This window comes from Notamacropus eugenii, chromosome 5 (assembly GCF_028372415.1).
Source record: "Notamacropus eugenii isolate mMacEug1 chromosome 5, mMacEug1.pri_v2, whole genome shotgun sequence".
In the NCBI taxonomy this organism is placed as follows: Eukaryota; Metazoa; Chordata; class Mammalia; order Diprotodontia; family Macropodidae; genus Notamacropus; species Notamacropus eugenii.
Genome location: NC_092876.1, coordinates 144,509,092 through 144,653,270, shown reverse-complemented (window position 1 = coordinate 144,653,270; position 144,179 = coordinate 144,509,092). Strand labels below are relative to the sequence as shown.

General features: G+C 37.0%; 1 protein-coding gene and 1 pseudogene across 4 annotated transcripts; both read left to right on the top strand.

The window, feature by feature from the left end:
• Positions 1-32,398: 32,398 nt before the first annotated feature.
• Positions 32,399-33,545, top strand: LOC140505310 (PDZ domain-containing protein GIPC1 pseudogene; annotated as a pseudogene).
• Positions 33,546-58,323: 24,778 nt separating this feature from the next.
• ZC3H12C (zinc finger CCCH-type containing 12C) lies at positions 58,324-141,563 on the top strand. 4 transcript variants are annotated; one of them, XM_072611165.1, is made up of 6 exons: positions 58,324-58,422; positions 116,347-117,110; positions 130,537-130,676; positions 132,107-132,341; positions 133,626-133,732; positions 134,393-141,563. In XM_072611165.1, the coding sequence occupies exons 2-6, from the start codon at positions 116,419-116,421 to the stop codon at positions 135,787-135,789; spliced, it is 2,571 nt and encodes an 856-aa protein (XP_072467266.1). In that variant the 5' UTR covers positions 58,324-58,422; positions 116,347-116,418; the 3' UTR covers positions 135,790-141,563. The 4 variants fall into 4 exon arrangements, with proteins under 4 accessions (XP_072467266.1, XP_072467269.1, XP_072467268.1 ...); XM_072611168.1 differs by lacking the exon at positions 58,324-58,422 and adding an exon at positions 58,833-58,916; XM_072611167.1 differs by lacking the exon at positions 58,324-58,422 and adding an exon at positions 59,986-77,868.
• Positions 141,564-144,179: the final 2,616 nt, after the last annotated feature.

Genomic DNA, 144,179 nt, shown 5'->3' with positions numbered 1-144,179 from the left:
GAGTTCAACTCTATGTTTTCGTGACATCCACGCCTTTCCCAGAATATTTTAGCTTTTTTAGAAAAGATAACAAAAATAAGAAGGCAAAATGAAGACATAACATAGTGAAAAGAGGCCTTGACAGGACATCAGAGGAACCATTTCTGCTCTTTACTATCTGACCTTTGCCAAATCATTTCACCACTCTGAGTTTCCATTCCTTCATCTGCAAAAATGAAGAGGATTTGAAATAGGTAATTGTCTCCTTTCTGCTCTGTCTGTGAAATTGTCTCGAATATCAAAGAAGTAAAAGTCAACCAAAAAACAAAGGAGTATCCATACCAGTAGTTCCTGGGACATTTAGCAGCTCAATCTCCTGGGCTTCTCCACCTTTGTCTTTAAATCTCCCCAGGCTTCCAAAAGAAATAGAAATTCTCTCTTAGTTCCCTGCCATCTTTCTGTTCTTGCCTACTCTCCCCCTTTCACTGTTTTTTAATCTTTGAGCCTTATTTTCTCCTCTTCTTTCTTCCTCTCATATATTTCTTACTGTTATAAGCAATTTGCATCAAAGATTGTCTTTAACTTATCTCATCTATTGTTTTCTATGCTCTCAATGAAGGCAGATCGTGCTTGATTTCAACAGAAATGGAGCTTAGACTATCAACTAACTTCACACATCTTTTAGGACCTGGACTGATTTTCTATAGGGTAGACAGTTTCTTTCTCTTTTGGGAACAAGGTTATACTCATCACCTCTAGACTGATGTGATGTTACATTGCCTAGCTTTATCATTAATGTTCTTCTCTAACTTTGTCTGCAGTAGGTGGTGCTTCATCTATAAATGTTCATTTGGCCCTTTCAAAGTGCCTTGTCAGAAAAGGGCAAATAATGATAGAAAGCAACCAACCAGCAGAGGAAAAGCCAACAGCAAAACAATTATACATTTACACTGGCCATCCTACTTAAGAATTTCACATTGGGTTTACAAATAGCTTCAGCTTTCCAATTTCCCAGTAAATAAGAAAAGTGCCTTCCTATCTCTCATGGGACCAAGATGTGATTTATTCAACTAATGAATCCAAGACTGAGTTAAGGAAAGACCTCAACTCTGTTTGTGTCTTTTCACTTATAATAGCAAAAGCTTTTCATTTTATAATGTCAAATGTTGTTGTTAAATCATTTTAGTCATGTCCTACTCTACATGGCCCTATCCCAGATACTGGAATGGTTTGCTATTTCCTGCTCCACTTCCTTTTTTTACGAATGAGAAAACTAAGGCAAATGGGGTTAAGTGACTTGTGCAGGGTCACACAGCTAGTAAGAGTCTGAGGCCAGATTTGAACTCAGGAAAATGAGACTCTATACCATGTGCCACCTAAGTGCCCAATGTCAAATGAAGCCCAGATAATTATTTGAGGGAAATTCTTTTGAGGAAATGTATTTCAGTTGGTCATAGTCATTCCTGGGCAACATAATCTGTGAGATAGAGGGGTTGGTCCAGATAACTTCTGGCCCAACTCTAACATTCTAGGACACTATGAGATACTACGATTCTGTTAACTTCCATATTCTTGCATCAAGTACTTAGAACAGTAAAACTTGGGTTAGTCAGAAAGATTCTGGGAAGTCAGATCTCAATAACCAAGTATACACAGTTCTGGGTATATAGTGACCACTGTTCTGAATTTCTCTCTTCTTTTCATGCATATTTTAAGGGTTAGCATTTTTCTGAATACAGATGGTTTCCCTTCACCTAGGATCCTATCTTCCAGCAAAGATTTGATGAAATAGTATCAGCCTATAATGCTGATACCTTTGCTTTCATGATGTCAGTAGAGGTAAAATATCCACCCAAGTTGAAATGGGTATGCATTGTTTCCCCTAAACAATAATGAAAAGATTTACTTTCAGTCACTCAGTTTTAGGATAAGGCAAGTAAATGGAGAAGATACACATAACTTAGTGGATGGAGAAGGGCCTCAGAGCCAGAAAGACCAAGGTTTGCTTCCATTTCTGACACATACTAACCCCGGGCAAGATACTTACCTCTCAGCCCTCTAGTCAACTCCCAAAGGCTATAAGTTGCAAAGGAGGTGTTGATATGCTTTGGTAGAGGGAGTTTCCTCACCTGGAGTTCTTTATTCTGTTGAAAACACAGGTTGTATCAAAAGGCAAAAAAAACCCCCCAAATCAATGAATGAAGTCTCAACTCTGAAATCCCATTAGAGTGAATACTCTGGGAATTACTCTCCCACTATCCACTCTGTTTCAAAGCACTCTGGACAGCCCTGTGGGTTTTTGTAATCTAATGTTAAGGCTCTGAAGTCCCCAAGTGGTTTACTTCCCCCATTGTGTATAAGTGATATCAAATTGCTTAACAATTAGATTTTAAAAAGAGATTTTTAAAAAAATTTCCATATTAGCCATGTGGCAAAAGAAAACACACACACACACACACACACACGTGCAAGAGAAAGTGAAAAAAAGTATGCTTGAATCTGCATTCAGAGTTCATCAGTTCTTTCCCTGGAGATGGGTAGCATTTTTCATCCGGATCCTTTGGAATTGACTTACAGCATTGTCTTGATCAGAGTAACTAAATGTTTCATAGCTGATCATCTTACAATGTTGCTGTTACTGTGTACAAAGTTCTCCTGGTTCTGCTCACTTAACTTTGCGTCCAGTTTGTTTTGTTTTTTTTTGAAACCATCCTGCTCATCATTTCTTTTAGCACAATAATATTCCATTGCAATCATAAGCCACAATTTATTCCGCCATTCTTCAATTAATGGGCATCCCTTTAATCTCCAGTTCTTTGCCACCACAAAAAGAGATGCTGTAAATGTTTTTGTGCAAATAGATCCTTTTCTCTTTTTTAAAAAAAATCTCTTTAGGATACAGATCTAACAGTGGTATTGCTGGGTCAAAGAGTAGGCACAGTTTTATAATCCTTTGGGCATAGCTCCAAATTGTTCTCCAGAATGACTGGATCAGTTCACAACTCCACCAACAATGCATTAGCATCCTCTCCAGCACTTCTAATGTTCCTTTTCTGTCATGTTAGTCAATCAGAAGGTGTGAGGTAGTATTTCAGAGTTGTTTTAATTTGTATTTCTCTAATTAATGGTAATTCAGAGAATTTTTTCATGTAACTTTTGACAGCTTTAATTTCTTCTTTTGAAAATTTTCTGTTTTCCTCAAGCTCACATAAGCTAGTAGCAGAACTATTTTTTAAAAATAAATTGGACTAAGAAAACAGTATACACAACTAGAATAGTATAAATGGAAAAAACACCACCTACAAAAATGAAACTGAACTCTATGCAATTTTAATGAACAAGACTGGTCCTAAAGAAAAGAGGAAAAACATGTACCTCCCTCTCTTCTTTGTAGAAATGTGTGACTATACCATTAGACCTGAAACATTGTGTGTATTGCCAGTCCCAGTTGATTTGTGCTAAATTGCTTTCTATCCCCTTTCTTTCATTTTTTGTTCTTTGGTAAATTGAATGACTCTCTGGGTAAGGGAGGAGAAAAAGATATACTTGGAGGTGAAGGTGATATAAAACAAAATATAGCAATAATTTTTTAATTAAAAATACTTCCCCATTTCTCATGTTTTCCTCCTTAGACTTTTAGAAGGGAATAAAATCAATATTCCAACACTCCAAACTTGGGAAAGATAAACTCGCTTCTCATCATTCCTAGAATTTTGTGTATAACAACATTTTCATCTTTTCACTTTTTTTTTTTAATATGCATCTTTACATTTGTTTCTGCAAGAAACATTCTTTATCTCAAAGGGAGAAGTGAACAGAATAATGCTCATCATTCTTAAATTGCATTGACAACTATCTATAATAATCCTGAGGTCAGGGACAATTTACTGTAAAAAAGCAATGACCCACATTACATTTTTACAATACTGAAAACCCCATTAGCAATTTCATTTGAATAGACCAAGACTCTTTCTGTAATCATTGGCAAATAGCCCTCTGTAATCAATCAGATTTTCTTCCTAATTTAGGGCGCAACTTTTAAAACCTTTGTGTGGAAAAAAGAAAATGTGTTTTCATCTAATCCTTAAAATACCGATTCACCAAGCAGTCAAAGAGCCTCCTGCGCCAGTCTATTCAGCAGAATCAAGGGGAAAGGAAGAAAGTTGGCAGGTTAACAAATGCATTTTTAAAGATTTTCCCCAAAAGTTAGCTAGGATTCCAGAGCATGATATAAAGTGAAACAATAACAACATACAAGGTAATTGTAATGAGGAAGAAAATAAGAAATTGTCTAAAGGGACCAGTGTGCATGCATAGGGAATTCACTGACTGATTTAGATTTTTCAAAGGCGTATGCAGAAGATTAGATTTGGGGCTGCTAAGGGGAGATAATTTTTAAAAAAACCATAAAATGTATAGTAAGATTGGAATCCAGAACACTAAAGCTCAGAAGGAACTGAGAGTGGGGAGGAATATTAAAGCCGACAAAAAGAAGATTGGTGGAACTTCTTTAGTTATTAGGAGAAAGGGATAAACCAAAAAGATAGAACCCTACTGAGGTTACATTAGACAATGATAACAGGTGATAAGAAACAAAATTGTAGAGTTCTTATGTTGCTTCTTTAAGAAGGCTAAAATCTCAACAGTCTTTTTTGCTAGCCACCTAGATATAATAAAGGCAGGACTTTAGGACAAAGGATGGATGTGGATACTGGTACCTCAGCGGGACTCCACTGAAGGTTTTTGTTCTTCGCTCCATCTCTCCTTCCATGTAAGTCACAAAGAATCTTGAGGGTTGAGAAAAACTTGAGCCTCAGATCCATACCACCCTTGGCAAATTGTTGAAAAGTATTCCAAGTTTCTAAATGTGATTTTAAAAAGGGACCCAGTTCACAATGGGAACTGATTGAAATTAAAGGAAACCTCCTAAATCTAAGTCATAGGGCAGTGCTATTATCACTCCTGGTGAACAGATGGAAACTAGTTCAAAGACTAAATTCTTTCTAGTTCTACTAAGCTAGTTGTCTACTCTGTGATCCAAAAGAGCTTCACTGTTAGAAGCAAAAATCCTCTTTCTAGAGAGAAAATTCACACACAAAGTCAGATCCCAGGTACCTGGAAACCTGCAAATTCCTCTCCTTGTTGAGAAAAGCTGCTGAGTTTATCCTTAGTCTAATGACTAGGTTTAGAAAGTTCTACTTTCTCACTAAGAGAGATTAATCAATCTCCAGTCTTTAAGCTAAAAAGAAGATGGTAGTGTTCACTTCTCCTTTTCTGGAGAAGTGGTAGCACCTCAGCTGTGAATTCCAGCTAATAAAAACAGGTGGTAGAGAGGCTCTGTAACAATATAGATGGGCAGCAGCCATAAAACCAAACAACATCAAACAGATTTCACACACCAGCAGATCACTGCCAAGCAAAGACCACACATGACAGAGACTATATGGCTGTCAGAGCCTATGAGTCACACAAGATCAGTAGAAGTGACGTAATGATCCCACCCAGAGACAATGGAAACCTTACATCCTTGCAGGTGCTAGTTTTGTTCTTTCACACATGGTCCTTTACCATGCACATTCCTTCTATGTTCCCTTTCCTTCACACCCTTCCCACTATATATGGGGCTGTGTGGCCCAGGTTCATGAGGGAAATGTTCTACAGGTACTTTCCTTACTATGATATTTCCTTAAAATCTTAGCTTCAAATTAAAACCTAGGAACATTAGAGTATTAGAAGCAGAGGTTGGAAGAAACCTTAGAGAACATCTTATGCAGCTCCTTCATTGTATAGGCAAAGAAAATTGAAATCCAAATAGGTGATATGACCTGTCCAATCACCTGGGTAGTAAGTGGCAAAACTGAGACTCAGACCCAAGACCTCTGATTCTAAGTTCAACCCATTTCTCTTTTTACAGAGAAGTGGAGGCATTTTTGTTCATTGTAACCTTCTACTAACTAATAAAAGAAACCACATTAATGGCAGCTCACAAGCTATATTTTTGAGCAGATACAGACACAGAGAGGACCTTGAATCTGAGTTAAATTTTCTGGAAGTTCAATGTACAGGAAAGGGATAAGGAGATATCTACAGATACTACATTTTTCTCTATTGAAGAATCACGAACAAGAGAGTATAGGGTATAAAAATCTTGTCTTACAAGGATCAGTTGAAAAAAATGGGGATGTTAAGCCTAGAAGAAGTAAGAATTAGAGAGGATAAGTCTGATCAATCAACAAGCATTTATTAGGCACAGAATAGCACCCCAGCATTGTTCTGAGGCTACAAAAACAAAACTGAGATAGTCTCTGGCTTCAAGGAGCTTGATGTTCTAACAGAAGCAGACAACATACACATAAATAGACATACACAAAATACATACAAAAGAGATACAAAGTAACCTTGGGCTAAAGGGCACTCTCTTGAGGGAGAGAGATTTTACTTGTTTTGCTTTTAGCCTCAGATGGCAAAATTAGGAACAAAAGGGCAAAGTAACAGAGTCAGATTTAAGTTACAAAAGGGACAACTTTCTAACAATTAGAGCTTATCAAAAAAGGAATGGACTTTCTTGAGAGATAGTGGGTACCCCCTCATTGTAGGGAGCAAGCATATTCAAGCAAAGGCTAGATGAACACACCAGGTTATGTTGTACATACAATTCTTATTCATAGATTCAGCGTTAACAGGGATCTCAAAGGTCATCCAGTTTGATGTTATCATTTATAAAGAAACTAAGTCTTAGGCTCTAGGGATACAATGTATAGGAAGGGACAAGCGACTAGAGTCCCAGAAACTACATTTTGGTTTTTCTGGGCTGAAAAAGGGTGATCAGAATAAGAACAGATCTCGAGATCTTACCAAAGAGACTTGTCCTATGTTATACAGGAAATAAGTAGTAGACCTAGAACTTGAACTCAGATCCTTTGAGTATAAATAGAGTCATTTCTCTTCATACCATATTTCAGGTGCATATTAAGCTACATAATCTTGGATTTGCTGAGATTTTATGATTCTAAACTAACTGCTAAACACACTGTTTGTTACTGTAGGAATTCACTTTATTTCTTCACTAATATAATTCTGAGCATTGGGATGATGGAGGGAGGAATTAAAGGAAAGTAATGGAATTTTTCAAAGCTCTTGAGAAAAACTGAGGTTAGAATCTGTTCCTTGGGTCATAAAAATTAAAAGTAATCTATTATATAGAGTCAAATTTCACAGAGAAATAAAGCTATTTCAATGCCCATTTCCTTGTAAAAATGTATGTTGTTCAATTGTCTATAATATAAATGGTAAAAAAAAATCACAATAATAATCACAATGAATATGAAACTCTAAGCCAATGGTTTCCAACTTATTTTTAAGAGTGTTGCAAAATTCACAAGATGAAATATATTCAATTAAATTTTGAATTCAAAACTCAAAAAGGATTTGTTAAATATCTACTATGTACAGAATAATGGAATAGCAATTATACAAGATTTAGAAAATATTTGCTTCCTGCTACTATTAAGCTTAAAAGTAGATCTTTAGAAAGGATGATGAGAGGCATCATAAAATAAAACAAGTAAGAATCTCAATTGTCCCTGACTCCTTGGGGACATGTAAACTTCCTCTTCAATCAGTTTATTTGTGATTCCTCTAAATGTAGTTTGATCCATAATCTGACAACTATAGTTTGTTTGAGTTTGTTTTCTTAGAGGATATGGTTTTGTTTAACTTTATGACACTGAAGGAAGTATAGGATTTTGTATCTATCTTCTCTTTAACTTTTATGACCTGAGAAATGTATAATATTGTAATATGCAAATTAATTATTTTTCTGTCACTCTGACATATTTTTCCTATAAGAAGCCTTGTCAAAATCCTCATGAGAGTTCAGTTTTTCTTTGAAGCCTGAAGGTTTTTACTTCAATAATTTCTTGTGATAAATATGTATTTGTCAGCAGTTATCCACCACATGAATTTAAAAGAGGAACTATCTCTCCCATAACAAATTTGGTGAACCATGAAGATACAGGCACTGAAGTGTGGAATGCCAGGGCACCCACTTCAGAAATTCTTCGGTGGTCACAAAGGTGTATTTATCTTGAAGAATTTTGAAGGGGAAAATTCAATCAAGTCATAAAGACTGCTATTCAAAGAGGAAAAAAATAGAGAAAGGAAGGTATGCTTATCCTCTGTGTGTGTCCTGTATACTTCTATATATTGTTCCATATTTTGTCTTTTTTTTCATCTCTTGTATTTGAATAATCAGTCTGTTGAAACTTTTGGAGTACTTAGTCTAGTAGTCAACCAGATATTCTTAAGAGCACACTGCAATTCAGAGATCTAAAGCAAGGACTGGACTGAGAAACTCCGGGTTTTAACAGGTAGGACAAAGTATTTTCCCTCAAAACCTTATGTCTTTTTAAAACTCATTTTTTGCAGCTACATAAAAGACTTCTCTACATGTTGTAGCCATTGTCTCTGGTTTGACTGGGTTAGAATCTAGCATAGCGTTTCTAACCATGGTCCCAGTTCAGTGACTCTGGTCTGGTGGAAAATACTACAGTGAGTTACTCAGAGGTTCCCTTTTTGTTCCGATTCTGGTTAACACTGTTTAAGTAATCCTGGTAAGAATGCCCTTTTGGCATGTAGCTCAATGTATATTGAGAGTTGTCAGAAATCATCTGGGGATCTCATTTTTTCCATGTACTGTCTTGGTTATCTATTTTTCAGAGTTGTCACCAACAATAAACAACAATAAAACTGGGACAAACATATAAAAATTTATTTTGAGAGGTTCAGTAAATTGATTTTAGTAAAGTGGTTTCAGTGAAGTGGTTTTGGAGATTCTGATTTGGTGGAAAAATGTGATTACAAAAACATTCTACTTTTTGGTCTCTTGGATTCTAATTCTGTTGGCACTAATGCTGCTTGAAGGTTTTGAAAGTAAATAAATTGGAATTTTGGAAAGGTTTTTTTTTTTTATTCTCATTGAGATAAGAAGGTTATAAAAATGCTCTTTGGAGAAATTCCTGGTAGCAGCAATATTCTACCAAATTACATTTACCAAATGGAAACTATAGTAATAAATTTGAGCATGTAATTATTTGAGTATAGCAAATTAAAATTCTGTCTTTGAAGGACCATTAGAAGGGTGTGCTCCAGTTTTTATGTGGGGAATACACAGTCATAATATCATTATGTTTACAATTTTCATATTTGAGGAGACCTTCTGGGGCCCCAAAAGAGAAAGATGAGAATATGAAACTGCCACCATAAATCTTTGGAACTGAGCTAACTGAAAGAAGTGAACTCTTTAATTTGGGGTACTAGTAGCTGGTGGGCCTTGGAAAAATTGATATTGAATGATATAATTTTTAATCGCAATTCCAGATTTGATTTGATTGATTTATCTTAAAACTAAATTATAGTGGAGCTGCGAGCGCATCCAACCATTCTGGAGAGCAATTTGGAACTATGCCCAAAGGGCTACAAAAATGTGCATACCCTTTGACCCAGCAATATCGCTACTAGGACTACATCCCCAAGAGATCATAAAAATGGGAAAGGGTCCCACATGTACAAAAATATTTATAGCAGCACTCTATGTAGTTGCCAAAAACTGGAAGTCAAGGGGATGTCCATCAATTGGGGAATGGCTGAATAAATTATGGTATATGAATGTAATGGAGTACTATTGTGCCATAAGAAATGATGAACAAGAAGACTTCAGAGAGGCCTGGAAGGACTTATGTGACCTGATGCTGAGTGAAAGGAGCAGAACCAGGAGAACTTTATGCACAGCAACAACCACAGTGTGTGAGAGTTTTTTCTGGTAGACTTAGATTTTTGTAATAACACAAGAACTTCTTACCAAAAAAAAAAAAAAAAAAAAAAAAATCCCAATGGAGGATCTCAAGGCAAAATGCCTGCCACACTCAGAGAGAGAAATATGGAAGTCACTCACATATTGTAGCAGATCATGTTTGTGTATGTGTATGTGTTTGTGTATCATGTTCTGATTTGTTATAAGACTTCTTTCATTTATCTTAGTCTGAATACATAGCATGACTATAGTGAAAATATACTCAATAGGAAAGTATATGTAGAATCTATACAGAATTGTATGCAGTCGTGGGGAGGGAGGGGGGTAGTGGGGAGTAGGTGGGGAGGGATAAAATCGCAATTGTATGGCAGTGATTGTTAAACATTACAAAAAAAAAAAAAACTAAATTATAATATGGCCTTATTTAAAATGAGAAGTATTCTCCTATTTGGATAACTGTGATGTTTTGTCCTCTACAGATAGATCACACATTAATGCAAAATACACTTGATAATTGACATTAAGATGATATGCTTTAGAAATTTAAAATTTAAAATGTAATTAAACTACAGTGGTCTCTGAATGTGATTAGTATAAAATGCCAACTTGATAGCTGGATGAAGTGATTTTCTATGTAAGATGACTGGGAAATGCATTTAAATAAATTGGTGTTATTTCACAGGCAATAAATTTTATTTTGTATTTTAAAAATCCAAACAACTGATTGTTATTATTAGGCTTTTAATTTTTCTTATATCATGATTTTGGAAGACATTATTGTATAAAGAATTCTGGGAGTTTGAAAACTAATACCTAACGGGTAATGTAATTGTTTCCTTAGAAAATTAACATCTCTTTTTAATCTAGATACTGTTAAATTGTGAATTGAACTGTTAGAGAATGTGGTCATAACATTTAAAAATACTACATATTTAATTAGGTATATTCTTCTTTAAAATGGATGATAATAATTACTTAGTGTTTGGGAAAAGTACAAGAGTTTTTTTGTAAAGTTTTTTGGAAGATTGACATGTTCTCAGAGGATCTTCAGCTTTAGTGAGGCCATAAGATCTCATCAACTCTTTGAGGGAAGTTTCTGAAAGAATTGTAAAGTTCCAAAATACTAAAGTGGTCTAATGAGAAAATAGGATCTCTCACAGCTGAATAAGAGAACATACAAGTTTCATTTATAAGGGGAGATTTTTATCTGATAAATTATTTGGCTATTACATATGAAAATTATAAAACTGTTCCTGGAGTGTCTATAGAAGTTGCACCTTTAAGCCAACTAAGTCTCAACAGACTCCAGATTTAAAGACTTTATTTTGACCTTACAAGTTAACATGCAGTTCCTTAAGATATGGATATTTGTCAGCATGCAAGCATATAGCAATCTGTGTTCTAGGTTTTTCATTCACTTTTTGTAATTATATAATGTGATTATTTTCTTAATTTCTAAAGATTGGTTGCTGCTCCAGAATGGATATAACTTGCAAAGATGAATAATATAAGGCCATCTGTGTGCTTATTGCTAACTAACTGTTACAATAACATGATGAGAAAAATAATGATTAGACTTAAACTGTGATTATTGAAGCTTGCTATTTTTAGGTATGTACTCTTGATGTTGTTTTGAGTTTTGATTTTAGGTATGATTGTCTCACTTGTTATTAAGTCAATTAAGTCCACCATTCAAGGGAAATGCCATGTACTGTTCAAAGGCAGTGCAATCTGAGAACCACTACAAATGACTATCTGTACCTGGGAAGGTTGAGTGGATGATCTTTACAAATGCAGTGATATGATTCTTTTGACTCAGTTTTCTCATTGTGCTATTTCCTTTTGGATTAGGAAATCTTATCACCTAATTAATCATGAGCCTGGCTATGATACCCTGTGAATAATGTGGAATTTTGCTACATGATTGACAATTCAAAAAAATTCAGCTTTGATATTTCCCTACAATAAAAAAGAACTAGTGAAGCTTAATCCTGTTAGGCTTATGTCAGGTTGGTCTATGCCCTGAAAGTACAGTCTTGGTTTTCCTATAACCATATCCCTCCTTCCTTGCATAGAAAACTACTATGACTAGGCAAATGAACTATAAAAGTGTTTTTGTTTTGTTTTTTAAATGATGAATCTTGTTGCACTACTCAAAGTAACTTTCTGAGTTATTATAATATAATACAAGTATGAAAGACTTTAATGTTTTTATTTTAGTATTCTGAATTTATGCTCACTGACTGTTTCAGCTTCCTAACCTAAACAACCAAGTGAGTTAGGCTTGCCATCCATTCTATTGTTAAATGATTTTTCTTTTAGGTGTAGAATCACCTCTTCACAATTCTACCTCTTCTTTAGAAGATGTGAAAATATGTATGTATGGTTCCATAGATATATGCATATACCTACATATTTATTTTTATATGGGTGTGCATACTCAAAGGAAAGATAATTTCAAAGACATGATGTAATAAAGATGTAAAAGTTTTAAGTTTAAATTTTATGAAACAGTTTTAATTTTTAATGGAGTAGTAAAATTCACTTTGAGAAAAGCAATAAAATTAGTCTTTTTCCTCTAAAAACTAGGGTATATATTTATATTCTTGAACTTTTGTTCTTCTAGATTGATTTTATTATTTTTTTCTAGCTCAATAAAGTAGTCATGTGGTAATTTGACTGGTATGGCCTTGACTAATAAATTAATTTAGGTAGTATTGCCATTTTTTATTATTTTGACTCAGTCTACCCATGAACAATTAATATTTCACCATTTATTTAGACCTCCCTTTATTTGTGTAAGGAGTGTTGTATTATTGTGTTTATAAAATTCCTGTGTGCATATTAACAGGTAGATTCCCAAGTATTTTGTACTGTCTGTAGTTAATTTAAGTGGAATTTCTCTCAAGTAGAATTTTCTTGGTAATACATAGAAATGTGGATGAGTTGTGTGGGTTTATTTCATATCCTGCAACTTTTCTGAAGTTGTTCATTGTTTCAATTAGTTTCTTAGTAAGCCATCATATTGTCGCAGAGAGCCATAGTTTTGTTTCCTCTTTGTCTAATCTAATTCCTTTCATTTCTTTTTCTTGTTTTATTGCTATGGCTATCATTCCTAGTACAAAACTGAATACTAATGAAGATAACAGATATCCTTGCTTCAATCTTTGTCATTCTAGAAAGGCTTCTAGTTTGTTCCCATTATATATAATGCTCTCTCTGGGTTTTAGAGAGATACTACTTATTTTAAGGAAAGCTTCATTTATTCCTATTTTCTAGTTGTTACTGCTATTCCTTTCTGTAAAAAATAAGAATTGGTGTTGTATTTTGCCAAAAGGGTTTTTTATCTATTGTAATTTACTTTTCTTGGTTTTGTTATTAATCTGGTCAATTGTGCTTATGGTTTTCCTAATGCTGAACGAATACTGCATTCTTGATATAAAGTCAGCTTGTTTTAGCCGAAGACCTTTGTAATACATACATGCATATATACATATATATACACATAGCCATACATATGTAAATGTATATATACATATATATGTATGTGTGTATATATGTGTATGTGTGTGTGTGTATATATATATATATATATATATTCCTGATTGCTTGTGTATTATTTAAAATTTTTGCATCATTGTTTGTGGGAGAAATTGGTGTATTATTTTCTTTTTCTGTTTTGACTCTCCTGAGTTTAGGGATCAAGATGATATTTGAGCCATGAAAGGAATTTTGTAGGATGCCTTCAGCTTTTTTTCCCACAGTTTATATAGTATTGCAATTAATTGTTCTTTAAATATTTGGCAGAATTTGCTTATAAAATTTTTCCTACAGGCTACATAATTAAACACAAAATATGTACACAATAAATAACAAGTGGTCTCAGGGTAAGGGGTAATGAAAGAGGTAGCAGGAGATGATTCATGCATGACTGATATTCAGGATATCAACTATATTGTGGGTAGGGAAAGATCCAAGGGCTTAGGCCAGGTGCTGGAACCTGGAGATCTGGTGGGCAGTGCCAGCAGTGGCTGGCTACATGGAAGAGGCCTTGCATCCTTTAGACAATAGGGGTAGGGGTGAGAGGGAATCTACCCTAGCCAGGGGCAATGCTCTGTGAGACTTCCTCAGCACTGAACATCACCCCTCCATATCTCAGTGATGTGGGAAGTGGTGTTGGGACTCCCTCTGCCCTGGAGCAGAGCTTTGCAGCAGGGGTAAGATGCTATAAAGAGGATCCTGATCTGTTTAGTCCAATGGACTTGACTTCTAGTGCCTCCAAAGAAGTCCTTCTGTACCAATCATAGGGTGGGGGTGACTCCAAAGCTGTGCAGTTGGCAGTAGGGTGGGAAAGGAAGTAAGTAAGAGTCAGAAGAGATTGAAGTGATCAGGAAGTGATGGGTGCTTGAGCTGCAGGTGATCAGCAGATGATGTTCATATTATGTAGACATGACAAAGCAAGTGGAGGCATTTCTAAATCCTACCAGATCCTTTTCTAGAAAGGAATCCCTTTTCCCCTCAGGTCATAAGTGGCAGGTCAGAAGTTAGGGCAGCTTCCCACTCACCCACAGACTCCTACTGGAAGGGACCTGAGGACCAAGAGAAGATGGTGGAGGAGGTGAGGACCCCAGAAATAACTAGAGCAGCTAGTCTAGTCCCCAGACTCTAAGCCCAAAGCCTCAGAGGATCTAGGGTGGGGACAAGACAATTAAAGGCCAAGATCAAATGACAGAGAGGGGAGGAAAGGGTATGATGTTGTAAGTGAGTGGGATTTCCCTATGATTGAAGGAAGTGTGGGGTGTGGGAGAAGTAGGGCATCTACAGAGAGTCATCTGGAGTCAGAAAAACTGAATCAGGGTGTTCCAAGCCTCCCATGAAGGGTTCATGAAATTGGGTGTTCTTTTGTCTGCATGGCTGTTATGTTCAAGGGGAACTTGAGGAGAGATAGGAAATAGTTCAGGCCTCAGTCAAAGGGTGGCTATGACCTGAGGGGTCAATTTCAGCAGGAGGAAGGGGGCTCAGGTAAGATAGAGAAAGGTGTAATGTGAGAGACAAACAGGGCAAAGGGTAAGAGGATAGAGTATAACATAAAGTTGAAATTAATTAACTCCAAAGTCTGGCTTCTAAAGAAAAAATGGAAGCCAGAGCAGGGATTGATGGACTAGGAAAGCAGGAAAGGATATATTAACAGTAAGTCACTGAGAATAAAGAATAAGTTTGAGAAGAATGAATTTTCATTTTCTTTTGTAGAAAGCTGATCAGAAGAGTTTGGTCAATTCAATGAGGTTATATCTGTTCAATAAGTGTGCTATCCCTATGAGATATGGCTTTGATAAGAGTAGGCAATTGCATGGATTTAGTGTGAAAAGCATACTGATTGTGCTTCCTGGATAGGTAGAGTCACTCTCTTGAAGTTAGTAAGCCTGATATCCCCATGGATTAATTGAGCTTGGGACTTTTATTATACTTCCTTGACTGATAGAAAGTTCCAAATGCATAATTGATGGGAATATCCTAAAGTTACCAAGAGGTAACACTCCACCAAGTAGAAGAGACTGTCCTTACCAACCTCCTAACCTTTTTTGATAGTTGCCATCCAGTGTATCAAGGTTTGGTACTAGACTTTAGACAAGGGATTATTAAGGTAGAGTCTGGGAACTCTTAAAAAATATGTATTTTGACAATTATATTTCTATGTAATTGGTTTCCTTTACAATCCCATGTACCTTATCTTATACATTTAAAAAAAAACATTATTCTGAAAGGTGCAGGACACACACAAAAAAAGATTAAGAATCCCTGAGCTAGACAATTTTATTTCATTCAGGCATTTGACAAGATCTCTCATGATACCATGGACAAGAAAAATAACATTACAGTTAGGAAGATTTTTAGTTATTTCAATCAATGATCAATAGCAATCAGGAGGATGATCTTTAGTGGCTTGCTAAAGCCTCTGCTCTTGGTATCAGCTTATTTAACCTCTTTATAAATAATTTTGTAAAACCCAATATCACATGCTTATTTAATTTACAAATGATATAAAGCTGGGATGGCTAGGGATCATGTTGTAGGACAGATTCAGGATTTTAAAAGCTCCCCACAGGCTGGAATAATAAACTGAATATAAAAAAGTAAAAGTCACTATGGATAACTGTAAAATCTTACATTTAAATTCAAAATATTAGCTGCACAATTATAAGATGAAGGAAAAAAGGAAAAAAATTACATGGGAACAGCAAGTTGTACATAGTAGATTTATAGTTTCATGTGCAATCATCTTTTTTATCATATTGTGTTATGGAAATGATTGTTTTGTTCCATGAATTGAAAATAAAATAAATTTTAAAAATTACAAGATGGGGTGATACTCAAGAGAGAACAATTTGTGTGAAAAAAATATTTAGGTACTTTGATTTTCTGAAAGTTCAATATACATCAACAGTATTATGTAGCAACCAAAAAACCTAACAAAAGCTTAGGCTGTATAAATGAAAATCAGAAAGAGTTAGGTGATAGACAGTCATATAACCCTAAGAGCATTATGTTCAGTCCCGAGCAAAATGTTTTGAGATATTAATAAGCACAAATACATGCAGAGAAGGATGACCAGAATGGTAAGAGTATTCAAAATTACGCTATCCTCCACTTTTTTAAGAACTCTCATGAGGGAGAAGACATTCAATGATTCTCTGCAGTCCCAAAGGACACAGTTAGGAACAATGGGCGGAAGATACAGGGGCAGAATTCTGTTCAGTAAAAGGAAGAGCTCTCTAATGATTTAAATCACCCATAAATGCAACACATTGCCTTATGAGCTTCCAAGTTCCCTGGCACCTGAAGTCATAGAACACAGATTTGAAGCCAAAGGGGGCTTTAGAGGCCATCAAATCTCATTTGAATTGAATTGAATTGAATTGAAACTCTGAGATTAAATTTCCTGCCCATGATTATACAGGTAACAAGGAGCAGAGGTAAGATTTGAACCCAAGTGCTCTGATTTCAAAACCAGTACTCTTTCCACTATATTATTATACCACCAGTATTAAAAAACAAACGTCTGACTGACCACTTAGGGATAGTATAGAAACAAAGGGGTCAGGGTTGCACTTTACTAGATTAAAGGATTGACTCTATCACCTCTGAAGTTCTTTTTCACTTTAAGATTCAACAATACTGTGATTCCATGATGATATACGTTCCTTATCCTATCATCATACACTGTCTTTTTTCTATATTCTTGTTTCTTCAAGTCATTACTGTCCTTATTAGCTGAAAGCTGCTTGAGAGAAGAGGATATGTCTGTTTAACGTTCTTTGTATATCAGCTTTTAGAAAAATGCTTTTTAAATAATGGCGATGCAAATGAAAATGATCAGGTCCTGCCAGAAGAACTGCAGAGTAGGCAGTTGCCTTTATGTTATCATTTGAAAGGCACAAGAAGCTCCCTGCCCTAAAATAGTGTTCTTACCAGCTTATCACACATCCTGGAATTCCAGTATTAAAGGGTTATTCCTTCTAGTAAAGAAGCATGTTCTTATATTGCAAATACTCCTGGGAGGTATATTAGAATTTACCATCATATCTTAGTGAAGATAAATTTAATCAGATCCTTTCTCCCCAGCATCAATCTAAGATCAACATCCTGAGTGAAAGGGAGAGAGAGAGAGAGAGACAGAGAGAGACAGAGAGACAGAGACAGAGAGAGAGACAGAGAGAGAGACAGAGAGAGAGAGAGAGAGAGAGAGAGAGAGACTGTGTGTGTGTGTGTGTGTGTGTGTGTGTGTGTGTGTGTGTGTGTGTGTGTGTGTGTAGGGAGAAAGAGAGAGGCAGAGTGTGAGACATAGTAATGAGCTGGAAGATGAGGAGGTGGGCAGCTCTAGAAGACTGAAGGAATTCATTTTCTAAATCTTCCTTAAGTACTTCATGGCTTCTATATAGTCTGGTAACAAATCCAAAAGCAGCTATGATTGTGGTCAGGAAGGGGCTTTGCTAGGGCAAAATAATCCTTGTATAGCTTTTTTGTTCAGAATTACACCATCAGGAAAACAGAGTTTGGGAAGGCAGGATGGTATAAAGCAACACTGAATTTAATAAGCATTTGTTTAGTGCCTTTATATGCAAAATAATGGGATGCCAAGTTTAACTAAGACATCGTCCCTGCCTACCTGGATCTTACAGTCTAAGAAGGGAGTAAATCACAAGTACAGATAATTAAGGAGGGGCAGAGTGGGATATCTTTGAATTAATGATTTCACTTGCGATGGGCACTCTTGGTGTGGAAATTCCCTCTAAGGCTGAAGATTGACTATTTGTCCTACTGAGCACTGAGACTTGCCCATGATCACCTAGATAGTGTGTGTTAGGGGAAGGATTTGAACACAGGCCTTCTGGACTCCAATGCCAGTCTTGTACCCCATGCTGTTTCTCAAAAGGAACTAATAATATTGCATTGCCATTTTGGTTTAAATTACGTAATATATATGGATACACACTAAGTACAGTAAAATGACATGAAATAAAACACTATGGAAACATAATGTGTAGAAGACTGGGCTGAGAATCAAGATGCCTTGATTTTAGCTGTTCTCTGCCCCCTTTGTAACCAGGTCTTGTCATCTCCCTGGACCAGAGTTTCTACATCTGTAAAATGAAGCAATTGAACCAAAGAACTTTTGTGGTCTCTGAGTTCTTCGGTTATATGCTCCTAATGAAAACAAAGTTGTCCAAACTCACTAATTAATGCCCACATGCCCAACAACAAATTGACTTAAGAGAACACTGAGTGTAATGACGATTCAGGAGGCAGGTGAGTCATTGCAGGGTACTGAAGTTTTAAAAGCAAACAAGACCACCTTCTGATCTGGTTAGGCCTAACTTCTTATTCTCTGATGTTCATTAACATATCCCAAAAGCATAGCCTCAGATTTCATTCCTGTCTATAGCACTGCTTCCAGGAAAAAAAAGGGAAACAGAACATATTTTTTTTTATGTACAGCATATGTACAACCAGCTGATGGTAACAATGTGTGCAAACGGAGTGACTTAATTTGGCAAGTTTCTAGAAAGCAGTGAGGGAATTTTAAGGCAATACCCTGTATTTTACTGTAAAGAGGATTCACCAGGGAAGCTCCTGATAATTTGAGAAGTCTTTCAAATCATTCTGATGAAATTCCAGGGTATGGACCTTGACTAGACCTCTCATGGAGGTAAACTTGTGCTCTAGCTCCTTGCTAAGAGAGATTGGAGTTTCCTCCAAGATAACTGACTACTGAGAGTAAAGGTGGGAGGGGGGGCAAAGAAAGGTTAAGTAGGGGAGACGGACTCTTGGAAATCATTCTTTCTCCTTCATAGGCTCAGTCCTTTTTCACCATCTTTCTTTCCATTAAGGCCCTGTACCTGGATAACTCCAAGGAAGGAGAAAGGATTTCTCCCTTCCCACATCACCTGACAGAAATAGAAAATAACAGCTTTCAGGAAAGTACATGATGAAGTCTGAGGAGATACTGTGGGCCACTGGCTTCCTCCTTGGATAACTTTTGCCAGACTAAAAGGATTACTTCATGATTAACCTCAAATTCAAGAGTTCCCAAATTCTAGAGTTTCTGAGTGAAAAAAAAAAAAAAAGATTTCTGTGCCAGAATTCATAAAGGCAAAAGATTTTCTATATATACCATCGCCCAGACTAGATTGTGAGCTCCCTGAAAGCAGGAACTGTCTTATTTTTCTATTGGCACCTCCGGAGCACAGTGCTTTCCATATAGTAAGCACTTAACAAATGTTTTTTCATCCTTAGTTCATTCCTCAATAACCCAGGAGAAGAACATGAATGCTAAGAAAGAGGATTGCCAGTGGACTATCCTGAAGCTTATGGACTAAAGCTATGGCATGAAGGGTAGAGGGTGGGGAGAAGGAATAGGAATGAAATTGGGGAAGCAGGAGATCTGATATTTACTAATTTGCCATGTTATTTCTGTTTCTATCAATCCTCAGGTGAATGTTGAGTTCTTGTTAGCAGCCCCCAAAAGGATCTCTACTTTCTGGGGAGTCTAATGGGCTACTAAAGTGCTATATATGTCATATTTATTTATGTGCTCCTATGAATTCTTTGGATAGTATAAGAATTTTCTGTAATGAGTAAAATAAAGACTCTTCTACACCAGATACACCAGATACTCATATTGCACATTTAATGTCTTTACAGCTGAGGATGCCATTATATTTGGGGAAATGTAGACCTAAGTTAAGCATCATTTTGCTTAGATTAACTGTAGGTAGAAGTAAGAAGTAAAAAAAAAAAAAAATAACCTGACCCTTTTTGGTCATGTCCCCTCTCAGGAACAAACAAGATCTTTGAGACGCCAGAGATCTTGGGAAGGCTTGAGACCATAATTATATTATAATTATTATTATATATTATTATATAATAATATAATATGATTATATTATTAAGGTTTGAATTTTTACACCTTTATAACTAATGTCCACAAAGAAATAAAAAGTGTAGCATGTTATTTTAAGATATAAATAGCCAATCTTCTTGCCATTGGCCCAGTTTGTTGCTGAACCTTCAGGACCGCCAGACTCAGAGACCTTGCCCGTTAGGACTTAACGCTCTCAGCTCTGAAACTCTTACTCTTGGAGAAGGTCGAACTTGTAAGTGTCACGTGGCTTACTAGCTCAAGTCATGCAACACATTCCACCCTAGTCATCTTCATGCCATCCCCATGTTGTCACCTATGTAATGCCCTCACCCTCCAACCTTCATTTACAGCTCTGAAAGAGTGATCAAATAGATATTGCCATCACTATTTCAAAGGGTATGTCAATCAGTTCTGTAGTGGATCTATTTATTATCTCTGTGACTTTCAAACCAAAACATTCTCCCTGACCACTTCTGACTTATATGGATTGTCTCTTCCTTTCAGAATGTAAGTTCCTTAAAGATATTCACTTGAATTTGTATCCCCAGTACTTGGCACATAGTAAGCACTTGATAAATTATTTTTCATCAATTCATTCACTCCATTCATTCATCAGAGGTAGCATGACATGGTGAACATCATGCTAGAGCTGAGTTGAGAAGATGTGGGTTCAAATCCTGTTCTGACACTGTGACCCTCATGTAGTTACAATGTCCATGTACTTCAAACACCTTCCTAGGACCAAGTCACAGATTGTGGGAAGACCCATACAAATAACTCTGAGCTCCAATCCAGCCTCAGACACTTACTGTGTGATCCTTGTCATGTCATTTAAACTTGCTTCAGTTTCTTCATCTGTCAAATGGGTATAATAATAGTACCTACTTCCCAACATGGCTATGAGAATAAAATGAGATACTTGGTAAAATTCTTTGCAAATCTTCAAGTGCTACAGAAATGCTTACTGTCATTGTTATTATTAGTTCCTCACATTGATAAAATGGTCAATCCTGTAGTATTCTATTAACCTATAAAGGGCATAAAGAGTCTATGTCCAGTGCTAGAGTTAGGGGATGGCCACTCTAGAGTTCATCATTCCGTAGAAAAGGTTGCGATAAAACTGCTTACACCTCTACCCCAAAGGTTGATCCCCAACAAAAGACTTCTTCAAGCCAACTCCTGCTTCTGACTGCCTTTGTAAAATATATATATGATTTATTTATTTTCAGTTCTTAACATTCACTTTCACAAAAATTTGAATTCAAAATTTTCTCCCCTTCTCTCCCCACCCCCACCCCAGGACAGCATGAACAACATCCATCCCTCCTCCAGTCCTTTCTATTACCCACCCTTCTTCCATCCCCCTTCCCCTCTATTTTCCTGTAGGGCAAAATAGATTTCTATACTCCCTTGCCTATATTGCTTAATTTCCAGCTGCATGCTAAAGCAATTTTTAATATTCATTCTTAAAGCTTTGAGTTCCATATTCTCTCCCTTCCCACCCACTCTCATTGAGAAAACAAGTAGTTCAATATAGGTCATACATGTGCAACAATGCAAAGCACTTCCATAAAAGTTATGTTGAAAAAAACTAACCACATTTCCCTCTGTCCTATCCTGTCCTTCATTTATTCTATTCTCTCCCTTGACCTGTCCTTCGAAGATAGCGTTTGCTTCTAATTGTCCCTTTCCCTAATTTGCTGTCCCTTCTATTATCTTCCCTCTCCTGTCCCCTTCCCCCTTGCCTTCCTGCAGGGTAAAATAGATGTCCATATCCAATTGAGTGTGTGTTATGCCCTCCTTAAGCCGAATTCCATGAGAGTAAGGCTCAATTATTTCTCTTCATCTCCCCCCTCTTCCCCTCCATTCTAAAAGCTCTTTTCTCTCTCTTTTATGTGAGATGATTTGCTACATTCTACCTCTCCCTTTCTCTTACTCCTAGTACATTCCATTCCACAGTAAATTTTATTTTTTTAGGTATTACCCCTTCATATTCAGCTCACCCTGTGCCCTCTATCTATGTGTATACATATGCATACATATATATGTATATGTACACACATATATACATACCTACACATATAATATAAGCATACATGTACATACTTACATATATAATATAAATATACATATATACTCATATACACTTACATACATATATTCCCTCTAACTACCCTAATACTGAAAAAGATCTCATGAGTTTCAAATAACATCTCTCCATGTAAGAATGTAAACAGTTCCACTTTAATGAGTTCCTTAAGGTTTCTCTTTCTTGTTTACCTTTACATGTTTCTCTTGACTCTTGTATTTGAAAGTCAAATTTTCTATTCAGCTTTGGTCTTTTTAACAAGCATAGAAGCTGCTAAATCTTGTGTTATCCTGATTGTATTTCCACAATACTTGAATTGTTTATTTCTGGTAGCTTGAAATATTTTCTCCTTGACCTGGGAACTCTAGAATCTGGTTACAATATTCCTAGGAGTTTTTCTTTGGGGATGTTTTTCAGGAGGGGATCAATGAATTCTTTCCATTTCTATCTTGCCCTCTGGTTCTAGACTATCAGGGTAGTTTTCCTTGACAATTTCTTGGAGGGTGACATCTAGTCTCTTTTTTTATTGTGGTTTTCAAGTAGACTAATAATTTTTAAATTATCTCTCCTGGATCTATTTCCCAGGTCAGTTATTTTTCACATTGTCTTCTATTTTTTAATTTTTTTGGTTTGGTTTTATAATTTCTTGGTTTCTCATACAGTCATTAACTTCCACCTGCTCCATTCTAATTTTTAAAGAACTATTTTCTTCAGTGAGCTTTTGAAAATCCTTTTCCATTTGGCCAATTCTGCTTTTTAAAGCATTCTTCTCCTCATTGGTTTTTTGGACCTCTTTTGCCATTTGGGTTAGTTTATTTCTAAAGGTGTTATTTTCTTTAGCATTTGTTTTTATCTCCTTCAGCAAGTTGTTGACTTGCTTTTCATGATTTTCTTGCATCACTCTCATTTCTCTTCTCAATTTTTCCTCCACCTCTCTTACTTGATTTTCAAAATCCTTTTTGAACTCTTCCATGACTTGAGACCACTGCACAATTTTTTTGGAGGTTTTAGATATAGAAGCCTTGACTTTGATGTCTTCCTTTAATGGCATGCTTTGTTCTTCCTCATCCAAAAGGATGGAAGAAAATACCTTTTCCCCAAGAAAGTAACCTTCTATCATCTTCTTTTTTCCTTTTTTTAGGGCACTTACTACGTGCCAGGGACTGTACAAAGTGCTCAGAATACAAGTACAAGCAAGTATAGTAATCTCTTGGCCCTAATAAGCAAAGACAATGCATATAGCTTGAATTGGAAAGAGAGGAGTAATGACTGGAAATGTCTGGAAAGTAGTAGTGTTCCTAGACCAGGAATAGATAAAGAGAAAGCTCACAAATCAGAGCCTCATTTGATTACCACAACAGTCATATGAGGCAGATGTTAGAAATCCCATTTTACAGACGATAAAATTATGAGGTTACATTATTTTCTCAGGGTCATATAAGTAGTAAGTGATTCAAACTCAGATTTTCCTAACTCCAAGTCTAGCTTTGTCTACTATGTATCTCCTGGAAAACTGTCCTACTAACGTCTCTATCCTCTTTATATCTTTGCACGGTATCATCCTTAGACCACTCAAGCCAGTCACATCTCACCCCCAAGAGCACAGATCACCACAATTCATGTTGAATGTTAAATAGACTTACTATTTAGCCCATATGCTAAACACCCCTATATTTTTAAGGGCTTTGGGGGAATGGAGTGCTTTTTGCTGCAAGATCAGACTTGACTATTCCAAATGTTGCCTTCAATGATGCTAAGGCAGAGAGTAGAAGAAAGAATGTGTGATTATAGAGAGGAGTAATTACTGCTGTTCAACTCTATCAGGATTATTTATACCTAATAACTTAAGTGGATGACAGTGGAGTAGAGATAAACTGTGCAATAGTGATGAGTAGGATGAGGTCAGTGATGGCTATGGGAGGGTAAGGAGGTTAAATAAATAGGGGAATGAATGAATTATTGAGTTTGCAAATGATTCCTCCTAAAATTGTGTTTCTATGAGTAATATTTTCTTAACTCCTTCCCACAAAGAATGGGCTGCCTCATGAGGTAGTGATTACCCATCTCACTGGACATGCTCAAGCAAAGGCTGACCATGTACTTGACAGAAATGTTGTACAGGAAATTCAAGTTAATATAATTAGAACTCAATGACCTTTGAGGTCCCTTTTGGTTCTGGAATTCTATTCTATTCTGTGTCTTGTTACTTGTGACTGTTAAACCCTCTGGTATTTACTACCTGTGTGGCTTTAGGCAAGTCATCTCATTTTGGTGGGAGGGACATTTTTCTCATCTGCAAAATGAATGAATCATACCAGATGCAGGGCTATACAGTAGAAAGAGGATTTGACTTATATTCAGAAAGCCTGGGTTCGAATCCCAACTCTGACATGTATTACTTGTATGAATTTAAATGAGTCACTTAACCTGTCTTTACTTCAGTTTCCTTTTGTGTAAAAAATTGGGAGTTTGGATTAAATGACCTCTGATGCCCTTTCAGCTCTAAATTTAGGATGCTCTAATGTCTAAGATCCTTTCCGGTTTAAAATCCTAAGCTCACATGACACTTTTTATCATGACCTCACTTAAAACAAAAGAAAATGTTGCAAATAATTTCAGAAAGGAAACACTAACCAATAATCCTTTGGTCTCTGTTTTGGTCTGCTCATTTGAATAGCAGAAAGGGTTGTCCAGTTCCTGCTTCCCTATTTCCATAGTTAGCCTATGCATTTCTTTCAGAATTAAAAGGGAACATCATTAATATATCTCAGCTTGCCAGTAGGGGGAAGTTCCAAGTCAACAGCAATCTATTATCCCCTCAGACTTATTCTGCCCTTGACTGTTTTCCTGGAATCTTTGAACTCACTTTGGCATTTCTGATATCCATCCTAGGTTGCCCCTTTAGCATGATGTTCTCAGTCTGTGCTCCTGTTATATTCTTTAGCACCAGCATTCTACGTACTAACTGATAGAACCATCTTGTCCCTATTGTGGAATCATACCTCTCACCCTTCTCCAGGTCCTACCTGTCAGCTACTCTCCTACTGTGAGATCTTACCTCAGCAGCTTCCTATTAACCCCTAAATTGGTGCAATTCAGTGATAGGACATGTAGTATCTGGTCTTTATCCTAACCAGCCTAACTCAGAGATTGTAAGAATCTTTATTCAAAGGAGTACTCATCTGGTAAGACTTTTTGCCTGACAATCAATTCATAATATCTGATCTTGTGAACAAAGCTGTCCTACAGGTATTAATCACTGATTGGCAACTAGGTAGAAAGTCACACAAACTCTCCAAGTTCCATCTTTTGGCTCCAGGCATTTTCATTGGCTGTCCCCAATGCCTGAAACTTTCTTCCTCCTCATCTCTGCCTCCTGGCTTCCCTGCTTTCCTTCAAGTCTCAGCTAAAGTCTCTGCTCCTACAAGAAGCTTTTCTTAGTCCATCACCTTAGTATCTTCCTGTGACCACATCTCCAGTTTATTCTGGCTATGTCTTGTTTAAAAATGGACATTTGTATATTGTTTCCTCCATTAGAATGTAAGTTCCTTGAGAGCAGGGACTGTCTTTTTCCTTTCTTTGTCTCCCCAGTGCTAAGTATAGGGTCTGGTACATAGTACCTATTGAGTGACTGAGAGACTGACTGAGATGCCCAGAGCCTGGGCCTATGGACTTTAATTAAATAGAAGATGGCAATGCGACTAAGTATCAATGGCTATCATCCTAAGCAACTTCATGGCATATACTTGAAAAGGAAATTGGTCTCTTCCTTGTCATTGTTGGAGCAAACTGAATGTTTCCCTGTTCTCTATTCTACAACAGACAGGAACATTGGAAAGCTTCTGCAGTGACTGGAAATACACAACACTCCAAGGCACAGAATAGAATGAATACCTCTCTAAAACAGTGGGCTCTGCTAGGGTATTCCTGAAGGTTGCAATCAGGGTATGAAATATGTCACATGATAATGGACTGCACAGGAAGCACTTTTACATGAAGGTTACCAAAAACCCAGTCAAACTGTGTGCACACCAATTTTATGTGTTTCAAGCGCACTATGTTTTGAACATAGATTAAGAAACCACCCTCTAAGTGTGAGCAATGGGGGTTTACAAAGCTGTGAAAGAGAGAAATGAGATCATGTAAATGAAAGCACTTTTAAAATATAAATCACTATGCAAACGCAAGAAATTGCAAATGATTTCAAAGATGATAAGTGGTGCTCAGTGCAGGACAGCGGCTGACTCCATAAAGGCTGTTGTGTTTCTCTCTCCTCTTTAAAGTTTGCCCTGTCAGCGTTTTTCCTCCCTGCTCTTCTCACTGCTAACTTCATTGTTGAGCACCCAATGTTATAAGGGCTGAATCCATGTCCAGACTTACCTTCCTTAAGAAGATATTGATATCTGTGGCTTTTGGTACACCCGAGGCAGTCACATTGCAGGTAGATCAGGCCCAACATCAAGAATGTTTAAAAGACAGTGTGAGCTATCATGATCATTCTTACTAATCTAGCTTAGACCCACGTATCTGGCCCTGTGAAACTGAGCTCAAACCTCCAACCCAAGGGAAATGGAGTTAGGTTTGATATGCATGGCTGTGGGGTATGGACTAGTTTCTGAACACCAGCAACGGAAACCCTATTTCTCCTAATGTGCGCACACACACACACACACACACACACACACACACACACACACACACATATTTGCCTCTAGGCAGCTCCAGTGTGACAGACAGGTTGATTCATTCCTCACAGTTATGGGCTGAAGCTACTGTCTTCCTGCCCTCCACAGCTGAACTGTATTGCTTTCTTTGCTGTGCTAAAAAATGTTGCTAATCATGATACAATGCCCTGGTCAGACCACATTTTTAAGAGCAACATTAACAAATTAAAGCATAACCAGAGTTTTCACTTTAATTTCTGTAATTATTAGTGATTTAGGACATTTTTAAATACAGATACAAATAGCTTTCTTTCTCTAAAAGTGCCTGTTCATATCCTTTGACCATTTTATCAATTACAACATCTCTGGAGTTCCATCTCACACTCATCAAAGTGACAATGTTGAGAAAGAAAGAAAGAAAGAAAGAAAGAAAGAAAGAAAGAAAGAAAGAAAGAAAGAAAGAAAGAAAGAAAGGAAGGAAGGAAGGAAGGAAGGAAGGAAGGAAGGAAGGAAGGAAGGAAGGAAGGAAGGAAGGAAGGAAGAAAGAAAGAAAGAAAGAAAGAAAGAAAGAAAGAAAGAAAGAAAGAAAGAAAGAAAGAAAGAAAGAAGGGAAGGAAGGAAAGAAGGAAAGAAAGAAAAAGAATGAAAAGAAAAAGGAAGGAAGGAAAGGAAGGAGAGAGGGAGGGAGGGAGGAAAGAAGGAAGGAAGGAAGGAAGGAAGGAAGGAAGGAAGGAAGGAAGGAAGGAAGGAAGGAAGGAAGGAAGAAAATGACAAATGCTGGAGTGATTAGGAGAAAACGGATTCTTTAAAGTACTGTTGTTAGAGCAGTGATTGACCCAGCCATCCTGGAAAGCAATTTGTTAACTATGCCCAAACATTACTAAACTGGTGATACCTTTTAACCCAACAATACTACTGAATTAGGTCTTTAAAACTGATTGAAGAAAGAAGAAAAACATAACAGCTCTTTATGATGGTGGCATAGAATTGGAAACTGGGGGGCAGGATGTCTATCAATTGGGGAATGGCTGAACCAGTTATGGTATGGATATAATGGAATACTATTATGCTATGAGAAAGGGTGAAGGGGATGGTTTAAGAAAAACCTGGCAAGACTAGTATGAACATAGAGTGAAGTAAGCAGAACCAAGAGTAATTTATGTAATACCAACATTATTGCAAAGGCAAACAATTTTGAAAAACTTTAGAACTCTGATCAACACAAATCCAACAGCAATTTCAGAGGACTCAATGAAACATATCAACCGCCCCCTGACAAGGTGGTAAACTCAAAGCAAAGATAGACACATATTTTCGTTTGGTTGTAACCACTAGGAGAATTTGTTTTGCTTGATTGTGTACACTTTTAATGAGACTTTTGTTTTTTATTTATTTTTTAATGGGAATGGGAAGAAGCAAACAGATCTGGGAAGGAGAGAAAATAAATATTTGTTCTTTTTTTTTTAAGTTTAAGCCATTAAAAAGGGGGGGAGTTGGCTAAGGCTTTCCCTGCTCTTACTATAAGAGGTAATGGCCATTCAGAAAGGCAAGCCATATATAATTATAGATTTAGAACTAAAAGTAATATCAGAAAACATCTCATCTAATGCTCTCATTTTACAAATGAGGAAACTGATGCCCTGGAAATTATGTGACTTGCCTAAATCATATAGATAACAGATCTGAGACTGAAACCTGGTCCCTTCTGACTCCAAATTGTATCAGAGTTATTTTTCTATTTTCCTTTGTTCCTCCTTCCAATTCTTAAAGACTCTGTTCCTCTACACTAATAAGCATTTATATCAGAGTACTTGCAGGGGAAATGTAGGCATTGAGTGAAGAAGACAGGGACAGTTACCATCAGAGCTTTACACAGCAATTGTGACTTTAGAGAGCAATTCATTTGGGGAGAAGAGAAGAAAAGGGGACACAGGGAAACCACCGGTGGTAGTAGTGAGATAGCACTGGATGTCTGTACAGGAAATTAACTGGAGTGTGGCTGCAGGAAGGGAAGGAAATGAACTATATCTAGAAGCTTCCCATTTTAACTAATTATGTGGTAATCATTTTTGCCAACTCGATACAAAGCACAGTTGTTTTATGTTATAAAAAGAGTGTAAATGTGATTAGCACACTCAAAATTTTAGTGCCTTTAAGCAAAACTGCAATGGCTCCAACCTAATATGACTCCAGTCTCCAGAAACCATCACCAAGCTACAAATTGGCTTTTATTAGTTGAAACTCACCAATCTACAACTTCAGAACAGTCAGGCACACTGTCCCTCTCTTTTTGGCTCTTACATTTTTAGAGTCACGGTACAGGCACTTTTTTTCCCCATTTGGACCATAGCACTTTTCCCCTACTCATTTAAGTGTGATTTTTAGTAATATGACCCTATGAACAAGATCATTCACTGAAAAGGCAGACCTATTTAATGCCATCTCACCTCTGAAGACAATTCACCATTTCAGATAGATATTTGATAGCCTATATTTCCTCCAGGTGGCAAAGCCCATATTTTCCCGGACACAAAAATGAAGTTATCTCATTCTTTATTGTTTGACTACCATAACTCCCTGCTGGTCAAAGCCATCCTGTATACAGGTCTATGCAAAAAACCACTTTAACGTGCTCCAAGTGTCTTACACCCAGGTTTAGAGAGGCTGTTACATTTTGCAAAAACTGGAAATGTCTCTTCATTTTGGTGCAAAATAGCTTGAACTTTATTAACATTCAGTACTTGGGGTAAAGCACACCTCCTTGGTTTCCAAATGAATGAAAATGACACATTCATAGCTAGGTTAGCCACAGCAGCTAACTGCCAAGCAATTACTAATGACTCACAGGAAGATAGAGAGGATGTGTAAGTATCAATGAAGGTCACCCATTTTGTCAATAAGCATTGCATGAGAAACATGGTGTCACTAGGCAAGCACAGAAAATGTACCATCAGAAATCACTGAACCTCTTAACAATATTTTTTTTGCTTTCCAGCTAACTGATAAACCTCCTGATTCCAATTTTAACGACATTCTAGGGGAGACATTGAGACTGCTGATATTGAAAATGTCTAGATCGGCCACGCTACCTCATTATGTACAGTACTGCTGATCTATTGTGAAATGGCAATTAGATTGCTTTGCTAGGAGCACTCATTCTAAAACATTCTAGCTAGTGAACCACAAACATTCCCACAATGACAAAAATAGAATCAGGGTACTTAGATGCATATATGTGTGTTCAAGGACCTAAGCATTGAGAGTACCTTGAGAAATCTAAGAATAAATAAAATATTTAGTGTGCTGTTCTTTCCTTATTAAATATTTTATTGTGATTGTTTGGGTTATTAATATTATCTACCTTTCACAGTGCTATACTACTAATATATCTGTAATATAGCCAAGTTTTGGGGGGTCAAGGTATTTTACAATACATAAGCTTTTTCTATCAATATTTTTTATACATACAAAGTTATTCACTGTCTTTGGTGCCACAAACAAGACCATATTATATTTCAATGATGTGTCATGTATAAATTCAATACTAAAAATAATTTAAAAGAGAGTAAGAACCCTCCTAATGTGACAGACATTCATCTTAAGTAGAAGGATTTGATGACCTTGCTTCCCTTTTAACATGGATCTCTCAACAATTTGACAAAGAACAGTGCACTGTGAGAAGGAAATGCACATAACAGTAGAAGATTTGAATCTTAACAACACATACTCATTATGCTAGCTAGAATCATTAACTCTTGGACCTTGAAGAGACTTAGCATCCTTATAAAAAACAATAATAATCATATTACCTAAGAGTTCTACCTAAGAGTTAGAGAATGAAGGTTATCCCCAGAAGATCAAGGGGACCTGAGGCACTGGTGACTACATAGGAACCGGTCACAGTGGCAACACTGATGATTAGCCCAAGGTTGTTCCTTGTTTGAATCTCAGGACCTACTTTGCAGAAGCTCATGCTTATGTATGGGTACAAAGTACTAGTATGCCATGTGCCAATACAAGAGAGCACTTGCTTCCTGGTTCCAAAGTTCTCTGGAGACCACACTGTTGGTTTTGGCCACCTCTTAACCCATACTGGCTGCATCCCTTCATGACATTTAGTCCACAGTACCACTGTGGGAGCACCTCCAACTTTATACAGGGCCAACATTCTCTGTATCCCACCCATTATTGTTATATCCTTCTTCCAACTTCCCTGGCAGAACAACCTGCCTTGTGAAAAAAGATACGTGGGAGTTGCTCCCAAATTGTTCCATACTTCTCTTGAGGAGACAAAATTCTGCCCAAAAAGTTATCCAGAAGTATTAGACTTTCTAAGGTAGACAGTGTTCAGAGGACAAGAGTCAGAATGCCAAAGAACACTGAACTCAAATATCCTATGAGAGTCAGTTGAATGAACTACCAATATTTAACCTGGATCACAGTATCACATATTTAGACTGGGAAGGAACCTAGGAGATCATCTAGTCTACCACCCCTATTCATTTTTACAAATGAGGAAACTGAGGTTTTCATCAGTTAAATCGTTTATCCAAAGTCACATAAGCAGTAAATGGCAGAGATGGAATTTGAACTCAGGTCCTCTAAAAATCCAAATTTATTTGCTCTTTACTTTGGGCCAATACAATAGCAGTCTTCAGGTAGGTAAAAGGATGTCACCTGGAATTTCTCTGGCTATGTTTGGGTCCCAGAGGGCATAAGTAGGTGTAATGGATGGAAGATAGAAAGAGGTTAATTTAGGCCAAGTATAAGAAAAATGTCCTAATAATTATCCAAAAGTGCAATGGGTTACTCTTCAAACAATGGTCAGATAACCCCTTGTCAAGTACAATACAGAAGAGACTGTCAAGTACGATACAGAAGAGATTCTTGTTCAGCTACAGGCTGGATGGCCTCCCAATATGTGATTCTATAATCACTAACGTTAGAGAATTGGTCCTCACTATGCATCTGAAAGAAGATAAATCCCAGGGGAGAATCATTTCCTTATCCCTTTATAAGAGAGAGAGAAGTGTTGATACCTACTGATTGAAGCATATCTAAATAAAGTGTTGAGACAATTATACATCAGATTCATCTTCTGAAGAAATATATTGCTTGTGACCTGAATGATTCATTTAACTTATCTACAATAACGGCAGTCATTGGACAGTGGCTCCCCTCTTCATTTCACCATTCTTGTGTTGACATTTCCTAAGTAGTAGAGCAACATGCCTGAAAGTTCTCAATCTCCTTAGACTCTTTATGTCTGACCTTCAACCACTCTTCTCCATTGTAAAACCTAGACTAATTTTCTGCTTTAGATCCTAGCTATCTCTATGACTGTCCCCTTTTCTTCCTCCCAGTAATGTATATCCTTCCAAGACTGTTATCGACCCTCTGCTTTTTAGCCTGTACTCTCTCTGTATAAAAACTAAACCAGGGAGAGACTATGCTTTCAGGAGGCAGTGAATGCAGATCTCCTGGAAGCCCCCTCTCCATCACCTCCCATACCTCTGGGATTTGACCATCAAAAGAAGGCACCAGCCCTAGCGGAAAATGAAGAGTCAGAACCTGGATGGGGTGGGCTGGGTGTGGGAGAGAGGGAGCCACTGAGTGGGGATAGGGGATGGAGGCCCCACGTGGGCCTACCACCCCCATCCCCATCTCTTCTCCCCAACTGCTGTTCCATATTCAGCTGACCCATGGAAGCCTGGAATTGAAGGCTTCACAAATGTGAAGGAATTGTATGGCAAAACTGCCGAGGACTTCCACCTGCCCCCTGCTGAAGTAATGTTCTACACTCTCAACACACACAAAGTGGAAAAAGGAGAAGCTGCTTGGAGGCCAGATAGGACTGGAGCACTTCATCTTAGCCCATATCAAAGGCCAGGGCAAGGAGGTGGAAGTATGAAAGTCAGAGGAGGCCCTGAAGCTGACCACCCCTGACAATGGAGCTGGCTATGTGTTTATCAAGCAGATCAAGGAGGGGAGTGTCATTGACCGGATCCAAGTGATCAGTGTAAATGATATGATAGAATCCATCAATGGGCAGAACCTGCTGGGCTACAGGCACAAGGAGGTGGCCAAGATGCTCAAGGACCTGCCAAGAGACCGCACCTTCACCCTCAAGCTTACAGAGCCCCGGAAATACTTTGACATGATGAGTCAGAAGTCAGCAGGGGCCTTCCCTGGCTCAAAACCCCAACTTGGCCCTAGCAGGGGGACCCTTTGCCTCTGTTCTCAGGGTCCAGCTATAGTGGAGGAACTGCCTTCAGCATTGGAGGAGAAGGCTATTGAGAAGGTGGATGACCTCCCAGAGAATTACATGGGCATCCAGGACAAGGAGCTGGCAGCCACCATGGTAGAGCTGGGCAGGGACAAGCAGAACCCAGAGGAATAGGCAGAGGCTTTAGATAAATGACTAGGTGACTTTGCCTTCCCTGACAAGTTTGTCTTCAATGTGCGGGGAGCAATTAGAGATACCAAAGTGGGATGCTACTAGGACTCAGATTGGACTGACTGAGGAAATGTGGGACTGAGTTAACATGAGTCAGGGCTATGGGGTCTTGGGAGCAAAGAGTCTGGAAGGCCAGACACTTGGGGCCCATCCCAGCACCATCATTGTTGTTTAGGGGAGAGAGCACTGAAGAGGTCTTTGGGGGTTCAGAGAGAGAGGGAGGAGGGGTCAGAGAGAAAATCTGAGCCAAGGATCCATGCCCCCAGGCCCTCACCACCATTATCACCACTGGAATCCAACACTCCCCACACAGCCAGAGTAGGAGGGAAAAGGCCTGACCCTTGGTGCTCTCCATGCAATCAGTATAGCCCCTCCTCCTCAGCCTGGCTGGAGTCCCTAGAGAGTCCTCCTCCTCCTCTTCCCACCTACCTCAGTGTCTAGATTGGGGGAGGGAGAGCGAGTAAGCCTCCTCCTTCTTTCTGCCTCTACTTTTTCAGCTGCCAAACTGGCCCCCCTTCCCTCCCTGAGGCACCCAGCTTTGTTTCAAAGGGAAGACTATGACCCCTACCAGACAGCCACATTCCCCCCTCCCCCTGCTCTCAGTCCAGCAACGCAATAATGTCACCATCACCACTATGAGACTCCCCAGACCTGTTACTTCTGTATTTGAACTTGACTGATGTGATTTTATCACCTGTCCTAGGACTGACTTCCCGTAGGTGTCCCCATGGGTCCCTAACTGCCCTCACTGACTTTGAGGGGGTGAGGCAGAACTTAATGGGGGGGGGGGGGGCGTTAAATTTGAGTTGTCTTTAACATAAAGAGATCACTTGAAGAAAAAAAACTAATCCACTCTTATGATTTCAACCCCTATGTGCTTTTTTACCTCATTTCACCTGAAATCTAATCCTGTGTTTTCAACTCCCTTTGTAAATGACAGAAATTTCACATTTTAAGGAACCTTAGAAATTACAAAATACCCTGTACTCCCCATTTTACAGATGAGAAAACCAAAACCTGGAGAATAAACATAACTGGCTTCAAGTTACATAACTAGTAAAAGGTAAAATTCAAATCTATGTCTTCACCACTTTTTTGAAAGAACAGTGATAAGCTGGAGACCCCACAACCAGAGGAGAAGACCCAGAATGATAAAAAAAAAAAGTCTTGAAATCAAGATACATGAGAATCAGATGAAGGAACTGAAGATGTTTAGCCTGGAAAAGAGAAGATGCAAGAATATGGAGTAGTTTTCTTCAGGTATTTCAGGAATTCATATAATGACTTATTCTGCTTGGCCCCAGAGCAGTATGACCAACAAGTGGAAGCTGCAAAGAGAGAAATGTAGGGTTGACAGGAGGACTAATTTCCTAAAAATTAGAGCTAAACAAAGTGGAAATGGAGTCATTGGACCGTGATGAGTTTTCAAGGGAAAGTCTTCAAAGAATCCTAAGACCATTTATTGAGGATACTGGAAAGGGGATTCTTGCTCAGGTGTGGGTTAGACTAGATAGACATCCTCTGTACTCCCTTCCATCTCTGAAGATTCTATGATCCTGTGACTCCAAGTCCAATGATCTTTCAGTCACTTTATACTCTCTCCATTTATAGTAGCCATCATCTCAAACCCATATTGAGTTTAACTTTGTAGCCCCTAAAGTTAACTCTATTCCCAGTTTCCCCAATTCTATAAATGGAACCACCATTCTTATACTTACCCCAAGTCAAAACCCAAGAGTTATCTTTGACTCCTCCCTCCCCTTCATCTCCAATATATCTGTATCTTCATGACCCACTAACAAACCTATGAATTTACATGGATGGGGTTCAGTCTTGAAGGCTTCTCAATAATTATATCTCTGTCTCCAGATGTGTGACTGAATATATGGCATCTGCTTGCCTTATCTTTTGATAATTAGTCCCCACCCAGAGTTTCCTTTAAGCCATTATATGCATGTATATATACATATATGAAATATACATGTGTATGTATGTAAGTATTGGCTTATGTTGCTCCAAGGGTCATTAGTTCCTGTGAAAGTGTTTAGGTGAATAAAACTTCAAATAGAAGACAGAGTTTTATCTAATACTGTAGAATTTTATTTAATGTTATAGTATAATGCTGTACTAAATTTTATTTAATACTATAGAAAACACAAAGGGCTCAAGTCCAAACCTGTAGTCAATAACAGCTCTCTTCCCCTTTCCAGAGTTTCCTGCTTTCCCCAAGAACCTATACAGTTTCACTGATCTGTAATTCTACCTTGGTTTCACACACACACACACACACACACACACACACACACACACACATACACACACACATATACACACATCCACACACATAAAGGAAAAAAGTCAGAGTTGTTAGAAAGTCCAGTAACCTTCACCTCTGGTGAACATCACCTTCTTGTGTGTGTATAAATATAGAATATATAAATATGAAATATGTTAAATATAAAATAGATATATAAAATATATACATACATATGTGTATATATGTGTGTGTATTTTTATATATTTATATATTCCTAGGTGTCTCCCCCTTTGACCCCAAAAGAGAAAGAACTCAAGATTTAGAGTGAAGTAACCCTCCCAGTGACAAGTTCTACCTTTAGTGAGGGACTTTCCTACTTACCTGACTCACTGTGTCAGTGAACAGATAGATCTGGGTTGCATCATCATATCATGTTTTCCTGTTATGCTGATCCTTCTTCCCTTTCATATCTGTCTAATGACATCTCCTTTCTTTCCACATCTCTCATTCCCTAGTATGCCTGTGGACCAGACTATTGGTCTGCATCTCTACCCGGGGCACTTTTTCTTCTTCTGGAGAGTGACATGGTTGCATTTCAGATCTTAATGTATTGTCTATCTCCTACTTCCTTCCTGTCTGACACCAGCTCCACAATGCACAATGCCCTAGATGGACAGAATGGTTGCCTAGGCCTCTCTCCAAAGAATAGGATCCTATCTGTCTGCATCCTCTCCCATCTCCATAGTTTTTTTGTGTGTTCATCCTTCGTTGCCAAAGAAAACTATGCCATCAGAAAAGTGATGACATGAATTGAACTTGACTTTGTTTCAAATGAGGGAGGGCTGTGCAGGTCTACCTCTCTTTTAAAGGTCAAGGCCAAGAGGTATATGAACTTGAACCTTTGCTACAGCCAAAGCCTCAGGAAAAAATTAGAGAAAGAAAAAATTTACACCTTATCTAGAGATTTCTCACTTTGTCAAGGGATTTCTAATCAAGGAAATACCAGAAAGAAAAGAACTGATCTCTTTAAGCATGCCTAGGCATATCTGTTATATATCTTTACAAACATTTCTTCCTTCACAGTGTCACCTTGGGTTTTTTTCCCTTCATGATCATTGCTACCTCCCTAATCTGAGCATTCAACACTTCAGAGCTAGATTATTACCCTAGAATCCTAATTGGTCTTCCTCTTTCTACTCTTTTTCCATGCCCCTCCCATATCCACTAATCTTCCTGAAATACACTTCTCATTAAATCATTCCTCTACTCAAGAATTCATAGCAACTCCCAATTGCCTATTGAACCAAATCCAACCTCTTAATTGGAACATTAAATTGTCCTCTCTAGCTAAGTTAAGAAACTCGGAGTCCACAGACCCTCGAGAAGTCTGTGGATCTGTAAACCTGAACAGAAAAAAAAAATACATCTTTATTTTCACTAACTTCTTGTTGAAATTTAGTATTTCTTTCAATTATGAATTTAAAATTTTTTCTGACAATAGGACTATAGAACAGACTACCAAGGAGTGTAAACTTCAAAAAGGGTTAAGAACCCCTGTTCTGTAGTATACTATTCAAACTTTACCTATCTAAAACATCACTTTTTTCCTCATTATTTCCCAATATGTATCCTCTTCTCTAGAAAGGCCAGTCTCCTCCACTGTCACTATCTCAGTACATTTGCTCATGTTTTATCCAAGTCTGAAATGCCCTTCCTGTTTCTTTTAAAATCTTTCTGATCCTTCAAAGTGCAACTTAAATCTAACCTCTACAGTAACACTTTCCTGGACCCTCCCATTTTCTAGTCTAGCCCATACTTATCTCTCTAAGTTATGGATACCCAAAGAACTTTCTCCTTGTGATATTTAACTGAATTCACCCTAGTATTTTAAAAAAGATATTGTCTTGTATAACTTTTTGCTTTACATGCTTAAACCTTGTTTCACAAATAACAGTTTAAAATCTTAGAGGGTGATAATTAATTACAATTAAAGAATGTTCAGCTTCCGAGGCTTTGGATTGGAGATCATCTAGGTCAAGGGTGGGAAATCTTCAGTCTTAAGGACACATATGATCTTCTAGGTCCTCAAGTGCAGCCCTTTGACTCAGGTTCCCCATTCCTGATAGGTTTCTAGGTTAGCCCTCTGATTTAGCAGATGAGGAAACAGAAGCACAGAGAGATTAACTTTTGTGTCCAAGGTCATACAGCTAGGACTACACTATTCCTACTCCCAAAATTAAGTGCTTTTCCCCCATTATACCACACATGTGTTGTTGCTGGGGTTTTTTTTCCTATTTCTAAAGTTGGCTTATTCTATACTGGGTAAACAATAGGTATTCCATAAATGTTTTTTTAATTGAAGTAAAAAAGATAAAGAATCTCAAAGCCAGTGGAATATTCCACGAATTAAGCTCTAAGCTCTCTCCTGACATCCAGTCTCATGTTCTGCCCCCCTCACTTCTACAGCCTCTTAGTTTGTCTGACTTCTTTTATGACTCAATAAAAACACTGCCTTATACAGGAGGTATTTCCAGGTCCATTCTCCCCTAACCTTCCCCCCTTCCAGCTTCCCCTTTCAGATTACCTCCAATCTTCATACATTTTACATATAAACACTGTGCACCCCCTCCCCCAGTCAATTTATGAGTCACATGAATAGATATACCTGGCACTTGGCTGACCTCTGCAGAGGTGGGGTGGGGGGGACGAGAGAAGCAGGGTGGAGAAGAGATGAGGAAATGGGATTTCTTTGCTCTTTTCACTGAAATTTCAAGCAAGACCAAACTTTCTCACTCTTAGGAAGTGCATTCTATCAGTCACTAGAAGTTCAAGCAAGACCAAAGACACAATGGGGCCAACTTCCCATGCAAGTCTTCCATTCCAAAGTCTTTCTCTCTCTTCTTCCCTGAAGCGTCCTTGTCTTAATTTGTCTCTCCCCAAAAGAATCTAGCACCAGTTAGGTAAGGTTTTAAGAAGAGGATTATGACAAGTCATTCAAGTAGGACATTAGTGAAAATACCATATTCGAACTTGAGTTGTAGTTATCCATATACATTTCTTTATTTATTGGTAGCTTTTTGATATCAAAGACTGTGTCTGTTATCCAATAATAATTACTAGTATCTACATAAAGGTCACTGTACTGAGTGATTTACAAATATGTAATTTGATCCTCACAACAACTCTGTGAGGTAGATTCTATGACTATCCCCATTTTACAGTTGGGGGAAATCTGGCCAACAGAAGTTAAGTGACTTGCCCAGAGTCATACAAGTATTAAGTGTCTGAGGCTGGATTTGAATGTAGGTCTTCCTGATTCCAGGCCCAGAGCTTTATCTACTTCATCACCTACTTACCTCAGAACCCCGTATTGTGAACTATCTGCAACTGGTTCTTCATAGATGCCTGTGGAATTAATGAATGAAGGAATGAATGACCCAATCCCCAGCCAAAAGTCCATTCAGCTTATATATATCTACTTCAGTTCCATAGTGCATGAATCTACAAGCAGTTAGTAGAAGGGCCCCGACCAGTGTACAAAGTTACACAGAGAACAAGCTTGGAAGACAATGAAGACAATTTTATGGACCAAAACTAACCCACACCCTAAAATGCACTCACAGACCAGAGGGAGAGTGGTAATATGTTCCATTGGGAAAGTATTTTTTACTAAAGAGGCTGTCCTTGTCAGAAAGTGTAAGATATTCTACTATGCTTCCTAAGCAATCCAGAGTTGAAGTGACAATACACAGATTTTCCACCAAGGGTTCCATGAGACAGTGAGGATTGCCAACAACAAATATTGTGATCTTTATGGAAAAGATGCATTTGATACCAGTCTCTCTGCCTTAATTAGATTCTATAAAGCAAGTTGTATCTTAAAAGCTCTGACCTTTCTTCTTGCTGCAAACAAGTCCACCCACACATAGGGGCAAAATACGATAGACTACAAAGGAAAAAGCCTCTACCCTAGGATCAAGGTACACATGTGCATTTCCTTCTGACAGGCAGTATTCAATTCCCAACATTCAATAGGCAGATTCAAATTCCAACTCTCACAAATGCTGGCTGAGAGACCCTGGGAAAATAATTCAATCTTTCAATGCCTCAGGTAATTTTCTAAGACTTTAATTTGCAGAGAATGTTCTGACCTATGTTGATAGAGGGAATTTCTTCACTGAGTTCCCAAGACCAGTGAATTCACAGGCCTAATACCAGAAAAGTATTGATTTCACTGATTGGCTGGCTTTGGACTTTGGATACTGACTAGAACCCTACCCTCATCCCTCTGAGAGTTATACAGCCACAGGTTTGTTGTCGACTTGACTTCTTTTCCGAATGCATGCATGAAGGAATATCATTTATTAAGTGCTTACTATGTGCCAGGCACTTTGCTAAGCACTGGCGTTATAAAGACAAAAGTGAGATATTCCCTAGCCTCAACATTACATTCTAACTGGGGAGGCCATATGTAAGGGAAGGATGGCTAGAAAAGGGTTTTCTTTTTTTCCTGGGAAGTCACAAGGAAGTTAAATGGAATCAAAGGCCCAACAATTCATATGTCCTTCATAGAAGCAATGACCATATTGAATTGATTACTACTCCCAGAGCAAGAAGTAGAAAATATTAAGGTAGGAACAGGGGAGCAGGAAGCTAGAAACTCAGCAACCGGTTGGGTTGCAAAAAAGATAGGCACATGACTAGATGAGATATAAAGCATATTTTATTTTGAGGCTATACATAATGATCTATTTAAGTTTGAATTTACTTATGCACCAGTCAAGCAGCTCAGCCACAACCCAGGAGTTGCAAAACTGAGTAGACTAATAGCTCTCTGGAAGGGTATGTGCAAAAGCAGTGAAGATGGCAAAAGTATTCATTAGGTGGCTATTTAGTGGCAAGAACTGTACAAAGCAAGGTGCCAGGAATACAAACGTGAAGATGAGCTCAAGGAGCTTATATTCTATTAGAATAGAAAACGTCCAAAATATGAGTAAACACAAAATAAGGGCAACATCCAATTTATACTTTTTCTTTCCCTCTCAATAGCTCCTTCCCCACCCTACCTCCACCCCAAATGAACCTAACTCTTAGGATATGGCTACCAATAAACCATATTGCCTTTTGAGTAACAGGGTTCAGACAGAATACAGACTTTTCTCTTTTCCTCTGCAACTCAAGAGGAAAAAAATCGCATAATCTGGAAACATAATATTTGGAAGATGATCAGTGTTAAAGTCCTAGCCATGTAATTGGATGAGTCTTTTCTCCCCTTTATAGGAATAACCTCCCCTATGTCACAAGGCTCCCCACAGGTTGTATCTACTTATAGAAAATGAAATGAGAATTAAAATAATTATGTAGACTATTGAGGAAAAGCAAAACAATGTCCCTCAATACATATAGCTAATTGGGTCAAAAGTAAATAGGTTTTATTTCTTTTCTTTTTCATGTGGATTATAGATATTGACTTTCCATTTTGTTGGAATATGTATAAAATAAATATGTATGATGTAGGAGTGAGGGAAGACACTAGAAGATAGAAAAAATCAAGAAAAGCCTCATGTAGTGGGTAGCAGTTGATATGAGTTTGGAAGGAAACTGGATTATAATAAGAGATAGAGGTAAAGAAGAAATACATATTAGGCATGGGGGATGGCTTGTACAAAGGACTGGAGATAGGAGAGGGAATATATCCATGATATATCCACTGTATCTGCCAGATTTGTGATCTCTACCTGACCCTTTTATCTCTATTTACCTGCCTGAATGCATAATACCTTCCTGCCTCAATCCATGGTTCCTGCCAAGCCAGATTCTTGGACCTGGCCTTTCCCTATCACCACTGTTTCACTATCCATTCTAAGAAAAAACATGTCATATGCTAAATGCTCTCCCTTTCTGAATTCTGTCCTCCTCAACAAAACCACAGATATTTCTCTTATGCTTTGGAATTCCCTTATGTACACAGTTCCTGAAACTTTCTCTCAACTTCCTTTTGCCTACGTGTTTACAGTGTCTGGTGGTTTTATGTGTCTAGTGTGACGATGCAATATCTACATTCCACCAATAGAGGTAAAGGGTCCTTTGGCACATGATGATGTACTCTGAAAATTTCTTAATTCTGAAGCTTTAGGGCACATGAAACGAATTCCTTTCTATTTTAGCCCTTTTGAAAGTTTCATATTAAATATATCTTTTTAAACATGAAAAAGGGGCACTTTGATGTTCCAAGGTTTCATAATAAACCCAATAATTCAGAATTATCTAAATCTCACAAGGTGAGATTTTAGTGGTAAAGGGTACACAAAAAAAATAAATGAGAGTTATTGCCATAATCACAACATCAGGGTGATTTCTCTTTCCTACCAGTCCCTGTGGTTTAATTTTTAATTGAGTAATCTATTCATTCTTTCTAGTCACACTTTTACCTGATGGGTCTATATCTATGGCTCATAGCCCAGGGTCCCATCCGTGATGTCAATTGAATGACTAGCAAATACTTGTAGATGGAAATAATCTCAAATTCCTGATATTTCTTAGAATGTTAGAATCATTCAATATTATTCTTTAAGTAATTTAAGGTAGATAGTGAATGTAGTCATTCCAGGCAATATTGTTCTAACTCCAGAAAGCCATGGGTGCAAAATCCTACAACCAAAGGAAAAAAATAGCTGAAGAGTTAGAAGGGAAGTAGTCATTGAGAGTCTGCTGGCATCAGTTTTGTGCCCTGACATACATACATACAAAAGTAGTACATACAAAAGATGGTTCTCTTGCTCCTCAAACCACAATCACTATGGTTTGCCTTTAAGATTTATCTTTTAAGACCCAAATATCCTCAAATATCCATAGCAGAACTCTTTATGGTAGCAAAGAACTAACAATAAAGCAGGGGCTCTTTCACTGGGGAATGACTAAGCAAATTGAGATATATGAATGAAATGGAATGTGGTTGTGCTGTGTGGTAAGAAATGAAGAATTCAGAAAAACACACAGGAAAACATGGGTGAACTGATACAAAGTAAAATAATCAGAATATTAAGAAAAATACATATAGTGGCTACAAAAATGTAAATAAAAAGAACATTAAAAGGCAAATGATATCTCAGAAAACTAGACCAATTTTGCTCCAGAAGAAAAAAAAAGCAAACCTATCTCCCTTCCCTAAGCAGAGAGAAGAAGATGAGAGGGAGTCAGCAGGGAACAGAAAAGGGGAAAAAAGCTGCACATAATGTCAGATTCAGTCGCCTTATTCATTCTTTTGCTTAATTGTCTTTATTTGAAATAAGGCTTCTAGATAGGGACTATGAGTAGAAAGGGTATCTGGAAATGACTGATGTAAAAACAAAAGGCATTAATATAACTATAATGACAAATTCCTTTAAAATATGTTCCTTCAAGGACCCTGAGAGGATAACTAGAAAATCTCTCAAAATAAGACATAGGAGCAACCAGTGGCACCTGATTTTGACTTATACTTAGAGAAATCCTAGATGAGGTCTGCCAATGAAGGTACCATTGGAAGGTTTCTCCCAGTGGAACCCAAAGTTGCTGCTCAGTACAAACTAGAAGCAAATATCACTAACAGCCATTGCAGGATTTGGTGGGAGGGCATCAAGAGAATTGATCTACTAAATTGTAAATTCCACAAGATCAAGGATCTTAACTTTTTTTTAACTTTGTATGAATCAATCAATAAATATTTATAAATCCTCTATAATATGTCAGGCACTGTGCTAAGCACTATAGACAGAAAAAGAGACACAAGACAATCAAAGACACCTCAAAGAATTTGCAGCCTAATTTATAACTCACCCCTGTCTAGCCCCAGTGCTCTATACACAGTCTGTGCTCAATAAATGTTTGTTAGATGAATTGCATGGCTTTTGGAGAAAATGTGTGAATATCTAGAGGTGGGGCAAGCTAAGCATTAAAAAAGGAATTGTCCTTCAAAATTTTAGGCCTCCTAGACCTGTTCTTCTCAGAGTACTTACATTATGACATAGTGATACTCTCCTACATCTTCATCGGCTGCATGGTAATAATAACTTCATTCATTCTTCAGAATTGATTCATTAAACATCTATGATGTGCAAAGGACTGTGCAAGATGCTGAGAGAGATACAAGAATAATTAAGACATACTTCCAACTTTCACGGAGCTTACAGTCTTGGTAGAGGAGATAGTTTATGCAGATATGCAATACTATATAATGCACAATAACCAAAAATAACTACAGTGCAACATAGAATTAAGAGAGACAAAGCATACCTTTTAACTGCAATTATCGTAATTAACAAGGTACTCCCTGCCTGATATTTCTCTGATACTTTTATCTGGTGAGAAAGTCTCTTTGAATTGTAGAAAGACCAATCTAAGTTGTAAACCAAATGTGAACAACTCAAAGACATCTCCATTGAATCCATCAAAATTGTAAACTAGATCCTGATAACTGGAAGACCACACCAAAAAATGTCATCTGTTTGGTTGAAGAGAATCAGTCAACCTTTAAAATAGCAATCCAGATAGGAATCCTGCATTTCAGCAGCAGGCTGTTCTAATGATAGAGCAGCTCCAGCCAGGCCCCTGAGATAAAATGATTTGGCAGTGAGGAGAAAGATGGAGTCTCCATCTCCTACCCCACCCAAAGGTGATCTTGTCCTGGGAAATAGAAAGCTGAAGGCAGCGTCTATATCTATATCTATATATCTATATCTATCTATATAGCTATATATCTATATATCTATGGGGAGTCGGGACAAGCTAGATCAGAGCAGAAAGGGGGCCTTAGGATGGAAAAGGACACTGATTCTTGGAGCCCAGCAGAGAGCTATAGATAGCAAGCAGGAGCTTCATGAGGTCTCCACAAAGAGAGAAAGATTTCTAGGAAACAGGAGCCATAAATTGTACCTTGGTTACACATATTCTCTAAACTTAATCCCACTCTCCTCAGGGACTCTGTGTATGTCTCAGACTTTCAGGGGGATGTTTTGTGTCAATTTTTCTTACAAAATTAGTAAAAGCAGATTAACTCTGGTTGACTAAATGATAATCAGTTGGGAAGGCATACTACATGGAAGATGATAAATAATAACACTAGAAACTATTTCCAATTCTTGAGGGTTTGCTCTAGAAACTTGAGCAGATTAGATAAGAACTACCCTCTAAGGATCCAACCCTGTTGTGGGAGTAGGAGTTGATAGAATTCTACAGAGGGGATGCTACAGAACATTATAAGAATATAAGACAAGTACAAAGTGCTATGAAAGGGGAAAAGACCTTTCCTAAGAGAAATAGCAATAATTATAGATTTGAGGGATTGAATGACGTGTGAAGCCATCGAGCCCAGACCTTACCTGAACAAGAATCTCCTCTGCCATATAATCCATTCTTTAATTGAAGACCTCCATTGAAGAGGAGCCTACCAGTTTCAGGAGGAACCCATTGCATTGTTAAATAATTTCTAATTATTGAGGAGTTTTTCTTCACCTCAAACCTAAATTTGTCTCTTATGGACTTCCATTTATTGCTCCTAGTTCTGCCCTCTGGGACTGAATAGAACAAGTCTAATCCCTCTTCCAAATTTTAGCCCTTCAAATATTTGAAGAAAGACATCATGTCCCCCATAAAAATTTTCTTTCTTAGACTAAACATCCCCGTTCCCTTAAACCTGATCTTCATATGGCATAAATTCAAGGGCTTTCTTTCCCCATTCTGGTGATAGGGAAATAGAACAAGTTTAATCCTTCTTCCAAATTTTAGCCCTTCAAATACTTGAAAACAATGATCGTGTCCCCTATAAGTCTCTTCTTCTTCAGATTAAACATCCCTAGTTTCTTATACCTAATCTTCATATGGCATAAATTCCAAGGGCTTTCTCCATTTTAGTCATTTTCCTCTGAACATCATCTATCTTTGTCAACACCTTTCCCAAAGTGAGGTGACCAGAAATGGACATAATATTCAAGCTGTGATCTTGCTAGAGCAAAGCCCAGTGCAGTTATCACTTTGTCTTAGATTTAAAGGCCTAATTATTAGGGCTGGAGTCAAGTTCAGCTTCTCCTGTCTATTCCCAATAGGTTTAACAGGAAATTACCTCTAAATTTATAAGAAAGCAAAATCCAATGAATAATTTGAATATATTTCAATGGTGTTTACCATGTCATAGCTAGTCAAGTCTTGTTTGGATATCAGATACAGGGAATGTCAGTGGGACCAGAGCCTCCTCAAGTACTTCCAAGTAAAGGATGAGAAGGCCTAGGCCTATAAAGGTTCTGTTCCTCTACCAGCTGTCATACATTACTTATACCAACACTCATGTGAAGATCACAGGATAAATCTTTGACAACAATACAATTTGAAGCTTGAAAGAGATTTCATAGTCAGTGCATATAATATAACCAGTGTATATAGTCAGGAAGACATAGGTTCAAGGGCAACCCTGAGCAAGTCATTTAATTTCTCAGTGTTCTAGGAAAGTCTTTAAGACTCTAAATTGCAGAGAAGGTGCCCAATCTTAATTGGTAGTGACTCTCGTTGGGGCTCTCTCTCCACTCCAGGGGTGTCCTGGAGCCAGCTTGAACTGCTGGAGAGAGCCAGCTTGTTAGATTTTTCTTATGAGCATTTACACTTTAGAAATTGTTAAGTTCTACAAATCAGAGTTCAGTTTATTATTTTGTTGACTGTAGACTTAAGAAAGTAATGGAAAAATGTAAACATTGAAGATTAAACTTTTAAAATGTGTCATGGATAGATTTTTTCCCCCACAGAACTGTTGTTAAAGATTTATCAGAACACTCCTACCTATTCCAGTGTAATCACAGTTCCAATCCTTGTCCTATAGAGAACGTAATTTTGATGTCATTTATCAGTAAAGTCTCCCGTCATGATCTTCCCTAGAAGGCTTGAGAGAGCATCTATTGGTCAGGGTATTCATGATTAAAGGCTTTTCTTAACTCTCGATTTGTTCTGGCTTACATTCAACATTCTCATTGGCCTTAGAAATAGGTGGCTGTTACCTAGAGTATAGGCTGGTAATATGCAGTTCCTCCTAAGTAGCTGAAGAATGACATAATTCCAATAACCTTGGGATACAAAGAGGCAAAAAATATTTCCTGCCCTAAAGCTTCTACATTCTAATGAAGGAGATAACATACAAACAAGCATATACAAAGCAAGTTATATTCAGGATAAATACAAAATGATTAACAGAGGAAATGCACGAGAATTAGGAGGGGTTAGGGAAGAATTCCTGTAGAAGGTGGGACTTTAGTTGGAACTTAAAGAAAGCCAAGAGAAATCAAGAATTGGAGCAGAGGAAGAAGAGCATTCCAGGCATGGGGGAGAGCCAAAGATAATGCCTACAGCCAAGAGATAGTATGTTGCTTGAGATATAGCCAGGAGACCAGTGTCACTGGATCAGAGTACATGTTGAGGTAAGAAGGTATAAGACTAGAAAGGTAGGAGGAGGATAGGTTATGAAGGGTTTTGGAGTTTACAGAGGGGAGAGTGTATGTTGAGGGGATAGGGGGGTAGGTTGTGTGTGTGGCATGGTCAGACCTGTGCTTAAGGAAAATCAATTTAGTGACTGAATGGAAAATGAACTGGAGTTGGAATGGGGAGAGACTTGAGGCAGGCTGACCTACCATCAGGTTATTGTAATAATTCAGTTGTGAGATAATTGAGAGCCTGTGCTGAGGTGATGGTAGTATCAGAGGAGAGAAGAGGACATATTTGAGAGATGTTGCAAAGGTGAAATTGGCAGGCTTTAGCAACTGATTGGATATGGAGAGTGAGATGGTAAAGAGCTCAGGCTGACTGCTAGGTTGAGGGAAGATGGTATTGCCCTCTGTAGTAATAGGGAAGATATAAGGAGGGAGAGTTTTGGGAAAGATAATGAGTTTCGTTTTGGAAATACAGAGTTCAAGATGTCTATTGGACATCCAATTTGATCTGTCTGAAGGCATTTTGGAGATGTCAGTCTCCCAGTAGATTGTAATGGTACTTGTAAGTTAAATGACTGAATCCTGCCTGTTTTGTTAACGCATTCTTTGAGTTTTATGTTTTATATTTTGTGTATAACAATATATTACCTGATTCATATCATACACTGAGTACCTATTAACTTCCCATTTTGGGGGAAGTTCTAGATGTGAGTCATAATCTAAATTTTAAGTATTCTCCTCCTCAGGGATGCCAGGATCTGGGTTTGACTAGTTGATAAGGATGAGAACAAAGAGCCTGTTCTTCTTTCATGAAAGACTAGGCTTTCCAGGAATGAACAGGACCAAACTGTATGCCTAGGCCTGAATGGAGACCCCACTGACCAGTTCCAGCTGGGCAACTCAGCTTGTCCTTATCTTAAAAGGGCCATGTCCAGTCATCCTGACTGATATCAGGTCATTGGACCCAAATGGCTGTGGAGGAGAAAGTGAGGTTGGTGACTTTGCACAGCCCTCCCTCACTAAAATCAAAGTCAATTGCAAGTCATGTCATCATCTCTCTGATGTCATGGTCCTCTGAGAACGAAGGACAAAGCACAACCACAACCACACAAGGGTGGGGGCACAGTATTCCAGCCTCTGTGGACCCAAGAGTGATTCATTAAGTTTAAGAAAATATTCCTCTGAGCTACTAGTCTGATAATCCTGACCTCTTCCCCACAAAAAAGGAGAAAAAAAGAAAATGAGGTTAATAATTTGACATGATGTCTTCTTTATGAAGTCACGCTAATTCTCTGTGATTACTGCTTTATTTTCTACATGTTTACTAACCATTCCCTTAATCATAAAGTTCAGAATTTTGCAAAAATTTCAAGTCAAGTTTATTGAGCTACAGTTTGTAGACTATATCACTCTTCCCTTTTTTGAAAACTGAAACACTTTTCCTTTTCTAATACTACAGTACTGCTCCTATTCTCCATGACATTCAACCATTACTTACAGTGGCATACCAATCACAACTTCCAGTCTTCTTAGTACTCTCCAGCTTAGCTCATCTGGGCCTGGTGATACATGAATTTTTGGTACATGAGATAGCACAGGGTTTTTTAAACCTTTTCCACTCACAACCATAGGTGTATAAAATAGGCATACAAATCAAACATTTACTGATAATAAATCATAAAGAAATTTGTTTTAAGACAATTCTTTGGTATTCATATAACTTTACCATTTATTAAAGATGAAAGCAAATTTGCTTGCTAATGAGATGGATGTGCTTGCTTATTTTTTACATAAAGAATTACATCTTGGCAGAATATTTGATACTGCAGGATGCAGAGCATCTTCCAAGTTTTTCAGAGTTGCTTTTGATTTTATAATTGTCAATGATGAGAATGATGCTTCACATAAATACATAATACAAAATGACAGAAGTACATTTAGAGTCATTTCAAAAACTGTTGGAAATTCTGTCCTAATCTCAAGACAAAATTCATTTAACATTTTTTTTTAGAAAACTCAAATTTTAAACCTGTGTCACTTGATAACTCGGCAAGCTCTTCTTGAACTTTTAATGACAAACGACTGATTTTTTTTATTTCAGTTCAGTATGTTTTATGAACCCAACTTAGTATTTTAGAATCAAAATCTGAAGGGAAGAATTTCTAAAACTATGTCTCCAGGCACTTTGGATAATCAATTGTAACTCTTACAATTAAATCTTTGGGAAGGTTATTTTCAATTATAAAATCATCTGTAGTTGTAAGCATTTCTAAAGAACCATTTTCCACCCTATTCTTCCATATGTTAACTTTTTTTAGTAAAACTTTCAATTTTATCTTTTAACATAAATATGTTACAAATTTTTCCCTGAAGCAACATGTTTAAATAACTGTTTTTAAAAAATATCTGACAAATAACAGTTTTGAAAGCCATGTCATATGAAAAAAATTAACAAAATTGTATTTCTGCTCAGTCAAAAATATAATCAACTTCATCTTCCAATTTCAATAATCTGTTTAAACTTCACCCTCTTGAGAACTACCTTACCTCTGCATGTAGCAATAAGCTTTTGTAATAGAATTCCATGTCTTTTCAAAGATTTGAAAACAAATAACTATTAAGGGCATGGATTTTAATGAAGTTAATGATTTTGATAGTATAGAGAAGCGCAACATCTAACTCTGGTGATATTTTTTTTTGACTATGAGTGTTTCCTGATGGATCATGCAATGAGTAAAAGTGATATGTTCATTGCCACCAGCTTTAACTTTTGCTACAAATCCAATATTTTCACCCATCATTGATCCAGTACCATCTGTACAGGCTCCAATGCAATTTTTCATCATAAACTTTCATTTGTGAAAAACTCATCAACTTTAGGATGACAAAACAATAATTCCTCATGCATGCTTACTTCACAAATACATCTTACATAAAGTAACAATTGTGTCATGTTAGAAATATCAGTTGTTTCATCTAACTGAATTGCAAACTTTGGGCTGCCCTTCAGCCTGGTAATGAGCTCCTGGAATTGGTCATTATTAATTTCAGAAATTCTTTTCAGAACAGTATCATTTGATACAGAAATTTTATGAATTTCATTCCCATATCTTTTTCCCCTGAACTACTTCTGACATTTTAATAGCAATAGGTAACACAAGATCTTCTCCTATAGCTTAGGGCTTTTAAGTTTTTGCAATCAAATAAGAAGTTTCATAAGATGCAACCAAACATTTTTGGTTGAGAGGAATAAATTTCTCAAAACTTGGTTTTTCTGTATTTGAAGATTTTAAGTCATTCAAAGTATTCCTTTAGTTTACTGCAGTAGGCTGCATGCCTGGTAATAAGATGTTATTTCAGTTTAGCTTATTTCATGCTCTCCACAACCAAAACTTCATTACAAATTAAGCAAAGAGGTTTTTCTACACCATCATCATTATTAGAAATAAACTGAGGTTGCAAAAATAATTTGACAAATTTTCTTTTTCTTGTCAATTTAGGTGTACTACAACCTGGCAGCAAAGATTCTGCCACAATATCATCAGTCTTTTTACCTCTTCTATCTAAATTTAGCCACTTACTCACAACCAAAAATATTTTTGTCCTCAAATATAAATAAATATTGCTAATAATTTCTCAAATAAAGCCCAGTTTTAGTTTATGAAATTAAACTTGTGTGTGCTTAATTTTTAAAATTGGTGCTCACACTTACACATACAATGGTGATGGTGAAGGAATACTATTAAAGGGAATTTGTCTTTATTTGCTGCAATTAAACATTTACATTTCTGCAAAATAAAGAGATAAAAGTAATTTTAAAATCAAACATTCTAACACAATACAATCCAAAGACATACTAATTTGATGCGTGCTGAGGAATGATGGTAGGAAAATATTAAAAATCTTTATTTTCTGTAATTAAGCTATTATGTTTCCGTAAGAGCAGAAAATTTTATATGTACAGCAAAAACACTGCAATTCATAACATACAATAGTCTCAAATCTGAACTGAGGTGTTTCTAGCAGTGTCCATTGGTGTTTCCTGATGTGACAGCATGCACAGTGCAAAGTGCACATGTTGTATGTCAGAAACAAGGCTGCAGCGAAGTCATGTGATGCAACACAGGCATTTCCTGCCAGAAACACATCAGATTCATTATGCTTTTGATTTTGAATTAATTTTTGGTTTCTGAATATTCAGAAACCTTTTATTGAGGCCAATTTTTTCGCACCTCCCACATTTAGTTATGAGACCCCTTATAGGGTTAAGAAGCACTGGTAGTATATCAGTTGAATCTTAAAAGATGAGTAGGATGTCAAAAAGTGTCTATGGAAGCAGGAAAGCATTCCAGGAATAGGGAATGATATGAGGAAACACATGATGTAAGAAAATGTTGGATACATTTAATTGATAATGTGTAGTTTGTTTTAGATAGAAAAAAAGCACACATGGAAAAGATTATTGTGAGATAAGACTGGAAAAGGAGGTAGAGATAGTAGAGTACCTTGAACATTGATTTGAGAAATTTAGAATATATTTGCCAGGCAATAAAGAGTAATGAAAAGTTTTAACCAAAGGAGTAACATGATGAAATCTGTACACAAGAAAGATCTGTAGGCAGTGGGAAGAATGTATAAAAGGGAGGAATAGAGTGGAAGACAAGTTAGGTGGCTGTTGCAAGACCCTGTAGAGGTGATCATGAGAGCCTTTACTACGGTTGTGGTTATAGGAATGAAAGGAATAAAATGAATCTGAGAGGTATTCTAGAAGCAGAATCAACTATTAGCCTCATCTCTAAAATGATGGTGTTACAGAGAATCCTGGAGAATCAACTAAAAAACTAGTTGAAACAACTTAACAACTTCAGCAAAGTTGCAAGATACAAAATAAGCCCACATAAATCACCAGCATTTCTGTATACTATCAATAAACCCAGAAGAAAGAGATAGAAAGAGAAATTCCATTTAAAATAAATGCAGACAATATAAAATACTTGGGCATCTACCTTCAAAGAAAACCCTAGTTATTAAATGAATACAATTCTAAAACATTTTTTCACACAAATAAAGACAAATCTAAAGAAAGAGAGAAATATGAATTGCTCATGGGTAGGCCAAGTCAATATAATAAAAATGACAACTCTACCTAATTTAATTTACTTATTCAGTGCCATACCAATCAAACTACCAATGAATTATTTTATAGAGTTAGAAAAAATTGCAACAAAATTCATCTAGAAGAGCAAAAAGTCAAGAATATCAAGGGAATTGATGAAAAAAATGTTAAAAGGAAGGCAACCTTATAGTTCCAGATTTCAAACAATATTATAAAGTGGTAATCATCAAAACAATCTGCTACTGGCTAAGAAAGAGAGTGGTGGATCAGTGAAATAGATTAGATACACTGTAATTGATGACAATAGTAATCTAGAGTTGGATAAATCCAAAGATCCAAGCTTTTAGGATAAGAACTCAACATTTGATAAAAAATGCTGGGAAAAATAGAAAGCAGTTTGGAAGAATATAGGTACAGACCAATACCTCACACTGTATGTCAAGATAAGGTCAAAATGGACAAATGATTTAGACAGAAAGGGTGATATTATCAGTAAATTAAGGGAGCATTGAAAAATGTAGCTGTCAGGGAGAGCTGATGACCAAATAAGAGATAGAGGGGATTACAGGACATAAAATAGATAATTGTGATTACAAGAAACTAAAAAGCTTTTGCACAAAATCAATGCAGCCAAAATTAAAAGGAAAGCAGAAAGCTGGGGTGGGGGTGGGGGCACGATTTGCAGCAAGTTTCTCTGATAAAGGCCTCATTTTCCAAATATATAGAAAATTGAGCCAGATTTATAAAAGTAAGAGCCATTCTCCAGTTGATAAATGGTCAAAGGACACAAACAGGCAGTTTTCAAAAGAAGAAATCAAAGCTATATATGGTCATAAGAAGAAATGCTCTAACTCACTACTGATTAGAGAAATTCAAATTAAAACAACTCTGAGATACTACCTCATACTACCTCAGACTGGCAATCATGAAAGAAAAGGAAAATGACAAATGCTGGAGAGGGTATAAAAAAATTGGAACATTAATGCATTGTTGGTAGAGTTGAGAACTGATTCAATCATTCTGGAGAACAATTTTGGAATTATGTTTAAAGATCTATAAACCCTTTGATTTAGCAATACCACTACCAAGTCTGCATCCCGAAGAGATCAAAGAAAAAGGAAAAAGACCTATTTGTACAAAAATATTTATAGCAGCTCTTTTTTATGTCAGCAAAGAATTGGAAAATGAGGAGATACCCATCAACTGGGAAATGGCTGAACAAGTCGTGGTTTATGATTGTGAAGAAATACTATAAGAAAGGTGAGTTATATGTGCTATAAGAAATGATGAGCATAATGGTTTCTGAAAAACCTGAAAAGACTTATATGAACTGATAAAAAGTGCAGTGAGCAGAACCAGAAGAACACTTTAAACAGAAATGGCAATATGGTAAGAATGACAACTTTTAAAGATGTGGCAACTCTGATCAAGACTGATCTAAGACAGAATACATGATGAAAAATGCTCTCCACCTCCAGAGAGAAAACCCTTGAATTCTGAATGCATATTCAAGCATATTTTTTAAATTTTATTTATTTTTATTGTTTTGCTTGTATTTTGCAACATAGCCAATATGGAAGTATGTTTTGCATGACTTCACATGTATAAATGAAATCAAATTACTTGCATTCTCAAGTGGATGGCATGGAAGGGCGAAAGAGAATCTGAAACTCAAAATTTTTAAGAATGATTGTTAAAAACATTTTTACATGAAATTGGGAAATATTTAAAGAAATTTAAAAATCATTAAAAATAAAATGATTGTGTTGGACTATTCCCTACAGTCCATTCTAGTTCCAAATCCTATTATGCTATGATCCTGTGATTTGGTAACTGGTTAGATATGGGAAGTGAGGGCTAGTTCTTCAACCATGGTCAATTCAAAGTCAAGCCTAAATTTTTTATCAGAAATGAACTGATGTACTATCAATTGGTAATAACAACATTACTATGCTTCTCTAAATGCTGTCTTAAAAGTTCTTCAATTACGTTATAGACAAGATCTTGGCTTAAGTTTCTATATCTGCCAATGAAAGGTCTAGTTCTTCCTGGCTCTGAAATATTGTGATGCTACGAAAATCATTTCCCTGGGTAGTGTGTTTTCTTTTATGTTAAATGGTGTTTGGGGAAAGGGAAAGAGAATGTAACTAGAATTTCCTACTACTCATTCACAGCATAAAATACAACACATAAACATGTCGTGATTTTTGGATATTTTCTTTCGAATCTAGTTTAAGATGAATAGTTATGTCACTGTTGTCATCCTTTGTCCTACTGCATTACTTTTTCAGTAACAAATAAGGACCTCATTTACCTAACTACTTTTGGATAATGCTGCTGAATATTTCTGTGTTGCTGTCCTTAGAATTTAATATATCTGAAACCAAACTAATCATTTCTCATCCATTCCTGTCTGACCTCCTCTACTCCCAGCTTCCCTTTTTCAGTCAATCACCTAGGCTTAAAGCTTGATGGATTAGAAAGGGTATTTGACCAGAAAATAGGAGATTTGGGTTTGGGGTCCAGCTGTTATTTGCCAGCTGCACATCCCTTGGACAAATCATTTTGCCTCTCAGTCTCAGTTTCATCATCTGTAAAACTGGGAGAATGGGATAAGATAATCTCTAAATTCCGTTCTAGGTCAAAATAAATATAATCTTTGAGTTGTCCCTCAAACCTAGCCTCTATAATCAAAGCCTTATAAGTCCATTTCAGTATTTCTCAAATCTTCTCTGCCCTTTCCCAAGGCCAGCACCTTACTTCAGCTATCACTTCACATTTGACCTAGAAGTGGCTTCCTTAACTGGTCTCTCTACATATGGTGTCTTCTACTTCCAATATCTGCAGATATTTTAGATCTACCTAGAGCCTGACCTTTCTGCCATACTGATTTTCCCTAAAGTGCCTCTTTCCCTATGTCATCTTCCCTGCTTAAAACCCTGCCACATCAAGTACCAACATCAGTTTGATTTTCAAAGTCTTCTATAATTTGGCCCCATCCTAGTCTTTTTTTCCCCCTTCCTATTCATCTACATGATCCCTCTACTTCAGACTAGGAAGAATCACTATTAGTTGAAAAGTGTTTTCCTACTTTAGTTCCTGTATTTGTCTACACCATCTCCCAATCCTGAAATACTTCCTCATTTCTTTTTCCCCATTAAAATCTGTTACATGTTTCAAGATCTAGCTTAAATCTCTTCCTCCATTCCAGATGGTTTCAATCCCAAATAATTTTTCCTCTACAGAATATAACCACATATTTGGTACTTCTCACATATTATTTAAGTATTATCACTCTCTTTTCAAGTCTATACATAATTTTCCCAATTGGATTGTAAGGTCTTTGAAGATAGAGACTGAGTCTCATACAGGGCTAGACACATAACTGACTGATATTTGAAGTGTGTGAATGATTTTTAATCTATTCAGAACAATCAGTCAACAAGCATTTATTAAGTACTATGTGCCAGGGACTGGGGATACAAGTACAAAGGTAAGACAGTCTTTCCTTTCAAAGGAACTTACATTTTGTTTTATTATTACCATCATGGTCTCCAAAGAAGGGCCTGTCCTAAAAAAATTTTGAAGATCTTAGATGAAACTAGTCTTTGGGACACTCAATCTCCCTTTCTTTTTTCCTCCTGGGAATATATTTTCCTCATGTTCTCTTTCCCCTTCTCCCATCAAAACCTATCAATAAAAAAATCTAATACAATAATTCACACCAAGGAGTAACTATCTGCTAGACCTTAATGTGCTAACTCTCAGAGGGCATTTTCAAATTTCAGGTATAAATCAGCCAGTGGAAAAAGTACTTGGGGGACAGGAGGCTGAGATGTGTGTCTTCCCAATCTGTGTACACATAGGGATATTTCTGTGTTTAAAATAGACTGTCAGACGAACCAGTCAACTATGAAATTCTTGCCCCTTTTCTTAAATCCCTCTCTCAAAGAGTTTCTATTCTACTGGTGTGCCTGGTGATGTTCTTCAGATCCTCACTGACCACCACCCTCCCCTTCTCTCCCTATCTCCCTGTCCCCTTTATTAAATGATCATCGGTACTGCATATCAAATACTAGCTGCTTCGTTGCAGAAGATGTTACCAGAACTGTGGACCAAGAGAAGAGCTTTTCTGTCCTGTGTATTATTGGTCAGGCCCAGAAACAATGCCGGAATAGCAAGTAGGCTGTACTCATAGCAGGCCTCTCCACCTGCCACCTAGTAGAGGCAGAGTTAGCGAGTCCAAGGGCACCAGACTGCTGCACTCAGCATGGTATCCTTGTCTGTCAGTAACAGCCGATGGCCAACAGGGACTGACCAAGGATGACTGGAAGTCTGTCAGAATATGTGGAAGGCTGTATTGCTCAAACAATCAGTCATAAAGGTAAAATGGTCGTAGCGACCAGCAACCTGGAAATCATCAATTCTGAACCCTCATCATTTTCATAAATATCACCAATAATTAAAATAGACTTAAAGCAGCCAAGTAAATTAAAAGAGGACAAACAGATCCAGGGCTGAACTCTATTTGGCCCAGTTGAAAAAGCATCTGGCTTCAAGGCAAGCAATGATTTTTAATAAAAATGGAAAGTATGACCCATAGCCTTGGTCGTGAACTGTCTTTATTCTCCAAGAATTCCTTGGAGTCACAGATGTCTCATGCTGAGGACTTTGGAAAGTGTAGGAAAACCAGGTGAAAATCTGCAGCCAGGCAAAGACTGTCGTATGGATAAGATGATTTGAAGCTTTCTGCAAAGCTGACCTAGATTGTGTTGGGTGCTGTACAATACACAGAAATAGAAAGGCTTGTTCTGAGTGCCTTTCGCTGAGAACCTTAGGTGCCCAACCTTAATTCAGTCGGTTACTTTAGCTGGGAGCTAACCAAGCAAAGACACCAGGACTCACCTAGAACTTGACCTAAATTCTAGTATTACCGCTGACTCTCTGTAAATACCAGTTTCTTGAGAGAATGTCTTTCCCTGCGCTACATTCTCTTAATAATGCTGCTAATGCTTATTACTGTCTTTTCTTACTGTTAAATAACCAGTGAATGCCATTCCATATTTATGATTCTTCAGCTCTACAGACCTGTAAAGTATGAACATGCAGTCTTGTATATAGTAGGAAGCACTGACATACAGGGCGTTTTACAGTAGCACATACAACACGGGAGAAGTGTGAACGTATCCGGCACTTCAGAATGCTGTACGTACTACAGACCAAGCGTTAACCTCTCCGGTCTCTCTCTGTATTATATGTATTACAGACGAAGTACTAACACGCGCGGCCCTTTGGAGTTTCACAGCACAGAAGTGTCTGGATGCAGTGACTTGGGATCCCAGCTCTGACATGGACTCCGGAGTCCTCCAGTGCTCGCCTCGGTGGCACGGCCGGAAGCCCCAGGGCTAGCCATGCTTCCCCGCTGCACCACACTGCCCAGAAGCAGGCCAATGACTTGGTGAAGCCGGCCTCTGGCTTTTCTAGCAGCTCAGGGAGGAGCCAGAGGATCGCCCCGGGGCGAGTGGAAGCTTCCCGGGGCTAGCGGCCCTCCGTGGGGCATCCCGGTCCCAGCCCGGCCGCCGCCGCGTCTCCCCGGGACGGCCAGAGCGGACCCTGAGCAGGGCAGAGCGCCCCGAAGGGCACTCCCCGGCGGCTGCACCTGGGCCGTTCGGGCAGCGCCCGGCCGAGCGGAACAGGTTAAAGCAGCTCCCCCTCTCCGGCTCTCCACGCCTCCCAGGTTTTCCCCCTTGGCTCAGGGTTTCCTGTTTCAGTTCTTGGTGATCTCCAGCAGCAGGTGCTGATTTGCCAGTTCTCCCGCTCCGAGGAGGAGGAGGACGAGGAAAGGAGAGAAGGGGAATAGGAGAAAGAGGAGGAGGAGGAGGAAACAGCGGCGGCTGCTGCTGCGGGGAGAGAGAAAGAGCAGGGGGAGGGAGGGAGAGCGGCAGGGGACAAACCCCCGCCCTGCTCCGCGCGCCCGGGAGCAGGGGGCCGGAGAGGGGTGCGGGTGGAACCCCGGGGACCCTGCTGAGAGCAGAGCTGGGCGGCGGCGCCGCCGGGGAGGATGTGAGGGAGAGGCGGCGGCCGAGCGGAGCGGAGCGGGCCGAGCGGCGGAGCCAGGGCGCGAGCACAGCGTCGGCAGCTGGACCAGCCGGGCCGGCCGGACGTGCTGTCGGCTGCAAGTAGGTTGAGCCCCAGATCCTTGTGTGTTCGTGTGTGTGTGTCGGTGTGTGTTGTGTGCGTCGGTGTGTGTGTTCGTAAAAGCTGGAGGGGGAGGCGCTGCGGCCGCGAGTCTCGGTGCTTCCCGCCGGCTTAGTCCTTCCCTCGGGGAAGGGGCCGGGAGCCGGGCTGGGCGGGGCCGCTCCCGGGGAGGCCAGGGCGGGCGGGCGTGCGTGCCTGGAGCACGCCGGAGCCGGGCCCGGAGCCGAGCGGGAGCCGGAGCGGGAGCGGCGGCGGGGGTGCGCCCGGGGGTTCCCAGGGGAAGAAAGCGGCCGCCGGCCCGGGCCGCCGCTGCCGCCCTTTTCCAGGCCCCGGAGGGTCAGGGCCCCCCGGAGGTCGAGTTGGTAAGATCCGGAGACGGGCGGCCGCGGGGCGGAGCGGAAAGCCCGGCTGCCCGGGTCCTCGGTTCCCCCCGTTCCCCCCGTTCCCCCCATCAGCCGTGAAGACCCCAAGGAAGGTGAGACGCCAGCAAGCTCCATCCCGGGGAGGGGCGGCCAACATGGAGGCGGCCGGGGCCTGGCCCCGCGTCCGAGGGGCCGAGAACGGACCGACTGCAGGCGGAGACCTCCCCGTCTCTCCCTCTGCCCCCCGCCTCCCCTCCTGGCCGGCTGCGGGAGGCACCACGCCCGCTGACCCCAGCCCGCCGCCCGGACTCTCCATCCCCAAACGGTCGCCGGCCTCGGCTCGGCCCGTCGTGCTGTGCCCTCGCCCCATCCTTCCTTCCTCCCGAACGGTCAGTGTGGCCGTCCTGCCCCAAGCCCCCGGGAGAGGTCAGGGCTGCGGCCCGGGACGCCAGCCCGCCAGCCCCTTTAAAAGTCCCGCCCGCAGCCTCTCCCCACCTCCCCGCCGGGGGTGCTGGTAGCTTGGGTTTCTTCACCTTGGAGCGGACCCGTGTCCCGGGATTCCAGGGCGGGGGCTGCGTGGTGGGTTTGGGGGAGCCCCCCCAATTCTTCGAGCGTCTCTTGTCACAGAGTGACAACTGGCCTTGAAAAGGACGGCAGGGCCCAGGCCCTCGGGTCGGAAGCTGCCTTGGGCCGTCCTGTCCCTCCGGCCGTGCTGCGGGACGCTCACCTGCTCCGTGCCTTGGGTTAATGACAAACACACCTGAGGGGTTCTGGAGCCAGGCTGGGACACGCTGAGGTGTCAGCTCCAGGAGTGCTGGGTGCCGTCACATCCCTGGACCCTGGAGGCAGTCCACCTCCTCTTAACTCCAGGTTGCATGTTTTGGCAAGAAGCGTTGTTTCCTGAAATTAGAATGGGGAGGAGATCTCCGCCAAGACCAGGAAAGCTGTGGTTGTACGGGAGACATAGTGATGCGCAGAGAAAGGCGTGCCGGGGCACTGTCCTCTTCTTTCTTGTCTGCCCTTACGGGGAGGCTACCAGCGCATAGAATTGGGGAGACTGAGGAAACTTCCTTTGATGTGTTTGCCATGTGTATGACAGGAATGGATAGTTTTTCTTTGAAAATAATTTTAAAATCACCCCAGACCCACAGAGGTATTTAAATACCATTAATAAAATAATGCCAGGCTGCTAGTCTTGTGTTCATGTGTTTGTTATCCAGGGCTTATTTATACCGTTACATGCGCATGGAAATGATTTAGACTAGGAAAAGAGAACAATTTGTGCATTTCTTTTACTGATTAACGTTTTTGCGTAGAGGTGTATCCTGATTTTAAAATGTCTAGATTATTAGGTAGTTGGCTCCTTTGGAGGTAGATAATTCATGGGGAGAAATACCAAATTTGGTACAGAAGCAGTTGGTTAATAGAAAATGCATGTCTAAAGTATCCTTCTCTCCTTGGTTACCTTATCTTCATTCCAGTGGACTACAATGATTTTCATACTCATTTTAGTTAATTCAATAAAACTCTTGTCTATTGGTTTTGTATTAGTAAATTCAAGAGGCTATTATACTATCCTGATATTAATTTTTTGAGAGATTATTTCTCTAGAGTCAAATTAATTGAGCATAAAGGATTGATTATTCAGGAATTTTTCCCTCTCGGGAAATTCCTTATCCTTTTGCAAAGGTCTAGAGAATATTAGAGTGAGTATTGAGTTTACCATCATTATTTGAATAAATTCTACTACTTCTAAATTATTTACCATGTTTTTAGACCACCTCTTATTTCTAAAGGACTGTACATGTTTATAGCAAGGGACTCAGATTCATAGGTTTTAGTCCCTTTTCTCAAGTAGCTCATAATCTAGTAGGAAGGAAGGAAGAACATACAGAGTATACAACCATAATGCAAAGCAGTGGAAGGGGTCAGTAAGCTCTTTCCACACTTCTTTCTCTGCCTCCATCTTCCTCCCAAAGAAAGGGGAAGCTCCTTCCTTGCTTTCCCCACTACTTGATGCCCTCCTATGTTCTCTAGGACCTTGTTCATTCCTTCTTTTCTTTTACATAGTTTAATCTTCCTGCATTACTGGCTCTCCTTCTAGCTACACTTATGTTCAGATCTCCAACAATCCTTCCCATTTACCTTTTGCTACCAACCTTCTAGAAAGAATAGTCCACATTTTCAGCCTCTGCTGTCTGACCCCTCCCCCCACTGATTGTTTTACCTGTTGTGTTTTTGCTTTCATTGCCACTACGCTACTGGAACTTTTCTCAGAAGTCCAATTGACCTTTTAATTGCCAAATCACATGGTCTTGTCTTCTTTAACTTTTCTGCAGCATTTGGTTATGTTGATAACGTTACTGCTGTCTCCCAAGACCTTGGACTTCTTATCCTTCCCCTTCTCTCTTTCAGCATTCCTTTTTATTCTTTATCTTCCCTCTCTGGCTTCCAAAGTATGGGTATTTTTAGAGCATTTTCTTTGACCCTCTTCTCTTCTTCTAAACGTATTCTCTCCCTCAGTCTCCCTCAAATCTATTCTCTCCCTCAAACCATTCCCATGGCTTCAGTGATCAGTTCTTTGCAGATGATTCAGGTCTCTGTTTCTGGCCATTATTTCATTTGAGTTTTGGTTCCGTATCATTACTGCCTGATTGAAAGAGACAGAGAAATAGGAATATATATGGAATATGTTCATGGAATGGTATGCTATTTGGGTTAACTGGATTGAAGGATACATATGTGGGAGTAGTAAAACATAAAGCTGAAAAGCAGTAGTCAGTATGAAGCTATTAGTAATTGGAAAAATACAAGTGGGTCTACATGACATTGCCCCAACTAATGTCATTTTGCAGTAATGTCATAAATATTCCTTATAGCAAAATCTCACTGTAAAGTACTTTGGCCAGCTGTTCCACTTGAGAAGTTATTCCTGGAGAACTATGTAATAGGTTGGGCAATGAGTATGTTTATACCAAATGGCATAAAGAAAGAGTGCTAGGCTTGGGCTGGGCATCAAAAGACCTGAGTTCATAGAACTTTGGACAAGAATTTCTCTTTCTGGGCTTCTTTTTCCTTATCTGTAAAAATAAAGAAGTTGAACTAGAAGTTTTCTGAAGTTCCATCAAACTCAGAAATTACCTGGTAAGCCAGAAGTATACCTAAAAGTGTTAATGTTCAAAAAAGAAACAAGAGTTTATAAACTCAAGGTTTGTAAACCCCTAAAACTCAGGGGTGGGTAGTTCAAGTAGTCTGGACTTTTTAAAAATATTTTTTAGTTTACCACATTCATTTCCATAAGATTTTTAGTTTTAAATTTTCTCCCCCTTCCTTTCCTTTCCCCTCCCCAAGACAGCATGCAATCTGATATAGACTCTATTTACACATTCATATTAAATATATTTTCACATTAGTCATGATGTAAAGAAGAATTAGAACTAATGGAGGGAAACCACGACAAAGAAGAAACAAAACAACAAAAGAAGCAGAGTAAGCAGTATGCTTCCATCTGCATTCATACTCTGGATGTGGATAGCACTTTCCATTAGATCCTTGCATTGCTGAGAAGAGCCGATAGGTCTGTCAGTCAGTCATCGAACAATGTGGCTGTTAGTGTGTGCATCGTTCTCCTGGTTATGCTTACTTCACTCAGCGTCAGTTTATATTTCAGGTTTCTTCTGATGTCTGCCTGCGCATCATTTCTTACAGCACATTCCATTACATTCGTATACCACAACTTGTTCAGCCATTCCCCAGGAGTCTGGACTTCGGAAATAGTCTTCTTTTTTTTTAATGCGTTTTTTGAAGAGAAGAATGACCAGTGGGTTTCCAATAGTATTTCATTTCTTGTGTCTCAGGCTTTAGTGGTGCCAGAATTTGCAGTCACAAAATTTGTCACTGTTAACAGGGAAAATTATGTATATTTAGGAATGCATTTTTTTCTTAGCCTCCACTGCATCCCATGACACATATTTTCTCAGTAATTTGTAATAATGGTGCCAAATATCCAGCCTCCTATTTCCCAAGTGGATTCTGGGCATAAAAAAGCACTTTCCAATGACTGGCAGAATAAACAGGCAGGGGAAATAACACTCCTAACATCTGGGAATAATACGTATCAGACAATTTCTTATTAAGGCAGTGGTAAAACAATGTCTTAAATAGGCTCCAGCGAACACACCCTTGGGTAAATCCCACTGAAGGCCAAGAATGTGATATGAATGTGCTATATCTTAAGCTTAGGTTATTTGTAAAAATTTGGTTTATTTGGCCAACTGTTTTTCAAGTATCAGATGCATACATTCTAAAGCAGTGATTCTTAAAATAATAGCTGGCATAGCACTTTAAAGTTTGTAAAGGATTATACATATATTATTTTACCAGAACTTTCCAGTAGCAGGATGAGGTGAGCACTGTATTCCCAGTTTTATAGATTAAGAAACTGAGGTTCAAAGCCATTAATTGACTTATAATTTACTCAGTGTCAGATATGAAATTTGAACTATGGTATTTCTGACTCTCGAGTTCAACATGTACTACTCCATGCTGTCATTGTTTGCTTTTTAAAAAAGTCTTCTCTCCCTCCAAAAAGTATCCATTACAGTGCACATGGTACACATTATATGAATATGTGTGTGTACATGATACAGGAACATTTTAGGAAATGATTTGTGATTTTTTTTGAAGGATGCAACTCTATTTGGGGGGAGGGGGGAAGTGGGAGGATGAAGGTAAAAGAATACCAGCCTCTTTCTTTTAAGATGCTAATTCAATTCTACGAGTATTAAGTGCCTACTTTGTGTTAGGCTCTGGGATATGAAGAAAAAACAAAATGTCTGCCCTCAAGAAGCTTATTTTCTGCCTTGGGAAGGCTGGGTACACAGATAAGTCAGTATAAAATAGATAGAAGGTAATGGATGTAAAGGGTCCCACTCACCTCTGGGAGGATCAACAAGAGGCTAGTGTGGAAAGTACCTCCAAGGGAGCCAGGTATTCTGGAAGGATGAGGTGAGGAGGGAAAGCTTTCTAGGAAGAAAGGCTCTGCAAGGAATGGTGATAGAGTGCTATAGACAGGGACCATCAGTCTGACTGAGATGTAGTGTGTGAGGATGGGCCTAATAGGGGGACAAATAATATGAAATCTTCCCAGAGCAGGCTCAAGCCAGACTGAAGGATTTTAAATGACAGTGGGGAGCCACAGAATCTTCCTGAGCAGGAGAGTGACACAATGAGCCCTGTGCTAAGAAACATCTTTTTGATCTCCCTGACTGCAGTCTCTCTCCCTTCACCAATCCATTTTTTATAAAGTTGCCAATTGGGAGTCTATTATAAGAGTCAAGGAGAGGGCCTGAATTAGACTGGTTGTTAGGTTAATGAAATTAAGGGGGTGGGGAATGTGAAATGTCAGTTCTGCGTTCTCAGGAAGCCTTGGCAACTGATTGGGTATGAGGAGTAGGGGTGTGATGGAGAGAGTGAGGAGTCAGGGACAAAGTCAAAATTGCAAAGCTGGCTGATTGCGGGGAAAGTGGTGCTCTAGGTAAAGATAAGGACATTAAAAAGAGGGATAGGTAATGAATTCTGTTTTGGGTTGACTTGAGTTTGAGTTGTCTTTGGGGCATCCAGGTGGAGATGTCTATCAAGGAGTTGGTGGCACACTGTTGGTTCTCAGGAAAGAGAAGAGGACTAGATATTCAGGTTTTAGTCATCTGCATAGATATGAGAACTGAACTCATGGGACCTGGTGACTGAGAGAGGATGTAGAAAATGAAAAAGATGCAGGACAAGAGAGCAGCTTGAGTGGTGGGACCAGAAACTGGATTGTAGGTGGTTAAGAAACTAGTGGGAAGTGAGTAAATGTGATATTGTAGACTGCTTTATTCTTGCAGTTTGGTTGTGGAAGAGTTCAAGATTTAAATAATGATGAGGTCAAGGGAATGATTAATTCAAACTACACTTAATCTAAGATGTATGTGATGATGGACCAGCTCTGTAGTTGTTCTCTAATACCTTAGATATGTTTTGCTGAACTTGTCCTTTAAAAAAGTTGGATGGTACATTTGCTAAGTTAATTTCCATTATTGAAATATAAATCAAGAAGATACCAAAATTCACTTAAAAGTGAAGACTAACCCTGTTAAGCACGACTTTTTTTTTCTTTTTTTTTTTTTTATTATTTTTTAATGTTTAACAATCACTGCCATACAATTGAGATTTTATCCCCCCCACACCTACCCCTCACTACCCCCCTCCCTCCCCACGACTGCATACAATTCTGTATAGGTTCTACATATACTTTCCTATTGAGTACATTTTCACTATAGTCATGCTATGTAGTCGGACTAAAATAAATGGAAGAAATCATATAACAAATCACAACATGATACACAAAAACATACACATACACAAACATGATCTGCTACATTCTGTGAATGACTTCCATATTTCTTTCTCTGAGTGCGGAAGGCATTTTGCCTTAGAGAACCACCATTGGGATTTTTTTTTTTTAAAGAAGTTCTTGGCGTTATTACGAAATTCCAAGTCTACCAGAAAAAACTCTCGCACACTGTGATCGTTGCTGTGCACAAAGTTTTCCTGGTTCTGCTCCTTTCACTCAGCATCAGGTCATGTAAGTCTTTCCAGGCCTCTCTGAAGTCTTCTTGTTCATCATTTCTTATGGCATAATAGTACTCCATTACATTCATATACCATAATTTATTCAGCCATTCCCGAATTGATGGACATCCCCTTGACTTCCAGTTTTTGGCAACTACAAAGAGTGCTGCTATAAATATTTTTGTACATGTGGGACCCTTTCCCATTTTTATGATCTCTTGGGGATACAGTCCTAGAAGTGGTATTTCTGGGTCAAAGGGTATGCACATTTTTGTAGCCCTTTGGGCATAGTTCCAAATAAGCACGACTTTTAATAGTAATTTTCATTTAAATACTGAATGTGTTTGTTTCAAATGATTATTTGTGAGTAGTTAGGGACATAGTGAGCACTAGGAGCTAGCCTGAGAATCATGCTAAACTATTTCAGTAACTTTTTTTAATGGGGTTTCTCCTTTTGCATATTAGGAGAATATTGTATCTGTATTTCAGAAAGGCATTTGGTAAAATCCCTCATGATATCTTTGTGGATAAAATGGACAAATATGTAGGTTGGACAGTGATACTATCTATAGAATTGAAAGAATTCGTAGCTGATAGAATGAATATCTTATGTCTTGATTAATGGATGAGCAAAGTAATATACAAAGTAATGAAGTTGGGAAGGTGGAAGTATCTGTAGAGATAGAGCCCCATGTTTTGGCACCACTTTGATCACCTTTATAAAAATAACTGGATATTTAGATGAAGAGATACAAGATGAACTAAAATGTTTTGATGGCACTCAACTGGTAGAGTTAGCTAACATTCCAGAACCATAATTCAAAAGAGTCTCAACAGACCAAACAGCGAGGTGAAACTAACAAAATGAAGAGTAACTGAGAGTATCCATTGTCATTGAAAAAAAATCTAATATCCAAGATATGTGCGTGTATATTATATAATACATATGTATTTATATGTGTATATGGGGGGGGAAGAGGGAGGGAGGTGACACAAATATACAGTACCATGACCTACTTCCCAGTAGCAAGTGTTCAGAAGATAAAATGAAAATTAAACCACTTCTGTGGTTTTACCTCACACCCTACAAATTGGCAAATAGGAGGAACAGTCATTGGTGGAAGATTATGGGAAGTTGTTGGCTAAGCTATTAATTGGTCCATTCATATTAATTGGTTCAGCCATTCTGGATAGTAACTTGATATTGTGGTAGAAAAGTGGTGAAACTCTCCAGTGATCGTTGATCTAAAAACCTAAGGGAAGTTAAAAAAAAGATGGAAAGAAAAGTTGCATGCGTACCAAAATATTCATAGTAGCATTTTTTGTGGTATCAAAGATCTGAAAACAAGTTAGGAGCCCATTAACTGGGGAATGGCTGAAAAAATTCTGATAAATTATTGTACAGTAAGAAATGGTAGAACATGAGCAATTAAGAGATTCCTGGGAACTTTTTTGTGACCTGATACAAAGTGGAATATGCCCACCCAAAAGAATTAATACCCCTCACACAAGAAAGTCTGGTGCATTGAAGACAATACCTGCTTATTGATTTGAGTGTTCACTGAAAAGAAATTGAAATCTGAGTGAGTGGGATCACTATATTGGATGTTTTTGCTGATTTTATTTTATTTTTTTGCTCACAAGGGAGGGTTCAATAGGAAAGAAGGGGAGGGTATTCTTTCCAAGATATGATAGTCTAAAGAAAAAAGCATTAAAAAGTATTTTAGAAAATGTAATGGGAGCGTATGTAACATAATGTATTTTAGGTTCAAAAAGTTACCTGTGCAATTACAGATGGAGACAAACCTGACCTGATACTAGTACATGTGAAAAAGACCTTGGCCTGTTAAATTAGATCAGGAGAAATAGGGTCCTGAACCAGGCAGCTGATAATCACTATTCTGTTTAGGTCAGACCATAGCTGAAATATGTTTAGTTATAGGCACCATTTTAAGAAGGCTGTTACTTTAATCTAAAATAGGAAACAGACGAGGACCAGGGAGTACACTTGCCATGGACACAGATCTTAGCTTTATGTGAGGAAAAGCTTGAACAAGCTGAGCTGTCCTGGAGTATAATGTGCTACCTTATGCAGTAGTGAGTTTCTTACTTTAAATTTTAAGATTCTTATTTACTAAAAGCCCATCTAGGACTTTCCAAAAAGTAGCTTCAATCCTTTATTCCATTAACAATGTGGAAATAATATATTCTTTTAAAAAGGTTATGTAACTCAAACTTTAAATGAAACCTACTTTTCACCCTCTTAAACCCAGACAGTTTTACAGTATTTAAAATTGAGGAGAGTTTAAAGAAGTTGAGGATATTTTCATGTAATAACAATGTAATCAAAAAATTCACTCTCTTGCTTTGTGTGGTACATGATGAAATAACTTTTGAGATTGTTGGAACGTTTCATTTTTATTAAAATCTGTTAATTGCTGATATTAAAAATAGAAATTGCTTTTTTTACATCAAACCATAATTTAAAAAAATAAGATCTGTACTAACTTGCTGAATGTTCAGTAGAGGGTCACAATTAAAATACGTAACTGCTTGAAAAGGAATTTTTAAAAGTATGCAATTGTTCTAGGAACTGGCCTACATAGGAAAGAACACTGCATAAGAATTATCTGGAAATACAGTTTTCTAAGTCATTTATGCTACTTGGGTTTAATTTGAAGTTTCAAGTGTAACTGAGAAAATTTTGCCAGTGTGTGGTTTTTAAAAATGATTTTCCACCTTTGTTGTTTTGTATGTCGTATTCATACTAAACAATAGAAATGAGAACGTAGACTTTCCTCTTAAAAGTTCTTTGATTATTTAAATCTCTGTGGTTTGTCATATAGGCTTCATTGGAGGCAACTGATTGTTCAAAGATCTACGCTCAAATCTGACCCCAGAAGCTTATCAGTTGTATGACCCTGAACAAGTCACACGATATCTGTTTGCCTCAGTTTTCTCAGTTTTAAGTGGGGATAATAATGCAATAATGTAACTTCTGTTTGCCTCAGTTTTCTCAGTTGTAAGTGAAGATGGTAAGGCACCTACTTCACAGGGGTTGTTGTGAAGATCAAATGAGATAATATTTGTAAAAGTGCTTAGCATAATGCTTAGCACATAGGAGGCATTGTGTAAACGTTTATTTCTTCCTCTAGTCCCCTCTAGATTATAATTGTAATGAATGAAAGTAGAGATATTAATAATCAATAAGTTGTCAGATGAGTGCCATAGACACAGGATGAACTGGGACGAGTAGATCCTACCAGGGGTGGGGAACCTGCCGCCTTGTGGCCACTTGTGACCTTCTAGATCCTTGGGTGCGTACTTTTGACTGAGTCCAAGTTTTACAGAACAAACCCTTTTATTAAGAGGATTTGTTCTATGAAGTTTAAATTTGGTCAGAGGGCTGCACTTGAGGAACAGTGGGACGCATGTGTCCTTGAAGCGGCAGGTTCCCACCCCCTGCACCTAGACTAACAGTGTAGCTTTGGGGATTGGATGCCAGCCATCAGATTCTAAACAAATAAACTTGATATCAAGTGAATTTTAGAGTCAGGAGTTCAGATAGATGATCCCAGACTCAGATTGAACAGGTGCATGGCCCATCTACCAAAAGACTTCGATAGTTGATTTAGCTTTCTGCCTAATGCCAGAACTTTTAGTGATTCCTACTGAGGTAGGTCCCTGAGCCTTCAGCCTTGCAATTGAGCACAGTGCCTAGAGAGGAATTATGGTGGGCTGAGGAAAGTGAAGGGAAGCAGCTACTTCTGAAACTTGCCTTCAAGGAGTTTATATTTTAGAAGATAGACTATATGCATATGTGTGTGTATACACACACACACACACACACACACACACACACACATATATGCACATAATAATATTAAGTACTACCATCTTCAGTGCTTCAGAAGATCCGTAATCTCATTGTGGGTATAGCCATCATTGGTGCAGTTCATAAGTCATCCATCCCTTTTTCTGCTATGTGATCCTTGTCCATATTTTTGTGTAATTTCATCTTAGAGGAGCCACCCACTATGCTGGAGGTCTCCCTTTCTGATTCTGTTAATATTTTGTGAATACCAGTGCAATACTTGGTCTGCCTGTTTTGTTTTTTATACCAAATTCTTACTAAATGACTGGCCCACCTCCTTTTCTGATGGCCTTCAGCATCCTGCTTAAATCAGCTGTGTATCTTTCCATTACTTTTTGCATCAGTGGAAAAATATTTGGTGTTAAAAAGATAAGACTTGTGTTTCAGGGAACAAATGAGATTATGGAAATGCTCTACAGCTTTCTACTTGAAATACAACTTGAACTGCCTTTTGCTCCAGGCCCAGCCATTTGTAGTGCCTGTCTAAAATGTATGTATGTACATTACTTAACAGCCTGGCATCTAGGTACATGTCATAATCAGAGCAATGTGTATTCTTTAACCACTTTGGTTTTTTATATGTGGAAAGTTATACTGATAAGTGCAATGGATCTTTAATAGGAAGGCCCTTTACTGTGCCAGGACCTAAGGTCATTGGAATAATAATACCTGTAAATATGAACATCTGTAGAGCTTTTCCATCCCCTCCTTTGGACTTTGAATAGGATAACCTCCATAACACTAGTGAGCACTTGGTGGGCTTAAATATCTCTTATTTTTTTATTGCTTGATGCTGGTACTCATTAGATTTTTTAAAAAGAAAATTATATCTCCGGCCTCATCTGTTTGGGGATTATTAATAAGTCTTCATTTTGCCCTACCAAGTCCTTTTTTTTAACCGAACAATAAACACATAGTGAAGTGCTATTTTGGTGTCTTGATATGGCACATTGGAAACTTTGTTAGAATCTAAATGTGGTTGATATATGGTTGATAGAAGAACAAGTTACAGGGATCTTCATTTGTTTGTCAGTGATCATCTTCCTTCCACTTCCATCCATAAATGCCTTCACAATAATCTTACTTGAATTGCATGCTAAGCTTTCTCACCAGAGGTTCTTCTATTCTCTATAAGGTTTTGCAAACAAATTTATATTTTAAACTAGTGTTTCTTTGAAAGGAAATTATTTGCTGGCTAAGGTGGTTGCTAGTCTTTTTGTTGTTCTCTCTTTGGGGATTAATTTACATGGATTACATTTCTATAGGATATTGTGATAGCTATCACAAGTGCCTGCCTCAATATAAAATGCCTCAATAATGTGTTTTCTTTTTTTTGTTCTAACTCGTTATTGATTTGAGGTATTCTGTAATAAGTCAGTGGTCTAAAGTGTATATAGACTCCATATTTTGGAGGTCTAAAGTGTATATAGACTCCATATTTTGGAGGTCTAAAGTGTATATAGACTCCATATTTTGGAGGTCTAAAGTGTATATAGACTCCATATTTTGGAAGTGACGCTTCTATTTTCTGTGACATTGAGTACTATTCCTGCCTGATGTCATCAAACTCATTTTGAGCAGTTCTTTTATCTGTTACAGATTTCTTGCCTCAGCTCAAATAGTCCAGACTTTCAGCATCTCTAATGTGGACTAGCCTCCTAATTTCCTTTCTGCCTCGTCTCTCCTCTGTCCATCTCCAGATGATTGCTAAAGTGATAGTCCTGAAGCACAGACCTGACCATATCACTACCTTGATCAGTAAGCTCCAATGGCTCCCTATTGCCCTGTACATAAACTGTTTAGCACTTTAAAATGTTCATAATCTGGCTGTAGCTTATGCTTCCAAGCTCATTGCTTATTACTCTCCTTTATGCACTCCAAAGTCCAACTATCCTGGCCTTTTTGCTGTTTCTGGTTTTTCCCAGCTGTTAGTGCCCCCTCCCTATAATTATGTATGTATTTTGTATTTCACCTCTTATTATCGTATCTGATTAGTAAGATGTAAGCTCTGTGAGACCTAGAACTAATTTATTTTTGTGTTTGAGTCCTCAGCACCTAAGAGCGTGTGAGTAATAGCAGGTGTTAAATAAAATGTTGTTGACTGATTCACCAAGTGCCCCATAAAATGCTTCTTATTGCCTTTGGATGCATGATAAAACCAAATTCATGAGTTCCTTAATTTGCTTCTCCGGGAAGAGAACCTGTGAACCATATTTTCCCATTTCTTTTATAGTGAAAATATCAGACTTAATATTGTTAAGTTCCTTTGATCTATTTACTGGTCACTGGGACAGTAATCTCACATTTAGAGTACCAAATAGCTAAATTAATACTTTCAAAAGTATATGATTCTTTATATGTTCTGCCTCCCACTTGGCTACTATTGTCACTGCAAAAGGCAAAGTGATCTCCCAGTATATTGTGCCATTTTTGTTTTACATTGTTTTGTGGGTTAGTACCAATATGTTAGCTATAATTATGTTTTAGGAAAATTATTCTGATGTAAAGTGGTTCACAGGAGGAAGATGATTTAGAAAGATTGTTGTAATAATCATCTAGAGCCCGTGAGTAAAATGTTTAAAAATCTTTTTCATATTTGTCTTAGAATATGTTGTGATTATAGTAATGATTTTGAGGGACCATACCTTTGTCTTTCTGTGATGAGGGTATGATAACACCTTATTCAGTATTATCAGAGAATGAAGTATCCCATATATCTGAATTTTACATGTGATAGAAGCTTACCAAAATTTTATAAAAACTTATTTTTAATTGAATTCTTTCTAAAATGTATTGGGCATATGCTTCCCTTCTTAAGTAATATTGCATTATGATTCAACCTTTCCAGAATTATTAGAATCAGCTCTTAAAGGTACTTGTAATGTACCTTAAAGGTGATTTGATTCAACTTTGCCTGCCTGAAGCATAAATTTCCTCTGCAGTCTTCTTCAATAAGTGAGTGTTCAGCCTTTGCTTGAATTACCTCCATTAATGGGGATCTCATAAGGTACCCCATTCCATTTTTTGACAACTCCATTTGTGTAGTATATCTTTCTATGTAAAGGGATATACACACATGTTTACATATTATGTTTACACACATATTGAACCAAATCAATATAAATCTCTCTCTTCTGCCCCTTTCTTCTCGCCACTTCCCCCTCCCAACCTTGGTCCCAGTTCTTTTCTCTGGGCTCAAGCAAGAACACATCTAAATCTGTCTTCCAATTGATAACACCTTAAATATTCATGGACAGTGAACCAGCTTTCCTCTCAGTTTCTTTACTTGGCTGTCCATCCCAGCATCAGTTATTATATTGTGCTGTGATAGAGCAGATATGCACAGTAATTGCTGAGACATGTTGGTGTGTGTTTGCCCATATATGAAATGGTCCCATACTACCTTGCTTTTTTTTCTTTTTTATAGTTTTTTCTTTCTCATCATTGTTGTCAAGTATGTGTGTATATGTGTGTGCATGTGCCTTGTGCGATTCCTTTCTGCTGTGCTATGTGTAGGCTGGGAAAACAGATAACCTAACATATTAGGTGTCTAAGACAAGAGTAGGCTCTGAGTGAAAGGTCAGTGAGATTCCTACAAATATGATGCCTGAGTCTTTATGGTTTGTATTCTGTCACATCTATTTTGACAGCTTAGAGATCTTTTTTTGCTTATTTCCTGGCATATTATTTATGTGGAGATTTCTAGATGTATGACATCCAGTTAAGTGAGATTTTTTGTTTCCCTATCACTAATACCTAGCGTGTTTATAGATCTTCTAGCTTTTTCAAAGAGCTCTCATTACCATTATGTCCTGTTTGCTGAGGTAAATGATAAAATTTCTTTGTGTTCCCTGTCCTCAGTTAATCTCACTGATTTCTTATTCACAATACTGTGGGCTGATTCTATCTTTATTCTATGACTATCAATCTGTGTCATATCTTGGTTTTCATTTTTGTTCCTTATATTACTCTGTGCTTTTGGCCTTGATTGTGAGGAATATCCCATATTCTAATCAGGGTAGGAGTTGGATAGGAGAGGCATTTTGTCAGTCAGTAAACATTTGTTAAATACCTGCTGTGTGTTTGTCACTGTGCTAAGTGACAGGGATACAAAGAAAAGGAAAAGATAATACCTGATCATAGGACCCTCTCAGCCTAGTAGGGAAGACTACATGTAAACTACCGTATAGAGAAAAGCTATATAGAGGATAAATAAGAAGTAATCAACAGAGGGAAGGACCTTGAATTAAGAGGAACTGGGAAAGGCTTCTTGTAGAAGGTGGGATTTTAGCTGGAATTTGAAGGAATCCACAGATGCCTGGAAGAAAGAGAGAATGTACTAGGCTTGGGGGATAGCCCTTGAAAGGGCCCAGAATCAAGAGATAGATTTTGCCTGACTTCACGTTCAAAGGGCCCTCCGATTTAGCAGTTAAAAGATTATCACCAAAATGGTCTAACTGTAAAAGCAACTATGGCGTAATCTAAAAACTAGATTTTACTTACTGAGTACATGTTTTTAGAGATGAAGAGCACAGTTAAATGAAGAACAGTAATAAGTTCTCACTGCTCATATCCATTTCATTGTAGTATGTCTTTATTTATAAAAACACAATTTTTTATTATGACTTAGGACCTCCCAAGCTGAGAGTAGCTGTGGTTACTCTATTTGAGAGCCTCCCTTCCTAACTTGTGTTATAAGCCTGAGCCCCACACCAGACAAGGAATTCCTCCCTTACTTTGAAACCGGCCATCCTGGTCTGAATTACCGTGGCCCCTTTGACTTATCTGGGTACTTGCTGATTAAAAATTTTTTTCAGCAGTTTTATAGGTTTAGTACAGGTTTAAAAAAGGCTTCAAATATATAATGAATTTGTTTCATTTTTATAAAAAAATTAAGTTTACTGTTCCTGTTTTTACTTAGATGAAAAAATGCTTACATAACATAGGGATCACGGGCATGGAATATGTTGAAATTAACTTACCTGTGACATGGAAAGGGAAAAATATGTAGTGTTAAGTGGGAAAATATTTTCTAACATGAAAATCTGTTATTCTCACCAAAACACTCAAGTAACAAAACTGATTTCAAGTCAGCAAATATTATGTGCTTCCTATATAATGTACTGTGCTTGGAACTAAAGATACAAAAACAAAGCAGGTCCTGCCCTCAAGGTGCTTACATTCTCTTCATCTCAAATAATTTTACTTTCTATTCCCCAGATAAATAGTAAAGTGTTAATAAATCTTAAGGCTAGAAGGGACCTTATATCCAATTTAAATCTTTGATTATGTAAGTCTTGGTAACATTTGCAGACAATCTACATGGATGTCTTGGGAGCCTGCTTCCTAGGACTTGGCCCTTTTAGTCTAGTCCCCTGATACAATTATAATTGATTAAATTAAGTGAGGTCTTTTTCCCCCTGTCATACTATTTAACTACATATTTTATATTTATTGCATTTTTAAAAATCATCACTTTAAAAGAACTTATTTTTGCAACATTTGATCCATTACAGAGGGATAATAAGATATACTTTAGGGTCAATTGGTAATTTAATCTGCCATCTCGAAACAAAATCTAGATAGTAAGTTTTGGGCAATAAAGTGTTATGAAAAGATTATTGAACTTTTAGTCAGAAAAGACTTCAGTTTACATCTCACTTCTGACAGTGTGACTGGGGCAAATCTTACTCTCTTGCTTAGTAAGCTGTGTGACTCTGGGCAAGTTATTTCATTTCCTTAACTTTAAAATGAACTAAATGATGTCGTTCTTCTCATTCATAAACTATAGTCCTGTGATCTGTTGAAATTGGTGTTTCTCTTTTCCTGTATAGAAATGGGACTCTGATAGAACCAAGCTGTGCTGATTTTCATTTGCTTCTCATATGTAGTTTGGCCCTAATATTAGAGCCTTACTCTTGATTTTAGTTAAACCAAAGAACATATTTCTTTTTTTTTTTTTATAACTGCTGAAATCTGCTGGAGTATTTTTTTTCTTAATGTTTTCCAGATTTATGCTTAGGAAAATTGGGAGCTGGGCATTTTCCAAGGAATATAAGAACAGAATACCAGTTTGCATATCCTGAAGTTGAGCTCTAAAAAACCTTTGTTTTTTAAAGCAGTCCTCTCTGGTGGAATACAAAGAGAAACCTCTTTTCTAATGTTAGCTTATTTCATTAGTGATTATTATATTAGCTATGCATTTCAACACTTGCCGGCTTCTCTATTCAGAGGTAAAAAGTTGTACAAGCTTATTGAAATGGTGGCCTCTACTGTTGTTTCAATTTAAGGTTCATACAGCTTGACAAAATATTTCTTAGACCTCTTTAATAGCTGTTTATGAGCTTACTTGAATATAGTACCACCTAGCTGCCATAAGGAGTACATAAATTGTGAAATAACAAAAAGGTAATGTGTTTACAACAGTGGGTGATTTTGAAAGTTTGAGCGGGTGGATGAGTGTTATGTGTATCAATAATATTAATTAAAGTGTTACTAGACTATTCCACTATATTTGCATGTTTTATCATTTTTAGATGGTAAAAATTTAATATTATATGTATATGTTTAAGCTGTATATGTAAGTTTACACACACATGCACGCACGCATGCACACGCACACGCGCAGACACGGCCTGAGATACCCTACCTCCAAGGGAGAAATTATCCATCCTTAGGACTAAGTAACAATTTTATTAAGATTTATATAAAACATTTTTGCTTTCAAAAATTTTTAACTATAATATTCTAAACATAATTAACAGTTTCCAGATGTATTTGCTTTGGTAAAATTCAGTCACCATATTCATAAAATGGGTCCACAGGTTCAGTGGGAACTAATCATTTAAAATATGCCTATGCTTTATCAAGTGCATTATGGTAAAGTTGATCTTTAGTAATGAAATATTAAGTTCATAAGATTTATTGTTTTCCTCATGAAATTAGACCTGTCGGCCAAGCTAAAAAATGAAATCCTAACATACATGCTTTTGTGGAATAGAAAGTTTAGACTTTTTTTTTTTAATTTGAAAATGAGGAAAGAGAGCAGCTGTGACAACTATGTTTGTAACACTAAGGTGGGTTTTCTAGTACTTAAAGATAATAAAATGGAATATTTCTATCCTTTGAAAACAGAAAAAGTTGCATTCTTTTCAAAATGTATCAGGATATCTATGACTTTGGTATTTACAGGGGGAAGGGAAGATAGAGAAGGACACCAGTGAGAATACTTTTTTCCAGCTAAAGATGAAATGAGATTTTTATGTTTCCATTAATCATACAGCATAGTTTGCATTTGTATGTTAAAAGAGTTCATTAGTATGTCAAAATTACACACATAAACACATTCACAGAACCAACATAACATAAACATATACACCAGATTTTGGGGGGGGGGGGGGGCCTGGAATCAAAGGGTGTGGTGATAGGAGTCATTTTTTCCTCCCAGCTTGATTAGATGCTTCGCTTTCTCTTGGAATAGAAATCAGACTTAGAGGTTTCCTAACAAAATGTGAAATGTCAGACCTTGTGGCTCTTCATGACTGTTATAAACATCCGTGTGGTTTTTCGTGGTAACTTTTGAAACTTTCTTGCTTGAGGATTTCAGAGGAGTAATTTTCAAATGAAGAATTTTAGGATTGTGGGCTATCTTAGTTCTGCAGTTTCTATCTTTAGGAAAATAGTTAAAATAATAGTTAAATAATAATGGTGATACCTTTGCTTTGTGAAGCACTTCAAAGATACAAAGGTACATTATCTCATTTAATGCTTACCATAATTTTTATGAGGTAAGTTGCGCAAGTATTATCCCCATTTTACAAATGAGGAAACCAAGTCCTTAAAAGGTTAAATGACTTGCCTAAATTCCTAGAGTCAGCAAACTATGACCGTGCACACTTGTTTCTTTATGGTGGGCAAACTAAGAATGATTTTTACATTTAAAAATTTTCTTAGTTCTGGGTCTGTTCAAAAAGAAGACACTGAGACAGATTTGGCTATGGGCAGTAGTTTGCTGACCTCAGTAGACCACAGCCTGTTGCCACTTTGGGGTTTCAAGTTACCTGAGTTTTTCCTATCCTTAATATGTTGATTATCTGCCTATTTTACTTGTATTAACATAAACATTCATAAAATTATGTGAATGTAATTGGATTTTACATTTTAAGGAGAGTACAAAGGTGGTAAACAGGTTCATATTTGAAATGATAGTGGTCCTGCATGGTAGTTCATAACTCATTCAAAATATTTTTAAAGTGGAAATACTCTCATTGGCTTCCCACAGTGGATGTGAGGGAATAAAATGTATCAAGCCAGAGGCAGAGTTAACCTCTGTTAGGTAGGAAACTAGGTGAGGACAGAAAAGGAGCTAGTAGAGTAGAATTGAGGAAAAATTTCTTTTACCTAACGGTTTAGAATCAGGAAATATTGGCATGGTTACAGGTGTGTGATGATCTCACAGAAGCACACATTTAGAACGGAAAGGGATCTCAGATGCCATCAAATCCAGTCCCTCCCCATTTCATAAATGAGGAAACTGAGGTCCATGGGAGTTCAGTAACTTGCCAGAGGTCATACAAGTAGTAAGTGGCAGAGGTGGGCTTTGACTCCAGGTACAATGACTCCAGAACTAGAGTTCTTTGCATGGAACCACAGTGATGTTCCAGCATCTTGATTTGTCTTTCTCATCTGTTGCTGTGGAATGTGATAGAGTATCCTTGAGTTTGATGGGTTCCTTACTACGTTCTTTCTCTCTTCCTTTTTGCAGTCAGTAAAGGTTCCTAAATAAATTTAGACAGATTTACTTATTGAAATGGGGGGTGGGGGGTGGGAAGAGACTGTAGAAAGACAATAGGTACAACCAATACAGTCTAAGCAGAATCGTTGCCAACCAAATGATTTTAGAAAACTTTGCAAAGTAACCTTTAAGCGTCACTCTACTGCACAGGATTGTATACTTATCATTTATATGAATCACAGTGCTACTACAAACACCTCTCCCCCTAAGAACTGGAGGAAATCACAATACCCTGCCTATTGGGTCAATTGAAAAATTATACTGATTTCATCTGGGCCCTCATAGCCACAAAGAATTATATTAACCCTATTTCATTGATTTCTTAGCCCACTCACCACACTGCTTGTTCCAAACCTCTTTTCAAACCTACCTCTCTTCTCAGCTGAAGATCTTACCTCATACTTTACTAACAAAGGGGAGGTCATCTTCTAAGAGCTCTCTCCTCATGTCCCTCTCCCATTTCCTGCTTCACTTCAGTCTCTGAAGTTGAGGTGGTCCACATCTCTCTCCTAGATATCCTAAATCTTTCCTCCCCTTCTAAATGTTCTTTACTAGACGCCTCCATTTCCTGTCCTCTTTCTTCTAAATTCTCTACCATCTGGCTTTTCACCTCATCATTCAACTGAAGCTACAGTCTCCAAAGTTACCAGTGTGATCTTTTAAATACTATTAAAATGGAACTTTTTCGGTTATCATCTTCTTGACTTTTTTGCAGCATTTAGCACAGTTGCTACCTTCTCTTCTTAGATATTTTCCTGTTTTGATCTATATTCTTTCATCATCTCCCAAGGGTTCAGTTATCTCTATGTAGATGTTTCCCATATATATTTAATTCACTCCTATTCGTTCTTCAGATCTCTAGCCCCACACCATCAACTACCAGGTGAACATTTCAAATGAGATGTACTATCAGCGTCTCAAACTCAGCATGTCCAAAAGAGAGCTCATTCTCTTTTCAACAATCTTTGACTCCAGTTAAGATGGGAATGGAAATGTGTAGTGATTTCCTCCTCAGTTGCCCAAGTTAGCTGAACCTAGAACTTTGCAACTTTTCTAACTCCCATTTATGGTTCTCTTTAAACTATAACTTACTGACCTGAGCAGACTTGATTCTTCAGCTGTCTGCAGTGTCTTTTCTGAGAAGATAGGTAAGAACTAGGTTGTTTTTGCCTATCTTGATCTCTGAATAGAGTTGAATTAGTAAAAGATGTGTTTAAGGATAACTACCTAAATAAACACAAGTAGGAATTTTTTAATGTATTTTTTGGGAAAAACCTGGCTAAAAAAAGTCAGTGCTGTGTATTAAGGAAACTCAATGAGTTCTTTCAAAATATTTAGATTAAATGAAGCTTAATGCAATTCTGTAAACTCTGACCAGTGTTTTTAAAGAAAAATAAATTTTATTTTGAGAATACTAGGTAATTAATGTAACTATCGCATAAATTTTTTTGGAAATTATCTTGTTCTAGAAAATAAAAAGTTATACCAAATTCTGTAGATCCATATTAATTGAATCATACCAATGAATCAAAATTTATGTATTGAAGAATGGTGAAAAGTATGTATGGGAGGGTAAGAGGTGCTAATGTCAGTTAAAAAACATTAAAGGTCTACTACATGGGGTTACAAAGAAAGGCAAAAGAACAATCCCTTCAAGGAACTCACCGTCTTAAGAGGGGAACACAACACACAAAAAGAAGCTGAAAAATGTGGGGATGGAGAGGTACCTGGTTAGGGGTATGATTTAGTCCTGTAGCCAGGTGAGAAATTAATTTATTTAAATTATTTAAATAGAGAATCTGGGAGAAACTCTCCAGTGTTCACACTCTGTCCTTTCCCATCTGAGCCAGTGAGGGGCTCCAGAGGCCAGCAGTACTGAAGAGGTGTAAATTAGGAGACGATTTGCTAGAGCTGTTAACTTTATTCTCTTATTAACTAACAGTCATATGATTATTATAGTCCCTGTTTGCCTAACCTGTGGGAGATTTGGGTGAGGATAAGTTTAAGTTATACATTAATCATGGTGATACAGAGTTTGGACTAATTCAACAATACTTTGCCTGGTTAGTGAGGACCTTCTTTCCAAAGTAGGTTGCTTCAAGCTTCACTTTATCTGAATAACTTGTCTTCTGCCTGATTCCTGTATGATCAGTTTCATTATTACGAAGTGGTTGTTCCATTCAGTCTGAATATGTATTTTAGTGTGGACTTACCTAAAAAGATGCTGATTCTTGGGGTTTGCCTCAGAGATTTATGTCACTTCAATAGCTTAAGAGACCCAAGAGTAGTAGATTGGAACACTTTTAAGTGTTCCATAACTGTTTGTAGTTATGGGAGTGAGCAAATAAAGGTAACCAACATAAATATATATATGGTGTGTTCATCCTTCGTTGCCTAAAATGACCATGCCGTCAGAGAAATGATGACATGGCTTACACTTGACTTTGTTTTGAGTGAGAGAGGGCTGTGCAGGTCACCAGCCTCACTTCTCTTCCAGGGCCATCTGGATCCAGTGACCAGATATTCATCAGGATGACTGGAGATGGCCCAGAATGAGGCAATTGGGGTTAAGTGACTTGCCCAGGGTCACATAGCTAGTGAGTGTCAAGTGTCTGAGGTGAGATTTAAACTCAGTTCCTCTTGACTCCTGCACTGGTGCTCTATCCACTGCACCATTCTAGTTGTCCCATGTATGTATATATAGGTATGCATGTATGTGTGTAATGTATACACACATATACACACATATAAATTAAATATGCTATACATAATACATACATATATACAACATACATATATATACTATTTCTGTACTTTTACATTCATATATGATTGGTTGCATACACACTGATCATTACCCTTCCATCACTTGATCTTTCTCTTCCTTGTGCCTAATTTGTTAGCTTAAGCTTCAGAGGACTTAATTGAAGAAGGTAGCTTGATGTAAAGCAGAGTGTCAAACTTGCTACAGGTGGGCAACCACAAAACTCCTGAATGTAGCTGGAACCAGATTAAAATGTAATTGGGAAATGCTTAACTAAATAAAAATACAGTAGAATATTAATTTGTGGTTCCCTAAGTCAACATGTGGCCCACATTTCTATTTAAATGTGACACCACATGTGTAAAGGAATTTAGGAAATGTAAATTTGAATCTTGGCTCTGCCTCAGATTTGCTGTATAACTTTGGTCAAATCAGTTTCACCCTTTCAGGCATGCTTCATCATGTTTAAAATGAGGGGGCAAACTAAATGATCAAGTTGGTCTTTCAGCGCTGATTCTATTATAACTGACTCTGTGCTGACGTGATTTTGCTTGACAATTAGCATGATCTTCCCCCAAGGGGATTTCCCCCTTCTTCCTGCACTGTACTTTGTTCTCATACCCATTTCTTCCATTATCCTTTTCTTTTACTAGAGAAGTACAGTTTATTCAAGAAAAAGTGAAAAGTCAGAGTAAAGCAATCACCTAGACTGGGAACGTTCACTTTAATTCCACATATTCATTCAGATTGACTGATCACTAACCATGTATCAATATCGTGCTTAGTAAATTACAAAGATGAATATGAAAGTTTTTGCCTCTCAGAGCTTATTTCCTATCACATGCCTAAAGTTAAGGATATGAGAGTGCAATAATAGACTGGTTCCATAATAATAATAGAGAAATTTCTGTGAGAGTTCCCAGAAGAAGAGAAATTCTTCCTGTTAAACCTGACCATGAGCCCCCCCACCCCCATCAAGTAGGGGGCCTTTGTCCTCTGACTTGGAGAGAAGCAGGAACTGAACTGAAAGCATGTGGAAGGTAGTGGATTCTCTACAGAAGAGGAATAGGGTCGATCAAGTCTCAGGTACATTGGATGAGTGAAGGATGCTTAGACACCTAGTGTGTATAAAAGGGAAAAGAGGAAAACAGGGATAATCTAGATTCCTGAAAGACAAAGGAGGAAAGCTGAAACTAAGTCATAAAGAATCTCATAAAGGATAGATAATTCAGACTATTTTGTAGGAAATGGGGGATCTTTGAGATTTTCATCAGTGATAATATGATTTAGTTGTACTTCAGAAGGGATAGATAGAAGTAGATTTCAGTTCAATATAAGGAAAACTAACACCAACTGCTGTTCAGAAGTGGAGTTGCAGGGGGTAATGAGCTTGCCATCATCGTAGGTGTTCAAATGGATGCTAAATGACTGAATCAGTTTGATAGGGATTTATTAAGAAGCATGTGGTCTAATGGAGGACACCACCTGCAAACAAACTGTACAAACAAGATATAGATAGGGCAAAATGGAGATAATTCTCATGGGGGAGACACTTGTTTGTCTTGAGTAACGTACCGTTTAGATATGGAATGGACTAGATGACTTCAAAGGTCCCTTAAAATACTGATATTCTTTGATTCTGTGAAGATTAATCTGGCTGCAACACTGAGGGCTGGATTGGAGCAGAGCAAGATTAGAGACAGGGATAGCAATTAGAGTGATGGTAGGAATGAATATGAGAGAAACAGAGATGACTGGCCATGCTTAATGGTAGACTGGATGTGGGGAAGGCTGATTAGTGAGGAGGAGGAATTAAAGAGAACACCACAGTGGGAGGGAACATGCTAGTGGCATTAATAGATAAGAAAAAATCAGGAGAGTAGGTTTGGAGGGAAAGCTGATGAATTTAGGACACACTGATTTTTTGAGGGTCCAGAAAGTTACTTGACTCTTCAATCCTGCCAAGTCAGCCTTCTTGTTTGTTCCTCACATAGGACATTCCATTTTCTATCTCCCTGCCTTTGTCCACCATGCCTAGAATGCCCTCTCTCCTCACCTCTGCCTCTTAGAATCCCTAGCTGCCTTCTAAATTCAGCTCACATAGCACTTCCTACATGAGGCCTTTCCTGGTCCCTCAGCTGCCCTTCCCATTGCCATGTTTTTATTTTATACGTCCCTATGTGTGTCCATGTTGTCTCTCCCTATAGAGTGTAAGCTCCTCCAGCACAGAAACTGATTTGTTTTTGTATCTGTATCACCATTAGCATAGTGCCTGGCCCATAGTAGGTCCTCAATGAATGCTTATTTATTGACTAAGATGCCTTTTGCCTAGTATTCAGTAGGAAATGTGAAACTTAAGTTCAGTTTGGGGCTAAAGATAAAGATTTGTTAATCATGTGTATAGAAGTTATACTTGAAGCCCTAGGAGTCAATTGATGTTATTGAGAGAATGTAGAAAGAAGAAACCAAGGACTGAGGTTAGAACTCTGAGAAGTTAAAGGGGTAGAAAGAGGAAGTAAGAGGAAGTAAGGAAGATAAAACAGGAAAGAGGACTTCAAAAAGGAGGGAGTGGCTGCATTAGAGTGGTGCTCACCTTGGGAGGGAGAAGGTAGTGGATCTCTGGAACTTGGCAGCTCTAAGTAGCACAGGGATAAGGCTACTGCGTATTTGTACTGAGCTCAGCATTTATATAGGGGTCACAAGTTTGGTTGAGAAGAGATTAATTTTCCCACTTTGGAAATTGAGTAAATCAAAGCTTGCTTGCTAATTAGAGCAGGATTGGCTATAAGTAACTCCTTACATTTCCAACCTGGCCAAAATAGGGAGACCCAGTTTAGTAAAAAAAAAAAAAAAAATTAAAAGGAGGTAGTCCCTCCATGTCAAACACAGCAAAGGTTTATATAATTATAATGATTCTGAAGCCTTAATCATATGTCTGTTGCCTTGTTAACATAAGTGTTAAATCTCTTTGTTAAGTAGGTTTTTGTAAATTATCTATTTGATATATTGTACTAATTAGGTGTAGAAAGGACCTCCTAAACATGATAGGACAAATATATAAAAGTATATTTAAATGGATTTGCATAAAAGGAGTTATATACTTGTTTTAACTTATAATTCTAATATGTACAATCTTTTCGCATATAATGTCATTATCCTATAACTTAGTTTTAGTGATCCCTTTTCTCAGAAGATATAATAACATAAATAGGAGGGTCCTACATTTCTCCCCAAGAAACATTTTAGTTTTTTAAGAATAATTAATATAGGCTTTCAGTTTGTAAATCATATCATTTCATATCATTTATAGTGGGTGATTTTGCCAAACTAGGCTACCTCCCAGTGCAATGATTCTTTATTTTTATTAGTTTATCACTAAAAAGGGATTAGAGGGTAGAGAATTAAACTTTCACTTTTTAAAAAAATACATTTTTTATTCTTAATATAATACACACCAACAATTGAAAAAAGATTATATGTGAAACCTTGATTTTCTTTTATATAGAACCTGCTTTTTTGAATATGTAATAAATTTAACGTTACTTTAAAAGCTTTCCTTGTCTATTTCCTTCTGAAATTCCATTTGTCCCCTTCTATATTTTAAAAAAAAATTATTTACTAATTCATTTTCCCCCAGTTGTATGTAAAAGTTATTTTTAACATTCATTTTTAAAACATTTGAGTTCCAAATTCTCTCCCTTCCTTCTCTCCCCAAACCCCCTCATTGAGAAGACAAGCAATTAGATATAGGTTATACTTGTGTAGTCATGTAAAACATATCCATAATAGTCATGTTGTGAAAGAAAACAGACAAAAAAAAACCTCAAGAAAAATAAAAAGAGCTATACTTCGATCTGTATTCAGACACCATCAGTTTTTTCTCTGGGGATGGATAGCATTTTTTACCATAAGCCCTTCAGTTGTCTTGAATCATTTTATTGCTGAGAATAGCTAAGTCAGTTATCATCTTACAATATTGCTGTTACTTCATATGTAGTACATTTCGCTTTACATCAACCCATGCAAGTCATTCCAAGTTTTTCTGAGAGCATCCTGCTTATCATTTCTTATAGTACAATAGTATTCCATCATAATCACTTACCACGACTTGTTCAGTCATTCCCCGACTGATGGGCATCCCCTCAGCTTCTTATTGTTTATCCCCAGAAAAGAGCTGCTAGAAATATTTTTGTACATAGATCCTTTTCCTTTTGTTAGGTCAAAGGTATGTGTGTTTTTTATAGCCCTTTGCGCATAGTTCCAAATTGCTCTACAAAGTGTTTGAATCAGTTCACAATTCCACCAACAGTAAATTAAAGTCTCATTTTCCCCACATCCCCTCCAACATTTGTCATTTACCTTTTCTGTCCTGTTAGTCAATCTAATAGGCATGAGGTAGTACCCCAGAATTGTTTTAATTTGCATTTCTCTGACCAGTAGTGAGAGTATTTTTCATATGGCTATAGGTAACTTTGATTACTCCATCTGAAAACTGATCGTATATTTTGATCATTTACCAATTGGGGAATGGCTCTTATTTTTATAAATTCAACTCAGTTCTCTGTATGTTTGAGAAATTAGTCCTTTTTCAGAGAAACTTGCTTCAAGGTTTTTTTTGCAGTTACTCTTGCTAACAGTATTTCCCTCTATCCTGGCCCCCTTTCCGCCATTTATTCTATTCTCTCTCTTTTCACCCTTTCCCTCCTCAAAAGTGTTTTGCTTCTGATTACTTCCTCCCCCAACCTATCTTCCTTTCTGTCATCTCCTTCCTTTCTCTTATTCCTTTCTCCTCCTGCTTTCCTGTAGGATAAGACAGATTTCTGTATCCATTTGAGTGTGTATGTTATTCCCTTTTTGGGCCCGTTCTGATGAGAGCCAGGTTCATTCACTTCCCCTCACCTCACCCTCTTTTCTCCACTGTAAAAGCTTTTTCTTGCCTCTTTTTAATGTGAGATAATTTATCCCATTCTACCTCTCACTTTCTCTTTCTCGTAGCACATTCCTCTCTCACCCCTTAATCTTATTTTTTTAGATATCATCCCTTCATATTCATGTAATGCCAAGCAAAGTAGGATCTTTTGCCATTTTTGTTTTAGGATAATCAGATGCCTCTGATTGAATAATGTGATTAAAGAAGATCTTCCCCACCCATTAATGGACCTGGGAAAATTTGTAGGAAGGCTCACACCTTTTGTTAATGAGGCCCTGGTTCTCCAGGGTTGTGATGCCCTCTGGCTCTGGAAAGTATATAAAGACTCTGAGGTGCAGTTTTACTTTGGGGCTTAGTTTTTGGAAGAAGCTTTGTGTGCCAAATGAGATTTTGGGAAGTTTTTTTGCTCACTTTCCCAGCCTATTAATTGACTTTTAACTCTTTGATAAAGTAGGACTCTACTTCCAGGGTGGAGGAAGCACTGTTCAAAGAAAGCTTCAGGGGTTTTATGCAGCTGTTTTCAGAGATATTCTAGGAACTTGAAAGTTTTTGTTTCTTCCTAGGTATTATCTAAGGAGAGGTGTTTACTCTTCTCCTGGCCTGTGCTCTGCTTTGTGAGTGACCACAAGCACTCTTTTGCCCTGGAACTGTGAAGAGGATCCTCCCTCCACTGTTGCCCCAAGCTTTGCTATGCTAGTGCTCCTCCTCTCCCTGAGGCTGCCACCCAGATCCAAGTATGGGCAAAGCAATAGAATGCTGCCTCAGTGCTAGCAAAAAGACCCCTGTAATCTCCTGGCCAGCTGTTGTACCCCTTTACTATCTGTGGACTGAGAGCTCCAGAAGCAGCCACTGACGATTGTGTTACTCCCAAAGCTTATTCTTGGTTTGTTGTGATTGGGTCTGTGCTGGCTCAGCCTACACCGAACTGTGTTGCACTCTTTATCAGGTGTGACAGACCTTTCTTGCTGACCTTAGTTTTCTTTGGTGTCTGTAGGCTGAGAGGATTGGAAACCACCACTGATTCAGTTCCCCTGAGACCTGTTCCAGGCTTGCTGGGCCCCAGTCTGCTCTGGCACAGCCTGCACTAGACTGTGTTCCTCTTTCACCCTGGTCAACAGATCTTTCCTGCCCACTTTCCAAATTGTCTTGGAGTGGAAATTTACTTCACTCCATCTTTTGGTGGGTTCTGCTGGTCTAGAACCTGTTTGGAGTTATTTTTAAAAGATGTTTGGAGGGCTTTGGGATGAGTTCCTCCCTACCTTTACTCCACCATCTTGGCTTCGCCTCCCCCCCCCCCCCCATTCTATGCTTTTTAAAAAAATGCTTAAATGATCCTCTTCTTTCTTTTCTTCTTTGTTTTGGTAGTACTATCATTAGCTCTAAACCCTCCCCAAAAGAAAACCACAATGCTTGTAACAGTAAGCATATTCTAACAAGAGAAATCCAAACAGTTAACATAACCAAAAATGCATGCTTCATTCTGTACCTTGAGTTCATCAGTCCTCTGTTAGGATGTGTGTAACATCCTTTGTCATCCTCAGTAATTATGGTTAGTTATTGCATTGATCATAATTTTTAAGTCTTACTAAATTTTTTTTAAATTTTACATGTGGTGTTCTCATGGTTCTGTTCACTTCACTCCATGAGTTCAGTCTTCCTAGGTTTCTCTAAAACCATCAATTTCATAATTTCTTTACAGTTCAATTCACGTACCATCATTTGTTCAGCCCTTCCTTGATTGAGTTTTCTGCTACAGCAAAAAGAGCTGCTATGTAAATGCTTTTGTATACTTTAGTGGTGTCAAGATTAGGAGGTTGGGGTGATGGAATCAAGTGGATGGCATACATCTACATTGTTGATTTCACAGAATCTCTAAACAACAGACTGTGTTAAAAATGGCAAAAAACATTTAAAGTCCCCTGTCCAAAAATCCCACTTCACCAATAAAGGGCTTTCAGTTTCCTCATCTGTAAAGGAAGAAAATTGGGCTAGATAATTTCTAAAATTCATTTTTCTTCTAAAGTCTGTAATTCCTAAAATAAGACATTAATATGGGTCTGTTCGTCCAAGGTAGTGGTATGATCTAAATCATAGTGTGAAGACTGAAAGAGATGGGGGATGGTTCTGAAATTTTTTTGAGTCATGTATCTGACTCTGTGACCCAATTTAGGGTTTTCTCTGCAAAGATACTGGAGTGGCTTGCTATTTCCTTCTCTAGCTCATTTTATAAATGAGGGACTGAAGCAGTTAAGTGACTTGACCCTGGGGTCACACAGCTAGTTAAGTGTCGGAGACCAAATTTGAACTCAGGTCCTCATCCCCAGGGCCTACGATCTATCCACTGTGCCACGTAGGATATATCTTAGTATAAATTGCTTGAATCAATGCACTGCCTAATTGATTAGAATGCCTGTTTTGATTGGGATTGAGATGATAGAGGAAAAGTTTTAGAGTTGTACAGTGTGATAATAGATAATGAGAGGGATGTAGAAGAGCACTGCATTTCTAGAGAATAAGAAAGTCACATAAGGTCATAATCAAAACCTGCAAGAACCTCAGAGGCTAGCTAGTCTATCCTTTCCATTTTACGAATAGGAAAAATGAGGTCCAGGGAAAATAAGTGATCTTGTCCTCATTTCTGTGCACCTGTAATAGATGTCTGGCCAAAACAGGATTTGATTCTAGAGCCAGTTGACGTTCTACCACTGTAGGAGATGGAAGAGGAATTTCAAAAGGGAGAGGAATAACAAAGACTTCCTGCTTAGCCTGCTTAGTTCATGTTCCTGGTGGTAACTGATGTGCCACTTAAATCTCTGCCATACCTTTCTCTACCTTCTCCTCCTCCTCTTCCTCACCCCATCACCACCATCATCTTTCTCCTCATCCTGCACCTGCCACTGGTGCTTCTTCCCTCCATTCCTTTGGAGTGGGCCCTCCTGGTGCCACTTTTGTGAAGCGGCAGCTGAGGAGACCCCTGGACTTTGTCATGGCCGACGAAGAGCCAAAGGAAGGAGTCAAGACTGAAAACAACAACCACATTAATTTGAAGGTGGCAGAGCAAGATGGTTTGGTGGTGCAATTTAAGATTAAGGGACATACCCGACTTAGTAAACTAACGAAAGCCTATTGTGAACGACAGGATTTGTCAGTGAGGCATATTCCAATTTGATGGGTAACCAATCGATGAAACAGACCCACCTGCACAGTTGGAAATGAAGAATGAAAATACGATTGATGTATTCCAGCAGCAGACAGGAGGTGCTTATTAAAAAGAGAATCTACAGCTCTACTCCAGAACTGTGCTCCCAAGGAAAACAATACGTTCACAATTAGAAAAACAAGATTTGGTTCATCCACATCCTGATTACTGCAGTATAGTTTTCTCTCCTCTTTGAATCCCTTCCCCCATTCCTTTATTGTACATAAAGTAGCTGGTATACATGCGCAGGAATAGTGCGAATTTTTGACTAAATTGCCAATGGTATGTTTTGATAAATATCAAATGGAATTGAGGAGAAGGAAAAACAAATTGGTTCTGTGAAAATATCCTTTTTCTCCATTAGTGGCATGCTCATTCAACTTATATCTTTATATTCCAGTAAGTTATTTTGCTCTCACTGTTTAACAGCAGCAACACAAAACCCACAAAAAATTCTTGCATACCTTGTTGATTGGATAATTTCAGTGTTTGTCTTTTATCATTGTAAAACCAAGGATGATTTTATAACTTTTTTGTGTGTAGCTGTTACATGTAGGGCAATCTCTGTCTTTCAGTAGGAATAAATTACTATAAAGAAATGGATCCTAGATAGTTTTCCCTTCAAGTCAAACATCTTTTTGTTTAAATAAACTTCTTGTCTAAAATTTTAAAAAAATCTCTGCCCATTGGAAAAAATTTTTCTTCTCAGTTTGTTTCTCTAAATTCCTAGGGACCCAGACAATTGAAGACTGAAAGATATTGGGGATGGTGAGACACTGAGGATGATAATCAGGATAAGATGCGGTGGTGGTGGAGTGATAGCCCAGTTTTTAATTAAATTGAACTAGGGACTCCCCTCTTTTCATTATTATAATACTTAATACTGTTCTGGGCATATCAAGAAATACTGACTGATATTAAACTTATTTTTTAATGTGTTTCTATAGAATGCTTATACTTCAGTTTTTCAAAGAAGAACATTAAACATACCAAATATGGCTTGGTTATGTGATAATTCTCATGACCAAAAGATGGCACTGTGGAGATTGTAGGAAAATCTGCATTTTTTTCAAGGTTAGAGAGAACACATTAGTAAGATTTATAGTGGACAGATGGAATTGGACCCAGACATATTTGCATAGTAGGAATAATAGGTTTATTGAGCATGTATAATGAGTAAAAAATTGCTGTTTATAAAAGGTGATAATCTGATTTTGAGCTACAAGAGACTTTAGAAATCATCTAGGCTAATCTGTTTCTTTTAATAGATGAAGAAACTGATAACCACAGGTTCTTAAGTAACTTTTCCAAGGTCACAGAAATAGTCAGGAGCAGAGCCAGAGACTGCCTGACTCCCAATCCAATGTCAAAAAGTTTATGAATGGAAAAATATATATATAAAGTTTAATCACATACCAATTAAGTCATTTATAGTAGACATAAAATTGAAATTCACTGCTCTGAGGAACCTGAGGTAGAAAATGCACCTCTTTTGCTAGAATGTGATTCTCCTCTCCTTGGCCATGTTTACTAAAGGGCAAAATGTTTTATAATAGGAATTCTGACTTATTTTCCTTAGTACCTAGCAATTATTTCACACACTCGGTTCTTAATAAATGTTTATTTAAGAAAGAACAAAGCAAAAAGTAGTCACCCTATAAATTAATGCAGTGTAGAAAACCAACTAATTTTTATTAAATCAAAGAAAATATTTCTTTGGAGAGTAGTATTTAAATAATTATATAATAAGTTCAATGTTTCATGTGGATTTGGATCATTTTACTCTCCCTTTTCTCACTACAGGTTTGGAGTCAGAGGACCAGGGTTCAAATTTTGGCTCTGGTACTTAATTAATATGATTTTGCAAGTCAGTTTAGTACCAACTCGGCGTTCACAGCGCCTATGGCAGCTATGAATATGCCTGTGTCATTCTGAATCACAAAATATGACAGACTCTCCACATGGAAGACAGAACCAAAACATTTATTTAAACACCGTAAAGCTGAATTCCACCACCAGAAAGCCAAATCCTTCATAACAACAAAGAAATCTATACACAATAACAATGCAGGGGGCACCAGCATCCCCAAACCTTCATCCTAGTAGGGCCTTCCCACAAATGAACATTCACAGCGCGTTGCCTGCTTCCTCTTTCTCCCTCAGCTCTAACTGCTGTGTCCAACTTCCTCTCAGCTCTGCTCCACTCTTCCTGCTCCCACCACAGACGCATGTGACCCAGACTTCCATGTGACTCAGGCAGGTCACATGGGCTTATTAATGGATGGGAAAGATCTTCTCATTCCATTAACAATACAGTTACTTAACTGCTCTTGTCCTCAGTTTCCTCATCTGTAAAGTGAGATGGCACCCAAGGTTCCTTCCAGCTCTAAATCTATAATGGCAGTTCATAAAACTGATTTCTCTGCCTTTTCACAGATTGCTTTGAAGATTTCAATCAGTTAATCACCAAATATTTATTAAGTACCTACTCTGTGCCCCATTGTGCTCACTGGAGATATAAAAAGAAGTAAAAGTCCCTGCCTTATGGCTCATGGGAAGGCAACATAAATATACATAAAGTAAGCTACATACAGAATAAGTGGGAAATCATTAACAGATGGAAGACACTGGAAGGGTTGGGGAAAGCTTCCTGTAGAAGTTACGATTTTTAGTTGGAACTTAAAGGAAGCTAGGGAGGTCAGTAGTTGGAGCAGAGAAGGGAGAGCATTCTGGGCTTGGAGGACAGCCATATAAAATGCCTGGTGCTGAGAAACGGAATATCTTGTTTGTGAAGCAGCCAGGAGGTCAGTGTCATTGTATCTAAGAATACATGAGGGGGAGTAAGATATGAGAAGACTGGAAAAGTAGCAGGTTGCTAGGTTATGAAGGGTTTTGAGTATGCCAGACAGCATTTTGTATGTGATCCTGGAGGCTCCTGATAGGAAGCCACTGAAGTTTATTGAGTAAGGGGATGACAGGATCACTGTGCTTTAGAAAAATCAGTTTAGTGACTGAATAGAGGATGGATTGGATTTGGAGTGAGGAAAGACTTGAGACAGGCAGACCCACCAGTAGGCTGTTGCAGTAGTCCAGGTATGAGGTGATGAAGGCCTGCCCCAGTGTGGTATCAGTATCAAAGGAGAGAAGAGGGCATATATATGAGAGCTATCACAAAGCTGAAATCTATAGGTCTTGGCAACAGATTGGATATTGTGAGGATGGAGAGAGAGGTGGGGGTCTGGGGTAAGATATAGTGAAGAATCCAGGATAACTCCTAGGTTATGAGCTTGACAGACTGGGAGGATGATGTTCCCTCTATAAGGTAGTAGGAGGGGCGAGCTTGGGGGGAAAATGATGAGTTCCATGTTGAACATACTGAATTAAAGATGTCTACTGGACATCCAATTTGATGTATCTGAAAGGCAGTTGGAGATAGGAGATTGGAAGTCAACAGAGTTTGGGCAGGATAGGTAAATTTAAAAATCATCAGCATAGAGATGGCAGTTAAATCCATGGGAGCTGATGAGATCATCAGATGAAGCAGTATAGAGGGAAAAGAGAAGCAGATCCAGGACAGAATTCTAAGGGACATCTGTGGTTTTAGAAGGTATGAACTGGAGGAGAATCCAGCATAGGAGATAGAGAAAAATAACAGAACCAGGAAGAGTGGTTTCCTGAAAACCTAATGAGAAGAGAATAATCAAAGAGGAGAAATTCATAACAGTGTCAGAGGCTGTAGAGGTCAAGGAGAATGAGGATTTGGAAAAGGCCATTGGATATGGCAACTCAGCAACTATAACTTTGGAGAGAGATGTTCCTGTAGAATGAAGTAGGAAGCTGGTTTGTAGTGAGAAGAGAAGGTGGAGGCACCTAATGTAGATGACCTTTTTGAGGAGTTTAGCTAGTAAGGACAGAAGAGATAGCATGGATAGAAGGATCAAGTGAGGACTTTTCAGGTTAGGGAACACATAGACAAGTTTGTAAGTAGTAGGAAAGGAGCAAGTAGACAGAGATGGAGAATAAGTGAAAGAATGGGGATCACAGAAGAGATCTGGATGGAATGGAATCACTTGAACAAGGAGAGGGTTTACCCTTTTGTTCTTCCAAGTTTTTAACATTTGAGAAAAAAAATGAAACATAAAATCTCTGAACTAAAAAAAGCCACTGTATAGATGATCTTAATAGCCTTTCTTTGTCTTGTAATGGTTATTTGGGGAAAGAATTTACTTAATTTGTTTTCTTTCTCACTGTTCAGTAAACATACTTGTCTGTATGTGTTATGTGTGTATACATATGTGTACATGTGTGTACATAATTTTACATGTATTATGCATATATATCTTCATTTCTAGGAGAAAGTTAACCATGTAATGAATGTTTTAATTTACTGTTTGAAAAATAATTTGGAATTATACAGACAGGTTTAAGTTTTTCATATCTTTTGACTTGGAAATTTCTGTTTCTGTGACTATAGCCCCAAGGCTATTGTTGATAGTGAGAAAAGACCTGTATATGTAAAATTATTCATGGTATTGTTTATGATAAAAAGATACGGGGGAAATGTCCTGATTGATTGGAGAGTGGCTGAACGAATTATGATGTTTGAATGTAAACAGAATATTTCTATGCAATAAAGAGTGATGAATTTGAAGAATTGCCTTGATTAATCAAGCTCTAGAACATTACTGAGGCTTCTAAATGAGTTCCAAAATCACTTAGAGTTTAGCTTAACTATCTACAAAGGGGAAAAAAACAAGTGAAAAATTCTTATTCCCCAGACTTTGGTGTATATAGTTCATGGACAGGTCATAGAAATGGTCTATTAATACAAATATCTTGTATAGCTGAATCCAGAATTGGACAGGAGAAACAGTGAGTTTGTTTGCCTTTGGGAATTGTGCGTGGCTTTTAATGACTCCAAGCTTCTCTGCAAAGCAGAGGCTTTTCTTTTTGTCATAAGTATTTATCCAGGGATGCTGTATGATTGTGTAATGTAAAACAGCAGTCTATAAAGAATTAAAACCATGCCCACTCAAAGGGCATGGTGAAAGGCACAATAGGCATAAATAGGTTGTAACCTATTATGTAAGAAATCAGAGAGATGTAATGGAAGGAGGAAATAGGTATAGCCAGAGTAAGAGATAACCCATGTTCCGTAGTATCCATGAAATTTCACAATGCCTTAAGGAAGGTCTTTATCACATTGGGTGGATGATTCCCTGCTGAGGCAAGAGTCACCCAGGATGAGAAAGTGTCACCTACAGTCCAAGACCCCTGGGAATAGCACTGCTCTTTCCAAGTCACTGGTCCTTCCTTTTAGCCCAGGCCTTCAAGCCATAATTCCTAGGCACAAGCTTATTGGAGATAGACCTGCTATCCCTAAGACTGTAGTAAAGTGACTGACCACATTACATACCCTAATTCAGGCTAGGTTGCCAAGGTCAGGTAGCATTTGCCAGACAGAACAGATGATAGCCACCACTTCTCCTCAGACTCAGGTAGAAACATCCTATGACCCTTCATCTAAGATTCATGAAATAACACTATTCCCTCAACCCTGTGCTACCTGCCCCCAGACCATGAAAGTAAAACCTGTGAAGATTCTCAATATGCTGTTTCCCCTTGTTTAGAATGTGAGCTTCTTGAGAGAAAGGACTGCCTTGCTTTTTTATTTGTATCTTCAACATTTATCATAGTGCTTTGCTCATAGTGCTTATTAATGCATTTTTCATTTATTCATTTACAGATCCATGGAAATATCAAAGTATGTTCAGACTCTTACACGCTGCTTTTGTTTATAGTAGAGATTTAATGAATGTTATTTTTGTGGAATCCCCAGAAATACCGCATTCCATAATTGGATAGTTATAATTATTATGAAGTTCTTCCTTTAGGTTTAGTTGAAATCTGCTTCCCTCCATCCATTCTAGTTCTACACACTGTTACCACGTAGACAAGAAGTCTAATCTGTCGCAGATAATAATAGCTGACATTCATAAAAACTCATTGTTTGCAATGCACTTGAAACTTGTTTCGGTAAGATAATTATGTTTATTTTATAGATAAAAAACTGAAGCCCAGGGAAATGAAATTGCTTTTTCATTGTCACATAACTAATAAGCATCAACAGGCAGGATTCAAACCCTTATCTTCCTGTTTCTATAGCGGTTTCTCCTACTATGTACACATTACATTTCTGAATTAACCAGATGTCAAAATAAGGGTTGCCAAGTTGCTGGAAAACAAAACTATTTGCTTGAGTCCCTTGTCAAATGAAGCTTTGGATCTGAAATTCTTGGGCAAAAAAAAAAAATGAGGAAAAGAGTAATTCTGTCCTCAGCCCCTACTTTATTCCAGAATTCAGACTTAGCAAAAGCCCTGGAATGACTTAGCACTAAGGTCCTCTCAAATCTGGTTTAGTAGTGAATGAAACATAGACCCTTTAAAATACCAAATGCCAAGAATAGGAGAAAAATTGCAAGGATTTACAGAAAATAATATTCCCTTTCCTTGCTCGAGGATATTTTTGATAACTTTAAACCCTTCAACAATAAAATATTAAATTTTTGTATATTAAACGATAGGAAAATAAATGTTTTTCATTTTTTAAAAAATTGTTGAAATAGTTACAGAGACTTAACACTGTAATTAAAAAAATAAATAATTAGAGACTGCTAGGAAACACCTCTAGTCTTAGCAAGTCTCAATCTTCTATCAAGTAAAATCTCTTATCCATATGAAGACTTTCAGGTATTTTAAAAGGGTGTTCATATCTCCCCTAAGTCTTCTCTTTGGACCATACAGCCTTAGTTCATTAGTTTAGTTCTTCATATGCTGTTATTTATTTCAAGTCCTCTTAGATCTTGGTATCATTTTGTGCAGTTCAGCAATGCCTGGCCCTAAGTGTCACCAGAATTAAACAGTACACAAATGTTTTGTGACCAGAGAAGATTACAATGAAACTATTGTTTTCCTTATTCTGGACACTATACATTTATTATTGAATTAAGTTTTCTACATCCGTAATTGACTGCTCTTACAATCTCCTAAAACTTGAAGGCCATTACACATCTTTTCGTCCAGCTCTATTTCTTCTATCCTGTACTTACTGAATTTATTTTTTTACATAGATTTATTTATTTTCAATTTTCAACATTCACTTCCACACAATTTTCAATTTCAAAATTTCTCCCTGTGCCCCCCACCTCCCCACCCTCTCACCCCGGACAGCTTGTATTCTGATTGCCTTTCTTCCAATCTGCCCTCACTTCTACAACCCCCTCTCTCTCCACTATCCCCCTCCCTTCTACTTTCCTGTAGGGTAAGATAGATTTCTATACCCCATTGCCTACATATCTTATTATTTCCTAGCTGCATGTAGAAACAACCTCTAACATTCATTTTTAAAGCTTTGAGTTCCACATTCTCTCCTTTCCCTCCTCGCCACCCACCCTCATTGAGAAAGCAAGCAATTTGATAAAGGTTATACATGTACCTCCATAACAGTGATGCTGCAAATGACTAACTATATTTCCCACTATCTTTTCCTGCCCTCCATTTATTCAGTTCTCCCCTTTGATCTGTCCCTCTTCCATAGTATTTACTTTCAGTTACCCCTTCCCTAATCTGCCATCCCTTCTATTACTCCCCCCTCTCATCCCTTTCCCCCCTGCTTTCCTGTAGGGTAAGATAAATTTCCATACCCAATTGAGTGTGCATGTTATTCCCTCTTGAAGCCAGATCTGATGAAAGGAAGGCTCACTTATTCCCTCTCATCTTACCCTTCTTCCCCTCCATTGCAAAACCTTTTTCTTGCCTCTTTTATGTGAGATGATTTACTACATTCTAACTCTCCCTTTCTCTTTCTCCTAGTACAGTGCTCTCAATCCTAAATTTTCTTTTTTAGATATCATCCCTTCATATTCAGCTCATCCTGTTCTGTCTCTCTCCATGTGTGTGTATGTGTATATGTATATATACATATACACATACACATATATACCCTCCAACTATCCTAATACTAAGAAAGGTCTCAGTTATAAATATCATCCTTCCATATAGGAATGTAAATACTTCAACTTTAATAAGTTCCTTATGATTTCTCTTTCCTGTTTAGGTTTTCATGCTTCTCTTTGATTCTTGTATTTGAAAGTCAGATTTTCTATTTAGCTCTGGTCTTTTCAACAAGAATGCTTGAAAGTCCTCTATTTCATTGAAATTCCATTTTTTCCCTCTGAAGTATTATACTCAGTTTTATTGAGTAGGTGATTCTTGGTTTTAATCCTAACTCTTTGACCTCTGGAATATCATATTCCAAGCCCTCCAATCCCTTAGTGTGGAAGCTGCTAAGTCCTATGTTATCCTGATTGTGTTTCCACAATACCTGAATTGTTTCTTTTTGGCTGCATGTAGTATTTTCTCCTTGACCTGGGAACTTTGGAATTTGACTGTAATATTCCTAGGAGTTTTCCTTTTGGGATCTCTTTCAGGAAGTGATCAGTGGGTTTTTTCAATTTCTGTTTTTTCCTCTGGTTCTGGAATATCAGGGCAGTTTTCCTTGATAATTTCTTGAAAGATGATGTCTAGACCCTTTTTTATCATGGCTTTCAGATAGTCCAGTAATTTTTAAATTATGTCTCCTGGATCCCATTTTCAGGTCAGTTGTTTTTCCAATGAGATATTTCAAATTGTCTTTTATTTTTTCATTCTTTTGGTTTTATTTTATAATTTCTTTATTTCTTATAAAGTCATTAGCTTCCATTTGCTCCACTCTAATTTTTAAAGAACTATTTTCTTCAGTGAGCTTCTGAACCTCTTTTTCCATTTGGCCCATTCTGCTTTTTAAAGCATTCTTCTCGTCATTGACTTTTTGGACTTCTTATGCCATATGGATTGGCTGAATTTTAAAAGTGTTATATTCTTCATTTTGGGGGGATTTCCTTGAGCAAACTGTTGACTCATTTTTCATGGTTTACTTGCATCACTCTCATTTCTCTTCCCAATTTTTCCTCTACTTTTCTTACTTGATTTTCAGAATCCTTTTTGAGCTCTTCCTTGGCCTGAGACCAAATCATATTTTTCTTAGAGGCTTTGGATGCAGGAGCTTTGGCTTTGTTGTCTTCTTCTGACTGTATGTTTTGATCTTCCTTGTAAGCAATGATGTAAAAAAATACCTCTTCACCAAGAAAGTAAGAAGCTATAGTCTGTTTCTTTTCCTCCTGTTTGTTCATTTTCCCAGCCGATTACTTGACTTTTGAGCTTTGTTAAGTGGGGGGGGGGGAGGGGGGTCCCAGAAGCAGCCTCTGCTTCAGCAATGGCTGTAGCTGCCCTGGGGCTGACGCTGGGGCCAACTTGGGCAGACTACACTCCCCTCTGAGCCAGGTAAAAGACCCTTTCCACTGACCTTTGAAGCTGACTTCAGCATTCATGGGTTGAGAAGTCAGAAATTCACAGCAGCTGCCAGTGAGCAGTCCTCTAAGGACTGCTCCTGCTCTGTGCCAGTGTGGGCCATGTTCAAGTGCACTCTGCTCCCAGCTTGGTGCAATAGACTGTTCCTATCAACCTTCCAGATTGTCTTGGGCTGGAAATATGCTTCAGTTTGTCATTTTGTGGCTTCTGCTGCTCTAGAATTTGTTTAGAGTCATTTTTGAAGGTTTTTGAGGGGAGAGCTGTAGCAGGTCTCTGCTTCTACTCCACCATCTTGGCTGTGCCCCCTTGAGTTTGTTTTTTTAACCCATTATGGGACTTTACATTTTCCCATATAAACAAATTTAACCCTTTTATAGCCTATTATCATCTTGTCTTAAGGCAGCATGATAGAGACAAAAAAGACCTAGGAGACAAGTCTTTTAATCTCTGTGTGCTCTAGTAACTTCCTAAGACTAAGTTGTTTAAAAGGCACTAACCTGCATTGCTAGAGGGAGTTTCCTTATTGGAGAATTTCTTTTATCAGTGAATTCTCAGCTTTAGTCTCTCTTTCTATGATCTTTGAGGTTCTCATTTTGTCTTCTAGCAAATCAGCTATCCTCAGTCTTGTGGCAAATTTTATTTTTCTTCAAATAAATTATGTGTTTTAAATGGAAGTTGGGGTTTTTTTTTAAAAATTGTGATTAAAAGATAATTTGTGGGGAATTAAAATATATACTATTTATAGGTGGAAAACTATTTCTTCCTTTTGATTAATTTTAAATGAAAAATGATTTTAAGTATATTCCCCTGGTTTTTCAGCCATTTTCATTAACTACCCAGAATCATTGATGACATCAATGGTTTACCATTTGTCTTTGAAGAACTACTATTTTAATGATATCTTGATATTGAAGACTATCTTTTACATTTGGGGAGTATGCATTTCTGGTTATGGTAAAGTATTTGGTCTTACTGGTATATCTCCCTGCCTTAGGAATGTTGAGAAATGGGGAGAGTTGTGGTATGACTTGCTAGTAGTCATGAAAAGATTACTAGACTAGAAAGCTCTGACACTTGATTGTGAATACCTTACATGGTCACTATTGCATCCATATTGCTGTTAGTTAAAAAAGCTTAGATTTCAAAAAAAGCTTAGATAGTGCCTACTTTATATGTAATACGTACCCAATAAAAATTGTTATTATTCTAATTGGTTAGGATTTGATAGAGTTCATTATTTCTAACAATAAGAGCAAAATAAGATAGATAAAATAGTTTCATTAAGATAATGGAGGTAAAAAAGTATCAACTCAATTAAAAAATTGAGTTGCACATACTAACATATCAAATTGTTTGCATTCTCAAGAGGAAGGGGTAGGAGATGGAAGGAGAGAATTTGGAACTCAAAATTTTAAAAAACATGTTAAAATTGTTTTTAATTGGGGAAAATTAAAGGAAAACATATACAGAATTTCTTTTAATGTATAGAATTCATCTCTTTGAAGTACTATTTATGTTAACATTAGAAACTAATCTATTACTTTAAAGATATTTTGTGATAATTTGTATGTGAGAATGATACTAATTACCTAAGGATATACACTATAAATTTTCTGATGGTGGTAAAATGGTGTCCTGTGATTCATTTGAATATTTGAATATAGTATTCTCTGACTTAAGAACACAGTCATTTGCACTTTACTATCAATGAGGTATATAGGATGTGGGGAAATAATTTGTATCCTAAATGTATATTGTCCTTGGCTACCATCTGTATGTTTAACAAGATAATATATTTGCTGATTAAGACACAAAAAATAAGCCCAGTGGATCGATCTTCTATTTTCTTGTTCCGTTTCCAGACTCTTGGTATCTTCATTGGACAGTTGCTTTATTTAGGTTAAACTTATACAGGAAATGTTGATGTTTGATGTCTTTTCCTTTTTCTATCTCTCATTTTCAGCACCAGTTGCTTATTTGAATGAAACTATAGGAACTGTTGCAATTGCATACCATATTTTTCATCTTTATCCTAATTTAGTGTTAATTTTGATCTTTGTGCTAACAAATTGATGTTCTAACTGCACCCAAAATGTTGTGAAACAACTCCCACATTAGTAAATAGTCAGTCTGTTTTCTTGTCTGTTAAGATATTGTTCAGCAGCCATGACTTGCATCTTACACTTTTCTTCTTTGAAAAAAATATTCATGACGTTCCAGGATGGGCCTTCTGTGTAATCTCCATGCCTTTGACTTGTTTAATTTCTTAATCCATCAGAGAAATAATGACATGACTTGCACTTGACTTTGTTTTGAGTGGGGGAGGGCTGTGCAGGGCACCAGCCTCACTTCTCCTCCAGAATTATCTGAATCCAGTGACCAGATATATAACATGGAGGAGGAAATAAACTTGTTCTACTTGACTCTAGTGGGCAGACCTAGGAGCCATGTACGGGAGTTACAGAAAGGAGAAAATTTAGGCTGAATTTAAATAAAAACCTTAACAAATAGAGTTAGCTAAAAGTGGAATGTGCTACTTTGGAGATAATGGGTTCCCCTTCAGTGAAATTCCCCAAACAAAAGCTGGATAATCACTTGTATGGTAGAAAGGATTAATGCTTAGTTTGGGGATCTACTAGATGGCTTCTTAGGGTCCTTTGGAAAGCTCTGAAATAATGTTATCTGAGCTCCCTTTCAGCTATGATAACTATGATTTATAAAAAAAATATTGTGATGAACTTTGCCTGGCCAAGCCACTTCCTTCACAACAACCAACTGGTTCACCATTGTCCAAAGAAAAATTACAAACTATTTAACCTGTTATTTAATGTCCTTCATAATCTGACTCCTTCCTTTCCAGCCATATTTTTATTTTTCTCCAAGTCTGCCCACATTCAAACTATTTCTCAGTCTTGCTTTGATCTTTGCCAATATCTAGAAAGGACTTTCAACATTGCCTATTAAATCCTTTCTCTTAAAGGCCCAGCAGCATCTTCATCAAGTGTTTCTAGATTCCCCTTACTTAAAAGTGCTCTCTTTCAATTTTTAAAGAGTAATTTGTTATAATCTTTCTTTGCCTCTATCACATTTCACTTTAAATCATAATGTTTATGTATGTCATATCCTCCTTATTACATTGTAAAACCTGTCAGGACTAGGTTATTTCTTGTATTTATGGTGTTTTACACATAATATATTTGTTGAGTTGAATTTCTAATGATGAAATTCCAGTTAAGGTTTTAAAATAAATTTATGTAAAGTTTATTTTCTTAATTATTGTCTTCTATTTCCTGACCTCATAACATAACAACACTTGCTTAAGTTGTCTAAAATGTGTGATAGTGAGGTTGGTAACCCAAATAATTACACTATTCTCTCTTATAAGAAATTAATATTGTTATATATGCTCTACTTAATTTCTTTTCATTCAGAAATTGTCAGATTTGAAAGAAAGGGTGAGAACTTACTTATTTCTGTATTTTCTGGGTTCTTTTATTGATTTTATTTCATATTTCTACCTGTCAAATAGAATGCATACACACACATATGCCATGTATGTATGTATGTATTATGTACATTGATTTTTCTACAGGAAATCTTCTATTATTACCTCTTTCTTTAGGTAAAAACTCTGAAGATCTTTGCATTACCATGCCAGTATTTTTGCAACCTTACTAATGTGTGTGTGTATGTGAGACACACAGAATATACACTAGAATATGCATTCTCTATATGTCTTTGATATTCTGTATTTACTCTCCTCTAGATCACTAATAAAGGTATTTGTTTAGTAATAGGCAACATTACTCAGTGCAGTAATATTTGCATGGTATCATAATTTATTGTAAATTTGTTTTACAGTTCTGGAGGAAAATTTCAGATAGATTTGTGTTGTATGATTGTGAAATTTTTGTACAAGTTTTATCAGTTAAATTATACTTAGAGTAGTTACCAACTTAGAAGTAGCCCTGGATAAGGAGGAGCCAGAATCATGGTGTGTGCTTGATTGACCTAGGAACCCTAAACATTCCATAGCTATCTATGTACATATATTTAGTTAGCAAATTTGAAGTATCCACCCCCAAAATTCATACGAACTATCTGTGCCCAACCTGTGGTAGAGTATTCTGAGCTTGTATTGATCTGATCAGCCACAGTTGGACACGTTGAAACTTCACTTTATCATGGTGATGTCATTTTGGTCCTCTTCGAAAATGAAGTACCAACCAACAAACCAGTTTAGTTAGCACATACATAGGTTCTGCAGATCAGAAATCGTCAGTCGTGCAGAAAGCTAAGAAGGATCCTAGAGAAAATGTTTGAAGTATAAGGAGCTGTCGGATGATTATTTGTGATAGCTGTGAAAGAGAAGAGTAAAGACCATTCTGGCACTAATGCCTGTTTAAGAGGAAAGAAGATAATTTTTATAAAAGTAGAAAGGGTGATTACCTAATAGGGTAATATAGGATTTGATCTTACCTTTGTGTAGGAGGAAAATAGACACTGAAGCCTTTTTCATAAATGTTTTTATATTGTGGTGACCGTTATCCTTGACTCTTTTTACATTTGCCTAGCCTTTTTATTTATTCTTTGTTTGACTATTTCTTTTGCTTTCTAAGCTATTCAGATTTCTTTATACTAATTCTACACTCACTCTAGCATACTCTAGTTCTCATCTTTGTGTTCTATTGAAAATCTTCTTTTTACCTTGACCTGGTCTTACAATGTCTTAGCGCTATGTTCATTCAATTTGAAAGCCAAAGTGATACAGGAAATTTAATATTCATTGATATAATCTAAGATAAAATTTCAAAATCTTAGGGAGAGCACGAAATGACCTCTTCTGCACCATTTCTCTTCTGTATCATTTCTATCTCAAAATGGCATTATTTCTCTTCTATATTGTTTAGAAGCCATTTCTTGATTATTGTGTTGACTTTCCCTTATTTGTATTTCAGTATTGTGAGTGATAGAAATAGTTATGTTAGCCATCTTGTTGGATGAAAGTTTAGTAGCAGAAGTGTCAGAGCTTTGTTCCTGTGCACTGCATAGTCTGTTCATGTTATGAAGCCTTTCACAAATGTGACAAGGGATCCACATTGTTTCTGACTAAGTTTTTTGTTGTCCTTCTTGTTCCTAGTAGGAAATCTAGAGTACTTGCTAAAACTTTAATGTGAATGCTTTTCTTTCCACATGAATATGATTTAATAAAATGTTGATGACTCATTTAAAAAAATAACTCAAATTCTTAAGGAAAATGTAAGCAAAGTGATTAACGTAATGGTTATACATAATTACAGTGAAGATGACATGGTTCATTTTTAATATAAGTTGTTTTTTCTAGTGTGCATTTTCTAAAGATGGTTTCTATTTAGGATGTGGTCTGTATGTAGACCACTATGCTGTTGAGTTTTCAGTATGCTCTCAGGCCCTGTACTACATCCACCATAACTGAAGGACATAAGTTCTTTGAATGAAGGAGAAGGAGTAAATAAGCAGTGTATGAGCTGAAGGGGCCAGTACCTTCCTTATGGTGTTTGTCATGTTCTGCTTAGTTGGGGGAAGGATGAGGGACACACTTATTTTTCTTAGATTCTACCATATTTATGTGATCTTTTCATTTTAAATGGAATCTTTTAAACTTTGTATCCTTAGCATCCCTTGAAGGTAGTTAAAAAGTTAGTCTGATAAATTTTTCAAGTAAGTGTAGCAAGGAGCAGCAGCTACTTAATAGAATTTCCTTATAGTGGTTAGGGATATCACCTTTTGCTTACTGTATATGGTTCCTTGTATAACGTGTATGCACAATATAAATTATTATTAAGAATTAGTTCCATTGATTTTTCCCAACTCTTCTCCCTCCCTTCCACCAAATATATACATTACAAATGTATAAACTTTGGGAAATTTTCTACTTGTAAAAACAATGAAAATTTTAATGATTTAAATCTTTAAAAACTAAGATAAGCCTATACTGCATTTGTAGTTCCTTGGAATATTGCTAAAATTGGATCTCATTATGACTTCATATTGTCATCATATTCTAAAATAAACATATTAATTATTTCTTTAAAAGAAATGGAACCCATTATAACTTTTATTGCACTAATAGTAGCAAGTTGTCTGAATGTTTCAGTGAGAAAAGGTCAAGGACTGTGTGACTCGGTATACCAGACTACTGCCCTGGTTCTCCTCCAGATGCTTTAATATGCTTAACATTATCCAGTACTAGCAACTGAGGTAGTCTAAATACCACAGCAGGATCTGATTAGCTTTTTCAGATCACTGCCTTTATTTGCTCTTTGCAGAGAAACTTAATCCACTGCTGAGGATCAGGCTTCCTGCTGGGCTCTTGGGTAGCTTTCTCTCATTCTTTGTATTCACAGTGGCAAGAATTAGTGAGAAGATTCCTCCTCCTTCTGCATTAAAAGTTTTAAAGTAGTAACTATAGTAGCTGCACATGAAAGTGAAAAGAAAGCTGAATGAGAAAGTAGAGAGACAACTCCTCAGAAGTTTCCTTTTTTGTGTGTTTTAAATGACACACATACACACCACAAAATGTTTTTGAGTCATCAAAAAATGTACATATGCAATCAATTCAAAATATTAACCTCATTTATAATTTATCTTTTGTGTTAAGAACAGATGCCATTAAATCCAACTACCATAAATAGATTTATGGTGTGTGTTTTCATTTTTAACTCTTTAAATTCTAATTGATATGTAAGATTGATTAATTCAGGAAACTCTGATTGAGCATCTACTTACTAGCTGTGTGTCATGTGCATAGTGTGCTACTGTGCTACTGTACCAAGCTTTTGAGATGATAAAAGGTTTAAATCAGACATAATCTCTCTCTTCTCTCTCCTCATGGAGCTTACATTTTAGTATAATTAAATTTGTCTGCCCTAAAAATGGTCCCTTCATTGTTCCTGATCTTTAGGTTGGAAATGCTATTTTTTCTTGACCTTCAAAAGAAGACTAATGTCTTCTTCCATAACTCCTCTTTTCTTCATAGGCCTATGCAAGACATGAAATTGAAAAACTATATTAGTTAAGTTGAAAATTAAATAAAATTTAAGCAGTTGCATCTCATGTAAACTTTATGAATCTTAAATTTCCATAAAAGAAGATTTGGCATTAATTTGATAGTTCTTTGACTGTCTCACTTATTTCCACTTGTTTTCATGAGCTTTACTGTAGTATACCCTTAAGGACCAGACTGATTCTCCATCTGACTTGGAACAGAAACCTCATGAAAATGTGATTCTATTTCTATACATAGATCTTAAGCACAGTGTTCAGTCATATCCAACTCTTTATGACCCATTTGGGGTTTTCTTGGCAAAGATGCTGGAGAGTTTTGCCATTTCCTTCTGCAGCTCATTTTACAGATGAGGAACTGAGGCAAACAGCAGGGTTAAGTGACTTGTCCAGGGTCACCCAGCTAGTAAGTGTCAGAGACATCTTCCTGACTCCAGAAAGCTTAGCACTGTATCCATTCTACTTAGCTGCATCTTAGCACAGTGCTTTGCAGTTAATGCTTCATAATTATTTGAAAGTTTTATTGTTATGTAAGTTAGTTGACTTTATTTTGAGGAGGTCTTTGCAACTACCTAGGGTAATAAAGCATTTTAGAAAACTTTTTTGACTGATTTTTAGTTAAACTATTAGAACAATATGCTATAGCATACTCTTGGAGTAGAGGGGCTCAGCTCCATAAATAATTAAACTAGTATTATACTTAAGTATAACTCAGAATTCTAATTTGCTTTTTTCTTCTCTTTGGAAATAGTGATTGGTGTCAAGAATTGTTTAGAAAATGAGAAATCATGAACATTTTATTTAAAGGATCAGGTAACTGAAAACTTTGAAACAGTGCAGAAATTCTTTTTATAAAAAAAGAAAGGAAAATTCATTGCATTTGTTTGCCTGCTACAACAAAAAGATGGTGATGGATCCCAAACTAGCCTACTTTTTTTTGTACTAGTACAGATGAACTAAGGAGTGAAATGATTTTCCTTTTTCAGTTGGATCAATCTTTTTTTAAAATTGTTTCTTCAATTTGTAGTGCATAAAACATAAAATTTTTAAAATAAAAATGTATAAAGTCCTGGACCATAAGCCAGCCCTTGTCAGGAAATTGTGTTTTAATTCACATTGGAATGAATCAGAATTGCTTGGGTTTTTTTATTTCTTTAATTTTCTTTTGTTTTTAATTTTGGTGTTGGCTCAGTTCATTCTAAGAATCATTTTATTAAAATTAAGCATCTGCTATGTTCAAGGCTGTGGACTTGTACATTGGGGATATAAGGACAAAAACAAAAAATAGCACCTGCCTTCAAGGAACATTCATTCTACAGGAACAGAAGCAAGATGAATTGGGGATTTTTTTTTCTTTAGAGAAACTTTTTTGGAAAATTTTGTTTTAATGTTTGAATTCTTACTGCATTTTTTTCAGTACTATTCCTTATAATTTAAAAAAAATCCTGAAGGAATTAATTCTTGTCAGAATTAATAGATATTAGAAATGTTATTCATTTGGGAACTTTAAAACTATTTTTATGAAAAGTAGTCTCCACACTCAAGAGGCTTCTTAGTTCTTGCACCTAATAGCATTTAAAGAATAATTATTATTATGGGGTTTTTTATCTTTAATAAAGACAACTTATGTTTCCTGTGTGAAATTCTATTGAATCTGGCATATGATTAAGGAAATGTGAAAGCTTTTGTAGACTTAACACTCTCATATAAAATTGCACCCTAATATGTGTTAAAGGTAGGCTTTTTAACCCCCTTTTAAAAATTTATAAAACTTAACATAATTTTACATTGCCATTTAAAATAGGAAAGCTGGGTAATGCTAATGTTAGTTAAATTTTTAAATAGTTTTGTCATTTCTGAAGGGAGATATCTCTTTAACGCTAAGTTTAAATAGTTTTCATATACTAAGGACTAGACCAGTTGGGTTTCTAGTGGGCTAATTGTTTTTTTTTAATACTTTTATTCTTCATTGAAGCAAATATTTTGTGCATCAGATTAATGGCTTGTTAGGTATGAGGCAAGAAAAGACAATTTAGATTTCTTGGCATTTTTGTAAAATAAATATTTTTATTGTGATAGGTGCCTTTTTAATGTTAGCAACCTGTCTCATTGTATTAGTGACTTATTTGTCTTTAAAGCAAAGAGAGTGCAGCTAATTGCTTTTGTGAAACACATTTTCCTTTATTACTTGCAATAGATGTGAAAAGTATTTAATAACAGTATATTCTAAACTTTTTTTTTTTTGAAACAAGCAACTTTTACTGTTGTAAAAAATAATTCCTTTTCTTTGTTTCTTGAATTAGAAACAATGAGAGAAAGCTGAAGTCTGCCCAAGCCAGGTGTTTCTTGTTGGCAGCCTGCTCCCTAATGACTCTGGCTCTCATACAGCAGCTGCCTGCTAGTCCTCTTTGTATGGTCTATTGTTGCTACACACCCCTCGTTAATACACATGCTGCCCGGGGCAGACCCTGAGAATGACATCAACTTGCTTATCTTAGAAACCTACGAACCTGACGCAGGGTGCTGAGGTTGCCTTGCATCTGCCTAGCCAACTAATTGTGAGCTTTCTGGCCTAGGATTGGCTGCTCTTCCACTCAGTAATAGGTTAAGCAAAGACATTGCCATTCCATCTGTTCAACCATTCATTGTTCTTCTTGCCTGCCTGGAAGTCTGCAGCTAAAATTGGGTTAAGGAGTTACTGTTGAAGCTGATACAGAAACCAATGTCTTTGTGTTTTCCTGATAACGTAAGTATTTGGTTTACCAACTGTCTTAAATTAAACTTTACTAACTCTTCAGAATATCATTTTGGAGTCTGGAGAGAATGGTAAGCACTACTGATGAAAAGTCAAAAGATTTTTCATACCAGTGTTTACATTCTTAGACTGTGGATTATGGGTGTATACAAATATATATGTGTGTGTGTGTATATACATATATATGTAAATATATATCATATATACAGAAATATATGCACATAATCTCCAAAATACCCCAAACTGCATGCCTTTTAAATATCAAGTGTCTTGTCTTTTGGATTATGTTTTCCTAGAGCGGTATTACACTTTATGACATGATATTCTGCAGTGTTTTAGAAATGGCAGCTTTCCAAATTAGAAAACTTTTTAAAAGCACTTTCAGTGACAAGCTATGAATTTTTAAATGAGACCACCTTGCAGAGACTCTGATAACCTTTTAAATGTCTGTATCATCTCTGAGTGCCATACAAATTCTGATAAGATATCTCAGATTTTTTTTCCTCCTCATAGTTTTAGAAGAGTCCAGGCTAGGACCAGGATTGATTTAGGCAAAACTGGCAATTTGTTGTTGTTGTGACTCAATTAGTGGACTTTAAATAGTGTCAGATGGTAACAAACTGTCTTCTAGCACTTCCTGGTGACTTCAGAAACTGCTTTGTAATATTCATTCCAGTGTGAATTCATATGTAGGGGTTTTTTTTCCCTTCATAAGTTCAACTATTAGGTTGAAGAATTTCCAAAGTAATTCTCCGTGAACCAGTGTCTTCAAGAATGTTCTCAAGGGTTGACGGAAAAGACTCAAAAGATTTTCATATATCATTTGGGAGGGAGAGGACATAAAGGGTTAAAAGGGGGTTTTCATTTCTACCACATGCCCTATTGTGTGAACATATGCATAAGTCTATTGAAAGTTTTCAGAAGATGGGCAGGCCACCAGTTGCTGGTCTCCTGCAGTTCCAGTAGACATCTGTTGCCCCAGAGCATTAACCAATCTGTTCAATGGGACATCCTCCCTTTGTTCGCTAGAGGGATGCAGACAACAGCACTCACTGAAACACAATGGTAATTAAATACATAGAAACTGCAGCCGTAGGTATTTATTACATATTCATTATTTTTTTGTATTGTCCTCTTTACTATTATCGTTTGGGTCGCTAACCAGTACCTACTTTCATGGCATAGTTTTATGTTAAAACAAATATATTATTTTAACACGTCTATATAGCATCGATTCACATTTTGTTTAGAATGTGAAAAATATGTAAAAAAGCATTTGACTGTAGTTTCATTTGATATTAGGCAGGTCTATTTTAATAGCAATTTCTAGAAAATATGGTTTTTTTATTGATGAGACATTTTAGAACCATACAAGAAATTTTCCTGCAACTGTTGAATATATCAAAATCACTCAGTTAACATTTCAAAAGTTTGTTAGTAAAGGTCAGCTTATAAGGCTGGATTTTCCCCCTTTAACTTAACCATGTAGCTATTCATAAGAACAACAGCAGTAATAATAGCCAGCATTTCCATGTCCCTTTATTGTTTGCAAATCACTTTACATGTGTTACTCGCATGATCCTCCTAATAACCCTGGGAGATAGGTACCATCATTGACTCCATTCAGCAGATGAGGAAGCTGAGGCAGGCAGCAGCTGAATGACTTACATAAAATGTCAGAGGCAGGACGGGAACTCAACAAAGAAGGGTGATTTCTAACACTTACATAACTGCTTTGAAAAGCTCGTTAAAAAATTGTAACTTGAGATACTATATCTGAGGAAACGTGATGTGATAGAGAAGCAGTGTATGTATTGATACTTACGTTTAGGCTAAGGGCCCTTATATCTCTGAATCTGATGGTAAGGAATTTGTTTGTTAGAGAATAGTGTATTAAAGCCAAAATAAGCCCTAGAAATTGATTAAAAATCTGTATTTCTTTTGAAATGAGTGTATGTGTGCATATGTGTTGGGTGTCCCACACACATTCGAGTGTTTAATGTTCCGTGTTTGAGAATTGGAAAATAAACACTTAAAGAAATGGTGGAGGTGATATTTCTGCATTACCAAATAAATAGGATTGATTGTTTAGCCTTTATTTTAAAGGTCACTAATATTGCATAAAATGATTTTATAATTGTCTAAAAGTATAATATTCATGGAAATGTATTCAGCTTCACCTTTTTAAAAGGTTTATCTTCTCCCCACTATAAAACCCAAAAATCTAGTTATTTTCCAATCAGCATTTTTCTAGTTAGCTTTTTCACCTTCTAAAATGATTATTCATTTTCAGTTGTTTAAGCATGAATTGTGGTCATACTAACTTCCCAAAGTCCCTGCAGATTAGTTATTTTTAGAACCGTGGTGCTAATAAGTCTTTATTAGCAACAGGTTCTTCATAATTATAAAAATATGCTTTAGCAGTAAACTTTAAATGACTGGCAATTTCCTTTTTTACTGAATGTTTCCAAGAAATGTGTTCTCAGAAACGTGCTTTTTGGAGGAGGCTGTCCTGGTTTTACATATGTTACATTTACGTCTGTTTCATTAGTAAGCTTTATGGCATGCTAGAAATTGAAGTTTTAAGGATAGTGAAAACCAAAGTCCCTTGCCATTTATCTTAAGTACTGTCTCCTGAAAAACTAGATTAAAATTTCTTTAAGTTGATGTAAAACATATATGTAATACATTTTCCTGATAATTTGACCTTGTTTCCCATGGATGGCCTTTTCGTTGTAATGGCTTGTCCTTTTCCTAGCTCTAAAACTCATGAGAATTACAAGGTCAGGTTTAATAAATTATGATGCTCGTCTTTGAACAGATCTCTGAGAGTTACACCATAAAGTTTAAATAATTTAGAGTACAGAAGGGAAAGAAGACATATAAAATGAGTCAGTAATCCAAATTATAAATTATTTTAGAAAATTTAATTTTATTGATTGCAAAGTTTTATACGTATAATAAGCTATGAAAAGCCAGGAATTATATATTAGAAAAGAGATGTTCATACAGAAATGTGATTTCTTAAGACTTTGGTAAATAAATATTGTTAACATTAAAATCCCAAGTCATGTGCAATATACACCTTATTACAAATGATGCATTACTGTAGTTTTAATTGTATTGTAAGTTCTGTGTTAGGAATATGTGTTTTACCTAGTATCAGAAAAAAGAGAATTCCAAATTTTTTCATATTTTATCTTTAAGATGGAGAAATTAATTTGCTATAATATCAGATTTTGTTCATTTTATACTTTCCTCATGAATATGGTTTTGAAGATTACTAGTATATGTGGTATTTTCTATGTTTTAGCAATTTTTAAGGACATTTTGATTAAAGGTATAAATTTAATATGTCAATTATCTTGCTAACAATCTTGCTGATTCTCTGCAACTTCCTTAGTACTTTTTTCATATTCTGATATAGCTTCAAAGAAGAACGCTCCACTTTAATATAAGAATGACATTTCACAGTATAAGATATGGATTGGGGCAGTGATTCTTTATCTTGAAGTATCCTGCTATAGTAGTGCTTGTATCGACCCAAACTTTTCTGGGGAGATCAGAAATGTTGCCTATTAAATATACTTCCTCCAGTCAGAGCAGATTGTGGGGTTTACAGAACAATGATGTCGGAGCTTCCAGATTGGTTTGGCAGCTGCATTGTTCTCAGAGGGTAAACCAGACGCACTTAAGTCCCAGTCTCTTTCATAGGCTTTTGTTCATACCAAATTATACTTTCACTGTGCTAGCATTCATGATGGCGTGTTAAAGGAGTGCATCCTAGCAACAAGAGACTGGTTGCTAGGCAGCCTAGCTTCCAGTAGGTTTTTCTTGTTTAAGATACTTTTGGGGGGAGCTCTGTGAAGGCCACAGGGCAGGTTTTCCTTTTTAACTGTAACCCTTTATTAGGGTGCTGTTGTGAATTGTTACTGGCACTATGGTGTCAGTATATTACAGTAGTTAATAAATCACTGAGCATAAAGATTTGATTTTTAAATTTCTTTGCATTAAATCTAAATTATTTCACTTATGTTCCCATATTAAACTAAGAAAATTAAATGGGTGATGGTTCATGGTCAAGTGTATATGCATACATGTGTATGTATGAATACACACACTCCACCTTATAATTTATTTTAGACCCAGAACAAGTGTCAGGAACAATTTACTATTCCCTTTGAACGAAAGAATGGCAAGTTATCAAGTAAAACTATAATTTTTTTAATAGTTTTTCTGCGTATTCTATATATATTTTATATTCTAATCCAAAACTATATAAAAGCATAGAAAAATTTTGTGCTTAAGGAATTTTAAGTGTTTTTTAAATTAAACTAGCAATTGCATTTTGTATCTGCATCTGTGTGAGTTATTGTGAATCATTAAATTTATAAAGAAACTCTTACCCATATTTGGCAAATAGGAGGTTCACAAAGATATAGATGACTGATTTTTCAAAAATAAGGTGCATCAATTTATTTAACCAATTACAAAGATGATACATAACTTCTTTAAATAAGAGATGTTAAAATTTTGACACTGCTTTTCTTTGAAAGAATATTTGAATCACTGTCCTGTGACTATCTCAGATGAAGCTGCAGTTTTCTAAAATCCTACACACACTTGGCTGACATTTTTCACCTAAACCCACGGCCTCACTCATTTCATTCTGATGCACTGCACACTAATTATTTTAATAGCAGAACTAGAACACCTTGTTACAATGAGATGCATGAGAAAGTAATTTCACTTCAAAAACAGATCATTGGAAGAAATAAAATTTCTAAGAGAAGGGGAAAAAATGAGCAAAACACCTGACTTTTAAATGCCTTAAAGCAAATATATATATATATATATATATATATATATATATATATATTCCTTTGGGGAAAGAATAAGAGAAATGGTGAACTACTGTGAATACTGCAGGAGTTAATTTTCTCCAAAGTAATACAGGAGTAATATGTTTCTGCTACAAAATTCAGTCAAGTATAGAATATGTGGTATTTATCTTACTCATAGACTCGATCATAGAATCCTAAGTTTTAGAACTAGAAGGGACCTCAGAGAACATCTAGTCTTAGCGCTCTTGTTTCATGGTCAGGAAAACTGAAGCCCAGAAGAGGTGAGAGATTTGCCCAAGGTCTTACAGGTATTGAACTGGGTTTGAACTCCAAATCCACCACTCTTAGGTATACCAGTGATTTTCTTAAAGTGCAGCTCTGACCATGACATTCCCTTACTCAATAAACATTGGTGATTTTTTGTTACCTCTGGGATCAATATAAAATCCTCTGTTTAACATTTAAAGCTCTTCACAACCTGGTCCCTTCCCACCTTTCCAGTCTTTAGTTTTCTCCATATAGTCTCTACAATCCATCTGTATAGGCCTGGTTACTCTTTCTCACAGGTGAAGCTAAAATGTCTTTGCATTGACCTCTTCCTCTCCTCTCCCCGCCCCGCCCCCTTCTAACCCCCATGCCTTGAAGGCTCTTCCTTTTTTTTAAAAAAAAAATTCACTTATCAAGCAAGCACAAACAAGTAAAACAAATTCCAATATTAGTCATATCCAAAACTGCATCTTTTTCTGCATATTAGTCCATCATCTTTCTTTTATTCATAGGCAGTATTCTCAGTCCTTTGGAATCACACTTGATCATTTAATAGAAAAGAGTTTTTCAGTGTTTCTGAATTTTTTCTTTTCTACAGTATTGATGTTATATAAATTATTCTTTTGGTTTACTTTATTTCACTCTGTATTAATTCATACAAGCCTTTCCATGGCTCTTTAAAACCATCTTTTTTTCCCCTCATGCCTTATAGCACAGTAGTATTTCTTTATATGCCACAATTTGTTCAACCATTCCTCAATTGATGAGTACCCCTTTAGTTTCTGGATTTGTTTGGGTTTTTTTATCACTGTGAAAACAACTACTATGAGTATTTTTTTATAAATAAGACCTTCCTTTCCTTTTTCATATCTTTGGGGTGTTGATGTAATAGCGGACATGCACTGTTTACTTGCTTTTTTGCATAATTCCAGATTATTTTCAGAATGGTTGGGCCAATTCACAGCTCCATTAGCAACACGCAGATATGCCTGTTTTCCCACAGCCCCTCCAATATTTATCATTTTCCCTTTTTTAAGTCAACTTTGCCAATCTAATAAGTGTGAGGTAGGATCTCAGAATTGCTTTAATTTGCATTTATTCAATTATCTTTGACTTGGAGCATTTTTTTCATATGACTATAGATAGCTTGAGTTTCTTCTCTTGAGACTACCTTTTCGTATCTTTAAACCATTTATCAATTAAGGAATGGCTCTTATTTTTGTTAATTTGTTCCTTCTGTATCTTGAAAATGAGACCTTTATCAGGTAAATTTGCTGGATAAAATTTTTCTCATTTAACTCTTAGAGAAACTTGTGAATTTTGTGTAATCAAATTGTCCCTTTTATTTTCTGTGATCCTTCTGTCACTTGATTGGTTATGAACTCTCCCCCTATCCATAGAGCTTTTCTGCATCTTCCTGTCCATGTCCTAAAAACCCCCCTGGAATGACTAATTAATGTTAATTATACATATTGTTTTGTTTATGTGACATACATGAACTTTTTTATAGTTTTGTGTTCTAAAGCATTTTAAATTCTTGTTTCTATGTCGCAGTGTTAATTAAATATTTATTTGTAGGGGTGGTGCTCTTCAAGTATAATGTAATTTATCTTGAAATTAATTTCGGGTCATTTATTTTAACATGTGGTTTTTCATAGGAATACCTAAGTTCTTTCTGTAGTATATAGTGAGCACTATCATATATTGGGGAAATGCTGGATTTAGCATTGGGAAAGATGTGAGCCTCTACCCTGCCTCTGACCCTTAGTATTTGTTGAAACATGGACAAATTATTTCACCTCCTTGAACCTTAGTTTCCTCATCTGTAAAATGTAGTCTTTAAAGTTTCATGTCAGCTAATGATCAGGAATACTCATACAATTAGAAATGGTGCAAATAATGTGGACCATTGATCATTTTGTCTTTGTTGATCGATACTTACCTTTCTTTTTTAAACAAGGTTTTGGGTTATTGTGCAAAATCTATTTTGTAAATCTTAAAGTGAGTTATTATTCCTTACATTTTAATTAAGAATCTGGTCATGTGTATACCCCTTCTACAAATGGCAGTCATAGCCTCTTCATTAAACCCTATTCTGTTAGCTTATCTTGGTGGGGCTTCCAGGTTTGTACGTAGTAACTCTCCTTCTGGAAGTCCATACGAGTGAAGGATGTGCTTTGAGTCCTAGCAAGATGGCAAGGTGCTTAAAGACCTCATATGTCTTCCAAGCTAAATTTGGAGAGTGTTGGACACCAGATGTTTCTTAAAGTCAAAGAAACTTATTAATTCTAAGATAAAATATGACCCTTTGGCTTTTTAAAATCTTTCATAGACTGGCCACAGCTTACCTTTCTGGCCTTACTGTATATCACTCTTCTTCATTCACTGTATGGTTCAGCTGAATGGACCCTCTTACTATTCCTGACTCATAGAATTCCTGCCTTGCTGGCTTTGTATAAATTGTGTCACATACCTGGAATAAACTCCATCTTCTCCTTTTCTTCTCAGAAACTAAAGATTCCTTCAGGGCTCAGCTGAAACTCTACTTCCTTCATTAGTTCTTTCCTAATTCACCCAACTGCTAGTGCCTCTTCTTCCTCAACTAAAAATTTTACTTTGGTTTTACTTGTACGTATATATGTTGTGTCTTCTGATAAAATGTCATCTCCTTGGGAGCAGAGATTGCTTCATTCTGTCTTTGGCCTCCCAGCACCTGGTACATTGCAAGCTCTTAAGAAATGCTTCTTCAGTTGATTCAGGAGTAAAAACAGGCATTCTGTGTTGGGTATCTAGTAATTGAAGCTCTTATGAATTATATTACAGAAAATGGGAGGTAGTTTTCACTAGCTTAATCCTAAAACTCAATTAATATGGTGCCTAAGATTTTTTCGTGTTTTGAATATTCTCAATTCTAGATAAGTTTTTTATGTATGTGAATGACCATCTGCCTTTCAGTTATCTTGATTGAAGTTAAACTGGATTTTGTAATGTGAAGTTTCAAATATGTGAAGGTAGTTGCCTAATACTGTAATTTGTTTTTCTATTTTTCTAGGAATACAGAGCAGGTTATCTCCAGGAACACAGAAAAAACAGCAAAGTGGAGTCAAATACATGCAGCAGCTTCATGGGCTTGAAAGATCACTTGGGGCATGACCTAGGCCACCTTTACGTGGAGAGCACTGACACACATATAAGTGCTATTGTACCTTGGTCAGTGTTGGAGAAACCAACAATGAATAAAGTTAACTGTAGGAAGGAAGATGCAGAAAAGATCGTATCTGAAGATATTGGAAGCTCTAGTTGTGACTCAGAAGAAAACACAAATTCTGATAATGATTCAGAACAATTGGGTAGCATTGCAGTAGAGTCATGCTTGTTAACTAAGACTCATAGACAGCTATGTAGATCTCCTTGTTTAGAGCCTCACATCTTCAAATGCAATGAAATCCTGCAAGACCTCAAAACGGAGGAGACGCAGACAGCGCCTAAGGAAGTGAAGAAGCCCCCTGATGTGGTGAAAGAATACCAAGCCAAACTGGAGTTTGCACTTAAACTAGGTTATTCTGAAGAACAGGTACAGCTTGTGCTCAATAAACTTGGTACTGATGCTTTAATCAATGATATCTTAGGAGAACTGGTCAAACTTGGAAATAAAAGTGAAACTGACCCAACTGTTAGTACCGTTAACAGTAGCGTAATTAGAGAAACATCTTCCCTAGAATCCCAGAGATCTGACTCGCCCCTTCAGGAGATGGTGACAGATGATGGTGAGAATCTGAGACCAGTAGTTATTGATGGCAGCAACGTGGCGATGAGGTACGTAGGAAACCTTTCCTCACTAACTGTTGCCTAAGTGAGTTCTTGTTTTGTGACTGTCTGTATCATCATAATCATAGCAAAATGATTTAAGTTATCTCTCCATTTCTCTTGATTCAGAACAGTCTCGTTTGTTACTTATTTAAATTCTTTTTTCCTTACCTTGCTCCTAATGTCAAATACATTCTCAGATTTTTCACCAGTTCTTACTTTTTTTTCCTGTATTGGTGCACATGCTTTAAGGATATCAGTTCACTGATATGCTAGAAATGAAAATTCTGTGAGACTATGCAACAATAGATACAATCAACTACCTATTTCTCTATGAGAACTAATAACCATTGGGGAAAGAAATCCTAATTCTTGGAAGATAAATTAGATGCTTTTCCTTATGTGAGAAAAAGTTGCAACTATTTTTTGATTTCCTAATCCATCTTAAGAACTATAGTTAAGGAATAGCATCTTTGGGAACTGAAAAAACTGAATAAATGCTAAGAAAACTTAACTGGGTAAGCCACCAGTGAAAAGGAATTAATATTTCGATGGCTTAATTTTTGTGAATTATTCTTTGAATTGTTCATTTTAGATGAGTTTGCTTTGCACAGTGAAGTTATTCAAATGTTTCTAGTTAATTGAGAAATACTGTGCAGATGTGAGAACATTTTGTTATCTGGTATACATGTTTTTAATTTAGATGGTCAGGAAAAGTTAATAAATTTCTTGGCCTAAGATTACTGATGAACAAAAGTTTAGTGGCTAGTGAACTACCAAATAGTAATTTGGGGAACTCTAAATTAAAAAAAAATGCATTTTCAGAATTAGCAATCATTCAGATGCCACTGGCCACCCCAATTGTAAGTTAACATAGTAGTTACTTCTTTGCCTATACTTTGTGATGCAAAACCATTTTATATACTATCTACAGCAATCTTTTGATGTAACAATGGATTTGGTTAGTTTTAGTTTTAAAAAAAAGACGTACAATAATAGATATTGCATCCAGTAGCATTTTCTCAAATAACTATGAAAGAAGAAAAAGTTTTCCCCTCCACCAGCTAATAGAGGAAGCTAGTCTAATTTTTAACATCCAAAGAAGATAGAAAGTATGGATTTTTTTGTTCCCCTCTACCACCAGAAAATATATTTTGTCAAAGCTTCAGTACCTCAGCATAACTCTAGGTACTGTAGGAATGTGGGTATTCCTTTCACTAGTGTAGATCACAGTCCATCAATATACTCTCATCCTGTGGAATTCTGCCCAGGATCTTCTCTCATCCATTGAGGCCTCAGTCATCATGTTGCTTGCTTTACATTTTTTTTAACAGAGAAGTCCATCAGTTTTCACATGTTTTTGACACATGACTGGGCACATGTCTACATACACTCACATTTTTTCGAAAGGTGTCCTTTATACTACTTCTTTCCTGTAGGTCCTCATTGAAAATGTGTTGAAGCTTACCTTCACTCACTATATGTCAGTCATTGCATTGCCTTTTGGGTCACTTGCCTTTGATTCACTGGAAAAATAGTATTCCAGAATTCATAACCATGCATCATAGCCAGAAAAATATTTTCATTAAAAAAAACAATCTTTTGTGCTGGGGAGCAGCTTGAGATTGTTCAAAACAATACACAATTTACCTTAATGCAGTCTAATCTCTGTCTTCTTCCCATTCAGTTCTGGGCCCAATTCATTTGTTCATCTTCAGATGAATTAATTCAGATGTATTAACTCAGTTGACCTGCCACTCAGCTGCATGTTGGACACACATGTCTGAACAACTGTCATTTTCATCCATTTAATTTTACTTCTATGAATTCTTCTGATGATCTTTTATTTAATTATATATTTTATAAAATAAAACCCAATAATGGTCTGTCTTGATATAATCAACACAGTATAATCCACTAACGTGCCTCTGGAGGACCTCACCTTACATAAGGAATCCATCTTCTATTATTATCTAGTACTTGACATCACTGACAAAAATATCTTTAAAAAAATATCTCTCTCAAGGAATCTTATAGATGTGTAACAAATTCATGAGAGATTCCTTTAAGGCTGTATTCCACAGAATCCATCTTTGTTTCTATTAGCAATAAAAGCAATGATAGTCCCCTGCACCTTGAAGTCAATAGTGCACCTAGCTCTAAAGAATCCTAAGTGAGTCTGCCTGTTCTCTTCCTGTATGTTCATTGAGGTTATACTCATGGATGTGTAGATAATGCTCAGAAAAGCTGAGGAAGTAGATATATGTATCTGTATTTACTGAATTTCTTTCCATTGTCTTTTTTGTTCAAAGGATTATCTGAGGCTTTTGGTATTTTACTTCTCCCTGAGATATTTTTTAAAATGGTTCCCAAGTGATTATGTTGCCTTTAGCAGGTTTCCTTGAAGTGCGCTTGATCTGGTACCAGCAGTTCTTCCTTGACTTTATTTTCTGTACTGGGGCTGAAGTATTAGAGTCTCAATGTGGTAGTTCACCTGTCCTTTCAGATTAAAAAAAAAGATACCATTATGGAAATATGAATAAACGTGTTGTCCTGTTTCCAAATCTTTTGTGAACGTTCTTGGGATGTTGTAGCCCATTTGAATCGTACACCAAGATTTCTGTAGATTTGTTTGTTACTACTGATTTTTGTTGTTTTATGTGACAAAACTGCTTAAAATCTTTCACCAACCTTCTACATGGAGTTGTGCAAATGAATTTGTGTTTTGAACGAAATTTGCTGTGTATCTCTGCTTTGCAGAAAGGGGGAATGTTTGTAGTTGTGTCTTATTATGGTGACTGCTTTTCTTGGGGTAAGTTTGTATAGAAAATGATGATAATTGTGGTCATATCTTTTTTCTTTTCCCACTTCTCATTATACGGTCAGCAGCTTATTAAGTCATGTTAAAATGTTGCAAATATTTGCCTAGTCTTCTTATAATTTTTTATTTATGTTGATTTTGGCCTTTATTCTAATTCATTGATGGTCTTATTTTAATAAATTTCCCACATCAATAATTAGTCATTTCCTTTCTTTTGGAATAGTCCATTTATGTCTTGTGATGTTTTACAGTGTTTGCCATGTCCAGCAACCCTCAAGTTCTCTTCTTTGAAGAAAATATTCATGGTATGTAGGCATATGGCTTCTGAGTAGTCTATAAGTTTATGACCTCTTGGAGCTTTTTTAAAAATTTTTTTCCAATTACATGTAAAACAATTTCTTACATTCAGTTTTTAAAAAATTTGATTCCTAAATTCTCTTGCTCCCTTCCCCTCTTATTGAGAAGACAAACAGTTGAATGTAGGTTATTGAATATAGGCAGTCATAGAAAACATAATTCCATATTGGTCATGTTGTGAAAGAAAACAAAGACCCTTCTAAACCACCCCTCCAAAAATAAGAAAAAATAAAGTGAAAAGTGCATCAATCTGCATTCAAACTCCTTCAGTTTTTTTCTGGGGGGGCAAATAGAATTTTTCATCATAAATCTTACAGAATTTTGTTAGATCACTGCATTTTTGAGAATACCTAAGTCATTCACAGTTGATAGTCATACACTATTGTTGTCTACAATGTTCTCCTTGTTCTACTCGCTTCACTTTGCATCAGTTCATGCAAGTCTTTTCAGGTTTTTCCGAAAGCCTCCTGTTTGTCATTTGTCATGGCACATTAATATTCCATCAAAATCATATACCAGTTGATGGGCATCCCCTCAGTCTCCAGTTCTTTGCCACCACAGAAAGAGCTGCTATAATTTTTTTTTTTTTTTTTTTTGGTAAATAGGTCCTTTTCCTTTTTTATTTTTTATCTCTTTGACATATAGACCTAGCAGTGGTATTACTGGGTCAAAGGGTATGCACGATTTTATAGTTCTTTGGACACAGTTCCCAATTGCTCTCCAGAATGGCTGGTTCAGGTTACAACTCCACTAAAGTTGTAAAGTGTATCAGTGTCCCAATTTTCACATCCCCTGTGACATTTGCCGTTTTCCTTTTCTGTCAAATCTAATTTGTGCTAGTACCTCAGAATTGTTTTAATTTGCATTTCTCCAATCAGTGGTTTAGAGCATTTTTTTCCAACATGACTATAGATAGCTTTAATTTCTTCATCTGAAAACTACCTGTTCATATCCATTGACTGTTTATCAGTTGGAGAATGGCTTGTATTCTTATAAATTTGACTCAGTTCTCTATATATTTGAAAAATGAGGCCTTTATCAGAGAGGCTTGCTGTAAAAATTTTTTTCCCAATTATCTGCTTTTCTTCTAATCTTGGCAGTAGCATTGGTTTTGTTTCTGCAAAAGCCTTTTAATTTAGTGTAATCAAAATTATTTATTGTATATCCCGTAATGTCATAAATTCTACCCTTATCCATAGATCTGACAGGTCAAACTATTCCATGGTACCCTACCTTTCTTATTGTATCACCTTTATGTCTCAATCATGTAATCCACTCTGTTATCTGTTTCTGTTTTATGAATGCATTCATCCCATTGACATTCATAGTTAGGATTACTGTGTATTTCCCTCCATCCTATTTTCTGTTTATTTCTCTCTCTCTGTCTCTCTCTGTCTCTCTCTTTGTGTCTCTCTCTGTTTCTCTCTCTCTCTCTTTTCCTCAAAAGTTTTTTGCTTCTCAGCATTGCCTCCCCCCATCCAACCTCCCTTCTGCCCTACCTCCTTCTCTTATTTTCTTCCATCTAGGCTAAGATAGATTTTTATACCCAACTAAATATATGTGTTATTCCCTCTTTCACCCAATTCCAATAAGGGTAAGGTTCAATTCTTACTCACCCACGCCCAGTCTTCCCCTCCACTGCATAACCTCTTTCATGCTGCTTTTATGTAACATGATTTTCTCCATTCTAACTCCCTTTCCCCTTCTCTCAGTACATCCCTGTTTCACATCCCTTAATTTTATTTGTTTTCATATCATCCAGTCATAGTCAACTCGCACCCATGCCCTCTGTCTATATATGCTCCTTCTAATTGCCCTAATAATGATAAAGTTCTTAGAAGTTACAAGTCATGTTCTCATTAGGGATGTAAACAGTTTAACCCTATTGAATCCTTTATGATTTCTCTTTTCTATGTACCTTTTTATGCTTCTCCTGAGTCTTATATTTGAAAGTCACATTTTCTATTCATCTCTGGCCTTTTCATCAGCAATGCTTAGAAGTCCTCTATTTCATTAAATATCCATTTTTTTGCAGTGAAGGATTAGAATCAGTTTTGCTGGATAGGTAATCCTAGCTGCTTTGCTGTCTGGAATATTATAGCCCAAGTTCTCTGATCCTTTACTGTAGAAACTGCTAAATCTTGTGTTATCTTTACTGTGGAATGTTTCTTTTGGCCACTTGCAGTATTTTCTCCTTAACCTAGGAGCTTTGGAATTAAACTGTAATATTCCTGAGAGTTTTCATTTTGGGATCTCTTTCAGAAGGTAGTTGGTGGATTCTTTCAATTTCTATTTTTCCCTCTGGTTCTAGGATATCAGGACAGTTTCCCTTAATCATTTCTTTAAATATGATATCTAGGTTCTTTTTTGATCATGATTTTCCAGTACTCCAATAATTCTTAAATTATCTTTCCTTGATCTATTTTCCAAATCTGTTATTTTTCCAGCAAGATAATTCATGTTTTCTTGTATTTTCTCATTCTTTTGATTTTGTTTTATTGTTTATTGATGTCTCATGGAGTCATTAGCTTCTGCTTTCCCAATTCCAATTTTTAAGGAATTATGTTCTTCATTGAGCTCTTGTACCTCCTTTCCCATTTGGCCAATTCAGTTTTTTAAGAAGTTACTCTCTTTGGTAGACTTTTGTGCTATCAGCATTTGACCTCTTCTGTTTTTTAAGATGTTACATTTTTCATTATTTCTTGTGCCTACTTTGCCAAGCTGTTGATTCTTTTTTTCATGATTTTCTTGCATCACTTGCATGTCTTTTTCCAATATTTTCTCTATACCTCTTATTTGATTTTCAACATCAGTTTTATGCTCTTCCAGAAATTCTCGTTGGTCCTTAAGACCAGTTCACATTTTTCTTTGAGCCTTTGCATGTCAGTGTTTTGACATGGTTGTTTTCTTCTCAGTGTGTTTTGATCTTCCCTGTCAGAAGCAACTTTCCGTGCTTCTGTTCTTTTTTTATGTTGTTTTACCATTTTTTCAGTCTATTTCTTGACTTTTAATTTATGTTAAAGTTTATTTCTTAGATTAAGGGGCACTATCCTGTGCTTTAGGTTTTTCATGCCGCTATTTTCAAAGGTAGTCCTGGGGAAGGGGGAGCTGTAAGTTTTCAGGTTTTTTAAGATGGCATGATCTAAGGAGAGGAAGGAGAACTATAGTCACTTTGTTCCTGGCCTGTGGTCTGGTCTGTGAATGAACACAAGCACCCTTTTCTGCCCTGGAACTATGTCCAGGTTCTCTGGTACTAGTAGTGTTCCTCCTTGCCTTGAGATTGTGACGTAGAAGGAACTGTATATGGGCAATGCAACTAGGTCCAGCACCTAGTACCAGCAAAGGGTTCCCTGTAATCTTCATCTTTAATCCCCTTACCATTTGTGGGTGGAAACCTCTGGAAGCCACTGCTGCCAACTCAGTCAACCCCAAAGGTCTGCTGCTCACTTAACATAGAGTTAGAGCTGGAAGGGACCTTCTTGATCTCCTAAGTCTCAGAGGAGTTATATAAGTTGCCCATGGTTACTTCAGACCAAAGTTCAGAGAGAAGCACTTTCAGACAGCATCATTTATCCTCAGTAACTGCAGAAGAATAGCATTTTCCTGTAAGAGTCAGGAAACTTTTTAAAAGTTTTATTGATATTTTTATATTTCCAAATATATCCCACCCCCACCCCCAAACCTTGAGCCTGGTAACACACACTCATAATCCTCTTCATCTCCAGTGAAAGGAGAAAGATGCCTTTTTTCTTGTTTATCCTGGGTGAAGGTAGACCATGCATTTTAATTACATGGCCTTCAGTTTTGTTGTATAGTTTTTGCTGTTTAGATGGTTGTCATGTGTATTTTTTTTCCTGATTCTCCTTACTTCATTTTATATCAGTCTTCCCATTCTCAGTTACCTCTGAATATTTGTTTTTGTTATCCTTTCCCATGTTCCCCTCCTCAGTGATATCCCAGTATATCAAAGTACTCGTTGACTATATTTGGAAATATTGTAGTTTCCTCTACCTTTTCATCCTCGGTAGTAAACGCTGACGCTTTTAGTTGCCATTGTCTCAGTAGTGGTCTTTTTTCTTGTATACATTGTGCACAGTTAAATGACTGGGTCAGATATTTCATGAATGATATTTCCTAATGCTTTGGGGTATTTGATAAAACCATCTTTTGTTTGTATTAAAAGTATCAGGATTGATGTGATGCAGTTCTTCTAGTAAGATTATATATTTGGCAATAATTATATGTTTGGCAGTCAGAAGTTTTCATTGCATCAGTATATCCTTCAATCATATTTGAAAAATTTAGGTTCATATTCCTAACCTAAAAAAGAGTTGTAACCATTCATAGCAAATATTTTTGTCTTCCCACCTATGAGACCTGCACAAAATGGCATATTCACTTTAATGCTTATAACATATTATTATATTTAAACAAAGGTTTAAAAATCTTAGTTTTAAATAATATGGCTAAAAAGTGAATAAGGTAGTATGAGTGCCCCATTTTAAAGTCAATCACTTTTTAAAGCTAAATTATAACACTTATTTTGATTTTTTAAAAAGATCACTAATTATGTCTTTTTTTAAAAACCTATACATATACATGTATGTGTATGTAAATCTATAAATATCTATACATATATATGCATGCATGTATATACAAAAATTTTTCTTATATATCCAAGAGCTTGATGTATTCTTGGTCTAAACAGCTCTTTGATTATATAGGTTAAAAGTTCAAAGATAAAGTAGATGCATCTTTGAAGCGCAACAAAATAGGTTTCAACATTTTAATTAAAGCTTAAAATTCCTTTATGCAATAGCTTTTTTAAAGAGCACATTCCCTTCATATCTTCTACATTTCAACCAAATTGACTTACATGCTATTACCTGAACTTGATGTTCCATCTCCCACCACTGTGCTTTTTGCGTAGGGTGTTACCAGTGCCTGAAATGCACTCCCTCACCTCTGTTTTCTTGTGGAAGCCTTCTCTTTATTCCTCAGTGCTGTTTTTTTGTCTCAGATTATGTTGTATAGACTTCTCTCTTTACATGCTGTATTCCTCTAATAGAATGTAAGGTCTTTGAGGTCAGGACTTATTTTTCTTTTTCCTTTGCTCCAGAATTCCTAGCACTGTTCTTTTACATATACAGTAGTCAGTCAATAAATGCTTATTGGACTGTGTAGGTTTCAAAAATCATTTTGTATGATACTTGTAATTGGATTTCAGCAGAATTCTCCTAAAATACTACAAGCAACATACTAAATTTGGAGCAGGTATTCTAGTACCTGTGACAACATCAAATTGTAAAACAAAAAAATCAAAGAGAGAAATATTAGAAATCTTGATACCATTCTCATTAATAGATTCCTTCATTCTCTATGATAGTCCGAGTAAGTACGCTCTTATTGAATTTTTTTGCCTGGGTTTTTCAATTTGTTTTTCAGTCAGTAATCTTTACAGTTAGTAATTCAGTCAGTGAATAAGTGATAATTTTGAAATAGTGCTTCCCATTATAGGACAATGACAGTGTATAAGTGATAGGAAGGCTCATCTGTAATATTGCATGGCATTTTTTTTCTTGGAAGTAGTTGTATTGGAAATATAACCATTTTAACATGAGATGCAAATGGTCCGATTATCTTTTTTGAAAATGGTACCAAAATTTGAGCCCTGTCTTGTGCCCTTTATAGGACCTTTAATCTAATAGTAAATGAATAAATGAAACAGTTTTTATTATAAAATTACTCTTATTCTCCATGTCCTGATACATCTTAGGACGTAGAGATAACATCTTCATATGTAGCATGATTACTCATAATTATCAGAGCTGTTTTCAAAATTTCAGAAGTTAATAAAACAAATCAAGATTTCATATACATCTAACATTTCTAACTACAAAATAGGATAGTAACTGCAGCTTTAGTGGTTTGAGTTGAGATAATTTTGTCCACTTCATTTGAGTCAGAGTGAATTTTTAATATAATTTAAGGTTGTTGAAAGACTATAGAACTCCCTTAGGCTTCATAAGAATATGTGTTTATCATGCCTGACACTGTCAGTTTGAGGCCTAAAGCTAAGCTATCTCCACATTCATAGTTGTACATAGATCACAACATCCGGTAGCCAATAATAATTCATTAAAAACTTAAGGAGCTCTGTGAATGTCAGATATTAAGTGCTTGCTTTATAAAGTTCATTGTTTCCTTTGACATTAATACTTAGAGGTAAATACTGCAGTCTTTATTATCCCCAGCCAACAGACATGGAGAAAGGGGCTCCAGACAAGTCACTGCTTATGTGAATTATTTCAGATCCCTTCTGTGGTATGAATCAAAAAAACCTACATTCAGGGCTTCCTCTGACATATTCTAGCTGAGTGATCATGGGAACTTACCTAATGTCCCAGGCAACTCTGTCTATAAGTTACAGCATTCACATTGTTAAATTGCTGAAAATTGGTAGAGGGTAAGGCACAAGCATAAGCACCTACTGTGTGCTAGACACTATGCTAAACCCTTTTTTGAAACAGTTATCTCATTTATCATTCACTATTTTACACTTGAGGAAACTGAAGCAAACAGAGGTTAAGTGACTTGCCCATGTCACACAAGTGTCTGAGGCTAAATTTGAACTCAGGTCTTCTTGACTCTGGACCCAGTGCTCTATCTACTGTGCCACCTGAATGTCAAAATTTCAACATGGGGAATTCCCCACAGGAATGAAACCATATAACCAAACTCCTCCCTTCTTCCCCTCTCCCCCACAAAAATTCCAATTAACCCTCCCCCCCCCCCCAAAGTAGATTTCAATGTTCTACTCATGGTCTGGATGTGAGGAGTTTGGGGCAAGCTAATTTTTATCTCCAGAAAGTCATTTTATATGTTAGTAGTCTTGGAATGAGAGGCATACTACTAAAGGCAAGAAAAATGTGCTTCCGCATATAAATGTATACTGGTATTTAAGTACATGCATCAGACCCCCCTATGAAGATCTTTGGGAAGTAAATAAATCTATATTTATTATTCAAGGACTTCCTGCATATGAATACAAATGATGAGTATTAAATGAGTGTCTGCTTGACTCCTTTATTTTTATGGAATGGAATGGAAAGCCATTTAAAATGCTTATTATCTTTCAAGTATGGTGCTTTACTTTGACGTGGTACTTTAAAAGCATAGACTTTAATGTTAAGAGTGCTGCAGACTTTATGCTCCCATTTTGCAGATGAGGAAACATTGCCAGAAATCATTGCTTAGTGGCACACAGGGCTCCTTCGTATCAGTGGGTACTGGACAGTAGGTGTTCTCCCTTAACAATATTCAGAGAGTCGGTCAGTGTGTTCTGCAGGGGGATATCTGCCTCACCTGGAAGTGATCTCTTCTAGTTAAAATGCTTGATCATTCTTCCTTCGACATTCTGGCAAAAGAGTAGTAACAAATTAGCAGATGTTATATAAAGAGCCCTGAGATCCAAGGGTTAGTAGACCTTTGATTGAGTTCCACTTTGCCACTAAATGATCTTGTGACCTCAGACAGATTATTTCTCCTCTGTTCTTTAGTGATCTTCTCTGTAAAATGGTCATACGTTGTGAACTTGTAATGCACCTTAGAAGTCATTTGCTCTAAGTCCCTCCCTCCATTTTGAAGATGAAAGAATTGAGGCGCAGGGATATGAAGTAATTTATCCAAGGCCACAAGTTATCAGTGGCAGAGCCAGGATTCAGAGCAGGTCCTCCCTCTAGCTAGAGCCTCTTCTACTGCAGGGTCTCCCAGCACCTTCCGGCTGCAGTGGTCTGGTTCTACTTTGTTTTCCACAGGATTCTGTAAATACTAACTCTACCCGTAGACATTAGATAGATAATCGTCATCTACTTCTGGAAGGCACCATGAGCTGTTCATTCAGTGTCCTCAGCTCAAGCTCCTCCCAACACCTTGGGAATAACGACTAATCTTGCCCTGGATCTTTAGAATGGTTCTGGGGACCTCTCAACTTTGTGTTTATACCTGTAGCCAGCCACTAAATACTCAGTGACCCATTTTAGCCTGTTTGCTAGCCTTTTATAGATTTGGTTGGCTTTTCACCAGAAAGTTCTAGTGTTCCCCCATAGACTACATTACCATTAGAACATTACTGGAATGATCTCCATAAGACAGTGACTGAATCATTACACACCAAACAAGTGTCTTTAATTTGAAAAGCATTACATCTTTTTATCTTTCAAACTTTTGATCAAAGGAAAAGGTTTTCCTTAATCTTTGGGCGAAGGTAATTCATAAACATATCATATAGTGCTAAAGAAATGCTTATGTCAATGGATATGTGCATCACATCTGCTGATTGGCCCTAGACTGTAAGGACTAAGAATGATTAGAAGTTGCAAAGAAGTAATTTAGACTTGATACAAGGGGAGACTTCCTAATGATTAGCACTGTTTCCACAAGGAATGTGAGCAGCTTTGAGCAGTGAGTTTTCCCTGAATAACCATTAATGGGTATGTTAAAGAGGGGATTCTCGTTCAGGTGCAGGTTGAACTGCGTGATCTTTTTGAGAGCCCTTCCAACTCTGAAATTCTCTAAGTTGTGCTACCTAGTGTCAATACAATTCAGGATATTCTTTTGTTAGTGATCTTCATCTAAAATTACCTTGCTGAACAGAAACCAAGTGTGCTCATTAAGGGACAGCTGAAACTGTGTTTCTCTTAAGTAATTTAACTCCACAAGAGAAGGAAGCTGTCCCTTAGTGATTCTGTGTGGTGCATTTCCACACTTGCTGACTTTAATCATGGACTACTCCAGGGTACCTGAAGATGAAAATAAAAATTCCTGAAAATAAAAGATCCCACCACTTTCCTTGGAATTCCATTTCATTGTTTTGCGTTTTTTACCAAGGGGAATGTCTTACTTAGAGCAATCCTAAATTCTTTATGTTGCAATTTAACCCCATTTTCTGTGGTTGTGTCTTGAATGATGATGGAGAAAAGCGTGTCTTCTCTCTCTGGAGAATACCCTTTTGAAGTTGAAAACTATAATTAAATCATCTCTTTCCCTTGTTGTAAAAAGTTCCCCCTTTTCTGGCCTTTCCCAGCTTGTCCTCTTTGCTAACTTATAAGTACATATGAGAGGTCAAACAAAGAAGTGTGAAGAAGGAAGGATTTTGCTGTAGCTGAGTGGGGGAGGAGTAGAGGTCATGAAGGATATGGCACCAGAATAGAGCTTTCAAATAAGGAAAGGATTTCAATAGGCAGAGATGTGGAATATATAAAAATAGTTGATTATGTTTCCAGCCTTATTTCTGACCCTGTGATGTCATCTGGGTAGTGAACGTTTGGAAACTCCCTTCACTAATGCAGATCCACTGTGATCATCTTAGCGTTGCTTGGACCACTGAGAGGTTAAATAACTTGCCATCAGTCAAGCAAACCCAATTACACACTTGCCAAGTGCAGATTGGTTTCTTTTCATCAATACAAGCAAAAAGAAAGCCAGTTCCTGCCCTCAAGGAGCTAGCCTTCTAATGGCAGAGACAGTATGGAAAAGGGAGCAAGGCTGTAGAGAAGGCTGGGGGCTGGAGGAGCCTCACAAGGGCGAACATGACTGTCCTGGGCACTTCTATAAATCTCAGTCCTGGCAAAAACTCAACAATCCAAGAAGGGAGACAGAGGGCCAGAGGCATCTCCAGAGTTAAACAGGGAGTTGGACAGAAGAGTAGAAAGTCAGGGAGCCAGGCAGGAAGTTACTGTACTTTCTGAGTCCTGTATTCCAGCTAAATCTGGTTAGCCGCCATTCTCACATACTTTTTTCCCTCTGTGCATTTACACTCTTTCATCTACTTTAATGTCAATTCCCACTCCTATTGCTACCAATTGAAATTAAGTTGAGAAAGCATTTATTAAGCAGGTACTATGTTAGGTTAGGTTCTAGAGATACAAAGGAAAAAGAAAAACAGTTCCCCATCCGCAAAGAGCTTATATTTTCTACTGCAAATCTTGTTCTTTCTATGCTACCTCTTCCAAAAAGCCTTCCCTGTTTCCTTTCTAAACATATTCCTTCCCTATGGTGAACTCATGTTGCAGTTTACTTGTACCTTTAATGTACTTCATATTTGTGCATTTATTATTCTCTTCTGTTAGATTGTGTGATCCTTGAAGTCAGAGGCTATTTTATTTATCTCTGTATAAATTTAATTATTAAATTTAGTAGGAACTTTAAATTTTGTTGACTTTAATGTTTCAAGTGTTCTGAAATAATATCTTTCAGCCATGGGAACAAAGAAGTATTTTCCTGCCGTGGAATAAAATTGGCTGTTGATTGGTTTTTGGAAAGAGGCCACAAAGATATCACAGTGTTTGTTCCTGCCTGGAGAAAAGAGCAGTCAAGACCTGATGCTCTCATTACAGGTAAGCTGTGGGGTAGGATAGGTTGGTCTGGCCCTGTGATTTCATCTGGGTAGTGAACGTTTGGAAACTCCCTTCACCTTTAATGCACAGAAGGTAGATAACAGCACCTGGAAACTAGCCTGAGAATTAGGAAACCTGTTTCTTTTGCCACTGACTGGCTTGTTGGTTCCATCCCAGAGCCACAGCTATATATTTCGTAAGCAGAACATACACAGATATGTACACCACTGTGGATCACAGTCAGCTCAGTAAATGAGCATTTATTAAGCAACAAGCACTATGATCCAAAAAAAAAAAGGAAAAATACAGGTTCCTGCCTTCAAGGAGCTCACATTCTAATGGAGGAGACAGGGTACAAATTGCTATGATATAGTAATATAAGTAATAAGATTTAGATCATATAAAAAGAAGGTGATCTCAGAAGGAAGGCACTAGTATAGGCCAAGAAAGGCCCTCTGCAGAAAGAAGATATCAGCCTGAGAAGCTAGGAAAAGAGGAGGGAGAATATGCCAGGCATGGGGGATGACCAGCGTAGTATGATCATAGAGTGAGTGGAGGGGAGCACAATATAAGAACTCTGCCCAGGTAGGAAGGGACCCCATTGTAAAGGGTTCTTAAGTGCCCAAAAGAAGATTTTCTGTTTGATCAGGGACAGTCCAGAGGTTTAATAATCTCAGGAACAATTGGCTGTCAGAAGTCAGGTGAAGGGAAGTATCACTGTGGGCCCTCCTTGGTCTGCTCTTGTACTTTTTGCTCCCCTCCTCACTCAGTTTCACTTGTTATAGTTGCCTCCTGTCCTTCATTCAGTCACAAACAAGGGTGAAAATTGTGAAGGAAAACTGTTGCCAGGGACACGCTTTAAGGGTAAGCAGGCTTACGTTGCCTGTGTACCTACAGCTCTCCTTCAGCCTCTCCTTGAGCCTCGATTGTCGCACTGCGAAGATAGGTAGGAGGAAGCCCATCTTCCATTGCCTTTTGAGACATTTCTTTCCTGTCACTGATCTTCCTTCAGTGATTCCCCATTAGTTAAAAAATAAGGCAAATGAAGGCAAGAAACATAATCTCAACTCCATGTTCTCGTAGAAGATGGCAGCTTGTAGTTGTGTCAGATCGCCCTCCCAAACGATCGCCTCTTTGTTTCTGGGAGAGCAGTGACAAGAATTCAGTTGTCTTTTTATTTGTTATTATTTTATTTATTTCATTTTACATACAGTTTAAATTATACAACCTTGCAAGAAATAATGTCTTTTTTAAGTGTGGTTTGATAAATCTTTGTCAGTCAGAAAGAACTGCTTAAAACTGTCCTATTGCTGATGTGTGCCGCCATGAATACTTTTTACATACATATATGTAATATATGATACATATGTGTGTGTATGTATGTCCCCCTCGCCTCCATTACTGAAATTTTGCTTGCCTTTTGTTTCCAGATCAAGAAATTTTGCGTAAGTTGGAGAAGGAGAAAATTCTGGTGTTCACACCATCCCGACGTGTTCAGGGAAGAAGAGTAGTATGTTATGATGACAGATTCATTGTAAAATTGGCTTTTGAGAGTGATGGTATCATTGTGTCCAATGATAACTACAGGGATCTGGCCAATGAAAAGCCAGAATGGAAGAAGTTTATAGATGAGCGATTGCTGATGTATTCCTTTGTTAATGACAAGTAAGTAATTGAATTTTGAACTTTATGAACAAAAACAAAAAGTCATGCTGGAACGTTGCTAATTTATTAGAGATACAAATTGTTTTTGAAGTTTTAAAATTAAGCTAATGAAAACAAAAAACACAGTTAAGTTTAGAGTCTAAATTTGTCCCTTATCTCAAGATCAGGACCAACTTTAAGGATGTCAAAGCCCTCTTAAAAACATTTCAATTAACATTGTACTTACCAAGTTTTGTACTCATTAAATTAGATAAACACTCCTGTGAGGTCTGTTCTTAAAAGATTTTCCCATTTTAGAATTGAAGAAATTGAGGCATTGTTAAATGATTTACTTTGTTCTTAGGTCAAACAGTGACAAAGTTAGAATTAGAACTGAGTTCTGAAAGAATTCATAACCATTCGATTGTGCAGGTCAAAGAGTCATTCTGTATCCTTCCTGCCCCCTTTTTTAGGGTTTGCCTAAGGGAGACATTAAAATATTTTTCCCTATCTTAGCATATCCTTGAATTGAAACACCAGGAATAACAGGAGCGAGACCACAGAAACAATCTAATTTGGAGCCCAGTTTTTGGCTGTTTCTTGATCAATTTAGACAAAATATTTTAGTACATTCAAACTTGTTTTATTTTATTCTTAATCTGTCCAATATTTCCAGGAATCTATGCAGATAAATTTCCCTCCACTCTTTAGTGCTAGTGCCTTGACTGTGATTTAGTAATCTTACCATCTCCTTGTGGGTCAGCAGCTCATTAAGTTGGTCTCTACATCATTTTCTTTGTCTGGAAAAGAGAGTTTATACTTTCCAGTTATATATTTCACAGTGTTAATGTTCATAAAGATGTTTTTAAAAATATGCACATTCTTCTGAAGATAGATGGGAGTATAAGTTCACTATATTCGCTCATATAGGAATATTCTTATGAAATTAAGCATTGTGCCAAAACACATTATTCTTTGCCAAGATATTCTTCAGTTGTATGTTTACACAACATCAGAGGAACTAAGAGGAAGGAGGCAGTGAATAATTGGAAGATCTTATATCTCAAATAATATTTGGAGCAAACCAAACTTAGGTACATCTTGATGACTTAAGTTTGTTTTGCAAATGAAAACTGGGCTCCAAATACTGAATATTTGCTTAGCAAAATTTTAAGCAAAATCTCTTAGATTAAATCTTTAATTAAAATACCACAGAATGCCAGAGTTGTTATACAAAACAGCTGCATTGGAATTAGTATATCCACTTCTTTGTTAATTTGAAATTCTTTGTCCTGTATGTTCTAGGTTCATGCCCCCTGATGATCCTCTTGGCCGGCATGGCCCAAGCTTGGACAATTTCCTAAGGAAAAAGCCTATTGTTCCAGAACATAAGAAACAGCCATGTCCATATGGTAACCTGCATTATGTACACTTCCATTTAGTTGACTATATAAGTGCTGATGATTATTTTTATTAAGTATAACTTAGTGTTCTTAGTTGTGATGAGATTTTAAATATTTTGGTATCTTGGTTCAGCCTCTCATCGAGTTGGTCTCTGGAAGAGAAAGAGGTTTATACTTGCCAACTACCTATTTATTATCATGGTTAGAGTTAGTCATGAAGAAATTTGCCTGAATTAAAATGTGTTTCCAGAAGTCAAAGATGTGTTCCACATCAGAGTAGTTTTCACCTAGTAGCTTTCTTTATCCCCCTCTTAAAAACTTACGTTTATGTCTTGTGCCAAAGTACAACTCAAGTAAACATGATTATCACAATACAAAGTGGTAGTTTCTGCCTGATGTAAAACCCTACTGGAAGAGATACAATGTGTTGTGAAATAGGATTGTATTACCATAGCTAAGCTCTGTAGAAGTATTTAAACCATCTACTCAGACCAGCCTTCATGACAGAGAATTCATGTGTGAATTCTGAAGGATTTCTCTCCAGAGGAAAAAGGATACTTCCTAATATGTATCAAATTTCTATTCTTTATTTCTCTCAAATTGAATGTTTGTTTGGATTTTAAAGGTCCTGTTCATGCTGCCTAGTTCACTTTGTTTTGCTTTTCCTAGGAAAGAAATGTACCTATGGACACAAGTGCAAATACTATCATCCTGAGAGGGGAAGTCAGCCACAGCGATCAGTAGCTGATGAACTTCGTGCCATGTCTAGAAATACAGCAGCCAAAACTGCAAATGAAGGAGGACTAGTGAAAAGCAACAGTGTTCCTTGTAGCACTAAAACTGATAGCACTTCTGATGTCAAGCGTGCTGCTCCAAAGAGGCAATCAGATCCTAGCATAAGAACTCAAGTCTATCAAGACTTAGAGGAAAAGCTTCCCACCAAAAACAAATTGGAAACCAGGTCTGTTCCATCTTTAGTTAGTATACCATCTTCCTCTGCTGCAAAACCCCAAAGTACTACACCTTTAAGCAATGGCCTTCCGTCTGGAGTTCACTTCCCACCTCAGGATCAAAGACCCCAGGGTCAGTATCCTCCAATGATGATGGCAACCAAAAATCATGGAACGCCAATGCCTTATGAACAGTATCCAAAATGTGATTCACCTGTTGACATTGGATATTATTCCATGTTGAATGCTTACTCAAATCTTAGTGTCTCTGGCCCCAGGAGTCCTGAAAGGCGTTTCTCCTTAGACACGGATTACAGAATCAGTTCTGTAGCCTCTGACTGCAGTAGTGAAGGGAGCATGAGTTGTGGGAGCAGTGATTCCTATGTGGGGTACAATGACAGGTCATATGTTAGTTCTCCTGACCCACAACTGGAGGAGAACTTAAAGTGTCAACACATGCACCCACACAGCCGCCTTAATTCCCAGTCCTTTCTACAAAGTTTCCATGATCCCTTAACTAGAGTGCAAAGTTACAGTCATGAAGAACCAAAGCATCATCATAAGCCTCCAATGCCATACATGGCTGTGCACTTGCAGCATCCAGCTGTGGGGGCTCGCTCCAGTTGCCCTGGTGACTATCCCTCTCCTCAGAATTCAGCACACTCTAAGACACTACACCTGGGGAGATCTTTAGTGTCCACAAGGATAGACAGTATTTCAGATTCTCGGCTCTATGAAAACTCTCCTTCTAGACAAAGAAAGCCTTATTCCCGCCAAGAGGGGCTGGGAAGCTGGGAGAGACAGAATTATGGCATCGATGCCTATGGCTACCGGCAGACCTACTCACTGCCTGATAACACCACCCAGCCATGCTATGAGCCATTTACTTTCCAAAGCTTACCTGAGCAGCAGGACCAGACATGGCGGGTGCCTTTCTGTGGTTTGCCACAAGATGCTCCGAGATACCAGGACAACCGAGAAAAGGTGTACATCAACCTCTGCAACATTTTCCCATCTGACCTCGTGAGAGTTGTCATGAAAAGAAACCCACATATGACCGACGCTCAGCAGCTGGCTGCAGCGATTTTAGTGGAGAAGTCCCAGCTAGGTTATTGAGCAATGACGCATCTTCGTGGTGTTCAGTCATTGTTTGTTCAGCTCCGATGCTGAGGGAGGTTTGCTACAGTAGCATTTGTGATCTCCTTCTCAGCAAGGAGGTTCTCTAGTAATCCCTTTATGTGAAATCCTGTATCATGGTATCTGTATGTATAGCCCCATGCGTTGGAAATATCACGGGATTCTTTTACCTTCAAACGACTTTTTTTTAATGTTTCCTTTTTTTAAAACTATATTCACAACTGGAAATTTTTCCAGGTTGGTTTGATAGATGTATCTGTGATCTTTGATAATAATTTTTGGTGCATCAGGGGTTTATATGCAGCACTTTTTAATCCTTGTTTTGTGTTTTATTAACTGGGTCTTTGCCTGTCATTTGCAAGAAATTACTACACTTTCAGAAAGTTGAGAGCATTTGACTAGATTAGCATACTTTTTGTCAAGCCAAGCTTAATTTTGAGTCTTTTACAGCTTTTTAAAATTATTTTTATTTGGGGAAGTGGGTTTTTTTGTGCTAGAATCATTATTTATAGAAAACATATAATACAGCACTGACTTTATCTTTTTAAACAAAATGTAAGTTACCAGTTTTTATTGAAATGGGTAACAGTATATTAGAGTGATTTACAATATATGGCACTTTTTATTATTTTGGTTTTGGGTTTTTTTTGTTTTCTATTAGTTAAATAGTTGATTTAATATGATTGACTTAAAGGACAGCAGATGCAATCAATGGAAAACAAATTAGTTTCCATTCCTTTTGGATAAGGCAAAAGCCTAAAAAGTTTTGATTTAGATCTTTGTCATTATCCAACTCTTTTGTGCTTCTGAACAATAGAAATGGAATTGAAATCCCATATTTCCATTAAGCTCTTATTTTATGTGTGTATTTAATCTTCGTATTGGTGCACAGGAATACTGGATAAAACACTCTTTCACAATATTTACCTATTTTTAAATGAATCTATTCTCAATGCAACTTTTATATTTAATATACTATTCAGTTTTCTTGCTATTTATCAAGGCTGGCCTGAGATGGTTTTATGCGTTGAAGATTTGCAACATTTATTGGTACTGCACTATAGGGACGGTGGTGGAGGAATTGTAAATGGTAACTTAAATTTTTTTGTAAAATACTGTATATTTTCTTGAAGGTAGTTTTTTGGCCTGTTATATTACGAGGGCCTGATTCTTGCCACAGTAGAGTAGTTTTAGAAACAGACTTAAGTCTGGCCTAGTACTAGTAAGGGATATTTCTGGTTTCAAAGTCATGGGTTTTGCTAGCTCCATTTTCATGGATTAGAAGGTAGGTTTTGCACTTGGCAGTAGACAGTTGATTGACACAGCTTGGGCTACTACCTAGAGTTGTAGAATTCTGCCTTGTGTAATGGGATTATTCAGGTCAGTCAGCTTTGACACACTGCCATAGTTTGTGATTTACTGTTGATTATTCCACTTGCTGCAGTATGGAGTAAAACCCTGAAAAACCAGAAAGTACCTTTTACTGTTGATACAAATTGTATCTTTTTAACTATAAGAACCATTTTTATTTGTAGATGTAGTTAAAACACAAATGCGTAACTATGATTAGACTTTTGGGCAACATTTTATCCCTTATTTAAAATTTTTTTTAAAGAAAAGTAGAATTGAGATCTAGAATAGGGTAGAAAAATAAAAGTAACAATTTGTTTAGGTAACTTAAAATGTCTGTCTCAATTTTATATAATATATAAGTATCTATTAAAATCACTCTATTGGCATTTTTCTTTCTCCTAAAACTTATCTAGTGTGAACATAACGAAAAATAAAGGTAAAATGCTGCCTGAAAATAACGCCCAAGCACCTTTGACTAGGATGACATTTTCCCTACTGATGTGACACTGTGTGTTGCATGGAGTAGGATTTGGGTATACTGTAAATGCTTCTCCAAGGCATTGTGCTTATTGACATAGCCAATAATCTGAACCGTGTTCAGCAAACCTAATTCAGGAACGTGTTCTTCTATACAGCTTTTACTGTTGTTTTTGAGGGTGGGATCTGCATTCATCTGTACTCAGTAATAACATAGGTGATGCTACATGAACTATCCTGAGGGGTGTCTGGGAGACACCTTCTGCACTCGTGAAAATATTTATCCTTGAATTTGTCAGTCACTATCTGTAGAACATGTTTTAATGTAGAGGCTAATTCAGTGCCAATAACAGGGTTATGTGTGTAGATGGCTTTTCTCTAAGTTGTATGCTTTTTTTTTTTAATGAAACCACACTTTTTAAATACTACACGATAGTGTAGGCATGGCTAGCTTAGTGTAACAGTAATTTTATTTGTGTTTTCTGTTCCCATTATTCTTCATTTTAATTATTTGTCTGTCTGCCAAACTATCCCAAATTGCTTTGAGTATTGTCTAAAGTGAAAGATATATAGATATATTATCAATCACATTTTCATTGTGATTTTCTGATATTTTAACAGATTGATTGCATATTAATGGCTACTTTAGTTTGACCTCATGGTTGAAACTATAAGAAAACAGTAGTATAGCCTGCAACAATGTCCTGAAATGAACCGATCTGGGCTACCCATGCAGAATTCTTCAATATCAACTAATTGTGAATAAGTTGCAGTATTCTCCTGTCAAGTGGAGCATTCCTTTTCTATGGAAGCATCAGAGTTACTTTGCAGGGTGTAAGAACAAGGGTTATTTGGCAATATTTAGTTATTGTCAGTTCTTAATTATCTAAAATGGGGGGAAGGTAGTTCATGAATAAATAAAATTCACACCTCACTCAAAGATTCCCCCCCACCAGATTTTCAAGTGACCTAATTGATCAATAGCAAACTGAAGTAAGATATTTCACATTCTCTCACTTTCCCTGTCATAAAACCTCAATAAGGTATCCCAGAAGTCCTTGTGCACTTTCAAGCTATCTAGGATTTCTGGAACACCCTGTAGTGAGGAGCTAATGTGAATAGTGAAATGGCCCAGAGTGTTCACCATGAGGGAAAAGGAGAAGTCTACACTGATTAGTCATACCCTAAATAATTGAGAATTGACTGTATCGTGCAATGATGTGTTAGTTCATAGTCTTTGTTTTAGTGTGGAGGAAGTGCCCAGATTATATCAGTTGGCCCTGAGTATTTCCTCATTTTTAGTGTATGCTGTGTGCAGTATCCTTTTTATGATCTTGAAATCCTGATGGAGTTCATTGTAGATCTCAAACATTTGAAGAAGAGACGCACCTGTACAAAATGTTCAGTATTTGTAGAATCTCGAGCTGTGTGTTTTTATGTAAATTCATTAATGAAAAATTATAATATAACTAAAAGAAGTGTGAGTACAGATAATATATATGAGAGATATATATATTCTAAAATTAAAGGAGGGAAAATTTACTATTGATTGCCAAAATTTGCTCTGATTGAGCTATGTGGCTTTAAGTGACCAAGCTTGATGATGAGATTTGTGGCCACAGTTGAAAGGAGAACAACACTTCTGATTTTGTTCCCAGTATTTTTAGAGAATTATTTTGATAATTTTAGCAGAAACTGTAATTTTAAAACAAAGAATGCTTAAAATTTTATCAATTATAAAAATAATTATTTAACATGGCTTGTGAGTGTGTATCTATATGTACATATACAGTAATATATATATATATACATATATCCAAAATAACAAACACACCTCAGAGTTTTGTGATAGTTACTACTTTTTTTTTAGACCTCTGATAGTTTTCCTGAATGGAGGAAAACATACAAGGCTATTTTGTGAAGTTTTTTCTAACACACATTTGACTTTCATCATTTTATATGCTTAATCTTCATTTCGTAACTTCTGGTCAATTTCCCTGTCCAAGATAAAGCTGTTAAATATAAGTAAATGTGTATTTTTCTAGTCATTTCATTCTGTTGCCTTGAGGTCTGATTCTTTGAGAATTTCTGAATGAAATGAGCCACAATAGAGTATTTATATTCCAGACAAAGCCAACAGAATGTCATTTTTAATTAATCCTTCAAGGTAAGTGCCAATAAATAAACTGGAAGGAACAATACATAGAAGAAAGGAAGGTGTTGGTGAAAATAGAGAACTCTACACCAAGGCTTTTAGATTGGCATGTCTCTAACAGGGAATAAGAATTAATAAGCAAACTGGACAAAGGACTCTGGATGTGTTGTTTTATAATAAGAAAGAATTCTATTTCCGTGCCGCTAAAAAGTACCCAAATCTGTTATAGTTGTTGGCTTTAGTTCTAACAAGATAGTTTTAATGCATTTGAAATCACCTCAATTGATTTATTCTTCAGCTGGTCATACTGAGTGATTATCAGATATTTCAAGCTTGTTTTAGTGTATGTGTTTTTAACTAGCAGAAGTTTCACCATTAAAGTGTTCTGTGTAGAGATTTCCTAAAAAATACTAAAAATAGTTTGGATGTTTAAGACAGCTTGATAAGCATGCTAGCTTTAATAATGATGAATGGGAGTAGCTCTTTTTCTCCTTTGATTTTTAGTAGGCCATAGGGACCCAAAGTCCAACTTAAAAAAACTATTCAGTTTGTTTTTTTATCATTATTATTATTATAGGAACTATGCTGATAAGTCACACTCATGCCCTGTTTTGTGCTTTGCATAAACAGCAGATCTTTAAAAAGCATTTTTTGAGAAAAACAAATCTATTGTTGAAATTGCACATACTATAGATCTTTAAGATGTGAAAATTGTGAATAGCATAACTGTAGCTATAATATGAATGTATTGGTTACATGTGTATTTTTTTTCTAGGAAACAAAGTATACCTAGACTTGTCTAGTCTAGGTCTTTAACATAGGCTGTGCTTGTGGTCCTTGGTGAGTGGTGCTTCAATATGGTCATGAGTAATTTTGAGTGCATTAGCATTAGAAAATGTTCTCATTCACAGTGCTTTATAAATTGTACTACATTGTATGACATTATTTTCATACAAATATTAAAATTGCCTGTCTATTTAAGTTAATAGTTACAAGTGTGTACTGGTATAGAACTTTAGCTTTTAAACAGTACTATTGATTATTTGTATAATGATCAATTAATTGTTTTTCTTCTAATATTGTCTGTTACCCTCATTGTTTTCTATTTGTTAAAAACCAATGTTTTTGTGTGTTTAAAGTAAAAGAAACTTTTTTCTCCCTAAGCTCCTCGTTGCTTGGGATTAGAAAATCTATATATTTTAGTTTGGGTAAACACAGTTTTTAAAGTTTGTACTTCTTAGATGGTGTACCAAATTTTCCCATGCTCTGTCCAGGTATTTCATATGAACAACAAAATGTTGTTCAGTAAAATCTGTGCCACCTTTCATAAAACAGGTTGTATCTTTTGGGAGAGAGTGGCTTTTATTTTTACTGTGTCTGTGTTGATAACCCGGCTCTTTTAAATGTGCAAATATATGTCAACCACCAAATGCAAAACACCTTTAACAAACTCCTCAGAAGGTATAAAGTGGAACCTTTTTCAGGTTGCTAATTTCATTTTATTCCTTCTCTGTGATTACAGGTAGAATTTAAGTTTTTCTCATTCAGTTTTCTCTAAATGGAAAAGTGAGTCAAAAGTATTGAGATGAACTGCTTGATAAACTGGTGTTATAATTATATTGTTTTATTTAAGATGTTCTGTACTCTTTCTGTGATGGGATATCTCCAAAAAGCAGTATTTAGATTTAATGAAACTCTTTACCAAACATGTATGTGATTTTGACATTGATAAAAAAAAAAATTAAAAAAAAAACCCACATACATTTTCCTTATGGTTGATTTGTTTTTGTTTCTTCAAAAAGTTGACCTTTTCCATAAAAGTACTTAATGAAGTTATTCTTTATAACATCAGCACAGTGTGCCTGGACTCAGTGTAATTTATGATGTTAAAAAGTTCCTTTTTTTAGAGGATTGTATTCACCTAATGGACTGTTTCTTAAGGTCATCCTTACTGCAAATGAAACATGCTAAGAAGAACCAGTGGTATCAGAATATAGGACAAAATTATTTCCTTTCTAACCTGTTGCAAGTTTTGTCCAATGTGTTTTGAGTCTCATCAGATTTGATGAACTTTGACATGAGAGCCTGATGATGTTGACATTGTTTTGTCAATAAGAGATGTTGAGGCAAGTTATAGTTCATACTAAGATTTGTCTAGTTTTAGTAACAGTAAATATCTTTAATTGAAAGAAATACCCTACTCAAATTAAACATGGAATAATTGATATTTGAAGAGCATAGGATCAGACCTCCAATAACAGAAATAGAAAGCAATATTTAACCCTTTGACATTTGGGACTGGCTTAAGATAGAATTCACAGCTTCTGAAAGTGGCCAACCACCATGCTAGAGCTAATCTGAAGGCGATTATGTTACTCCAAGACTGGTCATCTGGTCTCTGTTTTTCTTCTACCCATTTGAGCCATCATCCCGTTAGCACTTCCCTCTAATAAGCAGCTTTTGCTCTGTTGACATCTGGGCATATTCTTAGATTGTGAATATCTTCCATTAGAATTCTAAAACAGAAGGCAATAACTGTGTTGTGTGTGCTTTTTTCCATATCTAGTGGAGAAAGTCACCAACTTAATTTTGTTAAGGTAGAAACACATTTCACATGTGTTCTAGGGATAGGGGTAGATGTGAGTAGATAAAAGAAGAGTCACAAAGAAATCTGTATCCTGGGATATAAGTTGCTGCCATTCATTCTCAAGTAAAATAGGAAATTTATCTTTCCAGCTGCTATTGCTAGGAATACCTCCCTTGCCCCCTACCCATTTACACTAAGAATTCTTTCCTGATGTTTGACCTAAACACTTTACCCTTTAGACTCATACTATCAGTTCCTTCCCTTTCTACCACTTCTGTATGGCCAATTCTTTGCTTTATACTGGAACCTGAAAACTATGGTTCAGTTTTCCTAGAGCCTTTCTTTTAAAAAAACAGTTTTCTATGCTTCTTCTAGTTAGCAAACATTGTACAACATTCTCTTACTCCTTTTTATGATTTTAGGGAATTTAAAATTGTGTTACAAAATTCACCATAGTCCACATGTTGTTGTAAGGTTTACAACCTTAATATCATTGTATTACCCTTGATATCATTGATAGGCCTTACCAATTTAGATTTAGAAGTGTCATAAGCAAATATGATGATCTTTATGTCTGGTTGACATAAGATCATGATAACCTGAGTTCAGAACCTTGTTCTGTGCTTACTGTGTGTCACCAAGCAAATCACTGTATTCCTCTGGAATTCAGTTTCCTCATCCATCAAAAAAAATGAAGAAAATGATTATTTCTAGTCCCAGTTTTAAATCCAGTTAGCAAACCTTTACCATAATTGATTGGAAATCTGTCATTGTACTTTTGTCTCTTATTAATCCTTCAGCTTAGAATGTGAGGTTAATCCCATAATTTTATAAATCTTAAAATGCTTTATCGATATGAAGTAGTATGCTTTTGCAGTCCCAATAAAATATAAGAGTAATTTAGGCTTGAGATCATTCACAAAAATAAATTACAGATTGTGGTTTAGACTGATAATCTGGTAAAAAACATTACCAACTACGCATATACAACCTAGGTGTCTACTGACTGGTGCTTCATTTCCCAGTTGCAAGGAAGCTGGGAAAATAACCTAGAAAACAGATGTCTTCAATTTTTTTTTTTTTAACAAACAAATCTCCAGTTGTATGTGATAACTTTGCCTCCCATACAATTAATTTGAAACTCCTTCCCAAAAAGGAACACTATTCTTTAGGATATAATGATTATTATACAAATTAACTAAATTCCTGGAGATTCATTCATTCAAAGATAGATCCCTAGTGAAGTTCACCTTTTTTCCCCCTTTGTTCCAGGCATATTTTGCAACACAACATTTACATTTGTTACTTGAGGGTGTTTGGAAGGATGTTATTCAAGCAGTGGATGTTCTTATATTCCTGGTTAGTGACCTTATACACACAATGCAGAACGTTAAGTGCTTGAAGGAGGTACAAATACCAGGTTTCTTGTAACCCCAAAGCCACTCTTTAAATCTCCTGTATATCTCCAATAGAACAAAATACTTTTTTAAGTGACTAGATATACAATCATTTCTAGAGTTTCATTAGATAGAGCTTTCAAGTTTTCATGTGGTCTTATTTACATTTTGAAATGATTGATTTTCATAGATACACCTTAATATATTTTCAATTGTTTCTGATCTAGGCAGTTCATTACTTAAATGTTTTCATTTAAGTATCAGTTTAACAATTTGGGTGGTAACTTTGTTGACAACATATATCATCAGTGATATAAAGATTGACTATGAACCCTTGCTTACAATGAATGGGTTTACAGTATAGATTGGAAATACAAATTGTGATCCATCACCAAGTGGA

What these genes read in the sequence shown, in the direction of transcription:
- ZC3H12C (XM_072611165.1), top strand. Translation starts at nt 116,419, where the DNA reads ATGGGCTTGAAAGATCACTTGGGGCATGACCTAGGCCACCTTTACGTG. An exon ending in GGCAGCAACGTGGCGATGAG is followed by an intron (nt 117,111 to 130,536) that starts GTACGTAGGAAA and finishes AATATCTTTCAG; the next exon opens with CCATGGGAACAAAGAAGTAT. An exon ending in GAAACAGCCATGTCCATATG is followed by an intron (nt 133,733 to 134,392) that starts GTAACCTGCATT and finishes TGCTTTTCCTAG; the next exon opens with GAAAGAAATGTACCTATGGA.